The 107,507-nt window shown below is 38.3% G+C and overlaps 6 protein-coding genes and 7 non-coding genes across 17 annotated transcripts; 3 read left to right on the plus strand and 10 right to left on the minus strand.

Annotated features, from left to right (window-relative positions):
- Nucleotides 1-5,019: 5,019 nt before the first annotated feature.
- On the minus strand, nt 5,020-5,556 carry LOC135482185 (sarcoplasmic calcium-binding protein-like). The gene has a single exon (XM_064762055.1). The coding sequence runs from the start codon at nt 5,554-5,556 to the stop codon at nt 5,020-5,022; it is 537 nt and encodes a 178-aa protein (XP_064618125.1).
- Nucleotides 5,557-9,790: 4,234 nt separating this feature from the next.
- Nucleotides 9,791-10,318, minus strand: LOC135482193 (luciferin-binding protein-like). Its single transcript, XM_064762067.1, has one exon. The coding sequence runs from the start codon at nt 10,316-10,318 to the stop codon at nt 9,791-9,793; it is 528 nt and encodes a 175-aa protein (XP_064618137.1).
- Nucleotides 10,319-24,413: 14,095 nt separating this feature from the next.
- LOC135472909 (mpv17-like protein) lies at nt 24,414-41,853 on the plus strand. Of its 5 annotated transcripts, none has more exons than XM_064752673.1 (7): nt 24,417-24,461; nt 35,858-36,039; nt 36,433-36,868; nt 38,055-38,125; nt 38,655-38,783; nt 39,224-39,250; nt 39,829-41,853. In XM_064752673.1, exons 3-6 carry the CDS (start codon nt 36,559-36,561, stop codon nt 39,239-39,241), a joined length of 528 nt encoding a protein of 175 aa, XP_064608743.1. In that variant the 5' UTR covers nt 24,417-24,461; nt 35,858-36,039; nt 36,433-36,558; the 3' UTR covers nt 39,242-39,250; nt 39,829-41,853. The 5 variants fall into 5 exon arrangements, with proteins under 5 accessions (XP_064608727.1, XP_064608719.1, XP_064608743.1 ...); XM_064752664.1 differs by having other exon boundaries at nt 39,224-39,246; nt 39,826-41,853; XM_064752649.1 differs by lacking the exon at nt 39,224-39,250 and having other exon boundaries at nt 24,415-24,461; nt 35,858-35,945.
- Nucleotides 31,714-36,522, plus strand: LOC135482203 (mpv17-like protein). The gene is made up of 5 exons (XM_064762079.1): nt 31,714-32,023; nt 32,630-32,700; nt 33,275-33,403; nt 35,858-35,965; nt 36,433-36,522. The coding sequence occupies exons 1-5, from the start codon at nt 31,714-31,716 to the stop codon at nt 36,520-36,522; spliced, it is 708 nt and encodes a 235-aa protein (XP_064618149.1).
- A 2,463-nt stretch (nt 41,854-44,316) lies between the features above and the next one.
- Nucleotides 44,317-50,719, minus strand: LOC135480784 (major facilitator superfamily domain-containing protein 6-like protein B). The gene is made up of 2 exons (XM_064760712.1): nt 50,586-50,719; nt 44,317-48,592 (listed from the first exon to the last, which is right to left on the minus strand). The coding sequence occupies exon 2, from the start codon at nt 48,552-48,554 to the stop codon at nt 46,569-46,571; it is 1,986 nt and encodes a 661-aa protein (XP_064616782.1). The 5' UTR covers nt 48,555-48,592; nt 50,586-50,719; the 3' UTR covers nt 44,317-46,568.
- An 895-nt stretch (nt 50,720-51,614) lies between these two features.
- Nucleotides 51,615-70,123, plus strand: LOC135477388 (pyridoxal-dependent decarboxylase domain-containing protein 1-like). The gene is made up of 24 exons (XM_064757467.1): nt 51,615-51,815; nt 52,614-52,690; nt 53,181-53,255; nt 53,566-53,652; nt 54,480-54,635; nt 55,310-55,499; nt 56,299-56,367; nt 58,530-58,608; nt 59,260-59,344; nt 59,543-59,663; nt 60,153-60,308; nt 61,044-61,094; nt 61,992-62,072; nt 62,258-62,327; nt 63,013-63,098; nt 63,647-63,752; nt 64,239-64,297; nt 64,527-64,639; nt 64,977-65,101; nt 65,663-65,781; nt 66,205-66,297; nt 66,949-67,048; nt 67,308-67,725; nt 70,034-70,123. Exons 1-24 carry the CDS (start codon nt 51,615-51,617, stop codon nt 70,065-70,067), a joined length of 2,751 nt encoding a protein of 916 aa, XP_064613537.1. The 3' UTR covers nt 70,068-70,123.
- A 16,957-nt stretch (nt 70,124-87,080) lies between these two features.
- On the minus strand, nt 87,081-87,154 carry Trnat-agu (transfer RNA threonine (anticodon AGU)). The gene has a single exon. It is a non-coding gene; the product is annotated as a tRNA-Thr (tRNA).
- Nucleotides 87,155-87,812: 658 nt separating this feature from the next.
- Trnat-agu (transfer RNA threonine (anticodon AGU)) lies at nt 87,813-87,886 on the minus strand. Its single transcript has one exon. It is a non-coding gene; the product is annotated as a tRNA-Thr (tRNA).
- A 1,518-nt stretch (nt 87,887-89,404) lies between these two features.
- On the minus strand, nt 89,405-89,478 carry Trnat-agu (transfer RNA threonine (anticodon AGU)). Its single transcript has one exon. It is a non-coding gene; the product is annotated as a tRNA-Thr (tRNA).
- A 1,365-nt stretch (nt 89,479-90,843) lies between these two features.
- Trnat-agu (transfer RNA threonine (anticodon AGU)) lies at nt 90,844-90,917 on the minus strand. Its single transcript has one exon. It is a non-coding gene; the product is annotated as a tRNA-Thr (tRNA).
- Nucleotides 90,918-91,519: 602 nt separating this feature from the next.
- On the minus strand, nt 91,520-91,593 carry Trnat-agu (transfer RNA threonine (anticodon AGU)). Its single transcript has one exon. It is a non-coding gene; the product is annotated as a tRNA-Thr (tRNA).
- A 604-nt stretch (nt 91,594-92,197) lies between these two features.
- Trnat-agu (transfer RNA threonine (anticodon AGU)) lies at nt 92,198-92,271 on the minus strand. Its single transcript has one exon. It is a non-coding gene; the product is annotated as a tRNA-Thr (tRNA).
- An 8,045-nt stretch (nt 92,272-100,316) lies between these two features.
- Trnat-ugu (transfer RNA threonine (anticodon UGU)) lies at nt 100,317-100,390 on the minus strand. The gene has a single exon. It is a non-coding gene; the product is annotated as a tRNA-Thr (tRNA).
- Between the last annotated feature and the right edge of the window lie 7,117 nt (nt 100,391-107,507).

Genomic DNA, 107,507 nt, shown 5'->3' on the forward strand with positions numbered 1-107,507 from the left:
GAACAGCCAATTAGAATAAAAGATTGTAGAGATTTTTTTTCTGTGTGCCTGTCGTGTGGTCTTTAGTATGTTTGTAATCTCAACTTCAGTCTGTATCCTGGAGATAGCAGAGTTGAATCTGAACATCTTTTAATGTTACTTTCCTCTTATGTTTGAACAGTCCTAACATGTTACCAGTTGAGTCTGATGACATTCTACTGTCTTCTGCTAGTAAATATCAGTGAAATGCTGTATATCAATTGCTAGAAATATTTCTTGGCGATTTGAAAGCAGTTTGTGTAATGATGACCATATATGTGAAAGCAATGTTTATATGATAGGGTAGGTATTAACATGTATTAACACAGTGTAGTTTATAGAGTTAATGTGATTTTGTGTGATAAAATTTAAATTCTTGTTGTGATATTTTCACACATATTGCCTGTGTTTGGGAAATGTTTGATGTTTGAGTAGTGGCTAATTGTTTTTTTGTTTTTTTTTTTTTTGGTCAGCCTATGTGATTTGGGGCTTAATTTATAAACTGTGATGTTGCATGCAAATTTGATGCATTACACTGATGTTAGTGTAATATGTAAAAGCTGTAATTAGTGTGTCCAATTATATACTGTGGTTATTTATTTATTAAAATGCTGGATCATGTGTTTTGATCTACTTGTATATGTTAATGCCATGCAGTGCCATGTAACCACCTGAAAACCAATCATATTTTAGCAGGTGTCTAATTAATTATTTGTTTCCGTAATTGTCAGTTGTAGGATGAAGCGATTCACATATAGATTGATCTTTTGTATTGAAATGATGGATGTTTGCAGGATAAATTTGTTACATAGGTAGGGTGACTCACTGATAGGATACACAAATATATGATGTCAACAATCCTTCTAGGTCCAGTGTGAGGATTATTGACACCATATATTTGTGCATTGTATCACTGAGTCACTATGTAATGAATTTATTCTGCAAACACCCATCAATTCAGTACAGAAGATTGATGTATATGTGAATCCTTTCAGTGATGTGACCATCTTTGGACCCCAACAAAGGGAGATAATCTACTTAGCAGACACATTTGATGTTGTCAGCAGGATTTGAGAATATATCTGTACCCCATGTGACCATTGTTGTCCAATGAAAAGCAGAATATTTTGTCCGATGCAGAATAATTATTCATATAGGATAATATCCTGCCATGTGAATATGTTTCACCACAAATAACCACTGTCAACTGTTGAGGTGCAGTACAAATTAAGTAAGACTATATTTTTGATGACCTTCAATGATTTTAGTGCTTAATTCCACATTTTTCTCTTTGAATAAGTAATTCAGATACTGGTGTGAATGTTTCAAATCTAAAAGAGAGATGTTAATTTTCAAAGAATGCTTTAATGAATGAATATGAGGTTACAAAATGTTATGGAAGATTGTGGGCAGTTATTCAATTATTATTCACCTATAAGTAAATAAACATGCTTACAAGGTCACAAAATATTTGTTTTCTTGCTGCGTATTATTTATTTATCTCAAGGTGGGATAATATCTTAACATGATGTCAGTAAGTTATACTGAATCTGTTCAACACACAGACAACCAGAAAATCTGGAAATCTTTTTATTGGTTATTGCATTATTACTTCATACTTTTTTATATGCATTGCTATTACAGTTATTCGTATAAGTGAAGTGTTCTTGAGTACGGCGTAAAACACCAATAAAATAAATGAATCAAATCAAAAAAAATTCCGGTTGATGGAAACCTGGCATACTTCACTGCACCTTGTTGGCTAAGTTTGGGTACCACAAAATTAGACGCATTGGAAGTATAGAACATTCAACCTCCTTGTACCCAACACCTGGGTGATAATATTATGGTCAAGTCATTTGCTATTATATCATCAGAGGTAGGCCAACATTTTCTCCTGAATAGTGTATAAAAACCAGCACCACCCCTGCCACAAGGAAGTGGAACTTTCGCCTGGCGTAACGCCCATGGTGACGTAGGTTACTACATGTAGCCTATATGCAATGCAGTGGGCGCCACTTTGCTGCCGTTCTTAAAACGTTTCCCTGAAGTGTGAACTGCATGTCAGTTTTGCTGTTTCATCGGCGGGTACATTGTTTTCTTACTTTTTTGTTTACAAATAATTAAAAGTATTTTACTGGCTTATAGTCCAGAAAGCTTTGACCAACGCGCAAGGCTAATATTTGGTGATTAGTTCAGGCATTGCCAAATTTATGATGAGTGATATAACATGAACAATAGATTACTGATTCAGACTAAAGGGTCGTACATGAGACTAATGAAAATAATTATAATGAAAATATAATTGGTTTGGGCCTCGGTTAAAATTACATGTTCAGTATCCGCTCTATATATGAGTCAATGGGTTGAAATAAATCAGAAACCGATTTTCCGAACTAGTTTTGCGATGGCCCATAAATCTTCTAAATCACTGGCAAATTTAAGTTTTCCAATCCTCTGCAATATCTACTACATCATAGGAAATGCAGTCCATTTTATGGCACCACTGCATGTATCAAGTAGGTTTGAACGGGCGAAGGCATGACATTTTGTCTATATAATTGGTTGGTGATATTGGCTTCTTCAAAGAACAGGACGTATGATTGATTCTTGTATTCGTTATCTACGCGTTGTTGTCTGTCTGGACCAAAGAACTGTGGTCTGGCACATGCAACTGCTATCTGACGTTTAAGGCTGTGTTCAGTAGTCGTTGGAACTATCGTCTGGCTCTTTGAGATGTAGCAGATTCGTCATTTATCACACGTCTTACGGCTCAGATAAGTTATCCCTCAGCTGTTCCCTAACTTGAAGGAATGTTCACAGATATTCAACAGTTAGTACACAGTAGGCTCACATATTTTGCTGCCTGTCCTTAACATATACGCCAATTATGGTTAAAATTGAACACAATATATCCCGGTGGATTTCACCCCTGGTGGAAAGCAACGATAATGTAGCCCCCCTTCCCCCAAAATCAAATTAAGAAAAAGCACGCATCAAATTCAAACGAATGTTATTTCCACCTCGTTTTATAAGTGGTGTAGAGATGTTTAGCGTAGTGAGACACTTCAGTCACAAAAGAAAGGTAACGATTACGTGATTATGCAGTGAACAGCAGCGTAACATGGCGTACCGTGTAGCCAAGACGTTCCCAAAGCCTTGGATATGGCCCCAATGGATTATGTTACTGGTAAATAGATTCCTAACACACCAGCAAGCATTAAGTATAGCAAATATGTCTTGCGTGTCCTGTTCATGAATAGATGAGATCATGTTTTTGGTGAATGCCAATGACATCGTTCCGCCTTTTTCCCCACTTTTTCTTCCGGCGACAGAATAACTCTTGGTTTCGCTTGAGTACACTTTCAAAAACTATGACACATATACATACCTATTACTGTTTACAGCTGCATAATGTTTGACAAATAACTGCATGCATGCAGTATTATGCATTTGGGGTGTGTCTTTATACTAAACATATACCCGTACAGATAATTCTCCAAGCGTATATAAGCGTGTTAGATTTTGTAAGAGTCAAGTGGGTTTTTTATCTTGAAAATTTTGCTATAGGCGAAGTTCATTAACTTGCTGTTTACAACTATGCATGCACGAAACAGCACACATAGATGTACTACATGTCTACTGTGGGAAGTCTGCATGGTCATTTCTGTGCTCCAGCCTCTCACTCTTAGCGCCAAGAGAGGCAGCAACAAGGACCATTTTTGAAATCTTTGGCATAACCCATTCCGGGTTTGATCCCAGATCTCCAATCTACTTTTAATTTCACCTGTACATCACCATTGTCTGGATTAAAATGGGATCTATACGGCTTCTACATAATTATGAAAAATGTAAAACCATTCCGTCATAGAGACAAAAGTGTTGATACTTTTCCTGTACCCGAGCTTGATTTATATGTTTTACGGGTGTTTTAATGCTTTAATTAGGATGGTTTATTGATAATGGAGTACCTTTTTCCCAGCCAATGGCGATTTGGGTTGACCATTGCTCGTTTGTAAATAAATGAGCACTGCGTTACCAGTTTGCCCACAAATCGTCTTTGCAAAGGTAGGAATGAATGTACTGTGAATATATGCGTCAAAACAGACATTCGTATGCCAGCCATCAACCAGGATGACTGTTTCAGGCCAATAAACGCAAGGTGAACTCTGCTTGCTTCACTTTACAGTGTTAAGCAAGTTTTGAGAACAAATATTAGACCTTAGCCGTTCTGCATGGCTCAAAACGCGCGTGCAAACTTTCACATCTACGTAGTTACATCCAATAGCGTATAGTTTATTTGCACATAACCTGTATCGTACAGGGATTTTCGTACACAGGCAAGCTTCCGACAGTCAGCTACTGTGATCAGCAACACGGACAGTGTAATTTTTTCGGTGAGATAAACCAAGATTGAAACGACACTGTGACAACTGGTATAGCGGAGTAAACAAACAAAGAGAAAAAAGAAAAAAAACACGTTTTTAAAATTTTCATTTTAGTCAGGTTTTTTTGTGGGTAGCCATTTATTGTGCAGTGATTGCGGTTTCTAACTTTCCATGCTATCGGACCAGAAGTGTGGATGTGCATGAAATTAATTATATGTAGGCCTCTATTCATACGCCATGATTGTAAAGTTCTGTGGAAACGGATAGTTTGTGGAGCGACTCACACTCGTGAGATTAAACCTTATCCCTGAATCATGCATTTTGCTCATATCAGACACTTAACAACAGGTCTTCATGTACACCGAGGTTAAGGTGTAAGAAAATTGTGAAAAATATTCGGAACATTTCTGACTTCATGCAGCAGCGACGGAAGCATAAATTTAACCGTTACTATCTGTAAGTATGAATGTTTGATACGTATCTCAAATAAAGCGCTTACAGCAAAATAACAGAGTGTAGAAACATGAGGCGTTTGCAAATGTAGTGAATGTACATATCAAAGAAGGAACTTGTTTATAACAGGCTCATTTTGCTCGTTATGTATCATTGTGAGTCATCGAGTGCCTGTCTTTGGCGGGTCGAACAGAAACTCAAAGCCGGGTTCATTGCTCCAGTACACCTGCCCTGCCGTAACAAATTCTTCCCGGCTGATAAGCCCGTCTTTGTCGTCGTCAAGACGTTGGAAGATCTTGTATATACTGTAGTCCTTTCCATAACCAAACGCCTTGTAATACAGTCGTAACTCTTCTGGGCAAATGAAACCATCTTTATTGCCATCCAATCTGTCAAACATGGAGTTATATGTATCTCTGGCTGCCTGCTTCACTAAATCGGGCTCAGACGACAACAATTCTTTATTACGATCTAGGAATGACTTTAGCGAAACCCGTCCCTCAGGGAAGATGGCGTCACACCACGTGGTCCACTGCTCTCTGGTACGGGATACCTCGTCTGTGGTGGCCTTACTCAAGGAACAAACGGTATCCGACGCTTGAATGATTTCTTCTCGAGTTAAACTGCCGTCCTTGTCCAAATCGAAGAAATTAAAAACTTTCGTCATTTTGTCCTCGAAAACTTCCATGGATGCCATTTTGTAAGCCTGTTAATGTAAGAAGATGATACGGCGAATAGAAATCTCCATAAGTGAATTACTAATAAGATAAGTTACACTCAAAAAATTAATCTATTAATTTTAACAGAGGGTCTGTTGTGATGCTAGAATGTACTCTGTTATTATAACATAACATCCCGTTAGCCTAATAGAATCTTAATGTACAACTGATATAACATGTGTGTTATGTTTAACGGAATAATCTACTGCAATAGCAGAATACATTCCAGCCTCACTAAAACAACAGATTTTGTGTTAAAATTAACAGATTAAATTAACAGATGCCAGCCATGGCAAGGGTGAAGCGCTAGGGTGTTTCCTATATATTTCATTTGTTCGCTCAGCCAGCAACGATTCAAGTTCCACCATAAAAACAAATGTTTGAAGGTGCTTTTTTGTTTGCTTTGGGGCTTGCAGTACTATTTGTGGCAGCAGATTGGAGCGCTATGTTTGGCAGTTGTTTCTAGCGCTATGTTTGTCAGTAGTTTGTAGCGCTATGTTTGGCAGTAGTTTGTAGAATTATGTTTGTCAGTAGCTTGTAGCTCTATAACTGGCGTTGTAGGTTGCAGCACTATATTTGTCAGTAGCGTCATACTTTTGACGATACGTTGCAGCGCTGTGTTTGGCTGTACCTTGCAGTGCTATTTTTAGGCGGTAGGTAGCTTGCACCGCTATTCTTTTGTGGGTAATTTGCGGCACTAGTTTGCTGGTTCGTTTCGACCATCATACAACTGACCATTCAGGTCGCATGTTCGCATCCAGCTGTGACGGACTCGGCTGCCGCTTTAAGTCAGGAGATTTATCAGGTGCGTGCCGAATGGCGGAGCAGTAATCAGGGGACTCCGGCTTCTTCCAGCAATAAATATGACCGTCATCATAAAGTGAAAAATTCAGGATTATGGCGTTAAACACAAAACTAATAAATAAATGAATCTTACATACACTTATTTATTTTATTCTTCTATCAGAGTAGGATATTTTGTCTGTTATAGGTAAACGTTTATAGACCTGTACAATAATTATTGTTGTCGTGGGTTTCCCCCGGACCCTGCCCGGTTTCCTGCCACCATAATCCTGACCTCCGTCATATAAGTGAAATATTCTTGAGTACGGCGTAAAACACCGTTCAAATAAATAAATAAAATTATTATTGTCACTGTATTCTCCGACCTGTTCACACTCGAAAGACCAAAACCCAAGAACGAAAGTCTGAGATAACATTATGTAAATATTACCTTAATTTCAGCTCTTGAAGTATGAGGCAGATATAATTCTTACCTGCGATCACGTCAACAGCTGCAATGATGTTTCCGACGACTTCGGCAAATAAGTATATATGGCTATCTCTGGATGCGTCTCATCATACGATGACGTAGTTAGAATCCATCGACCGTGTAGTCTTAGACACGGCTGGGTTCAGCTACATGTGATGGTATATATCACGTGTTTTTAAACTTTAATTATAGATGTGATCCAGGGCCGCAAAATAAAATCACTCTATCTAAATGAATAAAATACCAAAGTATATGCGCATGTATTCTGCACATGTAGATCGACTGACGGAGTTCATATGCATGTGTAGCTTGGGCAAGTTTACTAATTAAGCTTTCAGTTGTAACGCGATTGTGTGAAAAATATAACCTTGTTTTCTAATAGTCGTTCATAAATAAACATAAATGAACATGAAAACTATGAATATTTATATACAACTACTATATACAAGGGTGATTTAATATGCCAGCGATTTGAAATGGGTTGTATTTCAGATTTACTTGAAGAATGCCGTCTTGTTATTGTTTAAATTTCTATCTCACAGAACTCGCTGCTTGTAGCAATGCAAATCAGTCGTGTTTACATATCTTCTGTATAAATAGGTGAAAAAAACTTGAAAACTCTAGGCATTTTATTAATTTATTTTAAACTCGGTTTCGTTCTACTGCTACCGTACTGTCGCTGTATTTTTACCAAACACTCCGCCACCGCCCCTGTAAGGATTTCTAATCACTGTGTTTAGTATCACACTTTTCGCTGTATTGGTACCACACTCTCAACCACAGACCCTGTAACGGTTAATCATCACCGTGTTTAGTACCACACTTCTCGCTGTATTGGTACCAAACTCTCACCCTCAGCCCCTGTAACGGTTGCTTATTACCATGTTTAGTACCACACTTCTCGCTGTATTGGTACCAAACTTTCAACCACAACCCCTGTAACAGTTGCTTATCATCGTGTTTAGTACCACACTTCTCGCTGTATTGGTACAAAACTCTCAACCACAGCCCTTGTAACGGTTATTTATCATCGTGTTTAGTACCACACTTCTCGCTGTATTGGTACCAAACTCTCAACCACAGCCCATGTAACGGTTACTTATCACGGTGTTTAGTATCACACTTTTCGCTGTATTGGGACCAAACTCTCAACCACAGACCCTGCCACGGTTACGAATCACCGTGTTTAGTACCACACTTCTCGCTTTATTGGTAAATAACTATCAACCACAGCCCCTGTAACGGTTACTTATTACCATGTTTAGTACCACTCTTCTCGTTGTATTGGTACCAAACTCTCAACCTCAGCCCCTGAAAAGGTTACTTATCACCATGTGTAGTACCACACTTCTCGCTGTATTGGTACCAACCTCTCAACCACAGACCCTGCCACGGTTACGAATCACCGTGTTTAGTACCACACTTCTCGCTGTATTGGTACCAAACTCTCAACCACAGGCCTTGCAACGGTTACAAATCACCGTGTTTAGTACCACACTTCTCGCTGTATTGGTACCAATCTCTCAACCACAGCCCCTGTAACGGTTGCTTATCACCGTGTTTAGTACCACACTTCTCGCTGTATTTATCCGGGTAATATTTACCACATCGCTGTTACATTTCAAATCGTTTCACTGATCTATTTTTCTTTCATGGACATTTAAGGTTCGAGGGACCTTTATAAACATTAACTATCCTTTCTTTTTCTTAACGTCATTCTTTCACTTCTGGTATCATAACACGTGTACAAGCATATACGGAATAAATAGAGTCCAATATTCCACTGTAAGACCTTTGAGATGTTGAAAGCAACTTGTCCAAACTTTCCATGCTGGCTCCCTTCAGGCAATACGTGGGAAGGTCTTCAGCAACCTGCGGATGGTCGTGGGTTTCCACCGGGCTTTGCCCGCTTTCGTCCCACCATAATGCTGGCCACCGTCGTATAAGTAAAATATTCTTGAATACAGCGTGAAACACCAAGCAAATAAATAAATAAATCCAAACTTTCCACCGTATGCCAAGGGCACCTTATCAATTTTCCACTACTGTCTCAGAAAACATTTAAAAGCTGAAACTTTTGGTATTTGTTTAAAATTTACATCGATAAATATACAACATAGCCAAGATTTTCCTACTATCAAAAGCCTGGTCTGTGCGATCCATTTCAAAAATACTTGTCTGTTCAGGCTTTTACTCTCGTGGCCGTGATAGCGCAGCACAGTGACCCAGGAACCTCCCACCAATACGATCGCTGTGAGCTCATGTCCAGCTCATGCAGGCTTCCTTTCCCTGCAGATGGTCGTGGGTTTCCCCACTGGCTCTGCTCGCTTTCCTCCCACCGTAATGCTGGTCGTTGTCGTATGTAAGTAAAACATTCTTAGTACGGCGTAAAACACCAATCAAATAAATAGATAATTAATTAGTTAAACAAATTAAATAAATATAGTCTCGTGACTTCATTTTGCTCCATTTACTCCAGTAAACAGGCACACATAAACTACTTTTTAAGTTACAAAGGCGCGCTATTCCACACCTACAACTTCTGAAAATCATGAAAAATTCTGCGGAGGCGTACTGCAAATCGTAACTAGCTTTATTGTTCATACAAAAAGCTACAAGGAAGACACTTACAAACTCAACTACGTTGTTATAAACTCATATATGGTGTTATTTGACAAGTATAAGACCTATATACACTCAAAAAATTAATCTGTTAATTTTAACAGAAAGTTTTTTTGTCTGAGTAATGCTAGAATGCATTCTGCTACCGCAGCATAAAGCACATAATCTACTAATTCAACATCCATTAGGTTAAGAGGATATTATGTTGAATATGACAGAATATTATATTATAATAACAGAATGCATTCTAGCATCACTCAGACAACACTCAGTCTCTCTGTTAAACTTAAACTAATTTTTTGAGTGTACGCTTTACCCTATTTTCGAGGCACGTCGTAGAAAAACTCATAACCAGAGTCTGTTGTCCAATAATCCACCGTCGCCTTCACAAACTCTTCTCGGCTGATCATTCCATCCTTGTTTGAGTCCAAAGATTGGAAGACTTTGTCTATGTCGTAGTCTTCGCCATAACCAAACGCCTTGTAGTACATCCGCAACTCTTCTGGGGAAATAAAACCGTCTTTGTTGGAATCCAATCTTTCGAAAACGTTGTTATAGCAGGTATAGTCTTCCGCCTTTATCTTTGCTCCATCCTTGTCAAACATTTTCTTGCCGCGTTCAATGTAGTCGTCCTCAGTGATTTGACCTTCAGGAAAGAGGAAGTCGCACCACTTGGTCCATTCTCTACGAGTGACTTCGGCTTCTTCCTTCGTGGCGTTACTCAAGGCGGATATTTTGTGAGCGATATTAATCATCTCCTCTCTAGTCAGAATTCCATCTTTGTCAAGATCGAAAAATCGAAAAGCCTTTCTGACCTTGTTTTCAAGTCCTTCCGATAAAGCCATCAGAACGTCTGTCCATAAACAAGATGAATATATTTTAAAGCAAGTAAAGACATGTAAAGGTCAGACAAACAGCATAATTAAGGATTTCATAACAAACATTTTTTAACATATTAAAGAAAAATAGTTTAGTGTAATTAATTATAGGGGTCTCACTCACCAGTTTATTGCTAAGTACTGTTTGATTTCAACGTTGTGATTGTCATATATCTGCTTCAGTTTGTTTTTGTTTATCTTTGAGTATATATGCATAACATATAGCTGATCTATTGCTCACAGATGTAATCTGGAGGGGTCCTCCGTGGCTCAGTTGGTTAGCGCGCGAGCGCAGCGTAATTAACCACAAGCCTCTCACCAATGCCGTCGCTGTGAGTTCAAGTCCAGCTAATGCTGGCTTCCTCTCCGGTCGTACATGGGAAGGTCTGCCGTCAGCCTGCGGATGGTCGTGGGTTTCCCCGGACGGTCGTGGCTCTGCCCGGTTTCCGCTCACAATAATGCTGGCTGCCGTCGTATAAGTGAAATATTCTTGAGAACGGCGTGAAATACCAATCAAATAAATAAATAAATAAATAAATATAATCTGTGGAGTGTTTTGAATAAATAAAAATAGGAAATCATCATAATATATAATGAACATTGCTGTATTCCTTGAGTCACCGATTCTAATTTTTTGATAGGAGTTCCCGAAATGAGTCACTTTTTACGTATATGCTCAATAACCCAGATTTGAATCTCACGATCTTGCACTGCGCTTTTCTGGTCAGTTCCAGACGCAAAGACAGCTTTTCCAAAAAATGAGATGAGCGGTCTTTTTTCCATTATCGTTGATTTTTGTCTTCACACAGCTTGTTATAACAAAGTTCGCATTAATTTGCAGACCATAATTAAACGACTGTTACGTGTATACAGATTTATGGGCTCAGAAGAGCCGACCAATGTGGGGAAACTCGATTAGATGGACACCAGTATATAGTACAAGAATAACGATGCCTCGATTTGGCACACCGTCCCGGATAGCACAGTTGTTACAGCGTCCGCATCCTGGTAGATCCAGGATCAATCCTGGGTCGAGTCACACCTAAGACTTTAAAAGCGGAAGTTGTAACTTCCTCGCTTGGCGTTCAGCGTGAAGGGGATAATGCAACGACTGGTTGACCTGTATAAGTATAATGGCTCGGGTGGGGCAGCTTACTTATCTCCGGTAAGTCGTCTCAGTGAAGCAGCGCTGCATAAAAGAGCGGTGGAAATCCGTCCTGCGACAAGGCGGTACATTACATACACCATAAGGATTCCTTCGTCATCATATGACTGAAAAATTGTTGAGCATGACGTTAAACCCCAAGCACTCACTCAATCACTCGATATGACACATGGGTATCAAATGGGAAAGCGCTGTAAAATATGACGTGAATGTCGTTCACTGTAAGTGAATGTACTTGCCTCTGACCTGATCAATGGCTCTACATCAAAGACACGTCCCCGTGCAGTATCTCAAACACTGATATTAGCCAGCAGAAAAAAATAACACGTACCAGGAATACAAAACTGTCAGGGTATAGAAAAGCGCATGACTGAAATCAACCAATCGTAGGAGAGAATGTACAGGAGGCTTTTCATCTCCTATATCCTTTGTGACGTCAATCATGTCTTTTAAGATAATCTTTATATGCGTGTAATCTCGTTTAGAATATGTGCCCAACATTTTGAGACACACCTGCAGATTAGGGTAATTAAAAACGGGAACAATGAAAAGAAAAGTTCAGCTTTTATTCATAATCCTGCATGACCAGAAAGTGTAATTTCTTGGTCTTACATTTCATGGGCCTATACACTTACTTGGTGATATAGCCTAAAGCTATACCAGTGACACCAGTGACGAAAATGCGCAGTGGCGTGAATTCAAATATAAAGAACTGTCACCTAAATATGACATGGTTAATTAGCCTGTCGGGTGCAGTGGGTCATCGCCACGCATATATGCATATAATTTCAGCACATTTGTCGATGAGGAAATTCAAGGCACTAGCAAAATGGTTCAAATTGTCTACAGCGTGATAGTAGCCTATGGTTCCTGTTCACATGTCTGATATATCGTGAAAATGGACATATTAGGTTGAAATCACCACGTTGTAACACGGTAAATCCGCTTCACTACAAAATTACCATGCGTTTCGGAAGATGGAAGAGTCAATCTGTTCTTATGCATTGATGTTTACTACACATGCATGCCCTAAATCCCAAGGTCACGAAAAATCAAACCAACAATTGCAAATATACGTCCTTGAGTATATTAATACAAAGGCCTTATTGGTACTCTGTTAACATAAATGTGATCTTGTGCATACTTTGTGAGAGCTACTGAGAAATGTTGAGGATACGGAAGTTGCACAGGTGCAACATACCTTTATACCGTACCAGTAATGGCAGCAGTTTGCTATATATATATATATATACACACTATATATGCATATATATACATATATATGCATATATATACTGAATCATTGGGAATATGTTACACATCCGACAAAGTTTTCATTATGTGTATATTATATATCAACTCATTTCAGACTGACAGTCCAGTTTACGCAGATCATTTTCTGACGAGAACGGCCGTAATTCCATGATGCATTGATGAGCTAGTTGTAATTAATTCATTGTAATTAATTCAAATTTATTTGGATATTATGTTTATATAGATATTCACGCGTCGTCATATCATGCGAAAATGCAGTTTAACTCTACAGCACGATTAACTTGACACTTTTCGAGGAACGTCATAAAATAGCTCATAGCCAGTTTCCGTTGCCCAATAATCTACCGCCGCCTTCACAAACTCTTCTCGGCTGGATCATCCCATCCTTGTTTGAGTCCAAAGATTGGAAGACCTTTGTCTATGTCGTAGTCTTCGCCATAACCAAACGCCTTGTAGTACATCCGCAACTCTTCTGGGGAAATAAAACCGTCTTAGTTGGAATCCAGTCTTTCGAAAATGTTGTTATAGCATTTGTCATTTCTACTTCAAACCCATTACGCCATTTTTGGCTAACATTTTAATCGCGTTCAACGTAGTCGTCCTCAGTGATTTGACCTTACGGGGAAGAGGAAAGTCGCACCACTTGGTCCATTTCTCTACGAGTATCTTCGGCTTCTTCCTTCGTGGCGTTACTCAAAGCGGATATTTTGTCAGCGATTTGAATCATCTCCTCTCTAGTCAAAATTCCGTCTTTGTCGAGATCGAAAAATCGAAAGGCCTTTCTGACCTTGTTTTCATGCCCTTCCATTGAAGCTATCTGGACGTCTGTGGACAAACGAGATGAACAAGTTTCCAAGTTAATTCGACAAGTAAAGGTCATAACAAGGTATCATATAGTCAGCAAGTAATGTAGCCAAAGGATATTGTATATAGCTGGAACATCACTTGACCGCTTAGGAGTTGCAATTATTTTTTTGAAACCGTTTGCTGCCTTCTTTAGGGGATAGCATTCGTTCTCCTTGGAATTGGCAAAATGTAATTGGCAATGAAGCTAATCCTCATGTACGTGAACAGTTAGAATAAAATCCTATTTGAGTCAATTTGACATGAAACACAGTTTCACCAATTACATGTGACCATTTGCCAACTATCTTGCCGTCGTTGCTGCACTAGTTTTGCTCTCCATGCTAATTAGCTCTGTCTACATGTCAGCTATCTGTTTATTTATTTCTTTAGAGAGTCGTGAGGCCTTACAGATCTGACAACAATAGACTGTCTATATGACTCTCATGTGCCCGTTTGCCCATGCAGTCTATAGTTCATCGAAGATCACTTCTCTTCCATCAATACGGGTTGGATATTTGTTCCAAATCAGCCAGCGATGGTCGTGGGTTTCCCCGTCTTGTGATCCAACCATTTTGTCCCACCATATAAAGCTGGTCGTGAAATATTCTTGAGTAGGACGTAAAACATCACTTGTATTCCTTTATGTAATGGGTATATATCTACATCACGTGGAAAAGTTCGCCAGTAGCTTGCCAAAGATCGGTGGTTTGCTCCGAGCACTCCTTTATCCATAAATGTGACTGTTGTTACATATTTAAGCGAAAATTCTTGAGCGGCAATCTGGTTCATATGTTTTATGGGTTCGAGGCAATATAAGTGCCCAGTAAAGCACCGATCATTATTTTACGGATAATCTCAGAACTGAAAGCCGGGGTCGAGCAAGCGAGAGGCGGGATCTGTAATTTGCTACTATTTGAGTATCTACACGAAAAGAACTGGACAAAAAAAAAAACAAAACAAAAAAACAACGAGCAAAATTCACAATTTGCCAACTATCACACTGTCGTCGCTTCTCTGGTTTTACTCTCTTTTCTGTCGTCTTTTATATTGCCGAGGTATGTTCAATAGCCGGTCTTATTTAGATTATATTACGTTCATTACAAGCGGAGAACAGCCTCTTTAGTCAATGTGTCTGTCTATTACAAACGACGTGAAGAAGTATGTGCTCTTTATATCTATGGACGAATTTTCTGAATGTGTGCACACTGGGGTGATAGTGTTTGGTGTTTGAACTCAAGAGACATGTGTTGTTGCTGATAAATTCTGGGCTCGGTACCTGCATTTATATAGCAATAAGATTTATGTTTGTTTTTGATCGCCACATATCTTTACGAAGGTCGTCACATATTCTCATATATAACACATCTTCACGAAGGTCGTTATATATCTTCACGAAGATCGTTACATATTCTTACATATCACATATCTTTGCGAAGTCCTGGATACCAAGTTCCTTTTCATTGTCAACTGAGGAGGAGTACAGTAGATGAATACAGACCAAGTGGTTTTGGAAGCTTTCTTTTTGAATTCGTTAAAAATGAAAAGACTAAACGGTTTCACCAGCGAAGACACAATTAAATGCCTGTTATACGCCAGATTTAAAGTACACAAATGAATGTGTTGACCTTCATAGGCCTACCTTCCACCAAGATATGCAGCTAATGTTCAAAGTACGTCCGCCGACCAAGTCATCAGATGCGTTGTGAATCATTAAGCAAGCTACAAATGAGGCGACATTTCCCGACACGTTTCTTTAATTGGTAAAGTGACAAGACAATAACCGCAAAGTTTAGCAGTGACGGCATTGTAATGGCGATTGCATCGAAGTTTCTAAACACGCCGTTAGCATGAACCCATAACATTAATTGTTTCTCAAGCATATAACAGTTGCCGACATGCATAATAAACTCCCACTGTTGGAACATGTGCATGTAATACAGTGTATGTATAAAAATCCAAAGACTGCTCCTACCTGTTTACCTGTTTTACAGGATTGTCTTAGCCACCCAGCAAGCTGGCGCCTGGTATAACGATGGCAGCACCGTACCTATGACGAGAAGCTCAAACAAGCGTGTCAGTTATAAGAGGTCTACGTCAAGGTCTGAGGGTTGCATGTATGAATAAGCTAGATATATATAGGCCACTATAATGATTGATTCAGTCTAGTTACGCTTGCGGTCGCCACGATATGGCTGAAATATTGCGGCTGGTTATATTTTGTGCAATGAAGTATATAAATTTTCATATATAACTGCACTATGGGGTGGTACGCTATAGACATACACAGTAGTTAATGTACAGCTCGCCATTCGCAGGGGTATATGGCCCTTTGGTTACAAAATACTGCTATGAGCGAATGAATAGCCATGAATTTCAAAAACATTAGTCTTTGAATCTGGTAGTTCACAGAGGCAGCGTGATAACCGTCATATTGTCTCAACAGTCGATGAAGTTATCACCCTTATAATAGACACTATCGCCTTTATGACAGACGATGTGCGCTTGGATCGGAAGACTTTGTTGTGCAATGGCGGTTTATGCTTCTAGTGCGCTATTAATGCATGGCTTAACTGGAATTTTTTGAGTATTTTTTTGTACAAAATATTGCATATACTAGGTTTGAGGGAGAGTGCTTCGCGAAGTTTGAACTAAGAAGGATAGACGACGCGTGAATCGAGGCTCGTGGCTTGTTACTAATTACAAGAATCTTGCAAACTTATGACAGATGTATAATAACCAACAGGCTACACCTTAAGCACCAAACATAAAACCTACCGTTAACACTTTGTTATGTACGAAATGAATTTAAAAAAAAAACAAAAAAAACAACAACAACAAAAAAAAACACACTTGTTAATGAAGTCTAACCTATAGGTTAGACTGTGTTTCTCTTTATATATTTATGTCTGTGTCTGTCCTTTTAAGGGCGTATACTTGACTGATCTGCCGGAAGCGGTTCTTTCGGTGCGAAACGAGTATACATTACAAGTCTGTAATGAAATTTCCTCATTGGTTTGTGATACGTGATTTTACATTCGAAGGAGTGATTTCGTATGGGCCGTTAAGCTAGCAAAGCGTTCTTGCAACAGATAATAAACGTGGTTTAATGTTTAATTTTAACATACTTAAACATGTTTATGTAACAACCGATCATAAGACCGATTTATAATGTTAATTATATGCATTGGAATATTTAAATGACCCCCTTTGAATCCATTTAATTTACTACATAAATGACAGCATTTATGCTATAAATATATGAATTTATAAAATATTCCATGTACTTATAAAATATTCCATGTACTTATAAAATAAATCCATCCATTTATGAAACAAACGCCTGTATTTAAAAAATAAAGACATCTTGAACATGTTAAACGTTGGCAGTTATTATAGTGTACCTCCCATTGCAGGACTTAGCTATAAACAGGGGAAACTTAATTTGGGAACATTAACCTGCCATTGTCCAAGTCAAGTATATAATAGGTGTTATCCACACTGCATTTGAACGAGTAGAGTACAACCATAACCTTTCCATCACAGAAAGGAAACATTTTGAAGGAGTTTGTCCCTGAGCCGTTCAAGCTCGACACAAACCGACTGTTATATATCGTGCTACAATATGATTTGATTTATTTATTTATTTATTTCATTGAAGTTCTACGCTATTCTAAAGAAAATTTCACTTATACGCCGGTGTCGGGAAGCAACTGTTTCCGATGGGAAACTTACAGATTGCTGTCAGACCTTCCCACATATGAGAGGAAGCCATCCTGAGCTGTCTACAGCATGAATGTCTACAATAAAAGGGTGAATGATATCTCGCAATGATAGTTTATCATTATACCTTATTGTCCTTCATTATTGACGGCCAGATGACTTTAACATCCAATAAAATCAAGAATAGGTAATATTATAAGACACTAGTGATGGTATGCATCTTCCTGCACATAAATGGAGAACGAGTGTGAAAACACTATATAATATAGTTGACGTAATAAACGCTATATAATATAGCTGAAATGTAACAAACAGTGTGCACTTGATGAATTTATTTATTTATCTGGTTGATTGTTTTATGCCGTACTCAAGAATTTTCCACTTATACATCAACGGCCATCATTATTGTGGGAGGAAACCGGGAAGAACCCGGAAAGCCGCACTAATGAATTCACGAACCGTGCAGAAAATACAAAATTATACCCAGCTCTTAACATTAAAATTGAATTCAGCACATAGTCAAACGACACACTTTCACTGGGCTTATAGTTTTGCTTCTTTACAGAATCGTAAGATACTCTCAGCCAGACGTCGTAGGGGGAAGCTCACAAGCATCCGCAAATTTCTGGAAGACTTCCCCACGTACAGCCGGAAAGGAAACCAGCATGAACTGAACATGAGCTCACAGCGACCGTAATGTGAGAGGTTCATGGGTCATTGCGCCGCGATTGCACGCTAACCACCGCGGCCACGAAGGTATCAGCAGTGAACTATATTTCACACAACTATGAAATCTCACACTATAGGCTATGCAAATTTCTCTCCGCATGTCTCTACAACGATTTATTAAAAAGAGACTTTATCAAGCTAGAGAGTGTTGTTGAATTCCGCTTTTTTCAGTCTGGCCATATATTGTTGTTTACATTACGGCAATGGCTTTATTTTGTGCCGTGTGGTAGCATTAATTAAATTGTATATGAATAGCAAGAACTAAAACTCTACGAACTCTATACATTTTAAAAATTATTCTTTGTTGTTCATTTTTCTGCTATAAACGTTACCTGAAGAATTAAGTAGAACGAGGCGCCACAGGCGTCAGGGCACACTAGATCACGAGAATGGTAAAAATAGGTGCGTATTTCACTATACCTCATGAAAAACTTTATTAAGACAAAAACATGACAAAATTTTAATGAATTTGAAGTTTTATATATGTATTATGGACGGCAGGATTTATGCATGACTGCCTTAATTCTGTTACCATGACGACATGCAGGATTATACACGTAACCTTGAGTTTATATTTGGTATTTTTTCCTGCAGGATGGCGACTCAGTCTGATGTAATCTACGTTACCAGTTGGCCCATAAGTTGTCATCTCTACCTGTAGTAGAAACCAAAGACGTTATATCCTGAACAAAGTATACAGTAAATGCTACATCTCGTGCTCCGCGGATCTTAATCAATTACGGAGAAACCTGACGTTTGATAATAATAATAATAATAACGCCAAAAACAACATTCCATTGTGGATTCTCTTTTTGCTTTCTTTTTTAACAAAACACATTTGTGGTATATATATATATATATATATATATATATATATATATATATATATATATATATATATATATATATATATATATATATATATATATATATATATATATATATATATGCCCTTATACCTCACGCTCTTGTACCTCATGCCCCTAGACCTCATGACCTTGTACCTCATGCCCTTATAGCTCATGCTCTTGTACCTCATGCCCTTGTACATCTTACGTACTTCTGGTGTATATACTGCAGTTGATATAGCAATGCCAACGTTATTTTCTTCAATTCTTCACGGTATTTATGCTGACTTTCACAATGATATCACAAGAATAATTCCTAAACTTATAGGATTGATTCGATTCACAAAATACAGACCACAGAATTCTGAATATATAGAGCTGTGAATGAATTATACTCCAGAACTTTTTCCAAGATCTGTCTAGTTTTTATTAGGCCTACTAGTACCCTCCTCTTGCAAAACCGGATTCAAGAGATAGCCATTATTATCACTGGGCATTGTTTTTAACGCAGGATCGCAAAAATACTCATACTTGTGGATTCCCTTTCTGGGTCATTTGCACTGCTCATGGAGGAGATTTTGTCGGCAATGGCAACCGGCTCTTCTCTGGTTATGTAGCAGTCTTTGTTTAGATCAAAGAAATGAAATGCCTTTCTTTGGTTTTGTTGGTTTCTAAGGATACCATTTTAACGACTAAGTATAGAAAAAAAAGTAAGAATGAAATTGCTGCGAAGGCCAAATGAAATAAGCGTTTAGGAAGGAAAAGATGTAAAAAAAAAAGAAAGAATTATGTAACATACCCAGTAACAGCCGGTAAAATGTGATTTCTAATAACTCTCCACATGGGAAGATGCTCTTCCTCGAATGATCACAATAGAATCAATATACACAAACTGCAAAGGAGTCTCGAATTCCAACGGGTTTCATTATAGATACATAAAATTCAAAAGAGTTTCTTTTGTCAATATAGATATACCACAAGAGTGAAACACTCTTGATTGCACAGCTACTTCACTTTGATTGGACTTATTGAGTGACCTTGAATCATACAGCTTCGGTATTGTTTGATGTCTTGTTGTTTCTCCGTGATAGGATGATGTATAAAGGCTTACAATTTGACAGAATCATTCTGTTATCAAACCCTTTTATAACGCATGCTAATAGATATTTGTTTTACATGGCCGACAATAGTATTCTTCAAGTAACAAACCCTTCTTCAGCATCCCAACAGATACTGGCTTTACAAGGCCCACAATCCGACAGAACCCTATCAGTTATCAAGCCCTTGTACAGCATCCTAACAGATGAGGGCTTTGCAAGGCCCGCAGTCTGACAGAATCCTTTGGTTACCAAACCCCTGCACAGCATCCTAATGGATAATGGCTTCACAAAGCACACAATCTGACAGAATCCTTTGGTCACCAAACCCTTGCACAGCATCTTAATGGATATTAATCACAAGGCACACAGTCTAACAGAATCCTTCCTATATCAAACTCTGGTACAGCGTCCTGACAGATATTGGCTTTAGAGGGCCCACAATCTGACTGAATCCTTCGGTTAAAAAATCCTTGTACAGATATTGGCTTTACAAGGAACACAATCTGAAAGAATCCTTCGGTTATCAAATCCTTGTATAGCATCCTAATAGATAATGGTTTTTCAACGCCCACAATCTGACAGAGCCTTTCGGTTATCCAACCCTTACACAGCATCCTAGCAGATAATGGCCTTTCAAGGCTCCCAACCTCACAGAACCCTTCGGTTATCCAACCCTTGTACACCATCCGAACAGATATTGGCTTTTCAACGCCCAGAGTCTGACAGAATCCTTCGGTTATCAAATCCTTTTACAGCATCCTAACAGATATTGGCTTTTCAACGCCAACAATCTGACAGAACCCTTCGGTTATCCAACCCTTGTACACCATTCTAGCAGATAATGCCTATTTTCAAGGCTCACTACCTGACAGAATCCTTCCGATATCAAACCCCTGTACACCATCCTAACATCCATCGCCCAAAATCTATACCGAAGTCCTTTGGTTACGAAACCCTTTTAAAGCATTTTAATAGATAATGGCTTTGCGAGGCCCACAATCTGAAGGAATCCTTCGGTTATCAAGCCCTTGTAAAACACCCTAACATAAAATGGCTACAGATGGCCGGCCCATGCACAATTTCATTGGGTTACACATCAGTGAGTTTAGTTGTATGGCCGAGTTTTACTTAGCTTGTAGGCCTATCATGACCCATGGCACATATCTTTATTCCCGCCTGTGTGGGCTGTAACGTTAGCGGGAGTTGTAGTGCTGACAAAACTATATGCATGACCTCTTTTTAAATAACATATACATGTATACACGTTATACAAGCGATGATTTGCCAACCTATTAATTATTCTGTATACATTTCCACGTGTACATGTTCATGTATGTTTCCATTTACATGTGATATCCAGCACTACATACGTAGAATTGCTATGCCCTTCTTATATCCATGAATGTTTGGAAAACAAGAGGATCAGTATATATACATGTAGGCCTACAGCTTTCTTGAACATATAAATGCTATAGCAACTGTATTAACTATGATAAGGTAACCGCCTCCGGTCACTCCGGCTTGATGATAAGTATTTTACTTCCAATTTATATAGATTTGCTGGGCTGATGTATTGGATGAATGCTCTACACTGTACTTGTAAAGCCATTGTTTCACATGAAAACCATCGATGATAGAAATTGATGTGTGTTATCATTAAAAGTCATGGATTCCAATGATTTTGTCGTTTTTTCATTAGCCAAAAGGTCACACGGTTTACAACCATGCAGTCACATTTTACACTCTTTTGATACAGAAAAACATTAATCGCATGTGTACAAAATCGCCAGAGTGAAAATCACGGCGGGTGCTTAATTAAGTTCTTTGTGTATATATGTACTACGTGACTGCATGCGGTCGGGTTTAGGGCTGGAGGAAACCGTGCAGGAAAAGGTTGTAAGCCTATATAGGAAACCTACTCACCTCAGCATGTATAGGGCGCCTATATAGCGGCAAACCTGCAGATGTGTCCTAAAGCCGCTGCCCGGAGCCATCTATACCAGGAGCTGGGAGTATGGATTCCTATATACATGTGAGATCAAAACTGAGATATAGCTATAGGGCCTATATAGACCAAGCATATGCATCTAGCTGGCCATCAGCGAGGGATCACTTTCGTCATTGTCAGGCCGCGCAAATGTTCGTTTTACAAGCAGAATGAATATTTTTTGAATGTCGGAGGAGAGAATAAAAATAAAACTGAAAAATCATCTGGGCCTAATCTGTGAGAAAACATGGACTGTCCCAGCGATTACCCATGTTAAAAACAACATTTATTTAATCGGAGCCTTGAAAAACAGGAAAATCACACAAAACCCCGTTAAGATCAGGCAAATAAAAGTATGGATTTTCGATTTTATTTTTATTTCATTTTTAAATTTCCTTGTGTCGGCTTGTCGATAAAACACTAAATAAACTAATTAAGTTGGTGTGGTCTGAAGTGAAATGATGGACCTGATGGTATAAAAGGTTGCAGCTTATACAAAATTATGAATATATATATATATATATATATATATATATATATATATATATATATATATATATATATATATATATATATATATATATATATATATTATGAAGTATACGTATGGTTAATGTAGTCAGATTTGCACAAGCATTAAAAATTTCTTGGATGAGAAAGATACTTGCTGAAACACAAAAATGGCGAAATGTGAGCTTAAAATCCGAGGACTTTAAATACTTATTCACCGTTGGCAGTGCGTATACGACAATCTTTGAAAAATCCCTTTTGGCTCGGTATCTTAAAGGCATGGGGAGAAATTCTACGAGAAAATAAAACAGACATTACCCTCAAAATCTTTGGGTGATATAATTTGTATTTTAAATACCCAACATACCCATACATAAAACAATAGTATGACCGTAATGTTCGATATCAAACAGATCTAATAAATCAAGCAGGACAGAGCACCTTTTTGGACTACAATGAAGTATTAGCAAGTACCAGAATGCAGACATGTGCAAAGATGTTGATCTTATTACACCAGCATTCCTTTTTTCATTTCAAATCTTGGTAAGAGAAAAAAAGCAGGCAGGATTTTATACGATATCTTACTGAAAAGAACCGCAGAACAAAAATATCAAAATTGGAAAAATGTAAACGTAAGAAAGCGTGACGTTTTTATTGTCGCTTTCCACGTATTGTTCTCGGTGTACAAAAATGAAAGACTTCAAATATAAGCTTTTACAATTCCAACCAGTACATATCTTCATACAAATGGACAAAAGTCATGCGATACTTGCGATTATTGTAAGCAAAATAAAGAAAGAATAGAGCACTTATTCTTAGAGCGTTCAATTGTTCAGCATTTTTTGGATCAATACGAAAACTGGATCAAAACTAACGGTGGATTGCAAGATAAACTAACAAAAGAAAAACTGATTTTTGGATGGGATAAAAGTATACCTGTTTTAAATTCTTTGGTGTAAAAAAAAGTATATTATGAATAACACAGCCAAATACGAACACATCTGTTTTACATACTTCATAAAGAATATGTGTCCCAATACTATAATGCAGAGAAGTATATACCGAAAAGAGCATTAAACGAAAAATGGGCTATGTTTCGGAATTTTTCCGAACACGTGCAGTGAGACACATTGGAATACATGTTAACAACCTTATTTCTCCTTGGTAACAAAATGGTCTTCTGATTGGTGGGGGGAAAGTTGGTGTGGTCTGACATGAATATAGGCGCATTATAGCTGTATTCATACATTATTTTTACAGGTACAAATTACTAGGAGACCTATATACTACAGGGCTCAGCGTTTGGGGTGATCGGTGGGTATATAGCATTCTTATTAGTAAATGTCAATCACATGTAGACTATGTATGGTTTTTAATTGGACAAATGAAAGAACCAATCACCAGATCGATTTCCTCAAAATATATATTGCATGCATGCAGTAGTCTAGTAGACATATTAATACAAATGAGGTAGGTATAGGCCTACTTGACTACAGCGAAAGGCCATGTATATCTCGAATGGTAAACATTTTCTTTTTTTTGTAGTAAGTCTATCTTTCTTTAAGAAAACAGCAAACAATTAAACAAACAAAATTCCCCCTCCCCCTACAAACACACAGTTTTGAAAAATGGATTGAAATAGGCCTGAGATGGGCAGCAGAGTAAGATGGGTTATTTCTGGTATTTTGTTGATAGATGTAAATGCAATGGACATATCGCTATGATGTTGGCCATGACCTCAAATGACCAAATAGAGCTCGACACATTTATTCAGTGATGCGTGAAAAGTGCTGTTGGCGCACGCCCAATTTGACCCTTTGACCTGACGTAGAACAAACCTTAGCATAGAACTGGATTGAACCGGTTGTTGTTGTCGCAGAACGCTGGTAGGATGGGGACACGGTAATCTCTCAGCAGACATGGTTTGAATGTAAGTGTCCTAGTTAAAAGATTATGCTATCAAATAAAAGATAACTCTTTGAGTTTTATGCTCGTCGTAGTTTGATAGCAGGTCGCCTCTGCAGAAATGGAAACTTCATACTTGTTTCTGTACGAATGACGCACGTGTTCTCCAGGTGTATTGGTCCGGGTCCAGATGTCGTTATCGATTATGTATATACAAAATCTTGCATAAACAAAGTCGGGATATATAACGTTTATGTTGCTCTTTTGTACAGTGGTAGAGGATATGGCAGTTAAAAATAAAGAATATGTTTGCCCTTTTGTCATCAGTCGGTGCACCCCTTAGATGTTCATTGCGAAACAGTGAAGGGCTGTTTCCAGGGGTTCATAGAAGTCATTTTTCCACGTCCAAATAGCGAAAACAGAATCCATTGTCTTAAAAAATTGTGTCCATTTGGGTAGTGATGTGAAGATAACTGGTCCTTATGGGTACATATCTGCCTAGATGTACATATAAATATGCAAAGTCAAGTACATCAGTAAGTTTAGAATGAGATTATTAACTATACGTGCATTTCCTTCGAAAAACGTGTCCTTACGAGTAGCGGTATGAATATAGCAAGTCATTATGGGTACACTCCAGTCAGTGAAATAAATTTTACTAAAACAGGGAAGCAGAAAAAGCTGTGAAAATAGTAAATATTTAAAGTCTAAAATTAACTGTAAAATAAGTTCTTATTCTATTTGTATTTATATATTTATTTCCTCTAGATGTTTTGTCTTCTCATAACGTTTCTGCACTTCTGTATATGATTGAGTAAATTCAGTCCTTGCCGGTAACTCTGTTGTGGTGCTATTTGTGTTTATATATTTATTTCCTCTAGATGTTTTGTCTTCTCATAACGTTTCTGCAATTCTGTATATGATTGAGTAAATTCGGTCCTTGCTGGTAACTCTGTTGTTGTGCTTTAGTAGAACCTTCCATCCAACTGTCCGCCTATAACATCTACTAACTGAAGGAAAAATTATATAACACATAATTATAATCGATGAACATTGCAGTCATTGTTATATGTTATATTGGGCCTCCGTGGCTCAGTTGGTTAGCGCACTAGCGCAGTGTAATGACCCAGGAGCCTCTCACCAATGCGGTCGCTGTGAGTTCAAGTCCAGGTCATGCTGGCTTCCTCTCCGCTCGTAAGTGGGAAGGTCTTCCAGCAACCTGTGGATGGTTGTGGTGAGCCTGGTTTCCTCCCACCATAATGCTGGCCGCCGGCGTATAAGTGAAATATTCTTGAGTACGCCATAAAACGCCAATCAGATAAATAAAAAAATTTATATTATATTGTTATGTATTCCAGGATACCAGTCCAGTGAAGTGTAAGACCTGCCCAGAGAGCTCGCAAACTAGAGCATCAGTCTAGATTGACTAAACTCACAACATGAGCAATTGGTCTTGACATCACCTTTTAAAAAATATTCAGTAGTCATGAATCAAGACAGAATGGCCATGCATTAAATTTAATGGCATATGGAATGTGTGGTTGTCACTGTCAGTTTGTAAAAGGACATAAAAAGGTAAAAAAAAAAACATTCTAGAAAATCAAAAATCATGCAACACCTTACATGTGTGCCAGAAACTAAGCTGGATAAACGAATGATTTGACTTATTGACAGGGTACTAATCACATGAAATTTACCACAAAAATCAGCCACTGGTAATGAGAAAAATAAATGTCACTTTTTTCATGACAAATACGGCTGGACAAATACACAGTTACTCTGTGTTCAGAATTTCAAAAAAAAAAACATGCTTCCATAGCCAGTCGATGTCACTGGTAAATGTTCATATCTGGCAAAGAATGTTTTAATTTCGCTGTTACAAGCCATTTATCAAACTTCAAACTCACAAAAAAGAAACCTGGAGGCAAACTGTGTGCTTGTCTTGAAAGGAGCTGAAGATATTAGCACCACCTGACGTCTGGGAGAGGAAAGCAGCCAGACCACATGCATTCACTTGCGCTCCTCTAATGTCAAAAACAGTGCTTCTTAAATCTAATCAGTGCACGGGGGTCATGAAGATTTCTCTAAAAGGGAGAGGACAGGCAGTTTTAAGTTAATGTAAAATTTTAAATGTTTCTTTCAAAAAACAAACTCAGAATGAATAAATATAACCAGTTATTAATTTTTTTATTCAATCCACGGACCGAATACTGGCTCATCAAGACGACTTCTATGAACCCCTCTACTGTTCCTAAACATGTTCCATGAATTGATGTCACTCTATCAAGCAACAGCAACCTCAATTATAAATCTCCCCTTCAAAACTCAGCTTCTACGATGCCATGATCAAGTGCTATTGACGACTCCTGATGTTTCAACATGCTTGTTAACTTTTTTCAGTATTAAAAAAAAAGTGTCTTGATTTATGGTATTTTTTTAATATTATTTCTTTAGTTCTGTACCACTGTTAGCCTCAGTTTCCTATCTTTGTGTTCTCTATTTGTACTTCTGTGTGTCAGACGGTCAGCATGATAAACACTACACAGTTGTCATGGTGAACTGTGTCCCGATGACCTTGTGATAGTGTGTCACATTTAAACCTAAGTGTATTGTATGCAAGTGTAAGTGTATGCAAACCTGCGCATAAACTCAATAGCACAAGAACCAATTAGTTTTGGGGGGAACAAAGATTATAAAAAGTAGGTATCATCTTTAGCTCTTTAACATTTTTGTCAATGACTTCATTTCTCTCCAGACATTTTGTGCATGTGTATTTTGTTGACCTTGTGTTGAGTGCACAGAGCTTGTATTGTCTTTAGAGAAGAGTTCAAGACATCAAAAGTAAACAGAATTACCCTGGGGGAGGTGTGAGGGGGCGTTTGTGTATTTTGATGGCTAAGGTTCAGCACTGTCTTCGGTCTGATGCTTCAGTTAAGTGAGGCAGCATCTAAACATAGAGAACTCACTGTTAGGATATAACAGAAGTTATTTTAAACAGAGCATATATTTATTTCCTGTACATGCATTCATATACAACAGTGGGCAATGACCTTTCCAAATCAGGTCACTATCAGGTGATATCTCTTTTGGAAGATTAAATAATGATATTAAAGATGACAAGTTGTTAGTTTTATGGTCCGGTGATAAGAAATTGACCTTAATATAAGTGTGAAGGAAAATTTCCAGTTTATATTCACCAAATGTGAGGTACATGAACATCAAAATTTGCATTCGTGGTAAACCTGTAGGAACCAGAAAAAGGTTTGTAGGTTTGTCAGTTATTCTGTGTTTTATATAGGGGCATTTATATAATGAGCATCCATTTATAATTCCATACACTAGCAGCCGTACATTTTGGGATTTTGATCAGACATTTGGTGATATATTGGCCTTATTGCAGATTTTGCTACTGTTAGGAAAGATTATTAGCATAAATTTATTTTTAAGGGTTAGTTGCTCTGTGTGTGTTTGTTTTGATCTGAAATTGGAATCACTCGAAAAAGATAGAAACATAGATTTAGGCAGTTTCGGAAATCTGGATGTCTCATATTTCTGAAACATGTATTTTCCCTGTCTCTCTTGACTCTATCCGTATGGATACTCTCTCTGTATGGATGGAAATGCAGTTAAATTTGCCACCTTGTGGCACTCCTGTCTCCTCTCCACAAAGTGGCTTAACAAAGCAGAACACCGGAATAAATCAAGTGCAAACTATAGTTGAAGTTTCACAAATAAATGGACATATATGATATCTATACAGAAGTACTCATTGAAGTCTTACGAAACATTTACCTTTCACCTTACCAGATTATGTTAACACTTAAGTGTTTACCACTGGCTTTGTGATTAACTGCAGATCTGCATTGCCATAGTATTACCAGTATTGGCAGAAGGTGCTTTCCAGCTGTGGAGAAATCTCTCGATGTACTTGACAAAAAACTCAAACTCTAAATTCCCACCTCCTTTTTTGCAGTAATTTATCAGGAGACATAGTTTTTCTGCATATCCCATGAGTTGAAGTAGCAAATGGCCACTTGGGCAGTGTACGTGTGTTACAGTTGTGCTTCATACCCCCATGTTTCATTATTATTGACAGAGGTCTCCATAAACGTATTTAAAACTACTCTCCTTTGGTTTTGTGTATTCTTTAGTGTTTGGATAAATTATTGTCATTACATACAAATCATATATAATATGTTTGGTTAAATATATAGTAGTATAGGGAATAGGATTCCTATTCCCTATACTACTTATATATTTCATTGTTGTGTGTATTTGCTCCTTGTAATAAATATGTGTAACTGTGTTAGTATTATACATGTAATGGGAACTATTTATACATGTGAGAAAAAGAAGATACATTAGATGAGAAACATTAAAATTTTTATCCGATTTTGCATGACAACACGAAAAGAAATCATTAACATAAATACCTGGACTTTTGGTACAGTGTAAGGCTTATATCTAGCTTTGTATATTCAAAGTGTGTTTGGTAAGATTTGATATGGAAGTTCACCCTGTCAGTGTCTTATAACTTCTAGGTCATGTGATAGGCTTATTGGGTCTGATGGAGGGGTCAGCCTGTCCCCCTTATTTCCCCTACTTTCATGCACATGTCCTCTCCTATACTCGCTCTACGTGACTAATTCTTAATGCTATCACTTAAAGACAACACCGGTTACTTCCAGTTCTGAGGCCGTTTTGCTGTGTCCCTGCAAATATAAAGCGTTATTCACACTTCCCGGGGAGGTTTTCAGATTTCAGGAAACTGGAAGTCCTCTCAGTCATTAGACCGGTTTAGGAAAATCGTTCCGCGCATCATCAAAACCTTGTCCTTTGGGCATGCTCAATTTTTTGGTTCGGTGAATGACTGCATCAGAGTTTGATCTGCGAGTGTATTATTGATTTGGTGCGACAGCTGTTTGCCTGGCATGGATTTTTCTCCCAAACTCGCTGCAGCTTGGAAGTGTCTTTAGATTTGGAGTCTGGACCATACCTCGTCAGAAGTGTTGTGGTAAGTGTTCCACATTTCTGAATTCTCTCTAATGCTCTGTGATTCTCTCCACTTTCACACTGTTTGTCATGCCGTTCATTATCTTAGATTGTTTATTGCATGAAGACAGTAGCAAACCTAACTGTTTCTTGTTGTTGTTGGTGGTTTGCTTTTTTCTGTGATATTCCCAGTCTGTTAGTTGTGGCTGTTAGTACACTGACTGTTGTTTCAATTGTGTGACATTGCCAGTAATCAGGACCTATTCCAGGTGCAAGCTACAGCCTTTTCATAAAACAGGTCAGAGTGGCCTCCGTGGCTCAGTTGGTTAACGTGCTAGCACAGCGTAATGACCCAGGAGTCTCTCACCAATGTGGTCGTTCAAGTGCAGCTCATGCTGGCTTCCTCTCCGGCTGTACGTGGGAAGGTATGCCAGCAACCTGCGTGGATAGTCGTGGGTTTCCCCGCGGGCTCTGCCCGGTTTCCTCACACCATAATGCTGGCCGCTGTCATATAAGTGAAATATTCTTGAGTACGCATAAAACACCAATCAAATAATTGAATAAATAAAACAGGTCAAAAGATGGTTTATGTTTTAAGGTTTTTAGAAAACTTAAGGCGACCTTCCATTCTGTAAAGTTTGATAAAATATAATTGTACCAGAGGATGAAATGTTACTTTCATTATGATGTCATTGGGCTTTTGGAAGACCCCATAGAAGGCATGATGGAATATAGTGCACAAGAAAGTGCAAAATGACTGATGTACTGTATTTCACCTTAAGTTTGGAATGTGGAAATGCACTCGCAGAAGCAGATAAAGACCTTACAATGATACTTTCAGTTTTGATACCAACACTGACATGATTCTGATAAGAAATTAATCAGATTTAACAAAAACTCCCCAGTAGCCTTATTAAGATGATGAATGAATCAGAATCAGGCAAAATTGGCACCTTGAATAGTGTTAGCTTTGTGTGAAATACATACATGTATGAACAGTGCACCTTGAATAGTGCTAGCTTTGTGTGAAATACATACATGTGTGAACAGGACTAATGCAAAATGACAGACATTGCATTGGATAACATTAATATTATCTACAGTCAAATGCATCTTGAAAATCAAAACACTTTTACTTGTTGGCACCTTCAGGGGCCAGATATTGACAGTTTTTATGTTCAGGTTTTTACCCAGTGGTCCGCCATGAATCAGCCTAATGATACCTAGTCTTCATACATGAGTACAGCGTAAAACCCCAAGCTTACATACATTCATACATACAATGAATCAGACAGAGATTGGTGACATCAGTGCTTTCTCTGCCAGTTCTCAGTGCTGGTTACTATTCAGTTAAAGACATCTAGTTCATGGAATCTTGATGTTGCATTATACAATAATGTAAGGATTGACTTCTGCATCACATGCAAGGATTTCAGAGCATGATGTTGCCTGGCAAAACATGAACATACTGCTTTGAGTTGCAAGCTTTGACGCATGGGAAGGTTTTGTTTGTTGTGTGATGTAGATTCACTATCACGGCTGGTGTAATAGGACCTTAAAAATGGTCTTTGTTGGGAATAAACCAACTCATTTAAAAAATAGGGTCGGCTGGCAGGGAGTTTTGGTTTTCTTGCTAAAAGAAATAGATACGGATTGTAAGGAATAAAACATGGACAGAAAAAAAAAGGTCTAGAGTGCAGCCCTTTTTTGAGTTGTCAATCATTTACACTACAGCACATTCTGTGAGATCACAATGTACACTTCACGCGAAAACACCTGTTGTTTATATGCCATTGTTTCTCTTAGCATTCTACGGGTCAGTAATGTATGTAACATTTGACATCATTTTGCCTGCTGGGCTGTGTGAAGTAAAATTCTGTCAGCCCCTTATTTAAGGTGTTCCAACTCTGCTTGGTTCAGCTGTGGTTTCATGTCCTCTGGTGGGTCTGATACTGGCACCTTAATACTGCATACTGCCTGTCCTTATAAGGGAGAAATGCCAATAAAAATTAGTAAATAAATAGGTACTCGGTGCAGAGTAACAGAAAAGTCAATGATATAATGATAATGGCTGCTTTAATTTATCAAAGAGACTGAAGTGGCTGTTTGGAATGGGAGTTGATTCCTGTATATATTGCTACTAGACAGCTGGATACTTAAATTGTGGTGGGTGACTTGCATGTGTTTCAGGTCATGTATTTAATTTAACTCTCAATTTCATTTCAGGTCTGGATAATGAAAATCATGGTTTAATTCTCAACACGCATTAATGAGGCTCTTAAAAAATGGCGGCGCTTGTCTGGGCCAGGAAGGTTTTTTTGCGCTATCCCATGATCGGAAACATGCTCATATGTGGGACGATGTACGGGTCAGGTGATCTGAGTCAACAAACCATAAGGAAGTGTGAAAAGTATGACTTCAGAAGTACAGCGAGGGTGGCGGCAGTTGCCTGTGTGTTCTTTGGTCCTATATACTTCAAGTGGTACAAATTCCTGGACAAGTTGATCAAGGGCAAAACTCCTAAGGATATAGTATTCAAAGTGATTCTAGATCAGGCTGTTGTGGCTCCCCCGTGTATTTGTATCTTTTATATAGGTAATGATAAGTTAACATGTTATAGAATGAGATTTGCATAATACTTTTGATACATATGCTAACTACCAAATGGAAATTTGCATAATACTGTAACAATACTATATAATACTATAACTGTGGCAGGCATGCCAGGTATGATGAGAATCATTAATTCTCAAATCTTGACCTTGTGGAATCACAAGAATCTCCTAGTTTAGATGTAGGTCACATGTATACGTGTAGATAATGGTTTAATGATCCTGTTTGCAAGTTCATTACATGTTTCATGCAGAGTAGGCTGTAATAGCACAAAATCACAGCAAGGCTGTGGAAAAGGCTATAGCCCTGTGCTTTTACATCCAGTGTGCTCTTAAATGGAACCAGACTTAAAATTGTTTGTATATTTCTACAACAGCATTCATCTAGTGGGATTCCTGAATGTAGTAACATGTATGATACTGCTTTCCACCCATGAAACAATATAATGATCGCTAGCAACATTTTTATTTTATATTTCATAGTTTGTAATGGAGTTTTGCCAATGTTAATTGATCCCAGCAGATTGCAGCTGTATTTTCGGAATGAACAAGCAGCGTCTCAGTCTGGATATGTTCCTGTGTTTTTCAGCAACCAGTATTTTAGAAGGCAGGGAAGACAAGTTTGCTGAACTTAAAGAAAAGGGCTTGAAGACATTTGTTGTGAGTATACCAAACATAGGGCAAGTGTGCATCATTGTTGGACATCATTTTCTAAACATTACAATTTACAATACTAGTATACTGGCATACATGCATCTTGGTATATGACTTAAATTGCATGTGGGGCCTCCGTGGCTCAGTCGGTTAAAGCGCTAGCGCAGCGTAATGACTCAGGAGTCTCTCACCAATGTGGTCGCTGTGAGTTCAAGTCCAGCTCATGCTGGCGGCCGTACGTGAGAAGGTCTGTCAGCAACCTGCGGATGGTCGTGGGTTTCCCCCGGGCTCTGCCTGGTTTCCACCCACCATAATGCTGGCCGCCGTCGTATAAGTGAAATATTCTTGAGTACGGCGTAAAACACCAATCAAAAAAAAAAAAAAATAAATTACATGTAAATATAGTGTGTATCGCCGTGATTGATTCTCTAATCTAGCAAGACTCGATTGGGCTATCATATGTACATACAGAGCTGTAACCTTTATAGTGACGTATTTTAGGAGAGAGTTATTGTCCCCGGAAAAATGTGTTAGTCTCTGTGCCATGGATTATATATTTGTCTGTTTTTCTGTGTTTTAGACTGGAACTTTGTACTGGCCAATAGTTCAGTCCATTAACTTCTTCTTGTTACCTACCCACTACAGAGCTGCTTACGTGTCTTTGTGTAGCTTTATATGGACCAACATTCTCTGTTCTATCAAGTCAGCGGTATGTGTATATACAGTTATCATAAATGATCAGTTACATACACCCTGTGAGCCCAGCCGTTATTTTTTTTCTATACGTATCAAAACCTTCAATTGTTCTTTGAGAAAATGACTTCTTTAGCTTGCCTGTACATAGAAAGTCCTGCATGTAAAGTGCTTTTGCCATACCCCTGGTATCAGAGTTCAGTAACAGGTAAAGAAAATGTTGTATATTTGTGTTAAAGAGGGAAAGAGTTTAGAAATTAGTCCAGTCAGAAAACAAAAAGTTATGTATAAAGTGATATTTGTAGGATTTCATATCTAAACATGGGACCAGCGTATATACACTGGTACGAATCTTCACCCTGAGCAGATAACTAATGTGGCACTATTGTTATGCAGGATGGGAAATAGCAGACATCAGTGAAGTACCGGTACCTGAACTGAAGAAGTGAATCCATCATTGATGCTGTCTTTATTGACTACTGTCACCTTTGCCATCACGGTCAGGAATAATGCAGACAAGTGGTCACTCCGACACAGCTTCAGGACCAATACAAGATTGACAGAGTTTTAGCTGAAACAAAGAGCTGTAGGAGATGGGTGGACGTTGTTGTTGTTGTTGTTCAAATGGCGTTCTTCTTTTTCTGGATCATGGAGGACGTTTTTGAAATACATGTGTGTCATAACTTGTGAACACACATCGGTCTTGAATTGTAGGGACATCTCTATGCTACTTTGTGCAGTGAATACTTTGCAGAAATCTGGAAACCTGACAACATCAGAATCCATGCACTAGTTTTTGTGTAGTATGGTCGACATGAAGAGTGGAGAGTTAACCACTCCCACAAGCCCATTAGCCACAACCACAAGATAAATCTCATTAAGCCTGTCAGAAGACTGTTATTTTTGCACTCCTTTTAATCTTGCTCCTATGCACAATAATGGCTTTCACTGACACGATTGACTTAAAGCTCGTATTTTAGTTCCAAATACGAGTTTCTGCTTTACTTTATGCACTCTGCCACACTCCTGCCTGGTATTGGCAATGATACCCGATTGCCTAAGTGTTGAAGGGGGTGGGGGGTGGGGAGGGGGGGTGGTGTGGGAGGAACTGCCATTTTCAGTATTGTAGTTACTGATTTCCAGCCTGTGCTGCAGTAATGTTTTACTCAGTGAAATAAATCCTGCACTTTCAATGCCCTGGTGTCCTGGGATGTTTGATGACCACAAGTGTGGGCTTGGCTGAGCTATGGTTAAAAGATTTGAAGGCATGGCTGTTGATCAGTTAATTATGCAGGTTATACAAGACATTTGTTTTAAAATGAAGTAAATTAATGTTTTATAATGGCCTATCGAATGTAAATTAAACATGAATCAGCTTTAATAGACTTATATTGTGACCTCCTACCCTTTTGGGTATTGGTGTGTGTGAAATTCAAGTTTTAATGTGTAAGCATGGATAAATTTTACTCTGTGAATGTTAAGGTATTAATATTAGTGCTACAGCCTGCATTCCCCAAGAGTCAGTGAATGATTTAATATGGCCATCAACACGTAGAGAAAATGGGTGACCAGTCTTACTGATTTGTTATAAAAAATACTTTTGGTGTAAATTATTATGTATGCAGTATTTTGTGCAACTACCTCAGGAAAACACCTATTTATAGTGTCTTTGACCTCAGGACAACAGTTCACCAGGTGTAAAAAACACACATAACATTATTAACAGATGTTTTAACTTTGTTGAGTGTTGGGTAATAAATGTTTTATAGAACTGTGTTTTTTGTTCTTTCAATCCGTTTCTAATTACAAGAACATTTGTGTACCGAATGTTTAACTTGAACCCAAGTACAAGGTTATATGCAGGAACACATAAGCAAGCTTCCATAATAGCTGTGATGGCCTTTGATATTGAGTTATACTGTGATTCATCTGCCAGGAGTACCTTTAGAAATGTTGCTATGGCATGTGGTAGAATTAAACCATTAGTAATGTATCCTGCTAATGGCCCATTCAACCAAAGTAGTGTTATCCAGAATTTGATTTTGAAAGTGAATGAATTGCATTTATCATTTCCCTCTGAAGAACCGTACCCTGTGGACATGACAACCACAACTACGGCACTGGAGAGACAGAATACTTATTACCGGTTACGAGTCGTGCATTCCCATTGCCGACTACTAAATGTCATTAAACAATATCCATGTTGCCGAGCAGAAATTGAAACAATCATCTTTACTGTGGACACAGGACAACATGTAGTGCTACCATACGTGTAGTTGTAGTTCTCGCTTCCAGTGTGTATGGGCCTTAACTTCTGAAAAGGAAGGAGAATGAGTCAGATGTGAGAGCTCTCCTCTGTATACATATTATGTATGTGAATTGCCACAGTATGACTGAAGTAGTTTTAGGATGTAAGCAATGTTGGGCAATGTCAAAGTCTTTGACCTTGACTTTTGTTTGTTGTTTCCAGGGTATGTTGTGGTGGGCCAGAAATACGGATAAAACCAATTCCAGAAACTCAGCCTGGGGAGTCAAGAGGCATGATTCCACTTTTACAGGTCATTGTTCTCTTGCCAGGGTGACCATTTCTCTCCACACCCAGGATGACTTCCAACGGAGAAGCAGTTAACCTTGACACAGAAACATAACGCTGTAAGATGAAGACCACTAAACCACAAGTATCTCACAATGCAAGGGGTCGTGCTGTTTTTAAGGTGTTAAAAACCAAAAGTCACGAAATGAAACCTAAAAATGACAACTGTTTCCAAATAATTATAATTAGCAGTTGAACTCGAAAAATAATACCAACTTTATAGTGCATCTTTATGTACAAGTACTTCATGTAGACCTGTTTTAGAAGTTTTTAATTATTTCGCCTCTATGCTCTGCCTCCTATTTCAACTAATCTGTGAATCAAAGGAAACAGATGTGGTTTTTAGGGTTTCTTGTGAAGTTGTCATGTGTGCAGAGTTTAAAAGGACACAAACTCTAAATCCCTTCCTGTTTACAGTGTATTCTTATTCCTAATGTTCTTGTCTCTTGCAGAATGCTGTTAGTTGTGCTCGGCTGTGCTGGAAGACAGTTACTGTGGCCAAATCCCCTTCAGTAGAGGTGCCACACTGGCTTTGGCTTTGAAGTATTTTATGTACCCCAGCTGCCATCAACATCGTCATGGCGGGTATTTTTCAAAGACTTAGGTCCCTTTTCCATCGCTACCCATTGGCATCGAATATGGTCATCTGTGGCTCCCTATATGGATCAGGGGACATTAGTCAGCAGAAGTTGAGGGGCAAACAACTGGACTGGAAAAATACTGGCCGAATTGCTTTTATAGCTTTCACAATGTTTGGTCCAATATACTTCCATTGGTACCGGGTTCTTGATCGGATTGTTAAAGGAAAAGGCACCAGTTCAGTAGTCTCCAAGGTTCTGCTGGACCAGTTTGTTATGGGCCCACCTTGCATAGGGATATTTTATGTTGGTAAGTTCATTGGTCATACATGACTATGGAAAACATTTTACCCGTATTCTGAGGATGACTGAAAAAATAGTTTCAAGCTGTTCAGAAAGCAAGAGTCATGGGTAGCTTGAATGGGTGGTCTCTCAGGTCATTTTGTTTTGATTTAATCATTGCATGAATGTCGTGGGTTTCCCTCGGGTTCTGCCCAGTTTCCTCCCACCATAATGGTGGCTGCCATGGTATAAGTGAAATATTCTTGAGTATGGCATAAAACACCAATCAAAGTAATAAATAAATAATCGTTCTGTTTGTGCTCTCTACCATTAATTTTTTTTTTACATTATTTGTTGATAATACTGATACTTTTCCAACATAAAACTCCTGAAATGGCCTACATCATTCAGCTTCAAGGTCAGGTCTCACTAACTTTTTTTATGTGTAAGTTTTTTGGAAGCTTTTCTTGTAAATCACACCACCTTGATATTGTGTTATAACCTTGGCAAAATCATTTTTGAAAGGAAACGGAAATTTACAAATGTTTGTGAAAGTGGCTACAGAATTATTTATTTATTTATTTGATTGGTGTTTTACGCCGTACTCAAGAATATTTCACTTATACGATGGCGGCCAGCATGGTGGTGGGAGGAAACCGGGCAGAGCCCGAGGAAAACCCACGACCATCCGCATCTTGCTGACAGACCTTCCCACATACGGCCTGGGAGGAAGCCAGCATGAGCTGGACTTGAACTCACAGCGACTGCATTGGTGAAAGGCTTCCGGGTCATTATGCTGCGCTAGCGCGCTAACTATCTGAGCCAGAAGGTTTGTGAGATTGGCCACAGAAGGTTTGTGAGATTCACCACAGGAGGTTTGTGAGATTGGCCACAAGGTTTGTAAAGGTGTCCACAGATGGTGTGTGATAGTGGTCACAGAATGTTGGTGAAAGTGGTCACAGAAGGTTTGTGAAAGTGGCTGCAGAAGTTTTGTGAGATTAACCAGAGAAGGGTGATGAAAGTCGCCTAAGAATGTTTGTAAAAATGGCCACAGAGACATCTCCATCTAAAAGAAACACTGTAATCTGCTGTGACAAAGAGAACATTATTTAAATTTTTTGTTTAGATAAGGCTCTGACCTGAGAATAACCAGTATAAATTTTACCTTACATGTTCTGCCAGAGGATTTATTTCATAGCTTTTGTTTTAAATAGGAACAAGCATCCTGGAAGGTAAAGAAGATGTTCTAGCTGAGTTTAAGAGCAAAGGAATGAAGACTTTTGTGGTAAGTTAGTGCAAGAGGTTGATGAAATGACTCTTGTCAGTTGTACTAATATTGACACAGTTCTGGTTATCACATACCTGTAGACCCTAACTCTATATTCTAGCAAAGAAATTCCAAAACTTGGAAAAACCTCAGAGAAATTCCCCAATGATTGATCGAGTGAGTAGGGTTTTATTAAATTGGGAATTAGCGAATTTCCCACCTATCACTGTTAGTGGAACTGTGTTGACAAACGCTCAAGGAGGCTTATGTCGTGAACTGCGCAGTCTAACGCGCATGAAAAACCACTTGCCATTCACCAATGTGACGTAGTAGTATGATGTCACAAGTGGGAAAGTTCCTCAGCAACTGGCTAAAGGTCGGCGGGTTACCGCAGGCACACTTGTTTGCTCCATCCAGAATAGTGGGCAGGCAGCCGCTGTATGAGTGAAAAATTGTGTTAAAAAAGTAATGCAAAGTGAAATGCAAAGTTTATCAGTTAACAGAATGGTAAAAGCCACAGGATCACGTTGATTCACTTTGTTTCCAGGCGGAAAGTGGGTTTTGGTTGCCTTTCCAGTCTGTGAACTTCCTGTTCTTGCCCACTCATCTGCGCACAGCGTTTGTGTCAATGGGTGCCTTTGCTTGGTCCAATGTCCTCTGCTATATTAAAGCGGGGGTAAGTGCAAATTTAGAAATGTTTTCAGGCGTCTTCTTTTATACATTGACAATTTAATAAAGGTAAGGATGAAAGTGGAACTGTTGAACTATGTCCAGACCAAAAACCACTTGTGACTGACCAGCGAGAACTGGATTTTGTCTAATCCACCTCTGGTGGGCTTAATTTGTGGAGCGTTTTTGGTTTGAGTGAAATTATTTGACCACCTGTGTAAACATTAACCTTTAATATAGGCCATTGCTTTGAGTAGAATTACACCAAGGCCAAAATGTATTCACAGAAAATGTTTGATTTGCCTTATAAGGATAAATTCTATGTTGTGAGTGTTAAGTTTTAACTGTTTTTAACTTGTTGATATAAGTTGTAAGTTGTCAGACTTGTCAGAGTATTGTATGTGTCATCTGTTCATTTCTGATTCTGTTATTTTTCTTGGAATACAGAGGTATCATCAGGGATAAAAAAAACAGGTATTGTTTCATTGCGTGGTGGAAATTTTTTATTTCTTTCTATATTTTTCTCTTTAGCATTTTTCTCTCAGTTCTTACTGTTGTAATGACTTTGTAGTTTGTCTTGAAACATTTCGGTTTATTAGTTCTAGTTTATTCTTCCTTACCAGTTTGATACAAAATATGTGCTGTGTAATTTTTTATTTAAATTTCATTCATACATATGGTTGTTGAAATTGTAAAGGGCATTTCTTTCTGATTTATTCAAAGACACACTGTACAGACTTCAGTTAGGTCTGTGAGGCAAGTAAATCAAAACATAGATCAACACTGAGAGAGATGGGTCCATGGAAAAGATCCAGAATGTCCCATTGTATGTTGGGTGACAAATCATGAAAATTTTGTTGTAATGTTGGATACATCACATTGATGTACATTTGTTGACTTTGAAGAGTTTTAAAATTGACAAGTCAGCCAACTTTCAACATGTTTTATTCTTGTGTGTTAAGTTCTGTCCCCTTCCTGTTAACTGTATTTGGTATCCAGCCTTACTGTTAAAGTCAGTATTAAATCACAGTGAACTGTTTATTTTTTTTCAGGATGGTCACACATTGGAGGATGCTTTTCAGTAATACAAAAAGATGTAGCTGAGAGCGTTTCAGCACTATGGCTGTCTGATCTCTTGTTGGCAGGTGCCCGGATGTCCTACCTCGTTCAAAATAGGACATTCCTCATTTGAGACAATGTGATTGGCTCGTGCTTTAGCCAGTTATACGTGATTTAACAAGTGCCTAAGTTGTCAGCTGTTGGGATTGACAGCATGTGCAATTCACATTGGAAATCTAATCTGTAGCAACCACAAAACTGATATAAAATGAACCAGGATCTCAGAAAACTGTGAATCAGGGAGATGCAGTGGAATGAATCGGATGATGTTGAAAGCCAACAAGAATATTAAATTTTTGAGGGGTGCTACATGCAGTTTTAGTTAAAAATTAAACTTCAGGTAAATGTTTGTAGAACAAATATTATGGCATGCTTTGAGATAATATGTTTTCCTGTTGATTATGCATGTCATTTAATTTTTTTTTTCAAAATCTGTCTTACACCACTTGACATTAACTGAAACAGAAAGAAAACAATAGTAAATGTCAACTGTAGAGTTGCTAGAATAAGGGGGATAACTATGTCAGCTTAAGCAGGAATGACAAAACCAAGCATTTTATTGATTATGTTTGTTTATACATTGTACTCTCTGGTACCGAGGACATGGAAGAATTCACCAGTGGTTATGATACATGAATTTTAGTGTGTGCAAGATTGCTGGAAATGGTACCCTGTATGCAATATGAGTTGTGGGTAAAAGGTAAAGAAAATTCAAAGCTGTGTAACGTTTAAATCACAAGCTACCCCTCCTATTGTAAATCATACACCTGGTTACAACTTATCAAGCACATATTAAGCTACTTGTATATGCAATATCTCATGGTATTTTAATGAAGAGTTGTCCAAAGTTCTATAAAATGAAATGAAATGGGGTAATAGGTGAGGTAAAATTGAATACATGATGTTATATGACTTATTATATGAATACATGACTTATTTATCTCTTGTGATGCATTATAACTTGAAGAGTTGTACTAGAACAGGAAAATTGGGAACAGGAAAAAGCAGAAACAGGAAAAAACGGGAACAGGAAAAAGGCTCAATAGTAAAATGTAATAGTAACTGCAGATGTAGGAAATTTAAAACATTGGCTGTCCAAGTAAAAGACTTGAAATTAATACATTTTGCTACAAAACTTGACGATAATTGATCTTGTAGCATGACTGCAGTACTGCTAAGTAGCATTCCCGCAGAATTTGATTTGTTCAATTGAAGTCTGGATAGAATATCTCAGAGCTGGCATTCTCGTTGCTGGGATGAAGGGTCTATGGATTGGTGGATGAGGATAAGACAGATTACCAACCAGTTGTGCCGCTACATGCTACTTTGTCCAACCAGGTGTTACTGTACATGCTACTTTGTCCAACCAGGTGTGCCGGTACATGCTACTTTGTCCAAACAGGTGTGCCGCTACATGCTACTTTGTCTTTCCAGTTACGCTGTGCATTTTACTACACTGCATTTGCCTTTCCAAACATTGTGGCTTTAATGTCATTTAATGAATGTTATGTCAGCCTGCCAGTTTGCCACATGAAGGCACAACTCATACACATAAATTTCATAAGATGTTTGGGATAGTATTAGTCAGTTTGCATTTGATACCTTAATTATGAACATGTATAACAACTAATGAAAGTTGATATGTTGAAAATACCTCTGCAGACCAACAACCAGTTTTGTTTTCATGTTCTTTTGGCAGCTTGCCATCAGCTCAGTCATTTTTTTTTTTAATGTTTGTTTTGATTTGTTTGTTTTACTTGTATTACTCATTGTTTATTGTCACGAACAGTGTTTCTACTTCAGTAAATACCGTCTTGGATCTAAGACGTGTACTAGGAACAGAATGTTTTGCAGAAGATAGCATTTGAGCTGGTGCAAATATTGTAAATTGAATTTTGTAAGGGATGTGGAATCATTACCATATACATATAAACACGTGAATATAAAGGTATGCTTGTATTATTACGGAGTGTTTTTCTTATCTTTTTAAGATATATGAAATTTGAAATACTTTAGATTTGAATGGATTGATCGAACACATCTGATGTCCCGTGGCCTCGTCTTGTTAAGTTATTTTTCAGTCCATTTCTGTTGAAAGAAATTGTGACATCATGTCACGGAAAGATTGGAACATCTGGTTGATCTAATTGCAGCAATACTCGTTATGATTGGTCAATTCAGTGTTAATTTTTTTCTTCATTGAAAGTTTGGAAATGTCTTGGCCTTCTCTGGTGAATGGCTCCTTCTGGATGTTCACAAGCCCTTTACCTGTGATCCCAATTGTTTCCTTCTGGATGTTCACAAGCCCTTTACCTGTGATCCCAATTGTTTCCTTCTGGATGTTCACAAGCCCTTTACCTGTGATCCCAATTGTTTATATCTTGTACTGGTTCGGCTGGAGCTTTACATCGGGAGGGTAGTACAGTATCTGGCTTGCGGATGTTATTTCCATTCTTTCAGAAAAGCTAAGGTATGTTGTTCAATAGATGGACTAATCATGTGACAGAACTGTATTCATGTCTAAAAGCAACAGTCCAGATGTCACAAAAATTAGAAGAATTAGAGTATTTATGGCATACTGGTATACATTGTATATTAACAGCTGCTGATGACCTAGATTAGAATGGACTAATTATTGATAAACCTCCTGTATATAGTTCTGGATCTGTACTGCTTCAGCCTGTGATCACAAGCAGTAGAGAGTCTGTCATTGCTTACCTTTGAGTGTTTTTCCATAAACCTTTGGGATGTGGGTAAGGACAGGCATTACCCAGTGGCAGTAAAGCCATTTACTAGGGGCATGGACTGGAGGTTTAAGAAGAAATCAGAGAAAACTAAAACCTGATTTAATTAAGGCAATGCGATATTTTATATACGTACATTTTTGGGGGGGGGGGGTGTTCCTGAAGTTAGACATGAAAAGTCCTTGGCCAACACGTCATGCAGAAATCAACAATCCGGAGACCGCTTTGTGGAATCGCCCCTGGGCATTTTAAGCATGGTGTAAACCACCAAACAAAGAATTTGTACCGAAAGATGAATTTACCCAAATTCCTCAACCTTCTTATGAAAGAGCTACCTAAATGAATTTTTGCATATTTTTTAATTTGATTTGGATACAAAACTACACTGGTTTGATTTCCAAGTTTAGTGCTTCACAAAAAGTATATATTTTTTTATAATTTCTAAAAGTAAATACCACACAACACAGCATATGCTTGAATACACACCTCGCAAGTGTGTGGAAAGGTTGAAGAATTACAGTACATGCATGATTCTGTAGACATGGCAGACTTTCAATGACCTGGATTACTCGTTCTACATGGAAATACATGCATCACCAGACCTGGATAATTCATCTTTATCATGTTTCCACAGGTGACCACACTTAACAGTATATTTTCATATTGCCTGAAGTTTTATTTGGTGATTTCAAAGTGGCTTCTATGTGCAGTTAATTCCCCATGGGCAGAATCTGTAACACTGCTTTTATTTAACACTTTTAAGTAACCAATAAGCACTCCATATTCATTCAATTATCAGCCACCATTCCCAATGTATTGTGTTGGGGATCAAAAAAAAAAAAAAAAGTACATCTACATTAAATTTTAAATTCAACTTTTAAGTTACCTGAAATACATATTTTCTGATGAACAGGCATAAAATGTTCTAGATGACTGATGGAATTTTATAAACATTTTTATTTCAGAAACATAATATATCTTGCATTCACATTCATGCACATGGAGAAAAAAGTAGACTGAAATATTCAGTCAAGCATCACCATTTCCTTGTTTTCCAAGCTTTTCAGTAGCAGTCAATTATTTTAGCAATATTGCTGATGTCGGGCAAATCTTCAAATCTGCAGGATTCCCCACAAAATCACCTTGATGGTTAAACAGATAATGAACAGACACCACATATGTACTAGTACATGTATATGCATCATGCTGCAAAATAACAGCCTAAGTAAATGTAACTATTTCTCAAGCTGGTTGATTAAACCACTCCTGTCCACAACCTGTCACTTAAATGTGACTTCCTCAAGAGTCATAATTTGAGAACTCGCACCTAATAATATATGCCCAGAATAGAATGATGAACACAGTAAAATGACTAGTACATATATTAAACAGGAGAAAATTGTGAAAATCATTAAAATAATGCTTATAAACAAAAGAAGGCTTTCATGAACTGTATTCGTAACATTGGCAAGTTAAGTTTTGGTCAGTGGTCCTGCTAGCCTCTGTACATACAGGTAAATGCTATTCATGCTAAGTATTCTGTATGCATGATCAAAACTATATAAACTATTAAATGAAAATATCAGTCGTGTAAATAACAAAGACAACTGCAAGAGATAACAGGGACTAACATAAGTATTTGGTAAATGAAATAAAACATAGAACGGACAAAACAAAAAAACAGAGATCAAAGAAAATCAAATTGCACACTGCCTGAACAGATAAATATTATGCAGGTAATAGGTTACTGTAACTTCAAGATAACTTACATATTCATGTACTATCAAACACGAGAACTCAAACAGGCAGATATACACACTGCATTTCTCATACATATAATAAATGTACCATATCAACTGTTATCATACAAGCAATGAAATAGAAATGGGACTATGTTTTAATAGACTACTACCAAGGCCACTTGAGTTACAGCCTGTTACTCAAAAATAGAACAATGCATTATGATAATATACGATACTTAATATAAGGTTGATGTGTATCCAGAAAGCACAAGAAGTTTGACAGCAATTGACAAAGCTGTGATTTACTCCAGGTACTCGTGCAAGTTTCTTACTTCCACATACCTCAACACCATCTCAGAGTTTGACAGCAATTGACAAAGCTGTGGTTTACTCCAGTTACTCGTGCAAGTTTCTAACATCCACATACCTCAACACCATCTCAGCGTTTGACAGCAATCGACAAAGCTGTGGTTTACTCCAGGCACTTGTGCAAGTTTCTTACATCCACATACCTCAACACCATCTAAGAGTTTGGCATTAAATATCAACCAAACGTGTCCCGCATCTACTAATTACATTGAATACAGGCCTGATATCTACAATTCAGATCCCACAACATTTTTATGTCTGTATGAATGCATCTGAGCCTCAGTGTCTTGTGAAATAATACAAAGTTGAGTACATCATACTTGAAACATACTCATCAATATTACGTTACAGCAGACTCTAAAATTTGGTATTAATAGGGTTTTGTTATGTTTCACATCAATAGCATTATCCAATACTGAATTTTATATTAAGCAAGTTTTGTCTATTCTGGATTGAAACTGTATTCATTGTTTACTTCTGGATAATTTTTACATCTGGACTGTCACTTCTTGTTGCCCAGAATAAGAGCAATGGAGGTGTAAAGTATTGGATATACAGAGAATATACAATGTCTGCAAAAAATTACAAAAAACGAAAAAAACATCACACTAAATCCTAGTATAGAGTATGAATGCGGTACTTACACATGTGGCATAATCAATGTAAATTCACGCAGAATGCAAAAAAATCAACTGGAACAACTCTGAAGTCATGCCAGTTTAAGGTACATGTAGATATAAATTTTGGCTTTAATAAATTTCTACTGCATGTTACACGTATTAAAGAAGGAATGGCTGAGCAGTAACTGGAACAGTTTTGGTTTAAACATTGCAAAGGAATACAAGTTTATCTTACATATTTCAGACATTAACCACAAAGAAATATTTAAAAAAAATAAAACAATGCAGAATAGTATAAAATCTCAGTTTGTACAACTGAATCAACAACCTTGTTAAACAATTGAGCAGAAATGTATCTTGGAAAATAATGTATAACATAAAACTAAAAATCATTCTCAGAAAACAAAAACACCGAAAAAAAAAAACAAACAAGAACAAAGAAACAAAACAGAAACAAATGTACTGGTAGTAAATTAGACATGGAGATGTACAATGTACATGTAGCTCATACAATATACAGATACATGTATATGTACACATGTACTCTAGCAATCAAAATATACAAAGCACGTATATAAAACAAAAACCTCATGTCAGTATTTGGCAAAAATGGCCCACAAATATCTCTCAAATATACAAATTGTATTTGATAGAAAACATTATGCATACTGTCATAAATATTACTGGATTTAAGTATATACTAATATTATATTAGGCTAAAAGATTGCATATACTTGTAACAGGTTTCGGCTTATATAAATTTATACTATCAATCTTTTGACCACAGTTTTTCCCACTGGTATGTGCGAAACACACATTTAATAAATAAAGCTTTATGTAGAACAGTTTTCAATATCTTATAATTAGAAGGCACTCAATTTATTCACATTTATACCATAAATTGTTGTAAATTATTTTGTTTATAACACATGAACAAAGTCTGATGCCAAGTTAAGGTATTAATGGACTTTGAAGTGTCCATATACTGGAAGCTTCAGGTGATAACTGAAAGACAAAGTTTTCCCACCTGATCTACTGTACAAAGCAAGTACAATACCATTTAACCTTTCTATAACCTCTTCCACTAGACACAACCCATGTACGTAATTTTATGATCACTCAGCGAGTTGCATTATAAAGCATAATTAGAGATTTTCCATTTTATATTAAAACCCCCTAAGACACACAAACAACTGCCTTAGTGATCCTGCAAGGCTTTTTCTAACCAATCCTCCTGGAAATCATTGGAGGAATCACTCAGGTTTCCATCCTCAGCCTGTAATAACTTTGCATACCTGATCCTCGTTTTGGTTGGAATACAGCGATTAATAATAACAAATAAGATCATCCATGAGGCCACAAGGATTGCTGCCCCACGATATAGAATAACATGTCCAAACTTTTCGAACACAAAACCGAACATAAAGGATCCTGCTCCATATCCCACCCCAAAGTAGAGGGAGGACAAAATAGAGCGAATGCTCCTGTCCACGGGCGTGCTTATGGCAAAGTCTGGGTTGCTCAGCATTGCCCACCACATAGCTGTGTGTGTCACAGAGTGAAGAATCTCTATGGGGACAACTGCCCAATTTGTCCACAGAAATGAATAATATAACTGCCTCACTGCCAGAAATGCCATGGCGAGGGTGATAACACCACTGTGCGATAGTTTCTTCACAAGTCTGTCACTGAAGATTAGCATTGGGAACTCCGAAAATGCTGCCACTGCCACTGCTACACCCATTGGAAGTTCTTTCCCACCCAAATCCTGGACAACCCAGAACAGGTAATTTGAAGTGGAGTAAATCACACCCATTACAAACACGGTGATAATAAACAGGAAGTTTCTTCCATTACAACACAACACTCGGCAGCCTTTGATGACTTTACTGACGTATTTCCGTTTACCTGGTGTTGGGACCGGGTAAAACATGGCTACCACAAAGGTAAGACCTAAGCAGCCACCAAACATGTAAAAGTGGATGGACTGGTGATTGAGACTACTACCAAGGGAGCATGGTGTAAAATCAACCAGCAGCGTTGTCAGGATGGGAAAAATGATGAAGGCAAATGACGTCAGCAATCTCTGGCGGCCATACTTTTCCAGATCATCTACCTCATCAAGGAAATCATACCAAGAATCATCAGCTACTTTTTCCACCGGGGAACAAAAGATCTCTCCAATGACGAGAATGGCCAAAACGGTAAGGAACAACTGTTTTCTGAGAGCGAGAATGTTCTCCAGAACTTTGTCTGTGAAGTACGACACCTTGGACTTGAACTTTGTCCAGGTGTCTGTTGTGTCTCTTTTGTGCCTATCGTTGCCAAGCTCAGTGCTCAACAGTTGGAACATTAGCGTAATTTCTTGTGGTGATAATGGTTTGATAATCATATACAACTGCTCTCCTTCTGGAATGGTTTGAAGCAACAGTTTGATCTTCTTGGGTGTCATTTTGGACAGGTCTGAAACACTCATGCCCAGTCTATCCACCGCTTTCTTTGCTGCCTTGAGCACAGCTTCTGGTAGTTTCAGCTCCTTAGGATTGCTGGTCCCTTCATTCTCCACCACCTTCTGTGTTGTTGTTGTTGTAGGCATTAAGGACGTAGTTGAGGTTACTCTAGACACACTGTTTGTATGCAAAACTGAATCGTTCGGTGGCACATTTCCTTCATCATCTGGAGCCTTTGTAGATTTTTGACTTGGAGTTGACGATGATGCCATCCTTGACACCTGTTCAGACGTTGATGGAATTGATGAAGTTGGAGGTGTCTGTTTAGAAGCAGTCCAGTTTAACGAGTCTGGGCCTTCACACCCACCCAATGGGCGTCCATCCACTTTTATTGTTGGGATGAGCGTGAGGGAGAGATAAACTGCTGCCAACATAAGGATGGAGAACATAAGAACCAGCTTACGCTTATTTCTCTTCCCTGCACATCTCGCCCACAGAGGAGCCATGATTAAGGCCGAGCATGTTTTCCCTCCAATGATGAGCCCAGTTTGTGAGGCTGAGAAGCCGAGGTATCGCAGGTACAATGGCAGGAATGGGAAGAGACTGGATTTGGCAGCAGAGAAGAGGAAGACAAACACGTTGCACACCAGAACAGATCTGCCAATGTCCAGTGTGTCTGGAGGACCTTTAGGCTGTCTTCTCTTAAAGTCTACATGAATCTTCATCCTATCCATGGTGGACTGAAGGAAAGTAATGGTCACACAAGGTTATCCTTCAAAAGAAAATATAAATATCATGCATGAAATTATTCTTACAGGCTTACAGTCTTAATCTTTGGCACCTTTACCATTTTGATTGGCTATATACATGACTTACACCAATGTCTGTAACAGCTAAAACTGATGGTATGTTTATGCACAGTAGATTGACAACCATTCTATGATATGAAAAGTCCCATTTGTTACTGCATTTCTCTCCTTCGCTCCTTCCTCACAGGGCTTTGAGACGGCTCTCACAGAGCCTACAAAACTGATGTGTACACACAAATAGTACTCTTAAGAGCAATGCTAGAGTCTTGGCAAAGATGTGCGAGTAGAAACTAGACTAAAAAGCCCTGGAAAAACAGCTGAACCTGTATTTATAATTCACTGATTACCAGCAGTGTGTAAGCCTGTGAAAAAAAGTCGCCTATGTTTTACTAATAAGAATTAAGTGTGAAAAAAATTTAAAACGATATGATCACCTAATACAATTATCCATGAAATTATGCCATACATTCAAAAATTTATATCACTTTCTACAGGAAATGAAATATCAAAACAATATTTAAGGAACAAAATGGTAACCTAACATTATATATAAAACATTATTTTTGTCCAATTTACTAGTGCAAGCAAGTTGTCATTAACAGCCCTCCACAGAGGAGATATCTGTAAAACTTTTAAATACATATACTTGTCCCAGAAAAAGTCAATTAATTCATAACTGTATTATATTGTGACTGTCACATGCTAGGTCTACCAGTTTTTATCTCTCCTGTACAAATTGCAGTCATAGTCTATGTCAAAATATGAGCCACATCTGGAGTCAGCTTCTAATAACAGTGAAAGCAATGTTAATGTAAATGTTAAGGAGGGAATCTTAAAAAGCCTCCTATTACATATATGAAACAAAAATATTTTTTCCAGCCTCCTATTGCATATATTGAGCTCAAGTTTTGCAAACATTTTATTTGTAAAGTGTCATAATGCAAAGGTGTTTTTCCATTGCTGATGCCCTGTGTGCGTATTTATTACCATAAATTACAAAGTTCACTACATGGTACCCGTAGGGTTTTAGTATGATCTCAAATAGTGCTGCATGTAATGAGCTCAATTTCTTCATGCATACGTAATAAAGTGCAATAATATGAGGGGAAGTTCCAATGCTGATACTTGCTACTTTATGTGCATATTCATTATAAAATTTGCAACTTGGTCTCTCATTATTGCGTACAGAGCTTAGGTCTTGCATCTTTGTAAAGCACAAAAAACACAAGGATGACATTTCATTGTTAATGCCCTTCAAGTGTGTTAATTACAGTTAATTACAAAATTCTAAAAATACCACATCTGAGTTAACCTACAAATTGATTCATATATGTACTGTAAGTAACTAAACTTCTCTGACTTAATTATGCACCACATGAAAAATAATTATGCAACCAGGGACAATTTTTTTCTACTAATACTGTTATTAAATGTGTAAAATATTCTATAATTATTGCTGAGTATTCAGGAGAGGATAAATGTGACTTAGTTTGTATAAATACATTATTCGTTATAATAACGTATCTTTCACCCTCACGTGGTGTACTGCCACGTTTGTTTACCTCAGTTTGAAATGATTCATTCTCCACGTGGCTTTCACGTAGGCCTACTAATCTCCCCCTATCAGGTGAAACTTCAAATAACACACTTTATCAAGTGCATACTCACAAACAAAGGCGGCGAAATCTATACTTTGATAGTTTCTCCCATTAATCGATACATGAACCCGAAGTTGAGACATCTGCGTTCAGTGCATGATTCAGCCTGTCTTACATGTAAAAGGCTAGTCTGGCGATGCCCGCATGTGTAACAGTAATGCATGCGTGGATGAGTCCGGAATGGCCCACTAGACGTCCCATACCATTCGGAAAAGTACAGAGATACCGTCATGAAAACAATACCGCAAAACGGACGATTACATTTACGAAATGAGACCTGGCAGCACAAATTACTTACTCTTGCCTATGTTTTCTCTTCCACGTTGATCGGTTATGATCGCTGACACTTTAACGAAAAAAGCCCCAAAACATGTTACAACAACCTTCCAACCTGTTGCATGTCTGGGCTGTCGTCTGCAGTGGGTCGGTCCGATTCAAGCACTGGGGGCCTCAGGTTACAATATGTTACAACTGCGTTACTCTCCTACACAGCGGTGTTGTCACAGGGCCACGCCCATATCAACTTTCCACATAAGGGATGGGGGGAATTTAGGGCCACCAGAAAGTTCCAGTCATTTAAAAGTATGAAAATTACTCAATTTCCGTGGAACGACAACAACAAAACTCAGAAATCAGAGAGAAGAAATCTGAACACATTGCAACCAGTATCTGGATAAATTTTCGGCACAAATGGATTTGGTACAGAATTATATAGGCTAATATATATGTGACAGTTATCATTCTCTGGTACGTGAACTCTTTTTTTGTAGGTACAGATAACAGTTCAGGACATGGAAAACTTATTAAAAATAAATAGGTAAAATTAAATGTAGCCCATTTATATCTCATGACGTACATGTAGGTTGCGTGCTTGAAAGATGTACAGAATAATGCAATGTAGGAAACAATTCTACATATGTTCATATGTTCAAAGTACAACCATAGTAGGAATAAGATATTTTCCCATTTATTGTAGAAATGCAGCATATCTGTATCTTTACAAATTCTTTGATACTATATAAATTGTTCATTTTGTTCAACATTTTGTTTGAATATGATATAAAATTTAGTAGATTAAACTAAGAATTAGACATTAAACCATGGATCTCCATGGTAAAGCTGTGCTGTATGCTATTCAGAGCATGATATACGTGATACACATATATAGTAATTTATGGAAATATGTATTTATGACAGTTTAAAGCACAATGTCACCTGCCACGGAGACTCATGCGCATTTCGTCTGCTTCAAACCTTCTCGATAACGACAACACCCCAAGCGAGAAGCCTGTTTTCGGCATTCTTGCCAGCGTGTAAAATCGAAGAAATGGCCACTGTTGACAAGTCTGCGAATGACAAGTCTGAATCTGACACTGACTTGAAACCGATCAGTGCACAGGAGAAAGAGACTGGCAAAATGGAGCACAAAGACGTGAGTTCGAAGGAACAGTCAAATACCGCAACTGCCGCTGTCAAAAACCAGTCGATTGAGACAACCAAGAAAGTTGGGCAACCGACGGTGTACAAGGTATGGGCATCAAATACAACAACAACAACACTGATGGCCAAAAGAGACCCCCCCCCCACTCCCCTCACTGATAAACCCTATAAAGCGATCTCTTGGGCTTCATTATCAATCACATGTTCACGCGATTTGTCGTATTAACTCGTCGAAATTCTACAAAGGTCAATCGCTATGTCATAAGCAGCTTTTGCACAGAAGTATCTGTCAAATTCTCCAAATTGTTAGACCCAGCTTGTCTCTGTGGCACGACTTGATACTTTTTCTACTAGTCTTGGAGAAACTTCTGGGTTAATTAAGATCGATGATACTTATCTCACTCAAAGTTCGTAGTATTTTCGCCCAGCCTCGAAAGGTAACAAATCCGTCAGAAAAATCTTGATTAGTAGATACATAATCCATTTCGACTCGGCCAAATGCACAGCTATGACTGCCTTTGGTACAGAGAATTAAAAAAAGTATTACCATCAGTGGTAAATTTTTGTCTCACTTGTACACGAAAATGTGCTTTTTGGGATCGCAATTTTAATTATAGCAGATGGACTGCAAGGTACTGTGCAGAGTGGAGTTAGCCTATACTATATATTTCCAGAAACAGCAACACATGTTTGCAGCAAAATTTGCATGAATTGGTAAGGAAGAACGGTGTTACTTGCAGTCATTCTCGATTTGTAAGCCCCTGTACCCTTGTTTAATTTGCAACTTATCCACCTCACTGTGAAAATGGTTCCGCTGTGGTACTGGTAGTTGCCGTCATCTGACTTGGACAACCTGTCAATCATGAATCTCTTGCTTTTTTTACAGCATTTCTTGGATCCCATGTTTGATGAGCTTCAGAAGCATGCTGATCAGAATAATGCAATATTGGACAGAATCAACCAGTAAGATATCCATCTGTTATTAATATTTGTCACCTTTTCATTGCCTTGGTAAACAATTATATGTTTACGAATTCAGGTTAACCACACATCTTTGTCTCATGTCCAGATACTTTCGCTGTTGTATTTATTTAATCAGTGTGTCCTGGGTTTGACTTTCTAGTGTCATTTACCCTTCTGGCTTTGTGCATTTTGTGGTGGTCATAGGTATTGAAAGGTAACTTGTTTGATGTAATTGTGTGCTGTATCTAGGTTTTGTCTTATTTATTTAAGGCTTGGATTCACTTAGGCTATGATTAAAGTTCCATTTGTTATGTGTTTAGGTTGTTGTGAAGGTTTAAGTCCAGCGTAACATTTAGAAAAATGTTTTGGGCAACTTTGAAGATTTTTGTTGTGATTAACCTGTCTGGGAGAATTGTACACAAGCCTTCGGAGTGGACTGTGACTTTGTCACCCAGATGACCGCATTTTACATTTCACATTTGTGTTTCAGAAAAATGGAGGAGGAAAGAAATGAGCGAATTAAAGCACGGAATCAGGAGCACATCCCAGAGCCATTAAAGGGGAGGTAAGTCATATACATCTCAGTTACTAAAGGAGAGATGAGTAATACACTCATGTTATTTGCTGTATAGTAAAATGTAGATGAGCATCTCACACTTTTATGTCAGAAGACATATTGCCTTGCTTTGTGTAAAAGTCAGAAAACTACTGATGTGTTCATGCGAACAAATGTGTTCAGTGTTTCCACCACCCATAAACCTGACCACCATCATATTAATGAAAAGTTCTTGAACACAGCATTAAACACCAGTAAAATAAATAAATAAAGTATATATGGTTTAACAATGGTGATAAATATTTCAATTTGTTAACAGTGGCCAGACATTGGAGGATGTTGAAAATTCTTTACAGGAAATGATTGCATACGAAAATTTTGATGAAACAGATTCAGACAAAAGAGTGTAAGTATTACTGTTGTGCTGTTGAAATGAAACCAGCCATGAAACTTATGACACATGCTGGTTTATGGTACATGTATTTCCGAGAGGGCCAAGATCAAGTGTAGAGGATGTCACACAAGCTGGATTGATTGTCAGGAATTTGGGAGTCAGTGGAACGTTGGTCTGATGCTTCAGTACCATACAAGTTTCTGAAGCTGTTCAAGTGTCAAGTGAAATAGATCAAGGATATAAGGGATGCAAAAGTTCATTGCAAATTTTTGGTTAGAAACAACAAAGCTCCGAAAAAAACTTTTTTGAAAAGAAACACAAACAAAAACTGGACTCACCATTTTGTGAACCTGATTTGGTGAATTACTGCTGTGCATAAGACTTACACAGTGCTCTCTATTAGCTGACATCAGGCAGTACACACTTAACAGATACTCTCTTGCAAAAAGTCATATAACATCAGATACTACCAACAAAGCCCTAAAACAAATTTTTTTAGATTTCTCATGTTTTGAGAGTTTCTAAGTCAGATGCTAAGCTAGTTGTAAGAAATGAAGATTGGATTACAAGTTTTCAGTTTTTAATGTGTATGCAGGTTGAAGTCCAATACCTGTCAAGTTGACCTATGAGACATTGCATAAAGCTAAAACTACATGTTAGGTAGTTTTCAGTTAAAGCTGTTAAATAAATGTGTACTAAATGGTTCAAAACTTGGGAGCAAGTGATCATAGTTCTGTACCCAGCGACCTAACTCATGTAAGCATCCTGACCCATTAGTGATTTTGGTAGAGGCTGTTTTACAAAATGTAAATGAAAGTAAATTAAAAATGCTTTTTCAGATTGACCAGACTACAGCGGTTAGATGACATTGGTAAGGCAGCCATCATGTCACATGACTTGGCTGCTTACATTTCCACATTAGACACCCCTCATCTGAAAAGATTTTGCTCCAAAATAATTGCTGACTGTGAGCTGTGGATGACCAGGCTATTCAGGTACACATTTGTTAACCCCAACAAGCATAGCTGGTGGATAGGATATAGCATTTTTTCCCATGTGTGTAGGGTTCAATGGAAATTAGGAATAAGCAGGTTGTTTAGGTCCAGTTTTACTCGAATCTACTTGCTCAGTCATTGTCAAACTTCATGTACACAACATCAAAGGAGAAGTATGTTGTATATTCATGGACTTAATACATTGATACTTAAATTTGTTTGTGTGCCTGGTAAATGCATTTATTAAGGTCCAGTTTTACACCAAACTACTGGTGCAGTCTTTGTTCACTGTTATGTGCAGCTTCAAAACACAGAGCCTCTGAGGAAAGGAATATGAGGAAGTCAGATGATTTGACACATATCAATTCTGCTTTCACAAGAAGTTTCGTTTAAATTGAGTTTGATTAAATCCGGCAACATGCAGATGGTTGTGGGTTTCCTGGGGTCTGCCTGGTCTCCTCCCATCCTTCCAGGGTAATGCTGGCCGCAGCGGTATAAGTGAAATATTTTTGAGTGCATGTAAAACACCAATCAGACCAATAAATAAATACATAAATTGAAATTCAGTACAGTATATGTATATTAATATGTCATTTCAGTGTAGAAAGTATTGTACTCTTCAGCAAACAAACTAAGAAAATACAATACAATAATGAGATGTTTTTTTCTGTCAGGTTTGGTGAGGGTTCCGTGAGTTATCATGAGGATGAGAGGGATGGAGTGGTGAGGATGTGTAAACTTGCTCTCCACCAGAAGTACCCTAAGTACGCCACAGAGGGGTTTGAGGCGCTCTACTCCCGCCCACCTGTCATCTACATCAGTGCTGCCTCAAAGAGTGGATTGGGGCACTATATATGTTCTCAGGTAAGTGCTGATTAGGCACACTACTCAACTTGATTATTCTCCCAATCTGTGCTCTTAGTTTCAGTCTTACTGTGATGTGAAGAAGTAACTTCGTTGAAAAGCAGATATTTGTCTAGCCACTTTTCCTCCTACCATAAACCTGACAATCATTATATGTGAAGTTTTCTGCAGTGCATTGTAAAGGACAATTCATTTAAGTTATAAATTAAATTTGATCATTGTTTATGCCATGCTCATGTTGAAATTTTGAATTTTTCCACATTTTTAAATTGAAGGGTATGCTTCTTTAAGAGCCTTTGTGCTGTACTGTATACATTATATTTCTCATGTCTTGTATTTGAATTAAATGGATGCACTGAAAGTGTTTAGGACCAAGGAAATAATTTTTGATTTAAACCACTTGTTAAATATTTTTTTTTTTTTGTCTAAAATGTCAGCTGAAATGGTAGATCCTGAGTTTACGCTTGAGTAAAGTTATACCTGACTTACAAATTTGTAACTTTGGTACCACGTCACTTCATGATAGGAAGAGTTCATCATCGGAAGAATATATCACCTACTGGCTGGCCCAGTGTCAGTATAACTTGACTGGACAGGACACTGTGTTTGGTGTCTTCAGCATGAATTACTAGTGAAGTAGCCATAGTAGCGGTATAAATCTGTCAAGGTTAGGTTTGGCCAGCTACTAGGAGACACCATTGTGATGTGACGTGTGATGTGAAAATATTGAAAGCAACCGTTAAACCCTAATCAATCAAACAAACAAATATCAGGATAATGGGTGTTGTTGTTGTTTCAGCTGGGCCTGCCCTTGTCTTGTCTCTGCACTGTGCCATGTAACACCATGTTTGGCGCCACACAAAAAATGGTAGGTGAATACTATGTTACTATGGCAAGAAAGAGAAAACATGTTACTTCAAGTGTGTGTATATCCATGAAAACACCTGACAGTCAGACAGCCTTAGTGTGACAAACATTGTCTATTCCTTTACAATCTTTATATCTTGTAAAGGGTGAGGCATAGAAGAATACCTTAAAGAGATTGTTGATGTTAACATTAGTGCTTTTTATGTGGAATGACTACAGAATCAGGGAATGCAGTTTGTTGCATGTTGACCATGATGGCTTCTTGGTAATTTCAGCTACTTCTCTAAATGGTAAATTGTGTCTGGTTTTGGGTGTTGGAGTTTCTTGAACTTCTTTTAGATTCTGAGCATTTTAGAACTATTGAAATCCCCAAACAGTTCATCTCATCACCCTCTCTGATCCCTCAATGTATATATATATATATATATGTAAAATTAAAACTTTGAACTCCTTTCCCAGAATTTGACAAAGTTAATACTGTAGAGTAGTTGAGGCAGAAGCTTGGGTTTTGGGTTCTGTGTGTAGGAGGTATTTTGACAGCCCAACCGCTTATTTCAGGAACCAGATGAACATCACAGAATGGTGAGTCTGCTTTTCATGGCCACTGGTTTTGGCATGACTTTAGCAGTCTGCTTTGTTAATATTTTCATAAATTTGGTGGTGTCAGCATACATGTAGGCACATGTATTCTGTGTCCTTAAGCTGAAAGTGTTATGTTTTTTTTTTGTGGTTGTGGAAAAGAACTTAGTGGTAAATTTTCATGGAAACATTATCCATTACAGTATAGCTTTATAAACCTTAGAGGTTTGGTGGTTTTCCATGTGTTTACATACTAGTACATTTATTTCTCTGCATCCCTACTCTAACATGATTTAGGCCTTATTATGTGATATACCATAGCCTTCTCATTATAAACAAGGTGTGTTCTGCATGCTGAGTTGTTTGGGGTCTAGGTTATCTCATTTTTGATTTGTAATGCTTGGACTCATCTACTTGTAGTAAACTTTTGATGGCCTGTAATTGCATGGATGTGATTTTGATGTTAATTTAAGAAATTTAAGAATTGTGAGATTTTTCTATTATATTAATAGATAATACAGAAGCAGAATAGAGAATTAATTTTCACAATTTTTTGTGTCTTTCTTGGAGGGAGGGGAGAGGAGAGGGTGTGGATATTCCCTATTTTTATCCAAATGTTTTGTGAAAGTGAGGGATATCAGTTTGTTTGGCGTTGGTTTTGTAGTGGTAGTGGTTTTTGGATTGGAATACTGTTTGGTGGATTTGGGATGTATTTTTCAGTTAAGGCAACTAACATAAATCTGGCTATTAGTCATTTATCTTTCTAGCAGCATGAGGTTTACTTTTGTCGTTGTTTTGTTCAGTTCTTGGAATATATATATAAACCTGACATAAACTGGGGATCCAGTTAGAAAGGGATAGCCTGTATCTGTCCATGAACATATACACTCCCCAAAAGGACAATTTCCACTGCCTATCTCTCAACATTATACCTGACAAAAAAAGGGGCAGCGTACACATTTTACACAGGTTCGGAAACAGCACCCATCTACAAAAAAGACTACATGTACACTGTATGTATGTTCTGCTGAAAGTCTTCTGTAGATGAATAAATGGATTAAACATAAGTTTTGATGAATATTTTCTTGTTTTCACTCAGTTGACTCTAGAAGGATTTTCTGTTTAATAATAATTGGGAATTAGGTTCCTGAGTGTTGCAGTCTGTTTTCCAGCAAACAATCAACCATCATGCTTTTCCTCACATGCTTTCTCTCAGGTCGTACCTTAAATGTGGAAGTTTACAGTAGCATGTCCTAAAATTTCCCTGATGACTTAAGTTACTAATTTAGCTTGATTGTGAGAGTTGTTCTGATTTAAGATATGTGTGTTAGGGTTTGTTTGGAAGGTAAGACGGTAGGCTACTGTAAAAATGAAAGTTTTCACCACCACAAAAAAGACTTTTGGGGCAAATGGTTAGGGCAAATACATATGATTTGTATTCTGTGCATTCATTCCAAGCACATTTCAGTACATGAGTGCACTATTTCACAGGATTGAACAGTAAGTGGTTAACAGCAGTTTGAGGAATGCTACCTGCTGAGTTTCATGTAGCCTGCATTTATGAATATTGTTGTATTTTTCTAGGATGTTGCTGTGCTGGAGAAACTTATCCAAGATGACATTGCAGCTGCAAAGACCCCTGTGCTTCTTGTAGCCTATGCAGGTAAGAGATGCTCACTCTTCTGGTGGATGTATTCCAATCTGTAATCTATATTCAGGCATGGGAATTTTCCTGCAGGTGGCTGATTTTGGTCTTTTTTTTGCTTAAAATTTGAAAAGCAAAAACATAGGTTTTACTGGACAGGTGTCTGATTGTGTTTTAGGCACTCTTCTCTGACGACGTTAACATGAAGTGGATAGGAAAAATTGGAAATGAGACATCCTGGTTTCAAATCTTACGTTTAAATAAGACACAGTGTAGTGCAAGATGTATGCACCTCCAATTGTTTAAAAATCATTTGTTATGTGTTCTTGACATTACTGTAAATTTTTTTTGGCATGACATTAAATGTATTTGTTACATCCATGTATTAAAAAGAGTTTGTGTCACTGGTAACTGTTGCCTTGGCCCCCATTTTAAATGTTCTTGGCCCCAATGTAAATGTGTTCTTGGCCCCATTGTAAATGTATTCTTGGCTCCCACCGTAAATGTGGTCTTGGCCCCATCGTAAATCATATGTTCTTGGCCTCACCATAAATGTATTCTTGGCCTCACCGTAAATGTGATCTTGGCAAGGCTGTAAATGTGCTCTTGGCCCCACCATAAATGTGTTTTTGGCCTCACCGTAAATGTGTTCTTGGTGTCACTGTACAGGAACCCCACAGCTTGGGCATGTGGATAACTTTGAGAGACTTCAAGCCATCTGTAAGAAGAACAATCTTTGGTTACATGTGGAAGGGTAAGCTATATTAACAAGAGTTATGTGTAATGTTTCAGACTGAAGTGTATACATGTCGTCACTGTCATTTCCTCCATGACTGTGCATGTAGTTACCCAAGGTTTGGTGTTTCTCTCCTTTTATTAAGATATTCAAGAGTGTAAGTCATACTACTGTATGTCCCATAACATGGTTGGACGTTTCTGTTTTGTTTTCCAGCGACCATTTGGCCACCCTGATGATGTTTTCCGTGCCGACGTCTGTGAGCCCAGCCAAGTCAGGGGACAGTATGACTGTGAGGCTGGGTAGCTGGCTGGGTATTCCTGGTCTGCCTAATGCTGTATCCTTTACTGGGCAATATAAGCTTTGTGTTATAAGCTTATTGTTGCAAGCTTTGTTTACGAAACTACTTGTGATACTTCTGCTTTGGGAATAAATCAAAATGGCTTTCAAATAAATAAGTGATGGACATGCCTGATGGCAGAACTGAATGTGGGCAAAACGCATGGAACTAATTTAATTGCAGAAAAAATGCTTATCTAATTGTACAGCTGAAAGTTAACAAAGTGCATTGGTTTATTTACACAACTGACTATATGACAAAATGTATGAGGCATGTCTGAATGCATCACTGAAATTGAACAAAATGCATTGGACATGTGTGATAAAAAAAGCTATTAAAATTGTAATGGAATGGTGTGTGGAGCATAGTAGCAAACAGTACTACTGAAATATTACTACCATATTCCTCACGTTACTGAACACTTTAGTCCCTTGGTTATTTCAACAATTGGTCATCTTGATAGTTTTCTTTGACTAAGAATTTCAGACATTGTACAAAAAGTGTGACCCAGCTCTCTCTCATGCTATAGGTCTGAACACATTCAACCCTCAGCTCAAGCTGAATTCTCTCCCGTTGTGGGTGTGTCTACAGACCCTGGGTCATGATGGGATTCTGGAGAGGGTGAAGTCTGCATGCAAACTGGTGAGTCCATATCTGCCACGTATCCCTTACTTTGACACCTGCACGCACCCTGGTTCAGTTGTCTAGCAAGACAACCTTGCTTATAACAGGCCTTTTACCAATAAGGTTTAATGATGTAATTCAGCTCTGCTTGCTGGCTTCCTCTCTGGCTGTACATGGGAAGGTCTGCCAACAACCTGCAGATGGTTGTGGGTTTTACCCAGGCTCTGCCTGGTTTCCTCCTGCCACTGGCCACCGTCATAAAAGTGAAATATATTTTTGAGAATGGTGTAAAACACCAGTCAAATAAATAAATAAATAAATAAATAAATTCAGCTCTGGTTTCCTTACCTACCTGGTTGAGGTTTCTCACATACCTGGTGAAGAGCAGTGGTTTCCTTTGGGTTTCATGTACCCAGAAATCTGACTGCTTTGGATGTGCAACATACTTGAGCATGATGTAAAACAATAATCAAATGAATCGATTCCAATATTGGTCTCCCACTCTAATCATGACATATTGGTTCATATTTTCTTCAAATTTGTATAACATACATGTATAATTGTTCATTTGTGGGAAATCTACAGTCGCACATTTTGTCTTATCAGAATTCTATAAAATCAACTTAAAAATATAATTGAATTTTCCATGTTAAATGAACAGGAGAGATGCTCATGTCAGATTCTGGGGGAACTTAATAGTGAGATTGTGAATAATTGACATATTATTTATGTGTATAACTTTGTTCTTTTTAGGCAGAAGATATGTTTGAAAAAATTAAGGACATCCAGACAATAAAATATGTGGTAAGTTTTTTTTGTGCATGTGTATACAGTGAGAAAACTACTAGCTGAGACCATAATAAACAGATAAACACAGTATACATGTATATAATGAGCTCATAAAGTGGCTGTGTTTTGTGCTCAGTATTAAATCTTGAAGCTATTATTTATAAATCATAAATTATTTCATATTATGTGCTGTAGCAAATTTATTGCCCAGTAGTGTGCTACGGATCCACAGCAGAAGTGGTGTCTGCTCATGGAGACTTGAAACTTCGCTGTGGTTAAAATACAGCTTCTCCATTTTGGTGCACTTTTGGGTCTATTAATGGGCATAAAATGAAGAGAGTGTTGAATATATATAATATAAGGATAAATTTGCATCTTACTAAATAAGGATTTGATAAAAGGTACTAGATCAGAGTTATTATATGTGATCCCCTAGAAGTATTGAATGCTGCAGGGTGAGGGATATAGTTTGCACCTCGTCTGTCCGTCGAAAGAGTTTCTGAACTTTTCCTTTAGTAACAGTTGAGTTTGTGAAATTGAATTGAAACTATTACCTTAGCTAATAATCCAAAGGCCAAAGTGGCAATTTCCACTGCCTATCAACTAACATTGTGCCTGGTAAAGAAGGGCAGGATACACATTTCAGGGGCCTTCTAAAAAAGCTTAGTCAACTAAGTTACACATAAGGGTAAGGAACTATGGGTGTGTTGGGAGAGAGTTATTATGTCCCCTACAAAGGCTGGGTCCATAGTGCATGTGTATCTAAAATCATGATCAGAAGGTGTCTGCGTGAACTTAAATTGGATTGAATTCATTTGTAAATCGATTTATATGTACATGTGGGACAACCATACACACCTGTATGCATGTGATCTAAGGGTCAAATTACTGAACAAATTGTTTCTTCTACAGACAAAAGAACCAGAGAAGAAAAACAAGGAGGATGAAGAATTCTCAGTTCGAGGGTTAATCACAAAAGCCATTAACTTCATTGTAAGTTTATAATTTGTAGAGCCCTTATCAAGATGAGGTGTAAAACATTTCTTGTGAACATGTTGGAACTAATTAGGCAATCCTTTTATTAAGAAGAAATGAGTGTGTTTTTGAAATTGTTATATATAAACATGCATATGCAGAGCTCCGAATACTTCTAATGCTTATATTCTTTTTCATTTCAGCTTGTCTTTGAAATTGTGTCTCCAACAATAGTGTTCAAATATGTGAAACCAGAGGAAGAGAAACCAGGAGGTATTTTTCCTTCTTGTCAAATCAATTTATATGGAATTCATAGATTTGACATAATTTAACAATTTTTGTATTTTATAATGTAGGAACTCATTAGTAATATTGGGATTATATGAGCCATAACAAAATGTCAACAGTGTAGATGACTCAACATAAGTACAGATGACTCAACATAAGTACAGATGACTCAACATGGTACATGGCGTTGTGTGATTTACCAGCGTGACAAGTGACTATCATTTTGGACATGCTGAAACTCAATTTTGTCTTAAATTACCTGACACAAGCTACAAGCATGGTCTTTAAGTTGTATTGTGTGACTGCATGTCTGAAACAAGGTTGCTTGAGATATGTAAAAATAAATCATAGATTTGGATTTGAAACCCACATCTAGAGTGTTACGTGTCGTTTAATATCACTAGTATTGCCACATTGTCATCGTGCTGCTAAACCCCACTCATTCATCCACATCAGCAACTGTGCTCTAAACAGGGGAATTGTGAATTTTCTGAATTTTCTGAATTTCCTTCAGACATAATACATACGTGTACAACTTGTAGGTTTTGTTTCACAGTATTACTCACATTGTTGGTGACTGAGATATAGCTTTATTTCTGACCTTTGAATGCTGTTGTTGTTTTAATCTCTCAGCTATAGTTGTACAAATATCTCAATGGCTTTATTTCAGAGAGTGTGGCTGCCTATGCATTGACAGATGAAGATAAGGTTGCAGAAGACCGGACCAAATTGTATTATGATGCGCTTAATACATGGGTAATGCATCAAACCTAAAACCCACATATAATGTCTTCTTTTTTTTTATCATTTTCTTTTATTACACGATGTATATTTAGTCACTGTTTAAAGCGTATAATTACACCATTACATTTTTGAAGGTTGAACTAAGTATTTCTATTCCCAAATGACAAATCACCTTCTGACAATTCAAATAGGTTGTGGATAATTACAGGGCCAAGTTATTCTAAAGCGTATTAGCATTTAAACGTGGTATTAACTTCAGTCTGGACTAAAGTTCAGTTGTTTTGTATTAGGCCAGAATTTAAGCCTGGCTTAACTTTTAGTACAGTTTTGAATAACTTGGCCCTTACAAAAATTCTGAGGAGTTTACATTGTATCTGTACTTGTAACCCCATCTGTCTGAATTCACAAAAATATACATGTCCAGGTATAGCTTTGGATATGTCTTAATGAACAATTGTTATTTGCCTTGCAAAACTGTATGCATACACATAGAGTGTGATCATCATGTATTTTTATGTAGTCTTTATAAATGGGTATCAATCATTTGATCTTTCTTACAGCTGGTAGATGTGCTACAGTCTGAAAATCCTAATGTCAAAATAGATCCTGTAGACATCGACCGTGAGGGAGTCTGTATAAGATTTGCAGCATTAGAGTCCGCCAGAAGTAAGTTCAAGGTTTACAGCCAAACTCTTTTCATACTAAACTCTGTACTATTTTACTAGAAACATTTAAAAGCTTTGTTGCCCCAGAAACCTAAACACCATCATATACTGAGTTACCGTATTTTGTAAGTTTAAATTTCTTTAAGTGACACATTTTACTTGACTCTGATTGATCTGTCCACATTATTAAGCCGCTTAAAGAGTTTTTTGTGAAGTTTTATTAGCTTTAGTGTTAACATCAAAGGTTTCATTTTATGGCCTTTAAGATCTATACAGTAAGTTAAATATTCCTGACTATAGTGTTAAAACACCAAGCAGTTAAATAAATGATGTGGAAGTCATCTTTCTGATGTACTTGTTTCCAACACTTTCATACTCAGCTAAATGTTTAAGCTGAAAGCAAATGCTATTATGGTACAATGCCGCACGCATCTAGGATTTTATACCATCATGACATCATGAACCCAATGTTTTTGTTATGTTACAGCCTTAGGAACAACAAATGAAGACATTGAGAAATTTGTAGAGTGTCTGAAAACACAGATGGTAAGTTAAAACCTTGTGTGTTTGTATTGCTTGATTGTGCTGAAATGCATGTAAAAGTCATCTCATTCAGCTCAGATTAGTTTCAGATCTTCACCAATGTATTTGATTGCTCTGGAGTACAGTAAAGAAGTGCCAGATATATATCTTAGATTGATGTCTAATGTGTTTTATAATAAGAAACATTCCCAATATAGGGTTAAATTCTTTTCATTGTTTTCCACTTTGACAGTCTATCCTGGATGCCACAGTGCAGCAGAGAGAGACCTTCCAGAAGATAGTTGAAGCTCAGGACAATCTGACACTTGTGCACATAGCTAACTGGGCCGGGTTGGGAGCAGTGCAGTAAGTATGGGACAGCCTGACACTTGTGCACATAGCAAACTGGGCCGGGTTGGGAGCAGTGCAGTAAGTATGGCACAGCGTGGCACTTGTGCACGTAGTAAACTGGGCCGGACTAAGAGAGTGCACTTCAGTGTGGGTTGGAAAATTTAAAGGCCTCAAAAGTTTAGCAGTTTTATATGGCATATTGATCTCAAGAAATGTGATTATATTCAGTGTTGTAACATGTATGAGGTACTTCTCCTGGCTTATCTCGACACATTGATGTTTATTGTCTAGAAATCAGATTGATTGTAAGATCGTTCTGTAGTGCATGTGCATTGTCTTTTTATAATCCCAGGTACATTCCTGAGATGTGGGTAGGGACAGCAGCTGAGCTGACAGAGGCCTGTAAGAAGGATATTAACAGTGTCAACTGTGAGATTGTCCACAAGCTCAAGGCAAACGACACAGCATTTTCCCTTGGTGAGTTGACAATTTTTAAAATTTAATTTTTGTTTTACTTATAATAAGGTCATGAATATGAAGCTGATCTACAGATTTGCATATTCCATATTTATCCAGAAATTGATACTGTAACATTTTTTCCTCTTCTTGTTAGGGGTCTCCGTGGCTCAGTTGGTTAGTGCGCTAGCGCAGCGTAATGACCCAGGAGTCTCTCACCAATGCGGTCGCTGTGAGTTCAAGTCCAGCTCATGCTGGCTTCCGGCTGTACGTGGGAAGGTCTACCATCAACCTGCGGATGGTCGTGGGTTTCCCCCCGGGCTCTGCCCGGTTTCCACCCACCATAATGCTGGCCGCCGTCGTATGAGTGAAATATTCTTGAGTACGGCGTAAAATACCAATCAAATAAATAAAATAAATTCCTCTTCTTGTTTCTTGGTTCAATGTCTGTTTAATAGTACCAGATCCTAGTTACAAATGTATTAATGGAAAGTCTTAATAATCTTTTTAAACCACTCAGTCATTATATCAGTGAGTGATATTTTCAGGCTAGTTCAGGTATGTTCATTTATTGTTTTTAAGGAGAGACAGATGAAGGTTTGTACTGTGTCAGGTTTGGGCTGGTAACAGCAGACACAGATGTGCAAGAGTTACTGTCCTTAGTTTACTCAGTTGGCAAGGAAGTTGAAGATAACTCTAAGGTATGTTTTCTTTCTTTGAAACAGTTCTGTTTGAAATTCACACAAATTGACAAGATATAAACAAGTCTTCTATACTCAACTTTAACATAAACTATAATGTGTTTGTTATGTCACCATATGCTGAGAAGCACAATACAGTTATTATATTCAAAGGAAACTGGAATGAAATGTACGTGTATGTACACACTTCGTGATTGGACACTTGCATTAATAGGTAGAGGTATTGGCACTGAGTTAAGAAAACTTAAAAACTTTGAAGTTTTTTGACAAACTGGTTGTATTTCTGAAGGACCAACCATGTTTCTGAGTCATCTACTTATAACCAGTGTGGTAGTTATGAAATTATAATTAATGAACATACTAATTACTGAATCACTCAGTGGATCAGTTACTTAGTCATGCTGTGCTGCTCTCCCATGACAGTACCTGGAGCACATGTCTGAGGTGATTAGGAAGAGTATAGAGGAGACAAATAAGGAGTTGAAGAAGGAGACCGAAGACAGACTTTTGCAAGAGGTAAGTCCTACTCTATAACAGTTCTTCATCTGTCTGATATGATTTATCTTCCTACCTGGTATTGAATATATATGACTAGAACCATGTTGGATCTCAGACAAAAAAAATTGGTGGGTAAAAAAAAAAATAAAAAAGGACCTTTGCCAAATGTCTACAAATGACCTTTTCCAAGCTAATTTTTAGTTTGTCTGTATAAAGAGATGTAGCTTGTATTGTACCCTGAGTGTCGGCATCTGATAACAGTGAAAGCAATGTTATAGTGGGGATATCTTATAAAGTACTGTATGTAGTGACCTCAGAATTGGCATACGTTTATTTATTTATTTATTTATTTATATGATTGGTGTTTTACGCCGTACTCAAGAATATTTTACTTGTACGACGGCGGCCAGCATTATGGTGGGAGGAAGCCGGGCACAGCCCGGGGAAATCCATAACCATCTGCAGGTTGCTGACAGACCTTCTAACTTACGACCGGAGAGCGAGCCAGCATGAGCTGGACTTGAACTCACAGCTGCTGCATTGGCGAGAGGCTCCTGGGTCATTACGCTGCGCTAGCCGACTGCATACGTTTATAAAGTTTTGCAGGTGAGCTCTGTGTTTAAGGTATATCTTGAAGCTGTATCATATCCCAATTGTGCCTGTTGACAGGGTGTGTTAAGACAGGTGCCTCTAGTAGGCTCCCTCCTCAACTGGTGGTCCCCTCCTCCCAAGGATGTTGTCAAGGGACGCACCTTCAACATGCAGTCAGGTTAGTCTTGTGTAGAAGGCTTAGAATAAGAACGATGATGTTTCACTATAAAAGAGAATTTTATTTGTAGATTTTGCAGTAGGTATGCTTTTTGCCTGTGATATCTTATACTACATGTAAGAATGAGAAAAACACGAGAAAAATGATGTCATATGTGTTAAATTAACAGTGGTAATTTAGGTACATGCATGTGTAACAGTAAATTTGATAAAGCATATGCGTTTGATATTTACAAGATGTGTGCTCTCTTTTCTTCCAGGAAAGATTGAGAGTACAGAACCGATCTACAAGTACCATATGCAATTCCAAGAACAAAGCAGCCCAGGTGAGAAGTCACCAAATCCTGAACTGGAGAGAATGAAACGTCCATCAGGCGGCAGTGTGACATCCGAGACCAGCGCCAATGTATCAGGGCTCCCAACTCCCACAGCCTCCTCTGTCAGCCCAACAGCCCCGCCACAAGCACTTATCCCTCCAGATGTAGTACCCCAGTCTGCTGAAGTTACAGGGGAGGGCACTGGGTCTGGGACTTCACCATTGCCTCAGTTACCTGCCCCTACCACATCCAGCCATCAAAATACACAGACCAGTCCTGAACAAACAGCCCAAAGGTTGGCAAAAGATGTTAGGCCTGCAGATGATGGTGTGGAAATGGCCAAAGAAGTTTCCACAGAAGAGTAAGAATTCTGCTGCCTTGTCCATGTATGTTGAGTTCAAAGGTTTCTGTGTTGTGCTGTTCTGAATTTCTTTCTCTCTTGTTTACACTTTGCATGATATGCTTTGTTGGGATTATTTTCAGGCATTGTATTTAATTGTTTCTCTATATGTCACTGGTATCTTTCGTAGGTAGTATAGTTATGAAAAGTTATGAGTGATTATTAATTGAGTTTGATTTCATAATTCAGCACAATGTCATTCAGGATCCAAGGATGTATAGTATTCATATACTATAAAATATGAACAAAATAAATATATACAAAGAACTTAAAAATTGCAATTCTGCCAACTGAAAATCACTGCCATCTGATGATTTGGCTGCTTTCATGTACATGTATAGGACAAGTATACAACCTGTGGGTGGTTGTTTTGTGGACAAGTATACAACCTGTGGGTTTTTGTTTTGTGGACAAGTATACAACCTGTGGGTGGTGGTTTTGTGGACAAGTACACAACCTATGGGTGGTTGTTTTGTGGACAAGTATACAACCTGTGGGTGGTTGTTCTGTGGACAAGTACTTTGTGTCTAGCTTGTATGAAGTACTTTTTTCTTTGGTTGTTGCATTCTTTTTTTTGGAATACACATATACATGTACACTGTTGACCATAAAGTTGGAATAAAATATTTTAGCCACAATCCCAGAAGTTTAATATTATTTTTCGCCTCAAAAATAATATAAGCCGACACGAATTGATGCATAATCTCTCTCTACTACGTGTACAAAAATGTTTTATTCTATGCTAATATGAGAATTACATAAGAGGCTCTGATGGTAGTGATAAAAAGCCCTGTGCCTGGTGCTTCTCCAGTGATCTTCATTCAGAGAGAGGTCAAATTACCTCGCGCATAACGGAGTTCTCGGTTTCGCATGGAACAAAAAGTAGTGTAGCGGGGATTCCGGCAATGCCTCGTGCTACTCCAATGCCAATACGCCGGAGAGTGATTGCCCTCCATCAAGAAGGCTACAAACAGTCCGATGTTGCCGATTTTGTAGGCATATCGCAAAGTACAGTCAGCAAAATCATCAGATGTCATCGAGATGTGGGTCATTTGCGGCCACGTCAAACTCCAGGACGACCACGACTGACTACGAGACGGGATGACCGCCGACTGCTCAATCTCTCTCGCACAAACCGGAAAATGTCTGCGAACCATCTTCGCCGTTTGTGGCGGAGGCATTACGGAATCAATGTTTCCCGAACAATGGTGAATCGCAGATTACTTCAGCATGGTTATCGAGCAAGACGTATGACCAAATGTCCCCACCTAACCGCCCAACATAGAGTCCAAAGGCTTTGCTGGGCTAGGGAGCACAGACAATTGCAGTTAGGGCATTGGCGACATGTGCTCTTCACGGATGAGAGTCGCTTCTTCCTGAAACCTGTGGACGGAAGGCAAAGGGTTCGTCGTTTGCGAGGAGAAAGCCTTCGAGATAACTGTGTGCAGGAAAACAATCAAGGGGGTGGCGGTTCAGTAATGGTTTGGGCCGGTATTCACTATGGTGGAAAAACGCCGTTGGTGGTGCCCGACGAAAACGTCAACGCCATCGTGTACATTGATATCCTTGAAAACCATTGCCTCCATAAACCCTTCGTGTGTATGGAGACAATTTTCGTTTGCAAGACGACAACGCTACACCACACAGGGCCGCTGCAACACGAGAATTTCTTCAGGCACAAGGGGTGGAGCAGTTACCTTGGCCATCGTGTTCCCATGATATGAACCCAATAGAACATGCCTGGGACAAGTTAGGACGAGCCATCAACGCACGTGACAATATTGCTGAAAATCTGCAAGAACTGGCACAGGCTCTGATCAATGAGTGGAACGTTCTGCCCATTGAATTCATTAACAATCTGGTTGACAGCATGCAACGACGTCTTGAAGCATTGATTCGTGTCAGGGGTGGTCATACGAGATATTAATGACTGTTTCTCTTACAAACTGTATTGTCTGTAACTTATAATACGAAGGGAACAAATATGTTTGTGATATGGAGACATTGCAGTAAAGCCTTCAGTCCTTTCGTCTTGAAATGCCAGTTTTTGTTTTTACGCCGTTCTACAGCCTATAATCGATCCATTAAAGATTACAATAGGCTGATATGTGTAGAAAAGACCAACATTTGGTGTTATGCTGATATCTACGCCATAATCAAGCATTCAATACCGCGTACAATTAGAATAACTCCGAATTAATTTATTCCAACTTTGTGGTCAACAGTGTTTGGCATGACTAGTATGTAAGTATTTTTTTTCTCTTTACAGGCAAGAAAACAAAGAAGTGTTGGACCTAAAATGAAAAATCCTGGCATGGATTAAGGATCCACAACTTTAAGGATTTATGTATGAGGGTGATACATACATATATATATATATATATATATATATATATATATATATATATATATATGTATATATTTTTCCATAGCATATCAACTTTAATGAGGTTGTAAAAAAATAATATACATTCAGAAGTTTCCAGTATAGCACTGGAATGGTGGGAATTCTGTAACTATGTTACCAAATACCAAGGGATATTCCTGTGGGGAAAACATTGTGGAGACATGTTCACAATTGCAGTTTAGGGGAAATTATTCATGTAGTGGTGTACCCATGCAGTTGTTCACCTATGGGCTGTTTTCCCAGTACATCTATGTAAATAGTCTGCTCATTTATGTATACATGTAAGTCACTGTTGTATTCTTGCAACTAGTGGTGAGCGTGTACAAAAAAAAACATCGTGATGTAAAAAAAATCCATAATAAAACTATTTATTTGTGAAGTAAGGGTGTAGACAAGTGATATTCCATAGTCAGTCAATATTGTGCATTGTGAAATTACGAGGGTGGACGAGACTGGGTGTGTGTGCGTGCTTGGATTTGGGGAGCGGCACCATTTGCAGATATGTTGTACTATATTTCACTCAGTATTCCTAAAACATTTTTACATGCTGTCTGCATCTGATAGGATTCATCCTTATGCTCATTTTCATAGATCACCGCACATTCAGAATTTCGCGGCAGAGTGAAAAATTGGGGTTCTACTGTGTAACATCCTGAATATCAGCATTTGATCATAACATCATTTGACTATAATCACTCTGTATATTATGTGATTCCTGGCCTGTACCTAAATGCCCATGTGCCATCCTTCTAGTCCATGATCAGTAAGACTGCGTGTTGAATACACTTCGTTCTGTTATCAGCAGTTCTGGAAAAGGTAAACTGAAACATTTAAGCATTTGAAAGGGCACGCATGCACAATGCATTTTTTTTTCAATTTGTGTTGATTGTTTTCTTCCGACCTTTAAAGGGTACATGAAAGGAACTGTAAGATAAAGGTTATGATTTTAAGGAAATTAAGAAAGTTATCCTTTCCACCCAAAAATTCCTTTCTTTTGAGAGACATGTTTTATGTCTATTAATAACCCATCTGTTTTATGCATATTTTTCGTCAGTGATTGGAAATTTTCTTAAGTGACATCATAAAACTTGCTGGAAATGTGGGACGGGCTTAGGGAGCTCAATTTGAGCTCTTTCCCCTTACATAATTGTTATGACAGATATGACCGTTGACGCACATGGCTACAGCTTCCTTAAGGATACATGAAAAGGAACTATAAAATAAATATTATGTTTCTATGCCAGATGAAGGAAATTATGCCTCAGAATTTTTGTTTAAAAAATTTTATTTTTGGAGGTATTTTTATACCTGTTAATTACCCCTCTGTAATAGGCATATTTTCCGTGGACGGTCAAATTTTTTCAGAAATTTCATCATCGTTGATCTTCCTCGTAACTCGGTGAACGCCCCTGAAGTGCTCAGAGCCTGGTGAGCTGCGTCGCTACCGCGTGAGCAAGGTGACGTGTAGGTGGCATGGCTTCTTTGGGCCAGCTTAGCGTTCTCTCTGCGCCCCTACACCCGCCCCCATTCGGTCTGCTCCCCACATCCCAGCCCCCATTCAGCCAGGCAATTTCTTTAACAGGGATCATTGTTAACGTCACCACTGCAAGCTACTTAACTTTCGGACTGACCGCTGGGGCCTGAAGAAAACTGTACTTTGAAACCATTTTTAACCCCCTAAGTGAAAGTTGAAAAATGTGCTTGTACTTGTTTATGTGTTATTACACATGGTGATTACACATTAATAAATAAAAGCAAAGGTTTTCATGTATTCTTAAATTCCCAGACTGAACTTCTAGATTCTTAGGAAAACTGTAGTTTGTAAGCCATTGTTTTGCTCCCAAGAAAGCAGAGAAGCTTTTTGTAATTTCATATAACAGGACAAACCCTAAACTGATAATTAAGAAATAAAAAGCAAACTTTTCATGTACCTTGTAAGTGATTTCAGGCAAATAGTTCACAAATAGAGCAAAGAATGACTGAAGCTCAAGCTTTGATATGAACGTTTCACTGTTAAGGATTGACACAAAACGGGACCAGCCTCAAGCATCATATACATTTGTAGTATTTAACTGTAATATTTAGCTGTAATATTTAATATCGTACGCCAGCTCAGATTGGCTTCCACTCTGGCTGTACGTGGGGAGGTCTGTCAGCAACCTGCTGATGGTTGTGGGTTTTACAGGGCTCTCCCGGGTTTCCTCCCACCATAATGTTGGTCGCCGTTGTATGAGTGAAATATTCTTGAGTACGAGGTAAAACTCCAGTAAAATAAATAGATAAATAATATCATACAGTTGTTGTTCAGAGTTACGGTGAATCAGATGTTCTATGCAAATATATCTAAAGCGTTGTCTGATCTATAGCCTGTCTTGTGATATTTGACAATATCCTTCAAGAGAATGTCTTACTGCTTACCTATGATTATAATATAAAAATACATCCTTATTCATCCTGAAGAAACGGATATTAATTAATTTGAGTTGTTCGTATGTTCATGATACTGTCACCAGTGAATCTCTTTGTAGCAGTGTTTTGTAGGTTTGTAGTGTCCTTACCATGCAAACGTTTTGAACAGCTGTACAACTGTCAGTAACATTGAAATCCTGTGAAACAGGATCAAAATCAATGAAACATTGTATTTGGGTTTATAGTTTGTACAAATATTTTTAAGAACTGAGAGGGAAATTCTAAATGGGAATCACGTTAGGATTATTTAAATGTACATACTGAAATTGGAGGGGAAATATTATGGGGTGTTATTATTTGTTCGTTTTTATTTATATTTTCCTTGTTTTTTGGTATATAGTCCGTCTTAGCCTTTTTTTTTTGTTTGTTTGTTTTGTTCAAAGTTACGACAAATATGTTAACGATTACATCTATGTGAAGTCCAAACTTCAAGATTTCTAAAACCATTTTCTGTTTCACTTGATCCCTGAACATTTATACTGTAATAAAATAATTATTTCTTAGTTATTTGTCTACTTGTATATTCTGTTCATATATACCTTTTTAGTATGCACGTTATTAAACAATTAAGAAATTCGTAAGCGAGTATCATTGCACTTACGTACAGTCTTTTTCGCCCATTTCCTCTGCTCAGCAAATGTTTTCATCTTACGGAGTGGTTGGTTGAAAGTTTTAAATTTGTTGAATTTTTTCTTGATTTGCTCCTGTATAGAGGCAAATCTGAAACACCCCAGGAATAGTTCTTTTCCCATGACTATCCTAACAAGAATCCGTCAAGATCAATCACATAATATATTCGGTCTAAATTTTACTGCTGTTACAGCATGGAAGTATTTTTTTAAAAAACTCACAATTTTAAGACCAATTTGTCGTAACCTCCCCTTGTAACAAAAACCTACAGGCAAAGCCGTGCTTTTATCAAAGTTGAATCTTGCACTTTAGGCGCTTTTGAAGCTAACGGCAACATTACTTAATAACAATCTGGGTTAAAACTGACTAAAACTTAAGGCTCAATATTTATATGTAAGTAATAAAAATAAGGCATTTGCTTGGGAGTTAAAAAAAATGATATTATTATTTGTAGGCACTAGAGGGATTCCTACCCACGAGCTCCTCTTTTCCAGACTGGCGCTCTAACCAACTGAGCTGTGTTGCTGGCTTGTACACAAATTTTGATCTACAGTTGTATCTGAAATACCGCTAACTGGAAAGAATAGAACAAGGGCAATGCAGCCTAGACTAATACATGAATTAGCCTACACAAGTAGTGGAAACCTTGATTTTCGCTCAATATGTAAGCATTTTATTATGCCATCATATTAATTGTGCAGCAAAGACATATATATATATGCCTAGGAAATGTAGGCTTATCACATCTAAGTGCACCTTTATCAGTAAAATCAAAACGCAGTTGTTGTGTACATGTGTGCAGGATACACAAAATCATAAACAACATACAAACAAGAACAGCATAAAACCAATGGTCTAGATAGCGTATCGAGACCTATGGCGGCAGATCCAGATAGAAACAAAAGAAAAATAGGTCAGTGAATTTTGACTCGGTGAGAATTTCTAGTAACGGACAAGTCAGTATTTTATGTAGGTAAAGGATAGTAGATCTGATGTAAAGTCATGCCAGTAAAACGAGAGGGAAACAAGGAGAAAAATATATTTCAAATAACGAGAAATAATAAGACATTTGCTTATTTACTACACTGGCGCGCTAACCAACTGAGCTATTGTCTTTTTTTTTATTTTTAGGCGCCAGTGACCAATGTGCATGTATGAAATAATATTAACAAGTGTACATTTTTTGTACCATAAATGTTGGGGGCTATGCAACATTACTTATAATTGTTGGTTAACAGAATAAGAATTTCACTTAAATAGTGACATGTACACTTCTTACAATATAGACGTCAGGGCTTAATATCGATCTGAACTGATCTTTGAGGAAACAAACATAACGACGCGATGAATCTAAGTTACTTGCCAACATCCGGAAGTGAAAATATCCTTGGACAAAAAATGGATTAGATGAACTTTGGCATTTCTTAAGTTCTCGTAACCGACAGGTCAGTAATTTATGTAGGGAAAGGATAGGTGACTTTTTTTGAGAATGATGTAGAATTTATTCCCATAAGGTGAGAAACATACATGAACTCGTGGTTTTACAAACACAATAACAAAAACATTAAGATCACAGAGCAGCCGAACTAAAAATAATGTATCACAGCTTTATTATTAGGACTGCTGTATGAAATTTACAACGCCTTTTACTTTTTTTATTTTAATAGATATAACAACTTGTCATTGTTGAGATTACAGAATACAGAATTCCTGCACCATACCCTTTTAACCTTACCATTGTAAACCTATAAAAATCAACATGCACTCGTGTCCAAATCATAGCTTTGCTGGATGCCACGATAGAATTTATACTTCTCTGTTGGTCTTCAAACACAATCTCGTTTGTAGCATACCAGGTGCAAAATTGCAGTACACACATTAAATACAATAAAACTGACCCAATCCCATCACAAAGAGCAGAGTTTATATTCTTAAATATTAGTGTTTCTATATCAAGGTTGGGCAAATAGTTTCCGTACAAAACAAAAAGTCGATTGAATTTATTGAACACTTCTCCGACCATCTTACACCGTACAAACAAATGGTCTTTTGTTTCTGAATCTGAACAGAACGCGCACATGTCATCAGTGGCAACATTCTGATTTAACAATCGTTCTTTGACAGGTAAAATATCATGAACAAGTTTGTAACAAAAATTTATTAAGTTGTGGTCTAACAAAGTGTTAAATACAGTTTCCCAAATGATATCCCACTTAAGGTGAGGTGATCTCACCATGACTGCTTTGGCACTCGACAATCCTATCAACTAGGAGATTTTAAATATATTTGCTTGTGTACATAACAGAAGGTAATTGCTGATCCTGGTAGAATTCTTGCAAAGCTTTCAACGCAAATCTGTAGAATGGAGGTACATTGTCTGAATGTGGAATATTTGGTTTACACAAAATAAGACAAATGTTTCTTAAACATAACCCTAGCCAATATGTAGCAAAACATTTATGCCAATATGTCAGCAGTTGTACCATGTACTGTTTTTAAGACATGTCGTATTGCCAGTGCCTTAATCTTACGGTCTACCTTATGAACATTTAAGCCGCCTTTAGAGAATCTATTGTGGAAAACTCTTTTCAGACTCTCTGGCTTCTTTTCACACAAGAAACTAAACAGAGCCTGGGAATACTGATTAATACATTTAGAAGGTAACAAAATACACTGAGCAGTAAACCACAATGCAGCTAAAGCCACAGTGTTAATTAATACACCTCTGCCTCTGAAAGTTAGATATCTCCCATTCCACGAACAAACGTTTTGGATCAGAGCTCCAAAAGAAAATTCCGCAGATCTTTGAATTCTGAACTGTCTTAAGACCGACATCAGGAACTAAGGACTCATCCTACTTTCCAGTAGGTAGCTTCTTACCTTTTGATGGGTTTAGTTTCGCCCCAGAAGCTTTACCGTACTTTTCAGCCAAATTAACGACTTCCAGGATTGAACTCTCTTTAGCCAGAATGGCAGTGATGTCATCCACAAAAGCAGATACTTTTGCCTGTTCAGCAATTCCAGGCATAGGTATATCAACAATAGCATTAGATTCTCGGATTGCGGCTATAAATGGCTCCAAAGACAAAACATATAACAAAGGTGACAATAAACAACCATGGCAAACACCTCTACTTAAGATAAATGAATCAGTAATATGGCCATTTACAAATATACTACTAGAAATATCAGTATACAATAATTAATCGCCTCGCGAAATTAATAAAATTAGGAACGTATCGTACTTTATGGCACTCAAAAAGGGTATATCCGAATTCCTGTTCGTACATGAAACACGTCCGAATCAGAAAACTTAGGTTTTGTTACAACAAGGCAACCTCTATACGGCAATAAGGTCATCAGATATGTCATCAACGGCCCAGTGGACTGTCAAATTAAGGTACACAGAGGACGCCGGAACAATTTTCCAAGTTGCATGCTCCAAAATAAAGCTCACTTTGTTCACAAGGACGTTATGTCCAGCCAAGGTCGAAACTTGTTCTTCTGGAGCTAATTAACTCAAATTCAATGTTATTTTCAGGGGCAGGTTTTTGGGTAGATTACGTGGTTTGGAGTTGAGTGATTGACCATTTGATATCACTATAGTGCAGAATGTCAGTATTAGTTTGGTTATGTTTGTCCACCTTATGTGAACTGGGGAGTAGTACTGGGCAACATGCATTATTCATGCGTATGTGATTTCGTGGAGAATTCGGATGTAAAGCGTAACATGATACTGATGGTAATGATATTTTATTCCCTTGCATGAAACAGACAAGGTATGGAATGGCATTCAGTTCTGAGATCTACATTGTCAGGCGTATGGATAATCGAGTGTGGGCTCCATGTGGTATAAAAGATAAGGGAAGGTAGCTTGGGGTATTGCATCTAGGTCACTGCTGCACATGCATGTGGGGCAAGGCTGGGGGTGATTGTGTAAGACCTTACGGTGGGTGAGCACAGTTGTTTTTTGCATGTTTTCTGTATTGTTCTTTAGCATGTTTTGTAATTTGGTTGTAATAAGTATTTCGATTTAAGTGTTTTGTATTATTGTTGTGTTGACAAGATTCAGTGTGCACGCTGCAGTTCTAATATTTTCCAACCTGAAACAAAATGGCAGCATGCCACGTGTATGATTGTCAGGAATAACTGTGGTGAATAGTCTCTTGTTTTATCCTTTTCTTGAGCTTGTAAGTGAATACACACCGTAATTGTGTCACTGAGAGATTGGTTTTGTAGTGCGTTATATTGTATTTTTGTTTTGTTTTGTTTTGTTTATTATTGCATGTCAGGATAGGCCATGTGCAGTGGGAGAGATTCTTTGGGAATCTAAAAGGTTGTAATCCATGGATTCGCAGGTATTTGCTTTTATTAACAGATAATAGGAATATTGTTTATCTGTTATGGTTAATGTATTTCAGTGTTAAACTGTAATAAGGGACAACTGAATAGGATGATTTGAACTGATGATGATCAGAACATTCGTACTGAGTTTGTTGAGGTAACAGTGACACGCAGAAAGCAGCATTATGAATATTTCATTCTGTCACATGATAATCTGAGTAATCTATGTATTATCTTTAGTTATGTTTGTTCTGTAATGTTGCCTTATGATGTTTCAAGTGGGCTAATGGAGTATTTTTTATGTTTACGGGGGTTCGCTATACCGCTTACTTTTCAGTCATGACGCAAAATCCTGAGTTGTTGGGGTTTACCCTAGACCTTCAGCCTCCGACAGAATTGGTGTCAGAAGTGGGATTCGGGATAAATATGGATTATTGTGGATAATAAGGAACCGTGCTGTGACGACCCCTGGGTTTCCATGTTGCTGACCGACATTAATGACGCTACACAGAAATCCAATTAAGACCTTCTGGACCACCGTCGTAAACGACACACTACTTCTGGTTGAAATAGCCACAGATAATGTTGTGTTTGGCTTGCTCATAGGAGAGAAAGACACCGGTTTATTTATTAATTTATTTATTTGATTAGTGTTTTACGCAGGGCTCAAGAATATTTCACTTGTACAGCGGCGGCCAGAATTATGGTGGGAGGAAACCGGGCAGAGCAAGGGGAAAACCTACAACCATCCCCAGGTTGTTGCCAGACCTTCCCAGGTACGCACACCGGTTTAGATATACCTCTTACAAAAGGGAACAAACCCGCCACACGGTATGTGATTCTGTCCAAAATCAGTCCGCATCTTTAAGAAATCTAGGAAATATTCAACAAAACCACAAGCGTTGTTGTTGTACAAGTCGTAAACAAAAGATTTGGCAAAGTACGTCCGACAACCTTCACAGTCACAGCCGAACTTCCTAAATCAATGCCAGGAAAAATAGAAACAAGCAAAAAACTAGGAGCTTAAAGGAAGTCAGCAGACATTTGCTTGAGAGTGAAAAAAATACAATTACTTGCAGGCACCAGAGTGTTTCAAACCCTCGACCTCCAGCTTACTAGAATGTCTTAATGTAGTTACTCTAACCAACTGAGCTATGGCGCCCTACTTGTACAAACTGTTTAATCTACATTTAGACAATTACCCGGAATACTGTTAACTCAGAGGGGGAGAGCAAGGGAAATGTAACCTAGACTAAGACATTCGAGGTCTGTATATAAAAAAAATAGTTCCTACACAGCTCTTCCTTTATATGGCCTTTGGAAATGAATTTAATAAGTCCTTGTATGAAATAATATTAGCAAGTGTGCATTTTTATACGATAAATGTTGGAGGCTATGCAACATTACTTGTAATTGTTGGTTAACAGAATAAGAATTTAACTTTAATACTGACATGTACACTTCTTACAATATAGACGTCAGAGCTTAATATCAATCTCAACGGTTCTTGGAAGAAACATGTTAAAAATAGCAACGAGAAGAATCGAAGTTGTTTGCCTACATCCGGAAGTGAAAATATCATTGGACTTTTGCATTCTCGTAAAGTTCTCTTAACCGTCAAGTCAGTATTTCATGTTGGAAAAGGATAGTGGAAATGAGAGAGAAACAAAGAGAAAACTAGAGTTCAAATGACGAGAAATCAAAACACATTTTCAAGAGAGTGGAAAAAAACATATACTCGCGGGCACCAGAGGGATTCGAACCCTCGATCTCAAGTTTACTAGCTATGGCGCCCTATGTATTTAAACCGTTTGCTCTACATTTTAGACAGTTGTACCCGTAATAGCGTTAACTTGAAAAAGGGGTGCTTAGGAAATGTAACCTATAGACTAACACATACGTGGTGTGTATACCACGCAGCTCTTCGTAATCCTTTATGTCGTATTTGGAAATGAATTCCACTCGACAGTAAACTAAAATACCGTTGACTGAAAGGGGGAGAGTGAGGGAAATGTAACCTAGACTAACATATACGAGATCTGTATATAGAAAGAAAAACAGTTGCGACGCACCTCTTCGTAAACCTTTATATGGCATTTGGAAATGAATTTAATTCCACTCATCAAACATTGTTCACCGACAGGGAGGAATATGTCCTTGTATGAAATAATGTTATCAAGTGTGCATTTTTGTACCATAAATGTTGGAGGTTATGCAACATTACTTGGAATTGTTGGTTAACAGAATAAGAAATTCCCTTTAATACTGACATGTACACTTCTTACAATGCAGAGGTAAAAGCTTAATATCAAGCTAAACGGTTCTTCGAAGAAACATGTAAAACATAACGACGCGAAGAATCAAAGTTATTTGCCAACATCCGGAAGTGAAAATATCATTGGACTTTTGCATTCCTTAAGTTCTCGTAAGCGTCAAATCAGTATTTTATCTAGAAAATAAATTAGACAGTAGATTTGACCTAAAGTAATGGCAGAAAATTGGAGAAGAAAAAGAGAAAACTAGAGTTTATTTATTTATTTTTTTAATAAGAAGTAATTTATTCACATTATTCAATACAACAGATTTATACAGTGCAATTTACAGTATTACGTATATTCTTACACGCAGTCCATTTTAAAAATACAATATCACAGACTGGTGTAAGAAAATATCACAAATTACTTTAGCATAAAGATTAACTTGTCATCTCTGACTTTACAAATAGTGCCATTCCTGCACCAAAGTCTAGTAAAACTGCTCCTTTCAAGTCGCAGGAAATCGACATGAACCCTTGTGCGTATCATGTTTTTAGCGGCGGCTACAATGCTGGTGACATCTCTTTGCTTTGCATTAAATATAACGCCATTCCTTGCACACAAATACAAAACTGATGCACACTGATTATAGATAAGGTTACGCTCTTTACATCCTCACTGACGCTAACGTCAAGTAACTTGAACGTCAATGTTCTCTTATCTTGACTGGGCAGAAACCCAGCGTACAAGATAAAAACACGACTGAATTCACTGAAAACATCTTGTACTGTTCTGCATTGCACAAATAAATGATGCTGGGTTTCGGAGCCAGCACAAAAACACACAAATCAGTTGTAATGATTAAAATATCATGTACCAATTTAAAGAAAAAATAAATTAAATTGTGGTCCAGAAATGTATGAAAAACATTTTTTCCAAATAATATCTCAGCTTAACTGAGGCGAAGCTAACATAACACGAGGAATCTGAACAACTCTGGTAATCAATACATTGTAAATAAATTTGCTGCAGTACATAGCACTTGGTAGCTGCTGACCGCAATAGAACTCCTTCCAAGCACTCATGGCAATCCTGTAAAATGGTGGCACATTTCCTGAGTGGGGAATGTACGGTCTTGCAAACTCTGGACAAACGGATCATAGGGATAAACTTAACCAGTAAACCGCAAAATATTTCCAGTCAGCGGCTGTTCCATAGATCAACTTTAGGATGTGATGAAGAGCCAAAGCTTTAGTTTTACACTCAACATTGTGCACATTTAATCCCCCACATGAGTATTTGTTATGCGCCACATCTCTCTTTAAACTTTTAGGTTTGTTGTTCCATAGAAACTTGAACACAGTACGTGAATACAATGTTGCACATTTCGTTGGTAATAACATACACTGTGCCTGCAAGAGCTACAGTATTGATAAGTACTGAGAGGCCTCTTAGGGTAAGATGTCTACCAATCCAAGAAGTGACAAGTTTTTTTTACTTTGCCTAAGACACGCTCATGGTTGTTCAAGGAGTTCAAGGTTGCGCTCTCTTTCCCGAAATGAACTCCACATATTTTTGCGTTCTTCACCATCTTAATGCCGACATCGGATGTGGCGTTTTTTTTCCACTTCCCAATCATTAATGCAACAGTTTTTGACAAATTTAATTTTGCCCCTGTCGCCCTACCGTACTTATCGGCCAAATCTAGGACGGACGACAGTGACTTTTGTTCCGACAGTATTGCCGTCGTGTCATCTGCAAAAGCAGACACCTTCGCTTCTTTTTCCGTTCCAGGCATACGCACACCCTGTAGCACAGTAAAGTTTCGAATTGCAGCTATAAAAGGTTCTAAGGATAATACACATAATAACGGCGACAAAGAACAACCTTGACGCACACCTCTACTCAAAGGAAATTCCTCAGTGATGTGTCCATTGACAATAACATTACTCGAATATCTGTATAAAGCAAACCAACCCATTTACAAAAATCAGGCTTAAATTTAAACTGCTTCAAAACCTTAAACAAAAACGACCAATCAACTCTGTCAAAAGCTTTTCCTGGTCTAAGTTCACAAAACATGCCTTTAAATCTTTTTGCTCTACATAATCATAAACATTCCTTAATAAATGTAAATTATCAAAAATACTCCTCCCAGGAATGCCACATGTTTGATTGGGCAAAACAAATGAATTAATTACATTCTTCAAACGATTACGCAATGCCTTGGACACAATGTTGTAATCCACATTAAGCTAACTGATCGGTCTCCAATTCTTAATGTACTGTGAATTGTCAGGGTCCTTACAAAGAAGTGTAATTAATCCTGATCGCTGTGAGGAACTTAGTTTACCGACCCTAAAACAGCAGTTAACTTTTGTAAATAACTTCCCTATTACAGACCAAAATTTCAAAACTCGGCTGGTAAACCATCATGACCAGGGGAGCGGTATTTAGACATGTGTGAGGCCGCATGAAACAGTTCTTGCTCTGTTAGAAGACCCTCACATGACAGTCTACAATCTTGTTTTAACTGCGGCAGGGTAGACAAAAATTCATCCTGACAATCAAAATCGGTGGCTTGTTCAGAATACAACATGTAACACGTTCTGACACAATCAGCTATATCATTTTGATGGGCATGAGAAGCGGAACCATTCTTTTTAATCATCTTTTTTTCCCCTCTGACATCTTCCCTCCTAATAAAATATTTCATCGGCTTTTCTCCCTTGTCGAAATGTGAGGCTTTTGTCCTAATTAGAGCACCCGCATGAGCGACTTGGTCCATTGCATTGATAGTTTTCTTAACATTTTCAATTTTTTCCACGTTAGTAATAGGACCTGACATTAACTCATTCAGCTGTTTGTTCAGTTTTAAGAACTGACTTTTTCTTTTAAAAGATATGTTCTTGCAAATATTTGCGAACGACTTCTTTGGAATTAGCTTTAAACATATCCCATCTCTCTATTATATCTTCATTGTAATTCTCCTCAATTTCACAATCATCAAATAAATTAACAAAGACCTCTTTAACCTGAGCAACAAGCTCTTCATCATTTAATATAGCAGTGTTGCATTTCCAGTAGAAAGGTCCCCATGCAATTACATCCTCAAAATTAACATCAAAATACACACAAGAATGATCGGAAAATGACACATGAGTCACATCACACGCTGTAACGTAATCTTGAACACTACTGGAGACGTAAAATCTGTCTAGCCTGCTTGCGCTCTGGTTTCTCGCTCAGGTATACATTTTCCTGTCTGGATGAAGTTTGCGGAAAATATCATTTACGCCAAAATCTTTTTCTAAAGTGATGATTTCGTCTATACCCTCCTTTCGGGAATGAACACCAGAGCTAAACCTATGTAGGGCAATGTTTTCTACACAATTAAAATCACCACCGAGAATTATAATTTCTCTCCCTCCCATTACACTATCTAAATTAGAAATGAACTCTTTTCTATCCTTCTCATTATTGGTAGCATAAATACAGATAAGATTTAAAGCTGTATTATTTACATCAGCCTTAACACTGATAAAACGCCCATGAGGACATCTAGTTACATTTTTAAAAAGCAATCTACACTGTATCTAATGATAATTCTCACCACACAACTTCTGGCAGATCCGTAAGCCCATTTCGCATCCCCAGGAATTTGCAAATTCTTCGCGTCATTAAAATATTGAAAATGAGTTTCCTGGAGAAACAAAATATCAATATTATTCTCAAAATCCAACTCTTTCATCTGTTCTTGTTTAATACAATCGCGCAAACCATTAACATTTAAGGACGCAAAGCGAGTGCTACCCGCCATAATCAAAAAGGGAAATAATGTAACGTACATACCCATCTTGAACGTATGAAATAGCACTCAATCCCTATTCATATGCCTCCTTCGAGAGGCAAATGCCTTTCTTTTCCTATACTCTAATAACGTAGTGTCATTTCCCTGGGACGGGATGGGCGTCATTTGGGTAGACTCATCAGCGTCAATGCCATTGTGATTCCGATAATCAGACGAAGGAGAACTGGAGAGAACCGATGAAATGGCCTGTCCTGTGTCAGGTAAGCTCCCATTGTCCAGTTTGGGCCTCTTTTCTTCCAGTGGCGGTGGCACGTCCGGACGCTCCTTAGCCACGTGGATTTCAGCCGTAACCAACGTTGTTGAAGGTCCACCTTCTTCACGTGACAATAGCGCACCAATCACCGGAAAATCATCATCTCTTTCAGAGTCAATATTCATGGCATCCCCTTTGTCGGCACTAATCTTCATGGCTAAGTCCCCTTTGTCGGCACTAATCTTCATGGCTAAGTCACTATCGTCCTTTACGTTGCTGACGTCATATACCCAATGGTCATCATCGACATCCTCGACATCATCATCTTCTCCTACATACGTCCGCTCCAAGGCGGGCGGATCAAAAATCAAGGCCTCATTATCGCTGTCAGAGGGCACATCGCCGTCAACGTTTAAAACGTCAACGTCCTCATAACCAGTTTGTTGATCGACTTTGCTCGTTGGCTCTAGCAAAATCTCACTGACGTCACTTTTAACGCGAGCCGCGTACGACACCGTCCTAGCGCAACATTCGCTCATTGTATGTTGAGAGGAACCACACCTTCGACACGCTTCTCTGCCATCTTTTTCCGTATGTGGAGTATCGTGCGGAGAAAATCCATCACAGTTTGTACACCACACAGACCTACTTTCGGCAACCTTGTGACTTTTTTGGCCACATTTGCGGCACTCCTATGTCTGATCCGGGTAGGTGAACATAATAACATCACCCCCGAAATTAATAAAGTTCAGGACATACCAAACTTTGTGACACCTAAAACAATATATCCTAATCCCTATTCGTACATGGGACAAGTCCGAATTGGAAAATTTAGGTTTAGTAACACCAAGGCAGTCACCATAAGGCCACAGACCCCCATTAGTTTTCCATAAGCGACAATGTTAACGTTTAGTGCTGTAGCTCAGTCCCAAACATTCCGTGGCCAATAAACTTTAGTACATACCTGGCCCTGTCTGTGAGAAAGAAGCCATAAAAATCTTGACACAGGTTGACCGTCAAAATCTGGACCTTTTTTTTATGCCGGCAGCTGGGAGGGGTGCCTAGCAACGCCAAGGGGGCGCCACCCGCAGCCTCATCACCACCTGTCTCCTTGTGTCCTCTGGCCCAGAATTTCAAACTTTCATCATTAAAACTCATACCTGCCCAAAGCTTAGACAATTTCCATCATTTTGATACCAAGCATGCACCTGTACACAAAAAACGACAGGTTGGCAGCAAAAAAAGACTTTACATCCTAAAATACACAGAACTACAATCGTTCCAGATGAAAAACGGAAGTTGTAATGGGGATCTGTGTCCATAAGGTTTCAACGCGGACGCTATGAGGTCATCAGACATTTCATCGGGAGCCTAGTGGGGGTCAAGTTAAGGTATACAGATGACGCTGGAACGATATTCCAGGTTGTTTTTTTTAAGACACAGCTTCCTTTATTCACAAGGGCGTTATGCCCAGCTAAGGTAGAAACCCGCACATAAAACATTTTCTTCAAATAGTTCTTCTGAAAACTAATCACCTCAGATTTAATGTTAATCACACTTGGCAGAAATCAAATAAAGTCCCTCTGGACCGCCGTAGTAAAGGACACACTACTTCTGGTTGAGATAGCCACAGACAATGTTCTGCTTGGCTTGCTCACAGGAATGAAAGACAACGGCCTAGACATACCTGTTATCACTGGGCACAAGCCCTCCAGCCGGTTTGAGAATCTAGCCAAATTCAGTCCTTATCGTCCACAAATCTCCGTAAAAATCAAAAAAAAAAAAAAAAAACACTGGTGTTGTTGCTGCACGATTCGTAAACAACAGAGCTCGCAAAACACGTCTGACCACCTTCACAGTCACACCCGAACTCCCCCTCTAGAGTTTATGTGACGAAGAAAGAAGGAAAATTTTTCTTTAGAGTAGAAAAAATACATCTACTTACAGGCAACAGCGGGATTCGAACAAACAACCTTTAGTTTACCAGACTGGCGCTCTAATGAACTGAGTTATGGAGCCTCGCGTTTATAAACTGGCTGATCTACATGTATGCCTTTAGATGGCACTTGGAAATGAATTTAATCCCACTCATCAAACATTCTTCACCGACAGTGAGGAATATGTCCTTGTATGAAATAAAATTAGCAACTGTGCATATCGACAGGAGAAATCGAACTTACTTCCCAACATCCGAAAGTGAAAATATCATTGAACGAAAAATGGATCACATGGTCTTTCGCATACCTTAAATGCTCGTAACCCACAAGTCAGTATCTTACGTAGGAAAGGGATGGTAGGTCTGGCCTAAATTAATGCCAGTAAAATCAGAAGGATACAAGGAGAACACTAGAGTTCTAATGACGAGAATCAGAAAACATTTTCTTGAAAGTGGGAAAAAAGGCACATATATTTGTAGGCACCAGAGGGATTCGAACCCTCGACCTTCAGTTTACTAGTCCTAACGAATTAAGCTATGGCGCCGTACCTATTTAGACCGTTCGCTCTACATTTAGACAGTTGTACCAGGAATACCGTTAACTTCGAAAAGGGTGCTTAGGAAATGTATCCTAGACTAACACATGCGTGTTTTGTATAAAGAAAAAAAATTCCACACGCAACTCTTCGTAATCCTTTATATGGCATTTGGAAATGAATTTAATTCCACTCGCCAGCAAGGCCAGCAAGGCGAGTGTCCGTGTATGAAATAATGTTAGCAGGTGTGCATTTTTGTACGATAAAAGTTGGAGGCTAAGCAACATTACTTGGAATTGTTGGTTAACAGAATAAGAAATTCCCTTTAATACTGACATGTACACTACTTACAATACAGAGGTAAAAGCTTAATATCAATCTAAACGGTTCTTGAAAGAAACAAATACGTAAAACATATCGACAGGAAGAATACATCTTTCTTGCCAACATCCGCAACTGAAAATATTATTGAAAGAAAAACAGATCAGATGGTCTTTTGTATACTTCAAATGCTCGTCACCCACATTTCAGTATCTTACGTAGGAAAGGGATGGTAAATCTGACATAAAGTGATGCCAGAAATATGAGAAGGATACAAGGAGACAACTTCAACTCAAATGACGAGAATCAAAAAACATTTTCTTAAGAGTGAAAAAAACAAGAACACATATTTGCAGGCACCAGAGGGATTCGAACCCTCGACCTCCAGTTTACTAGACTGGCGCTCTAACCAGCTGAGCTATGGCGCCATACCTATTTTTACCCTTTGCTCTACATTTAGACAGTTGCACCCGGAATACCATTAACTTGAAAAAGGGGCGCTTAGGAAATGAATCCGAGACTAACACATACGTGGTGTGTATAAAGAAAAAAAAAGTTCCCACGCAGCTATTCGTAATCCTTTATATGGCATTTGAAAATGAGATTAATTCCACTCGCCAGTGAGGCGAGTGTCCGTGTATGAAAAAATGTTAGCAGGTATGCATTTTTGTACGATAAATGTTGGAGGCTATGCAACATTACTTGGAATTGTTGGTTAACAGAATAAGAAATTCCCTTTAATACTGACATGTACACTTCTTACAATGCAGAGGTAAAAGCTTAATATCAATCTAAAAGGTTCTTGGAAGAAACAAATATATAAAACATATCGACAGGAAGAATCCATCTTTCTTGCCAACATCCGCAACTGAAAATATTATTGAAAGAAAAACGGATCAGATGGTCTTTTGTATACTTCAAATGCTCGTAACCCACATTTCAGTATCTTACGTAGGAAAGGGATGGTAAATCTGACCTAAAGTGATGCCAGAAAAATGAGAAGGATACAAGGAGAAAACTGGAGTTCAAATGACGAGAATCAGAAAACATTTTCTTGAGAGTGGAAAAAAATTCCTACATATTTGCAGGCACCAGAGGGATTCGAACCCTCGACCTCCAGTTTACTAGACTGGCGCTCTAACCAACTGAGCTATGGCGCCCTACGTATTTAGACCTTTTGCTCTACAATTAGACAGTTGTACCCGAAATACCGTTAACTTGAAAAAGGCGTGCTTAGGAAATGTATCCTAGACTAACACATATGTGGTGTATATAAAGAAAAAAAATATTTCCCATGCAGCTCTTCGTAATCCTTTATTTGGCATTTGAAAATGAATTTTCTTCCCTCGATAGTGAAGAATATGTCCTTGTAAGATATATTGTTAGCAGGTGTGCACTTTTGTACGATAAATTTTGGAGGCTATGCAACATTACTTGGAATTGTTAGTTAACAGAATAAGAATCCTAAACTAACACATACGTGGTGTGTATAAAGAAAAAAAGTTCCCACGCAGCTATTCGTAATCCTTTATTTGGCATTTGAAAATGAATTTTCTTCCCTCGATAGTGAAGAATATGTCCTTGTAAGATATATTGTTAGCAGGTGTGCATTTTTGTACGATAAATGTTGGAGGCTATGCAACATTACTTGGAATTGTTAGTTAACAGAATAAGAATCCTAAACTAACACATACGTGGTGTGTATAAAGAAAAAAAGTTCCCACGCAGCTATTCGTAATCCTTTATTTGGCATTTGAAAATGAATTTTCTTCCCTCGATAGTGAAGAATATGTCCTTGTAAGATATATTGTTAGCAGGTGTGCATTTTTGTACGATAAATGTTGGAGGCTATGCAACATTACTTGGAATTGTTGGTTAACAGAATAAGAATCCTAAACTAACACATACGTGGTGTGTATAAAGAAAAAATGTTCCCACACTGCTCTTTGTAATCCTTTATTTGGCATTTGGAAATGAGTTTAATTCCACTAGCCAGTGAGGCGAGTGTCCGTGTATGAAATAATGTTAGCACGTGTGTATTTTTGTACGATAAATTTTGGAGGCTATGCAACATTTCTTGGAATTGTTGGTTAACAGAATAAGAATCCTAAACTAACACATACGTGGTGTGTATAAAGAAAAAAAGTTCCCACGCAGCTATTCGTAATCCTTTATTTGGCATTTGGAAATGAGTTTAATTCCATTCGCCAGTGAGGCGAGTGTCCGTGTATGAAATAATGTTAGCAGGTGTGCATTTTTGTACGATAAATGTTGGAGGCTATGCAAAAATTACTTGGAACTGTTGATTAACAGAATAAGAAATTCCCTTTAATACTGATATGCACACTACTTACACTACAGAGGTAAGAGCTTAATATCAATCTAAACGGTTCTTGGAAGAAACAAATATGTAAAACATATCGACAGGAAGAATCCATCTTACTTGCCAACATCCGGAAGGGAAAATATCAATGAACGAAAAACGGATCAGATGGTCTTTTGTATACTGTAAATGCTCGTAACTCATAAGTCAGTATCTTACGTAGGAAAGGGATGGTAAATCTGACCTAAAGTGATGCCAGAAAAATGAGAAGGATACAAGGAGAAAACTGGAATTCAAATGACGAGAATCAGAAAACATTTTCTGGAGAGTGGAAAAAAAAACCCCACATATTTGGAGGCACCAGAGGGATTCGAACCCTCGACCTCCAGTTTACTAGACTGGCGCTCTAACCAACTGAGCTATGGCGCCCTACATATTTAGACCTTTTGCTCTACAATTAGACAGTTGTACCCGAAATACCGTTAACTTGAAAAAGGCGTGCTTAGGAAATGTATCCTAGACTAACACATATGTGGTGTATATAAAGAAAAAAAATATTTCCCATGCAGCTATTCGTAATCCTTTATTTGGCATTTGAAAATGAATTTTCTTCCCTCGATAGTGAAGAATATGTCCTTGTAAGATACATTGTTAGCAGGTGTGCATTTTTGTACGATAAATTTTGGAGGCTATGCAACATTACTTGGAATTGTTAGTTAACAGAATAAGAATCCTAAACTAACACATACGTGGTGTGTATAAAGAAAAAAAGTTCCCACGCAGCTCTTCGTAATCCTTTATATGGCATTTGGAAATGAGTTTAATTCCACTAGCCAGTGAGGCGAGTGTCCGTGTATGAAATAATGTTAGCAGGTGTGCATTTTTGTACGATAAATGTTGGAGGCTATGCAACATTTCTTGGAATTGTTGGTTAACAGAATAAGAATCCTAGACTAACACATACGTGGTGTGTATAAAGAAAAAATGTTCCCACGCTGCTCTTTGTAATCCTTTATTTGGCATTTGGAAATGAGTTTAATTCCACTCGCCAGTGAGGCGAGTGTCCGTGTATGAAATAATGTTAGCAGGTGTGTATTTTTGTGCGATAAATGTTGGATTTTTTTTTTTTTTTTTTTTTGATTGGTGTTTTACGCCGTACTCAAGAATATTTCACTCATACGACGGCGGTCAGCATTATGGTGGGTGGAAACCGGGCAGAGCCCGGGGGAAACCCACGACCATCCGCAGGTTGCTGACAGACCTTCTCACGTACGGCCGCCAGCATGAGCTGGACTTGAACTCACAGCGACCGCATTGGTGAGAGACTCCTGGGTCATTACGCTGCGCTAGCGCTTTAACCGACTGAGCCACGGAGGCCCCCGATAAATGTTGGAGGCTATGCAACATTACTTGGAATTGTTGATTAACAGAATAAGAAATTCCCTTTAATACTGATATGCACACTACTTACAATACAGAGGTAGGAGCTTAATATTATTCTAAACGGTTCTTGGAAGAAATAAATATGTAAAACATATCGACAGGAAAAATCCATCTTACTTGCCAACATCCGGAAGTGAAAATATCAATGAACGAAAAACGGATCAGATGGTCTTTTGTATACTGTAAATGCTCGTAACCCACAAGTCAGTATCTTACGTAGGAAAGGGATGGTAAATCTGACCTAAAGTGATGCCAGAAAAATGAGAAGGATACAAGGAGAAAACTGGAGTTCAAATGACGAGAATCAGAAAATATTTTCTGGAGAGTGAAAAAAAAACCCCACATATTTGCAGGCACCAGAGGGATTCGAACCCTCGACCTCCAGTTTACTAGACTGGCGCTCTAACCAACTGAGCTATGGCGCCATACCTATTTATACCCTTTGCTCTACAATTAGACAGTTGTAACCCGGAATACCGTTAACTTGAAAAAGGGGGGCTTAGGAAATGAATCCGAGACTAACACATACGTGGTGGGTATAAAGAAAAAAAAAAGTTCCCACGCAGCTATTCGTAATCCTTTATTTGGAATTTGGAAATGAGTATTTTATTATTTTGTACCATAAATGTTGGAGTCTATGCAACATTACTTGGAATTGCTGGTTAACAGAATAAGAATTTCCCTTTAATACTGACATGTACACTTCTTACAATACAGAGGTAAGAGCTTAATATCAATCTAAACGGTTCTTGAAAGAAACAAATATGTAAAACATATCAACAGGAAGAAACCATCTTACTTGCCAACATAACTGAAAATATCAGTGAACGAAAAAATGGATGAGATGTATCTTTCGCATACCTTAAATGCTCGTAACCCACAAGTCAGTATCTTACGTAGGAAAGGGATGGTAAATCTGACCTAAAGTGATGCCAGAAAAATGAGAAGGATACAAGGAGAAAACTGGAGTTCAAATGACGAAAATCAAAAAAACATTTTCTTGACAGTGGAAAAAAAACATGCTTGCAGGCACCAGAGGGATTCGAACCCTCGACCTCCAGTTTACTAGACTGGCGCTCTAACCAACTGAGCTATGGCGCCCTACATATTGAGACCTTTTGCTCTACAATTAGACAGTTGTACCCGGAATACCGTTAACTTGAAAAAGGGGTGCTTAGGAAATGAATCCGAGACTAACACATACGTGGTGTATATAAAGAAAAAAAAAGTTCCCACGCAGCTATTCGTAATCCTTTATTTGGAATTTGGAAATGAGTATTTTATTTTTTTGTACCATAAATGTTGGAGGCTATGCAACATTTCTTGGAATTGCTGGTTAACAGAATAAGAATTTCCCTTTAATACTGACATGTACACTTCTTACAATACAGAGGTAAGAGCTTAATATCGATCTAAACGGTTCTTGAAAGAAACAAATATGTAAAACATATCAACAGGAAGAAACCATCTTACTTGCCAACATAACTGAAAATATCAATGAACGAAAAATGGATGAGATGTATCTTTCGTATACCTTAAATGCTCGTAACCCACAAGTCAGTATCTTACGTAGGAAAGGGATGGTAAATCTGACCTAAAGTGATGCCAGAAAAATGAGAAGGATACAAGGAGAAAACTGGAGTTCAAATGACGAGAATCAAAAAAACATTTTCTTGACAGTGGGAAAAAATTCCCACATTTTTGCAGGCACCAGAGGGATTCGAACCCTCGACCTCCAGTTTACTAGACTGGCGCTCTAACCAACTGAGCTATGGCGCCCTATATATTTAGACCTTTTGCTCTACAATTAGACAGTTGTACCCGAAATACCGTTAACTTGAAAAAGGGGTGCTTAGGAAATGTATCCTAGACTAACACATACGTGGTGTATATAAAGAAAAAAATATATTTCCCATGCAGCTATTCGTAATCCTTTATTTGGCATTTGAAAATGAATTTTCTTCCCTCGATAGTGAAGAATATGTCCTTGTAAGAAATAATGTTAGCAGGTGTGCATTTTTGTACGATAAGTGTTGGAGGCTATGCAACATTACTTGGAATTGTTGATTTACAGAATAAGAATCCTAGACTAACACATACGTGGTGTGTATAAAGAAAAAATGTTCCCACGCTGCTCTTTGTAATCCTTTATTTGGCATTTGGAAATGAGTTTAATTCCACTCGCCAGTGAGGCGAGTGTCCGTGTATGAAATAATGTTAGCAGGTGTGCATTTTTGTACGATAAATGTTGGAGGCTATGCAACATTACTTGGAATTGTTGGTTAACAGAATAAGAAATTCCCTTTAATACTGACATGTACATTTTATACAATACAGAGGTAAAGGCTTAATATCAAGCTAAACGGTTCTTCGAAGGAACGTAAAACATAACGACGCGAAGAATCGAAGATATTTGCCAACATCCGAAGTGAAAATATCCTTGGATTTTTGCATTTCTTAAGTTCTCGTAACCGTCAGCATTTCATGTAGGAAAAGGATAGTGGATCTGAACTAAGGTAATGCCAAAAAAATGAGAAGGAGAAAACTAGAGTTCAAATGATGAGAATCAGAAACCTTTTTTTTTTGGAGAAAATCTTAATTTATTCACAGTTGAACAAGGTACATACAAGATGACTGCAAACAAAATCATCTCACAAAGCAGCATTTAAAACAACAATATCACAGACAATTTAATCTGCTTTTGTGAACATATATCCAGCTTAAATAATTCTCAGTAGATACAAAATAGATTGAAGGGTGGCTAGATAGTTAAATACGAAACAGAATCTTTCCATTCCTTAGAGTGCATATTGCGTTGTTTTTACACCATAGTTTCTCAAATGATTGTTGGCTTAACCGTACAAAGTCAAGAAGAACTCTTGATTGAATAATTCCTTTTGCCGTGACTATAACAGTCTTAGCATCTCTTCTACAGGCTGTTTTACTAAATACCATTTCGTTGCGGTTACGTCATATGGAAAACTGAATAACAGATATTAGATATAAGCATACTAAGCTGTCTTTTTTATCAATATTTTCTAAAATCTTGTAAATTAACACCTTTTCATTCCAAACTAGGGATAAAACAAGCATACAACATAAAAATTCGGTTAAAGGATCTAAAAACCTGATTTACAATGTTGCACTCAACAAACAGATGTTAAACGGTTTCAGAAGACTGACAAAACATACAACTTTCGTCGGTAGCTATGTGCCTCCTTAATAATCTTTCCTTAACAGGCAGAATATCATGTACAAGTTTAAAAGAAAAATTTACCAAACTGTGATCCAAAAATGAATTAAAAACATGTCTCCAAATAAAATTCCACTGAAGTTGTGGATACTTAACAACAACCCTAGGAAGGTCTACAACACTCTCGCCAAGCACTAAGGGCCAACTATAGTACAACGGTTTTCGCTTTGAGTGTGGAATATTCCAACTGGCAAATTCAGGGCAAAATTTTCTCAGTGACATACCAATCCAATAAACGGCCAAATATCTCCATTCCGCGGTAGTACCATGCAATAACTTTAAGATATGCCGGACCGACAACGCTTTGTGTTTACATTCTATATTAGTAATATTCAGCCCACCGTTGTTAAAACAATTATGTGTCATCGATGTCTGAATACATGTGGGCTTATTTTCCAAAGAAAACGAAAAACAGAACTCGTGCACTCAGTTATGCCCGTCGACGGCAGAAAAACACACTGGGCCGTGGACCATAATATTGACATAGCAACGGAGTTTAACAAAACAGACTTTCCTCTTAGAAACAGATGTCTACCATTCCATGATGTCACCTTCTGCTTCGAATTCAATTCCGAATGGTTTTTGCCAAAAAAAACCCCCCACAAATCTTGACATCCTCCTTCCAGGAAACATCCATCACGGCCGACCTGTCGAAATTGCCCAAAGACAAGAAGGAATTTTTGGACACATTTAATTTAGCACCTAATGCCTTCCATACTTTTCCGCCGTGTTTATAACCATCGGAACCGATTTCTCATCACTCACAATGATTGTTGCGTCGTGAGCAAAGGGCCGATAACTTTGCCTCTTTACAGGAGCCGGGCATTTTAATACCCTTAATAATAGCATTATTCCTGACACCAGAGAGAAATGTTTCCAAAGATAAAACATACAGCAGCGCGCAAAGGGAACAGCCCTGTCGAACACCTCTAGATAAAGAAAATTTGTCTGATATGTGACCATTTACAATGACGCTACTATTTATATCAGTGTACAGTATTTTAACCCAGTTACAAAATTCCTCTCCAAAAATGAATCGCTTTGAACACTTCTGTAAAAATGACCAGTCAACCCTATCAAAGGCCTTTTCATGGTCAAGGCTAAGGTAACAAGCTTTTAGGTCTTTTTGTTCCACATAATCGTAAACATTCCGAAGAAGACGTAAATTGTGGAAGATACTTCTCCCAGGTACATCACAAGTTGGTTCTGGTGAACTACACTACCTATCACTTTCTTTACTCTGTTACACAAAGCTTTGGGCATAATCTTGTAGTCTACCTTTAGAAGGCTGATTGGCCTCCAGTTTTTTAATATTGTCTGGGTTTTCGTAGTCCTTGCGCAGTAAAGTAATTAAACCAGAGGGTAGAGATTGACTCATTTGTTTTTGTGCAAAGCATGAATTAACAACTTTTTGTGAACACCGAACCAATAAAGTCCCAATACTGCGCAAAAAACTCGACAGGAAGACCATCCACACCAGGAGTAAGATATTTATGAATATCCTTCTTGACAGTCTTCATCAATTTCTTGTTCAGAATACAATTCTTTGTAGTATGTTGTTATACAACTGGCAATGTCCCTTTGATCACTATGCAATACACTCACAGAGTCATGACATTTCAATTTAGTAATCATTTTCTTTCTCCCCCTTCCTACTTCGCGCTTTATAAAATAATGGGTGGGTTTTTCATCCTGATCAAAATGAATAGCTTTAGCTCTGATAACCGTACCAGCGTGAGCTGCTTTATGCAGTGCATTAATAGCCTGTTTGACATTTTCAATTGCAACACGGTTATTGACCGGGTCAACGATAAGCTGATAAAGATCTCTTTCGAGATCATTTAATTGAGTTCGTTTTAATGTGGCAACTTCTTTACAATGCTTCTGCATTATCAATTTACATGATTCTTTAAACTCATCCCATAAATCAATCGACCTGTCAGAATCACAACTGCTAAAATATCTACCAAACTCGTTTTGAATACTGTTCACAAGTTCGTTATTACCTACGACAGACACATTGCATTTCCAATAAAATGGCCCCCAGGTAATAACATTGTCAAAACAAACATCATTATAAACACAGCTGTGATCAGAAAAAAGCGGCTGATATGATATCTACGGCTATAACATAGGACACTGTTGAAGAGGGCATATAAAATCTGTCTAAATGACTTGCAACCTGACCCCTTGACCAAGAGTAACAAAGTTTGTCAGGATTTACTTCACGAAATATATCACATATACCAAACTCATTTTTAAGGCATTCATTTCATTAGCACCATCAGTTCTCGAGTTGAGACTGCCCCCATTCTTATCTAAAATATTGTTTCCTACAAAATTAATATCACCCCCTAAAATAATCAAATCATTCCCATTCAACAATGTGTCAAGACCAGCAATAAATTCTCTTCTTTCGGTAGGACTATAAATCGCATACACACAAAGTAAGTTAATAGCAGTATTATTTAAATCAAGCCTAACTGATATAAACCGACCCTGTGGGCACCTTGTAACTTTCCTTACCCTACAGTCAACTGAATAGCAAAAAATAATGCCCACACGACGGCTTTGACTTGTGCCAAATGACCACAAACAATCTCTGGGGATATTTTGGGCTCTTAGTTTCATTATAGTTCTGAAAGTGTGTCTCTTGTAAAAATAAAACATCAATATCGTTGTCAAATACAAATTGTTTCGGTTTAACCTGGTTGTTAATATCTCTTAGCCCAATTACATTCATTGTAGCAAATCTAACTGAACTGTGAACAGACATTGTGATAGTAACTAGAAGAGCGTACATACCCATTTTTAAGCTAATTGGGTGTTATGCAACACAGTCGTTTGAGTCCTAATCAACATCCGGGCGACGCCGTCCGCGGGATGCTTTCCTCTGTTTTCTTCCATTATGATGTTACAAGGTGGCAAAAGTCATACTCAGTCCCGTGACAAACGTTGCCTTCCCTAGGCGGCGACTGATTTCTTCTTCCGATACTCTAGGAGGAGAGTTCCACAATCTTCAGACGGTGAGGGAGATATTTCCATACCATTGCTTGAAATCACACAATTTACGTCAGGGTCACACACGCCATCCTCCTCGCCCTCATGTTTACTTTCCTTCATCAGTTTGGGCCTCTTTTGCTTCATTGGTTCAGGTGAGCGCACATTATGGACATCGGCCTGTACTATACCGACGTCAGCCTTTGGCCAGGGATCGTCCATCAGGGTAAAAATTTCAGGATCCGGTGAGGAAAATGCCAGATCAACTACTTGCTCCGCTGAATCGACTGCCGCAGACACAGGTTCGGCATCTACGCCCGCGACGTCAGCACATTCTTTCGTCCCTTCACCAGAATCAGCCATGTTTACGTTTACGTCAACGTCATCATCAACGTCAACCACAACATCATTGCCCGCGTTCTGAACGTTATTTATCTGGTACCGGCCGTCAGAACCCACGTCAACGTCAGAATAGACGTCAACGTCAGATTCTATTACCCTTCGATTCCTTTTTATTACATACAACGCACTGCTTGGCGCTATGCCAAGTGCACATTATCTGGGTCGTTAGACACCCCCCCCCCCCCCCATCACGAGACAGAAGCGTTTGACTTCTGGACGGGTCTATTGTAGTTCTATGGGTGGATAGAAGTTGTTGTTTACAATGAATAAAGCAGACGACAGATATAAACAAAGAAACAAAATAGCTATTTTTTTCTGTCGGAGCGAACGTTTATTTAAAAGAAGAAAAGTATCAGGTTACAGATAATTTAAAGCCGATAGGGACGTTTGAATGCTACACAAAAGAGATAATAATGGTTTCACGAAAAGTTATTTTTCTTACATACGGACCTGATAATTTCTTCCTCCGAGTCTTCCTTTCAGCGGCTTCTCCTAAACGTCGCAGTTGATCACAAACCATGGTATGGCAATCAACCAATGGGTCTAAAACAGATCGGACCCATGATGTCTGATATTTCCCGCGATGCAAAACTTAGCCGCCGGTACACGAATCACTGCGTCCGGGCTACGACAACCACAGTTCTTGCTGATGCCGGGGTTTCTGTGATGGACGTTATGTCTGTGACAGGCCACCGCAATGAATCCAGTGTAGGGAGTTATGTCACCAAACCGTCCGTTTCAAAACGCCGTGAAATCATCATTATCCTGCATGCTTCAAGTGTGTTATCAGAAAATGCTGAAAGTGAAAATGCCGTTGAGTGAAAATACTCCCATGTCAGTCACGCCACTCCCAGTGCAAATGCCAGAGGCTGTCGACTGTAATGTTACACATAACAATAGCAATACAACCCAAATGGCAAAATTCCAGTTTTCAGTCACGCCTCAAAGATTTGGAGGGCTGTTCAACAATACAACAATAAATAACAGCAGAGTTCACATCAACTTCACATCCTCTGGATAGCAGACTGGCTGCAGATCGACTCCCAATCCTTGTTTGATGTTTATCCGAGTTAAACTATTTTTTTTTATCCACAATGTTCAGTCCGTTTACTCATGTTTTCTCTCCGCGAACGCTATTGTCTGACTGCCGCCAATATATTGCCGTTGACCCAGATCTTCAAATTTGGTACATCATGTGACCTTAATGCATGAGTGTGACGCGTATATTTTATGTAACAGTTCTGGTACGGCGCACTGAGTGAAACATGTGCACGGGGCTGGTTTAATGTACATATAACTTTGTACAGATTGCGTCATTACAAATTTAAATTGCTATAGCCATCCATTGTATTTCACAATACAATAAACGCAAATCATATTTATTTTCATGATACCTTCAACATTTAAATTATAATATATTTATTTGCTTACTTATAATAAGCACAAACACATATCTGTGATGTTTTTATTGTTTTATTATTTATCAACATATGTTGAGAAATTAATATTGAATTGAAAATGTGAACTGAAGTGTTCTATTATTTCAACATTCGTTACCCAGTGTTTATGAATTTGATACAGAACACAACACGACCGCAAAGCATTTACACAAGTAAACCAAATAAAATTCAGTGTCAAACTATTGTTAACCTAATTTTGTGTGTTTCAATTATTATTTTTTCGTACGTAATTCAGACTTTAATTACGTTTAAACAGTTGAACTCCCCACTTTTGTTGTCGTTTTGCTGATGCCAGAGGTTTCCAGCTCCTTTAGCTCTCTCAGACAGAGTTTGGGAAAACTTTTGACCTGCCCGAACTCTCGCTGCCAGCAACTCCCCGGCTCACTGTCAGTGTTTGCAGCTGTTTGACACCGTGCCTGTCTTATCGAATCCCAACCTGATAACAGCGTCTTAGCTGAAAGCCGGACAATATGAAAGCAACCCTGCAGATGTTTTACTTTATAGTGCTATATTTTATAGTCGGAATTGTTTTCGAGAAACAAACGTATTCTTTTTATTATTCCATTCTAGTCTTGAAGCTTCGCCTTCGACCTAAAATATAAACTCTTCCGCATCGATTTGATGTAAAACTACCGTTAGACTACCCTGACGCGAACATTATTTCTTAAATCGACGTCGACGTCAATCTCAGAGGCATCGTCACCATGGCTTTCCGCTGTCTCAGTCTCAACGGTCACTTGTGTTCTAGCAGCCCGAGCATTGTCAGAAGTTACGCCTTTCACCCGCGCCGCGTAAGACCACCCTCGAGAACACTTACAGCATGCTGCTCAGACCCGCACATGCGACACAATTCATCGCAGTCTTTCTCACTGTGCGGATTTTCGTGCGGAGAAAAACCACTGCAGTTGTTACACCAAACCGACATACATTCCGCCGCCTTGTGGCTAGTTTGCCCACATTTCCGACATTCGCATCTCTGTCCATGATACGTGAACATAACAAGGTCCCCATCGAAGTTGATGAAATTTGGAACATATCGCTCCTTGTGACACCGGAACTTGTACACCCGAATGCCTGTCCTCACATGGGACAGATCACCATCAGAAACCTTGACTTTTTTCACCTCCAAACCCTGGCCTTAGGGTTTCAACGCCGTGGAAATCGTGTCGTCAGACATTTCATCTGATGCCCAGTGCACCGTCAGGTTCAAATACACAGAGCTTGCAGGCACAATATCCCATGTCGTTCCCCCGAGAAGAAAGCTTCCCTTGTTTACCAGTGCATTATATGCTGCAATTGTCGACACTCGAACATAAAAAATTTTCTTGAAATAGTTTTTCTGAAAAGTGACAAGGTCCGATTTTATATTTATTATCGCCCCTAACACAGCAATGAAGTCCCTCTGCACTACCGTAGAAAATACAGAGCTATTCTTGGTAGATATGGTCACAGACAGTGTTCTCAAAGGCCTGCTCGCAGGCGGAAACGTAACTGGTCTCGACATACCTCTGACTCAGCGCACTTCCTAAATGTCCTCACAACAAGATATCACTTCTTAGATTCCGGATTCGAACAAAAAATCAACAAAACTACAACGTTGTTGTTCCACACCGACGGCTTACGCGACAGTTGAGAAAACACGTCTTCACTTCACCGAGGTCAACACCGTTTCCCATTTTCTTGAGAGTGGAAAAAAAACACATATTTACAGGCACCAGAGGGATTCGAACCCTCGACCTCCAGTTTACAAGACTGGCGCTCTAACCAACTGAGCTATGGCGCCCTACGTAATTAGCCCGTTCGCTCTACATTTAGACAGTTGTACCCTGAATACCTTTAACTTGAAAAAGGGGTGCTTAGGAAATGTAGCCTAGACTAACACATATGTGGTGTGTATAAAGAAAAAAAAAGTTCCCACGCAGCTCTTGGTAATCCTTTGTTTGGCATTTGGAAATGAGTTTAATTCCACTCGACAGTGAGGAATATGTCCTTGTATGAAATAATGTTAGCAGGTGTGCATTTTTGTACGATAAATGTTGGAGGCTATTCAACATTACTTATAATTGTTGGTTAACAGAATAAGAAATTCCCTTTAATACTGACATGTACATTTTATACAATACAGAGGTAAAGGCTTAATATCAAGCTAAACGGTTCTTCGAAGAAACGTAAAACATAACGACGCGAAGAATCAAAGTTATTTGCCAACATCCGGAAGTGAAAATATCATTGGACTTTTGCATTCTCGTAAAGTTCTCGTAACCGTCAAGTCAGTATTTCATGTAGGAAAAGGATAGTAGATCTGACCTAAAGTGATGCCAAAAAATGAGAGAAAAACAAGGAGAAAACTAGAGTTCAAATGAAGAGAAATCAAAAACATTTTCTTGAGAGTGGAAAAAAAAGCGTACACTTGCAGGCATCAGTGAGATTCTAACCCTCAACCTCCAGTTTACTGGAATAGCGCTCTAACGCACTGAGCTATGGCGCCGTCGACAATGAGGAATATATCTTTGTATGAAATAATGTTAGCAAGTGTGCATTTTTGTACGATAAATGTTGGAGGCTATGCAACATACAAGATTTTCACTTATTACAGACATGTACACTTTTCACAGTAGAGAGGTCAAAACGTAATATCAATCTAAACGGCTCTTCGAAAAAACAAATATGTAAAACTTAGTGACGCGAAAAATGGAAGTTATTTGCCAACATCCGGAAGTGAAAATATCATTAGACGAAAAATGGATTAGATGAAATTTCGCATTCCTTTCAAGTTCCTTTTCGCAAGTTCTCGTGACCGTCAAGTCAGTATTTTATGTAGGAAAATGATAGTAGATCTGACCTTATGCAATGGCAGAAAATGGGAAGGGAAACTAGAGCTCATATGACGAGAGATCAGAAAACATTTTCTTTAGAGTAGAAAAAATACTATTACTTGCTGACAACAGTGGGATTCGAATCCTCGATCTCCACTTTACTAGACTGGCTCTTTAACCAACCGAGCTATGGCTCAATACGTATTTAAACCATTTGCTCTACATTTATACAGTTGTACCCGGAATACGGTTAACTTGAAAAAGGGGTGCTTAGGAAATGTAACCTCGACTAACACATACGTGGTGTGTATATAGAAAAAAATGCTCCAACGCAGGTCTTTGTAAACCTGGACCTGACATTTGGAAATGAATTTAATTCCACTCATCAAATATTGTTTACCGACAGTGAGGAATATGTCCGTGTATAAAAAAAATAATATCAGCAACTGTGCATTTTGTACCATAAATGTTGGAGTATATGCAACATTACTTATAATTGTTGTTTAGCAGAATAAGAATTTTACTTCAGTACTGACACGTAGGAAATGGATAGTAGATCTGACCTAATGTAATGCCAAAAAATGAGAAATCGGGAAGCATTTTCTTTAAAGTACAAACAATTGCAGACACCAGAAATCTTTCGAAACAGCACTGTACGTTTCATTAAAAAACCCGGCCAAAAACTTGAGCCTAAATGCTTTTTCTTTACATGCATTATCGAGTAATTCAATACCATCACGACTTTTGTCATTTATCATAACTCTGTACACCATAAGATGGGTTTTGCCGTCCCAGAGAAGATCTAACATAACCTTCTTCATTTATGTAATAAACGTGTGAGGTACGGGCAAAACGGCTACATTATATCACAATTTTGACATTAATAATGTCATTATGATACACACTTTTCCCTAGATGGACAATTTACGTTGCTTCCACCTATGAACAATAGATTTAATCTTCCTCAATTTCTGATTCCAGTTGTACTCTTCACAAACGTTAATGTCATGGCCAAGATGAACTCCAAGTACCTTAATGGTGTCTTCAGCAACTGGAACATTTTCGATCTCATCTAGGCCTACATTATTCACCACACTGGAACGCCAGAGCTCGGACTTTTCCACGTTGAGTTTTACGTTACACGCCAACCATAAGTATTTACAATAGAGTATCATAAGTATCTGACAGAGTGTTTGTCACCTACCGTTAACCTTGTATCGTCAGCATGCCAGAAAAGCAAACACTGTTTTTGTGAACCCGGAACAGTAACGCCATGAATACAGTAAGATTGCCTGATGGCAACACCAAGGGGCTTAGTGTTTAGTACATACAATAGAGCCGATATAGGACAGTCCTGTCTCACAGACTTACAAACGGGAGAATATTTTGTCTCGTAGCCATTGCATTTAACAGCACTTCTGATGTCCGTGTAAAAAATCTTTATCTATTTGCAAATAATATCACCAAAACCAAAGCTCTTTAAAGTTGCCAACAAAAAATCATGTGATACTCTGTCAAAAGCTATCTCTTGATCCAATTTTATAAAATATGCTTCCACATTATCATTCTCAACATAATACATAGCATTTCCAAGACTACAAATAGTGTCTGCTACATCTCTACCAGGAATGCAGCAGGTTTGACAATCACTGACGGTAGTGTTCATTATATTCTTAAGCATTTTAGCCGTACACCAAGAGATGATTTTGTAATATACATTAAGTAGGCTAATTGATCTCCACTTTGCTTGTATATCAAGGATATTATACCGCTTTTCATAACCCTCGTTAGTTGCCCCGTGTTAAACATTTCCTCGTACAGTTCGTACAAAACCGGGCCCAAAATGTCCAAAAAATGGATAAATAATTCATCTGTAAGCCCGTCCTTACCAGGTTTTTTTGTTTTTAGACATACCCGTCAAGAGCACCAAATATTTCATTTAAAGTCGATGGTTGGTCACACTGGTTAGCTTCCTTCTATGCTCAGTCTAACACTGACTTTTGACGATACACTTTCCATAGCTTCCTCATTAATATCATCTTTTTTATACAAATTAAACTAAAAATCATGTACACAATCCAAAATATCTTCACAACGATTTACAATCTTGTTATCAGGCAAAGCTAAAGACCTGATAAGTTTATCTCTAAATCTGCTTCAAGTTCCAGAAAGCGCTTAAGGTCATACCCTGGTATAGCGCTTGCGCGACGATATTCATTATCTAAATGCCAGGGAATTTTATTGATTTTCTCATATTCTTCTTATTTCAGTCCCCCCCTCTCCCCCCATAGAGCTTAGCAAACATTATCAACTCATCTTTCAAATTGTCCCACCAAAGGGAAATATTTTCAACATAGAGTGAGCATGTCAACTTTTTGTTGATCATTTCATAAATGCTGACACAAAACACCTCATCACAGAGGAGGGTATTATTAAAAATATAAAGGCCTGGGCCTCTCTCCACACATGTAAAATCACCTTTAACGTAAACAATGGCATGAACACTGTAGGACATATTTTTATACACGCAGTTTGACACTTTGACAATAGCTCTTTAGACACTTAAACAATTGTCAATTCGTCTCTGGCGTAACACCCCTTTTACCACACGTCGCCATGTAAAGCTCGACTTCTCCGGTTGTCTAACACGCCACACGTCCACTAAATTGAAATTTTACATAATGTTGTGTCATTCAAATCTAGACTTATCATTCTCTGGTACAACTATTGACCTACCCTTCTAAGATAGCACCGTGTTGAAATCGCCCAATATGACAACATGTCTGTCACCCAGCAGTATAGCACAATTCTGGAAAAATGTCACTCTTTCATTTATGCAGTTAGGTGCATAAACATTTATAATATCAAATTCTTTTCCATTAATCTCAACAGAGATTTTTTATCCAACGTCCAGCGTCATCATGCATGGAAGACCTGATAGCAAGCCCTTTCCGTATAACGAAAGCTAACCCTTTGTAACTGTCGGGAGAACTGCTATAATATACATCACCCTCTAACACATGTTTTACACGGTTAATAAAGACATCGTCTGTTTCTTGCAAGGCTATTGCATTGGCGTTTATATCAGCATTGACAAGTTCTTGGATCTTATTAATATTTCTGAGACCATTACAGTTTACAGTAGCAAAACAGAACATTGTGTTAGCATTGTTAGAGAAAGCAGAATACCGCCATAGTCATAATTATGCAAATACTGCTTGTCGATTACAAGGCCAGACCTCCACGTCCCACACCTGCAGGCTTAGCATAAGGAGCTTTCCTGTTCTTTGCTTTGGCGCTCGATTTGGACCGCCACTTTCCTCGCTGCCTATTTCCAATTGAGACGCATGCTGCCTGCCCATCTCATCGCTGCCCATTTCCCTCTGATATAAGTCATCCGTCTCGATATCCGTTGTTTTTTCCACCTGAGGTTTTTGTATCTGCATGGGTGCATGTTCTGCTTCTTGGTTTTCATGCCTACAACTTGAAACGGGGCCCTCCCCAACGGCTGGGCTTTCTACGAGGTTTTCTTGGCTTTCCCCTGTGCTGTTGATTCCTCCATTTCGGACTCTACAAAGCCCCTTGAGCACGCACAATCCAACATTCCGCAGTACTGACACAAACGATCCGGACTGTCACATACACACTCTTTTCCTGCACAAACTTCGCATAAGGTGCAATCACACTTGCTCGAACCCTCGATCTCCAGTTTAGTAGACTGGTGCTCTGATCAACTGAGATATGGCGTGCCACCATCGCGAAATGTTTGAACTACATTTACAAAGTTGTACCAAGAATACCGTTAACTCGAAAGACGAGAGCGAGAGAAATGTAACCTTGACTAACATATATATGTCTGTATACAGAAAAAAATTAGCCTTTCGTAAACCTTTAGATGCAATTTGGAGATGAATTTAATTCCACATACGTAATATTGGTCACCGACAGTGACGAATATGTCTTTGTCTGAAATAATGTTAAGAAGCGTGCATTTTTCTACGATAAATGTTGGAGGATAACAGAAGCTTTTTTTGCGCAAAGTGGCTGGCACAAATTTAAGCAGCTTTGGTAAATTTCCTTGCACAACAAGCAAGTACATTTGGGAAATATACAAATACAAATATACATACATTCTGCGCTTCCATTAAAATGCAAAGTATTTTTGATGTTCGCTGGCAACAGGACAACAATAGTAGGCGTCCTTTACATCAACTGACGCCATCCAGCAATTTTACTTGACAAGATTAAGGGCAATAAAAAGAGTATCCAGTTTGAAATGTTGGTATTCAAAGTGGTCATTAAGCCTGCTTAGGTTTAGTATTAACCTGTGGCTTCCATCTGTCTTGAGAAATATGTTTGTCAGAAAGTCATCTTTCTCAGCGAAAGACTCGATGATGACCTTTTTTACCAACAGTATGTCAATTCCTCTGTCAATAACTGAACCCCCCCCCCCCCCCTCTCTTACGAAAACTTTATCGCCGGTGGTTCGAATGTTTGAGTTGGGAGTGAGCTAATTTGTGAGCTAACTGAGCACTTTTGAAATCTACACGTTTGTCAGCTTTCTCGATGATTGCAGCAACAAAGCCACCAGATTCACTTACCCTCGAACTTTCGGGTGAATCTGTTCGTCGTCCGTGACATTTTTCTTCCACCTTCGTTTGCGGTGTGGTTTTCTGCCTCCCGTGAAAAAGAGCTATGCGGCCATGGCGGTGCGAGTTATCTGGCTTTAAACAATAATTTCGTTTTAGCCTCGGGGCTGTAGCTAAGCTTATTGCCGAATCTGTTGTACTCTCTGGCATGTGTCATCACTTTACAGAGGTCATCCCCAAATAAATTGGAGATGAGAGCATTGTCGTGACTACATAGCCTTTTTTATGTTTGCGTCAAAGCTGGGGACATAATGTCACGACGTCGTAGGGGATGTCATAGTTTACATGTCCAAGTATGGCTACCGAGTCCGTCAGAGATCGAATTAAGCTGGAGGTATCCGGGTCACTTGGACTCTGTTTGCACTGCTGGTTTAGACAATTTGTTGTGGTCGAGCCTACGGCAACATTTGTTTTCTGGATGTTGGCCATTTTGAAGTCTTGCGACCGGTAATAGCGTTCTAGTTTCTGCTAAATCGGTTGATTGACTCGTCGAACTCACAGAAGACCTCAATTTTCCGGTGGCGAGTTTTTATCCATTTTTCTTTTCAAAATATAAGGCGACATGTGCGTTTCCCACCGTTCACTGACAGTTGAGGCAGCTTTCTCGAAAACAGGTGACCCATGTAAGTTTAAGTTTATCCAGGACATTGAAGTAGTTTTCGTCAATATCATCTGTTTTATTTAACAGCAACAGTAGTCTGTTTTACTGCAGATTCCCTGACCTCAATCAACGCGTTTGCGTCTGAATCATTCTTTGCGTCAGAGCTGGACTGGTCAGGTGCGTCCGAGTCGGATATTACATGATCCACCGTCTTGGTTCGTTTATCCGGGACAGGCGGAGGTGATTTGTTTTTACCGGCCACTTGCCTCAGCGTATATCACTCACTGTGTGATGCGACGGCCTTGACCCGCTTGCCAGACTGCCTTGTGAAACAAGTGTTTTGCAAACCGCACCTACTGAATTTACAGTACTGGCCAGTTTCGCCATGTTTTGCTCCATTAAAGTTAGTCTTACCATAAAGTCCGGCTGTTGAGAAGGCTCCGACTTTCGGGGCAGATCTTTTTTAACTGAGAGCACTCCTCAGACAACAAGCGATCCTCGTCAGTGACCTCCTTAGCTACAAGAGGTTCATCCATGCCGCTCAAACGGCTAGTCACAATCTATATATAATCTGTTTACCTACGTACTTGAGCAACAAGATAGCGTCTATCTTGAACTTACATGTATCAGGAAATTTCTGGAATAGAAATTCGGACAGCATCTATCCAAAATCGAGAGAAATATAAAATTTCCAGCGCTGCGACACAGAAATGTCTCTTTGCTTAGCAGACGATGCACACACTGAAGCAGAACGCATGTCCACTATCTCGCATGGCTCCCTAGTGACTGACTAGGATGAGATGGAATTTCTTTCTACCGTGCTCATATTTTTTC

This window comes from Liolophura sinensis, chromosome 1 (genome assembly GCF_032854445.1).
Source record: "Liolophura sinensis isolate JHLJ2023 chromosome 1, CUHK_Ljap_v2, whole genome shotgun sequence".
Lineage (NCBI taxonomy): Eukaryota > Metazoa > Mollusca > Polyplacophora > Chitonida > Chitonidae > Liolophura > Liolophura sinensis.

Bases quoted from the DNA above. Each gene is read 5' to 3' on its own strand.
- LOC135482185 (XM_064762055.1), bottom strand. From the start codon at position 5,556: ATGGCATCCATGGAAGTTTTCGAGGACAAAATGACGAAAGTTTTTAAT.
- LOC135482193 (XM_064762067.1), bottom strand. From the start codon at position 10,318: ATGGCTTTATCGGAAGGACTTGAAAACAAGGTCAGAAAGGCTTTTCGA.
- LOC135482203 (XM_064762079.1), top strand. From the start codon at position 31,714: ATGGCGGCGCTTGTCTGGGCCAGGAAGGTTTTTTTGCGCTATCCCATG. The intron at 32,024-32,629 runs GTAATGATAAGT...TGTGTTTTTCAG, and splicing joins TATTTGTATCTTTTATATAG to CAACCAGTATTTTAGAAGGC. The intron at 35,966-36,432 runs GTGACCATTTCT...TGTCTCTTGCAG, and splicing joins GTCATTGTTCTCTTGCCAGG to AATGCTGTTAGTTGTGCTCG.
- LOC135472909 (XM_064752657.1), top strand. From the start codon at position 36,559: ATGGCGGGTATTTTTCAAAGACTTAGGTCCCTTTTCCATCGCTACCCA. The intron at 36,869-38,054 runs GTAAGTTCATTG...TGTTTTAAATAG, and splicing joins CATAGGGATATTTTATGTTG to GAACAAGCATCCTGGAAGGT. The intron at 38,784-39,828 runs GTAAGTGCAAAT...ATTTTTTTTCAG, and splicing joins TCTGCTATATTAAAGCGGGG to GATGGTCACACATTGGAGGA.
- LOC135480784 (XM_064760712.1), bottom strand. From the start codon at position 48,554: ATGGATAGGATGAAGATTCATGTAGACTTTAAGAGAAGACAGCCTAAA.
- LOC135477388 (XM_064757467.1), top strand. From the start codon at position 51,615: ATGGCCACTGTTGACAAGTCTGCGAATGACAAGTCTGAATCTGACACT. The intron at 65,782-66,204 runs GTATGTTTTCTT...CTCCCATGACAG, and splicing joins AAGTTGAAGATAACTCTAAG to TACCTGGAGCACATGTCTGA. The intron at 66,298-66,948 runs GTAAGTCCTACT...GCCTGTTGACAG, and splicing joins AAGACAGACTTTTGCAAGAG to GGTGTGTTAAGACAGGTGCC.